At 39.8% G+C, this 144,179-nt stretch overlaps 3 protein-coding genes across 4 annotated transcripts; 1 reads left to right on the forward strand and 2 right to left on the reverse strand.

Moving 5' to 3' along the window:
- Positions 1-9,165: 9,165 nt before the first annotated feature.
- MSANTD4 (Myb/SANT DNA binding domain containing 4 with coiled-coils) lies at positions 9,166-19,373 on the reverse strand. 2 transcript variants are annotated; one of them, XM_082330860.1, is made up of 3 exons: positions 19,317-19,373; positions 12,965-13,589; positions 9,166-11,106 (listed from the first exon to the last, which is right to left on the reverse strand). In XM_082330860.1, the coding sequence occupies exons 2-3, from the start codon at positions 13,424-13,426 to the stop codon at positions 10,531-10,533; spliced, it is 1,038 nt and encodes a 345-aa protein (XP_082186986.1). In that variant the 5' UTR covers positions 13,427-13,589; positions 19,317-19,373; the 3' UTR covers positions 9,166-10,530. The 2 variants fall into 2 exon arrangements, with proteins under 2 accessions (XP_082186986.1, XP_082186987.1); XM_082330861.1 differs by lacking the exon at positions 19,317-19,373 and adding an exon at positions 16,585-16,618.
- A 6,681-nt stretch (positions 19,374-26,054) lies between these two features.
- KBTBD3 (kelch repeat and BTB domain containing 3) lies at positions 26,055-41,692 on the reverse strand. Its single transcript, XM_082337587.1, has 3 exons — positions 41,551-41,692; positions 30,537-30,784; positions 26,055-27,737 (listed from the first exon to the last, which is right to left on the reverse strand). The coding sequence occupies exons 2-3, from the start codon at positions 30,758-30,760 to the stop codon at positions 26,117-26,119; spliced, it is 1,845 nt and encodes a 614-aa protein (XP_082193713.1). The 5' UTR covers positions 30,761-30,784; positions 41,551-41,692; the 3' UTR covers positions 26,055-26,116.
- A 282-nt stretch (positions 41,693-41,974) lies between these two features.
- Positions 41,975-77,795, forward strand: AASDHPPT (aminoadipate-semialdehyde dehydrogenase-phosphopantetheinyl transferase). The gene is made up of 6 exons (XM_082303828.1): positions 41,975-42,153; positions 43,237-43,462; positions 60,590-60,711; positions 61,216-61,377; positions 68,103-68,180; positions 73,708-77,795. Exons 1-6 carry the CDS (start codon positions 42,010-42,012, stop codon positions 73,876-73,878), a joined length of 903 nt encoding a protein of 300 aa, XP_082159954.1. The 5' UTR covers positions 41,975-42,009; the 3' UTR covers positions 73,879-77,795.
- Positions 77,796-144,179: the final 66,384 nt, after the last annotated feature.

Here is a 144,179-nt window from a genome sequence, read left to right on the forward strand (position 1 = left end):
ATGGCAGATAGCAAGTAAGATGGAAAAGTCCAAGGTGTAGCCCTGTGCAAAAGTCAAAGAGCAATGAAGACAAGAGAATTTTGTTACAGAAATAGGAATATTTCACCTACAGGTTTTGCCCTCATGTCATGCAATTCTATAAAGATACGCAAGAACATAAACATTGCTTTATTGAACCAAAGCAACAGTCCATCTGGCCAGAAATTCTGTCCTTGAAATTGGCCTCCAGCAGGTGCTTCTCGGAAAAGTGTAAACATGCCCTACTAGGATCAAACTTTCCTCTGCTGTAACCTCAGGGCACTAGGTAGTCACTTGTCCATAAAGGCTATAGCTCTCTCCACTCTTACTTGCTTGGCGTGGCTGTCCTGGCTGTTCTTGCGACCCGTGTTGCACCCTTGGACCCCATATTTGCAATTCTTCCTCTGTTAGGACAAGATATTTCCTATATCCTACAACTGTTTGAAAGTTGGCTGCCACTTCAGAAAATTGTTTGACTCACAAACACTCCTATGAGTGAGCAGAAAACCTTCAGAAATTATTTTTTTTCACGGGCCGAGTACTGAGCAGTAGTAGTAAGTAAGATCATCAGCTCATTTCACATAATCCTTGGAATTATTATGAGAAGCAGGTAATGGTTTTCTTCAGTACATTAAACAGGTGACTAAAAGATTTGCACTCCATTAACAGAGTAATACACAATAGCTTTCCGTGGAAGAACGTCTAATTTATATCTTTCCTGTTTTGCAAACCAAAACTTTAGAAAATGCTTTTCAAACTTCAGTTCTCTCTTTTAAGTTCTCATTTCTGTAATCTCTTCCTATCTCAGTGAGATAAATATTGGTCTGAAAAGCAGTGTTCAAGTAGCTAAATTGACAGAGGAGCAAAATTAAAAATTTGCTTCTTCCTTTAACTCTTATACACTCGTGATGGGGCTATCCATCAAGAGTGAGCTATCTCAGGATTGATCACAAGTCTGGCACAATGTAATTACTGAACCAGAAGCATTGTATTATATAGCATGAAATGAAATAGCAACTTTGCCTTCCACATTATGAACCAGTTGACTAATGATGGAGTGTTGCAATTAGAAAGTATGGAAGTAACAAGGCAAGGTATTCCACGGTCTGCTAATGTGTAGAATAAAACTACTGATAGTGTGAAGTAGGGAAATTAAAAACAGTAAAACTGTAACAGAAAATAACAATGGTATTCTTAATAAACTGCAAAAGGAGAGGATGGAAGTGTCCTCTAAAGTAGGTCAAGTTTAAAAGGATTATGTGCAGTGCATGAAAAGGGCTTCTTCTGGTGTTGTGTCAGTGGACCTATTTTTTTCTAATATGTTTTCTGATGGCTAAGAACTGTTGCATTCATTGGCATGGTAACTGTGACCTAGCATCGGGATATTTTGCTTTAAGAGACCAGGAAGGAAAAACGATGAGTTGGGGGCAAAAGCTGCTGCAGTCACATCGCCCAGCACTACACAAATGTCTAGATCACAGCATCGCTGCAAGATCATCGGGTGAGACCGAGCCAAAAGCACTGGTGGCCTAACTAGTGGTTTGAAAAAATCATTGTTTTGGTATAAATTAGCCAAAAAAAGAATGAAAGGAAATTATGAAGAGTAAGTTATGAAGTACTCTAAATTGCCCCAAGTCAGTACTGAAGGCATTCTTCCCTGCCTTCCTCCTCTTATTTGCCTGGAGCACACGTCTTCAAATGAGTTGATTATATGGAAACAAAAAAAGTTGGGCATTTATTTTAAAATGCAATCTTTTTTTTTTTTTTTTTTTTTTTGGCCTGGATTAAAATCTTTCTGTAGTCCTGATACCAGCTACAAACTTTCTGAGTCACTGATGCAAAACAAACCCGCTAACATATGGAGGAATCTGTCCCACATGTTTTATCTTAATGTTAGCTGCAAACTTCAACAGTGCCTGAGTGATGCAGGGATTTAGACTTCCAGTGAAACCCAGGTTTGTTGGAGGCCATAGTTGCTGCTGCTGCTCTCACACTGCTAGCTTTTAAAATCAGGTTTATGTGTTCATACACTTGCTGTGGACTACTCAAAGGCCCCTGGTTCTTGCTCTGGTTTCTGGATAGCATGGGTACTGCGTAATACAGCTCTTCACAAGCTGACAGCCTAATGCCAAGTTGGAGATTCATGAAAACAAATACACACTTGAAGTAAGCAGGTCCAGCCTTTCCCATGTCAGAGCATGGTGCCCACCAAGCCCCTTCTGCCATCTGCTGTCAGCAAGAGCTCTGTGGGTGAGCAGTCACAGCTGGGGCAGCAGCTTGTGCAGCTCTCCATTCAATGGGTGAGGTAGCCCTGGCGCTGGAAAAGCCCCCTGGTATAGGCATGCTACTGGAGGGTCTGCTTGTTCACCATTTTTAGCCTCTGGGAAGGAATATTGCCATAAAAAGCCTAACATTTAGACAAGCGATGGAAAAGATGAGTGAAAGGTAGAGTGCCAAGCCACAGCTTGTAGCATGGTCTGCTATTTGAACACCATAGGCAAAAATTTACAGCACGCTGTGTTATTGAGAACCAATCCCGGGACTGATCGTCTTTTTGCCTGTCCTGGGCTATGTGACTGCTCATGACCTTGGAGGGGCAGGTTTTCCAGTCTGGAAGTTCATGGGGTGCAGAAATACAGGAGATGGTACAAACCTGGTAGAGAAATGCTGAGCCGTGAAAGAGCTACTGGATGTTTTCAGAGGCGAGAAGCTGACTGGGGCACAGCCGAACTGGCACCTTGACAGGACTCCCTGTGCCACACACACGATGCTGAGCAGGAGCAGGGCTCCCAGTGCAAAATGGCTGAGCCCTGAGCCAAACAGCCATGCCGCCTCTTCCACGGCTTCCCAGGAACAGCCCTCCCCATCCACGGGGATGTGCTCGAATAACACACTGGAGCTGGCTGAGCCTAGGAAACAAATGCAGGTCAGAAAAGCAAAGGCAGCATCTTATGTAAGCACTGCGTAGCTAACGTATCTTTTCACAAGACAAAACTTCAAGGGAAGCCAGCCTGCAACCTGATGGCACGGAGAAATAGGAAAGACAAGCAGGAGAAGCAGTGTATACTCTTGTTGCTCCTGTTCATGGCATCGTGGGAAATATCGGTGGAGGACAGTATCTGTATCACTCTTCACATTTGCCAAACGTATTTTTAAAATTGCTGAACGATGGAGATCATACAGCTTCCCTGGACATCTAGTCCAGCCCTTCACATCCTGACCAGCCTTCTCCCTCATGGCTAGTCCAGGCAGCCACAGCTGCAATTTAGGCTTATTCTTCCTTGTCTCACTGGCAGTGGGCACAAAAAGCAGATAATTTCCTGCAGTTTTCACATATTTAAAGGCTGTTATGTCTCCCCTCAGTCCCTCTTTTCTTGACTAAGTAAACCCAGTTCTTTGATCCATTCCTTCTGGTTGGTGCTTTAATACCTGTCATTCTTCTTGCTCAAATTGGATGGGAAAAGAGAGAGCCTTACCTTTACTTCTCCACAGAAGGAAAAGGGGAGAATATATCACCATCAGGCCTCTCTGGAAAGTCAGTGGGAGTCAGACAGCGACCAGGGACTGTTGCTTTCTCACGTTCCATTTTAATACAGAGCCAAGTCAGTGTCATGCGAATGGATAGATATCAAAATTGAATAGAGAGCAAATCAGCGTCATGTGGAGGTATGGACATCAAAGTGAACAAGCACCCCAGAAATTTCTGGGCTAGATGAAGGCAGAGAAGTGCAAGACAGAAGGTGAAGCAGAGACTGGGAACATGCAAGGAGGCAGGGTGACAGCCTGGAGGAGAGTGGAGCAGGGAAAAACAGTCTTTTCCTGACCTCTGAGCAATGAGATAAGGGACACTTGAGCTGAGCTGGATCATGTTTCAAAGCGCTTTGAGCATGGGAGGAACAGGGTGCATGCTTGGGGTTACTAATTCTTCTAAGTCCTAAGTCAACAAGGGAGGAATGACAACCTGTGAGATGAGAACCTCCACAGGGCCTTAAGCAATCTTCTGTATTAAGTCTAGCTTTTGCCATTCATCAGATTGCAAGATTACATTTAACTCTAAAAAAAAGAAAAAGAAGGGAAAGGGAGAGGGAGGGGGAGGGGGAGAGGGAGAGGGAGGGGGAGAGGGAAAGGGAAAGGGAAAGGGAAAGGGAAAGGGAAAGGGAAAGGGAAAGGGAAAGGGAAAGGGAAAGGGAAAGGAAAAGGGAAAAGGGAAGGGAAAGGGAAAGGGAAAAGGAAAAAGAGAAAGAGAAAAAGGGAAAGGGAAAGAGGAAAGGGGAAAGGGAAAGGAGAACAGAAAACGAAAAGGAAAAAAAGAGAAAGAGAAAAAAGGAAAAAAGGAAAAAAGGAAAAGGAAAAGGAAAAGGAAAAGGAAAAGGAAAAGGAAAAGGAAAAAGGAAAAGGAAAAGGAAAAGGAAAAGGAAAAGGAAAAGGAAAAGGAAAAGGAAAAGGAAAAGGAAAAGGAAAAGGAAAAGAAAAAGGAAAAGAAAAAGGAAAAGGAAAAGGAAAAGGAAAAGGAAAAGAAAAAGAAAGAGAAAGAGAAAAAGAAAAAGAAAAAGAAAAAGAAAAAGAAAAAGAAAAAGAAAAAGAAAAAGAAAAAGAAAAAGAAAAAGAAAAAGAAAAAGAAAAAGAAAAAGAAAAAGAAAAAGAAAGAAAAAAAAGGAAAAGGAAAAGGACAATAAAAAAAAGGAAAAGGAAAAGGAAAAGGAAAAGGAAAAGGAAAAGGAAAAGGAAAAGGAAAAGGAAAAGGAAAAGGAAAAAAGAAAAAGTGAACACCATTGCATTTGGTGGCATTTTCTGACACCCTCTGGCTTAAATTCACTAATTGATTTCAGCAACAATAGGGAAAAATCAGTCTTTCCTCCTCCCTCTTCTCCCACCTATCACTTCTGTCAAGGCCCCTGATTGACATGGAGTAGGATTTTTGAGGGTATTTTTGTGTTTGTGAAATATCAGCCCTGGATCTGACTCCGTCTCCTTGGAACACTCCGTGCCTTTCTGAGGGGAGCTTCTGGGGGCGTGTGAGCTGGAGAGGCAGGTGATGTTGCTGATGCTCTTTTGTGGCAACTGCCTCAAAAGTTCTATGAAAAGGCAAAGAAATGTGAGTTATCAGCCTCTGCTCCCACTTGCAAGGGGGATTTTATCTGACAGATTTAGAAACTTCTTTTTGGGGGAGGGGAAAAAATATGTGAACATCATTCAGCTACATTTTGAAAGGGCACCTGACAGATTTTTGTCCATTTCAAGATGATGCATACATACAACATCCAGCCCTAGATTATCCAAATACCTCAAGCAGCAGCAGTGTTTTGGGCACTTTTACCACCAGGCAGCTGGCAAATAGCCTGATGTAACCAAGAGCCCTATGCTCTACTTGGGAAAGTTCACAGTTTTTGGATGGGTCCAATCAACTCCACAGGTAAACGTGTAGCCTCCTCGCCACGTCCTTAATCCAGGGCCCAGCACAGCCCAGCTGCCTCGCCGTGACTCACGCCAATGGGAAAATTGTGAAGTTGTGAGAAAAAGCTCAGAAAGTTTGTAGAGAAGAGGCAAGCAAGATAAGGTCTCTACAGACGGAGCTAGGGTTGTTGAGACAGATGTCAGTAGCACTTTGAGGATTTAAGGGGGGAAAAAATCTACCAACGTGGAAAGATTAAGAAATCCCAAAGTAAGAAAAGAAAAAAACCAACCCTCAGAAGACGGCAACTCAGCACCACCAGGGAGCTATGCTGGGGAGCCCTTCCTCTCCTGGGTGATGCCTGCCCGGCCAGCAAAGATGCCTCGAGGTAATGAGGCTACTAATGCTTAGTCTGATAGCTTTATTAAATCCTAACCATCTCTTCTTTGCCTTAATAAATAAATATTTTATACCTTGTGTATACATTGCCTGCAGCATCTCTTTATGCACAGTGAAAGTTGCTCAAAATGGCCCAGAAATAAGGCAGGATCCCTTACTCAAGGAAATGAAGTGGCCTTTGAATCTTACCGCGCTTTCTCAGGTGTGTCCTGTTGGGAGCGCGGCCGCTGTTTGTCCTGGGCTCTTCTTGGGGACCACATTTACAACCTTACCCTATCACCTTCTCTGGCTGTTGTTAGGGCACTGGTAAGTGTTAGCCAGTCTGTCTCCAAACTGCACGGTGAAAACACCTGGACGCACGCTGCTTCTCTCCATTAACGTCCTAGCCAGGCACAAATTGGTGGGACCCATCCCTAAGACAGCGAGAAACTCTCGGAGGTAGCCTTTAGTTTACCTTTGTTATTTGGCCTTCTGGCCCTAAAATTACTGACTAGAAAACCCTTCATGGAGGAGTGGACATGATGGCGTTTATGAAGGTCCCGGTGCACGCTCCTGCTGCAGCACAGGAAACCACATGCGTGCACGGAGCGCGCGAGCCTGCCGCCTTTCGCAGCGCCTGCAAAACTGCCTGCTGCACCTCAGGCCGTGCTTCGGCCCTCGCCTTCCCCGTTCATGCGTTCCCGTCAGAGTCCACAGAGCCGTGAGATCTGACATCGGTGCATCAGACCGAACCTTGAGAAAGCAGTTTGCAGTGACCACTGGCGATATTTCCAGCACTCTCTTTTATCTGTCGCCAGCTTCACCCGCCTTCCCTCTTGCTCAGTGTTTGATCTTCACACCTCTCCTTTTTCTTTCTCCAAATACTTGCCTCTTCCTCCGTACGTGCGTGGTTTGCACCTTGTCTTAAAACTCTTCCCAGTCTGGAAACGTCGCTTATCACTTTACAGTCACAGGCCCTCCTTTCAAGCAGGAGTCCAAAATCTCTCCCTCTCTAGCAGAGGAACTGAATTCACACGTATGTCCTGACTTTGGTGACATTTACATGGCCCAAATCTTGCCCTTAGGCTTTGCTGTCAGGATCCCAGGTTGGTAAATCAAGCAATTAAGGTTTAAGAGCTTGCAGATTAGTATTTAAAAAGGTGACATTTAAATTCAAATTACCACAAAATGACTGCAATTTTGGTATGAAAAAAGCAAGCTATAAAATTGAGGTATTAAACTCTGTAATTTTCTCTAAATTTTATGTTGAAACTGTATTTTCAGTGATTTATGACGATACTTAATTTCATCATTCAGTATTTTCCAAGAGGTTTTGTATAACCAAAGGATGCATCACTTCCCTAGGAGGCTGAGTAGTTGCTAGAAGAAATAATTGCTTGCATGCAGCTCTATTCACATTTGGAGAAGTGTTCAAATTTCTGAAATGATTCAGAATTCAGAAATGCTTCCGATTTATTTATTTATTTCCCCCCTCCCCCAGACCTTTAATGCTCTTGGGGCATAATTCCCAAGATGTCCAATGTGAAATACAAACCATTATCCTAATGGTGAAGTCATTCAACCGGCGTTGAGCATGAAGACAGAGGTGCCGGTACCAAGCAGCGGCCTAACTAACTGCTCCTTCCTGGCCAAGTACTTCTTACAGACAAGACCATAGGAAGGTTATCTGTCCGCGCTTGGTCCTTCTGGTCACTACCTCTTGCACGCCTGGCTATGTTGCCCCTTGTTCCTACTCACCCTGTTTGCCAGTCAGAATAGTTATCTGGAAAGTTGGTCACCTCAGGATACAGTGATCATGAAATCCAAGTTAGCCCACTCTCTGGGTAAATGCTCTATGCACCAGGCAATCCTGAAAAACTTCCTGAATTCTGTCTCTCTCTTGTTTTGAAAGGGAAAGATAAGTAATCTCTCAAAATCAAGACAAAATGGTAATGGGCACAGAAAGCTGTTTTTAATATAAATGTGGTTGATATGTATCAGGCAGCTGAAAATTTGCCACTTTATTTCAGTGTACTGGGTTTGTGCGGAAAGGTTTTGGTAGTGGAGGGGCTACAGGGGTGGCTTCTGTGAGAAGCTGCTGGAAGCTTCCCCTATGCCCGACAGAGCCAACGCCAGCCAGCTCCAAGATGGACCAGCCACTGGCCAAGGCCAAGCCCATCAGCGACGGTGGTAGCGCCTCTGGGATAACATATTTAAGAAGGGGAAAAAGTTTTCTGCACAACAGCAACTGCAGCTCGAGTGAGAATATGCGAGAGGAACTGCACACACCAAGGTCAGTGACGAAGGAGGGCAGGAGGAGCTCCAGGCACCGGAGCAGAGATTCCCCTGCAGCCTGGGGGGAAGACCACAGTGAGGCAGGCTGTCCCCCTGCAGCCCATGGAGGGTAACGGTGGAGCAGATATCCACCTGCAGCCCCTGGAGGACCCCACACCGGAGCAGGTGGATGTCCGAAGGAGGATCTGACCCCAGGGGAAGCCCGTGCTGGAGCAGGCTCCGGGCAGGACCTGTGGAGCCATGGAGAGAGGAGCCCAGGCTGGAGCAGGTTTGCTGGCAGGGCTTGTGACCCCACTGGAGCAGTCTGTTCCTGAAGGACTGCACCCCGTGGAAGGGACCCACATTGGAGCAGTCTGTGAAGAGCTGCAGCCCGTGAGAAGGACTCACGATGGAGAAGTTTGTGGAGGACTGTCTCCCGTGGGAGGGACCCCACGCTGGAGCAGGGGAAGAGTGCGAGGAGTCCTCCCCTGAGGAGGAAGGAGCGGCAGAGACAACATGTGATGAAGTGACCACAACCCCATTCCCCGTCCCCCTGCACCGCTGCGGGGCAGAAGGTAGAGAAAATCAAGAGTAAAGTTAAGCCCAGGAAGAAGGGCGGGGCAGGGAGAAGGTGTTTCAAGACTTGGTTTTATTTGTCATTATCCTGACTTTGATTGGCAAAAAATTAATTTCCCCAAGTTGCGTCTGTTTTGCCCATGACAGTAACTGGTGAGTGACCTCTCCCTGTCCTTATCTCGACCCACGAGCCTTTCGTTAGATTTTCTCTCCCCTGTCCAGCTGTGGAGGGGAGTGATAGCGCGGCTTTGGGGGGCACCTGGCGTCCAGCCCGCGTCCGTTCCTGCCCAGCTGGTTTGTGTCTCCTTCCTTTTGCCTTTCTCCAGTCAAGTGCTGGGTGGTTGAAGTCCGACTTTGAGACGCCTCATCTCTCCCATTTACTACACAGGGAGTACAGGCACCCGCAACTTTGGGGTGCTGCTGTGTTGAGTACCCAGGTTCCTCTTTGTACCTAGCCCTGCTTCTCTGTGAAGACACACAGTCTCAAGAGCAATTTCGGGTTGTAGTAGTCAAATTTATTTCCACTGTAGAAGCACACTTGTTTCAGTAATAAAAAAATAACATTTTCTTTGCAGAATAAAAGTAGTCCTGTAGTGGTATAAATATATTTACTTGCACAAGAATCCATGTAAGTCACTCAACCTATATTCCAATTTAGTATTCGCATAGTCCTAAGTTTCAAATGGAGTCAACAAAAGATAGTTACTTGCAGAAAGATGAGAAATGTGAAGTCTGGCTCAGGTGGGATTTAAACACATACAAAATAATAGAAAGCTTCCTTTTTTTTTTTTATTATTTTAAATGAATGCATTGCTTATGAAAAATACTGACAGCCTTCAGCACCGACCATTTCCCTTTGTCTAACTAAAACACACGATATGGCCTCGGCCATAGAAGCCTCTTCTGGCTGCCTCGCAGACGTGACCTCCGTGCTGGCCAGGCAGAACGAACATCAGGAGTGTCATGGTCAAGCTCAGTGCTCCTGAGTCTGTGCTCAGCCTCTGCGCCTCCACTCCCCAGGCTCCCCTCACCAGCTACTGTCTCTCAAGGAACAAACCAGGTCCAGCGATGTACTTCAGGGGGCCATCACAGACCCCTCGGACAGCAAGCCTGATCAATCAGTACGTCCCTGTGCTATACTAAGACGGGTGCTGTATTCCACACCGCATTATTAATGACCTGGTGCAACCAACAGTCCAGCTTATAGGAGGCATGGTTGATGTGTGACTTTAGCTAGTATGAACACTCCATGCAAAAGGAAGAATACTACTTTCTGCACCCCCATTCAGTTCAAGCCATGGAACAACCGTAAACACAACTGCAGTGAATTTAACTTGTACTTTAACTTTTAGATAATTCTTGAACTCTTTTTCCAGTTGCGGCGGTGGAAAAAAACAAAAAGGGGAAACTTAGTTTAACGAACCAATCGCATCGTGACTGTGTTATTGTGTTCTGTCTAACTTGTACTTATTTACTGCGCAGGCTAGCACCAGCACCATGCCTTCACAACGTACACTGATTATTCTGATCCTTCCTTACTGTTAGTACAGTGAAAAAAGCACAAGGTTCAGCCTTGCTTCTTCTCAATGTGTCTATGAGAGGAGGACACCAAACTAACACAACACAATACTGAAGACAAGAGAACGTAACACTTAGTTCTGATACACTGAAAAGCAATTTCACACATAAGCTCAGTTATGTAGGCACACAGACATATTGAGCACCATTCTTTTTTTCTTCCTTTTTTTTTTTTTTCCTTTTTCAGTTTAACATCAACATTCAACTCTGAACAGAAGAATGTTAAGCCTCTAGGACAGTTTCAGTATTAAGAAAAGAACTACCTCTATTTTACAAACATCAAAACACTAATGTTGATACTTCAGTCAAGGAGTTCACTGCAAGTGACCCTCTCGCTGAATTCGAAGGCGCTCCTTCTCCACCTGCAAGCGTTCCTTCTCAATCTGCAGCTTCTCTGACTCAAACTTCAGGAACTGCAGCCTCTCCTTCTCTAACTGCAAACGTTCTTTTTCAAGTTTTAACTTTTCAGTTTCTAGATCCAGAGGCTGTATGATGGGTTTCTCTGTTTGGGCGAGGTCATTTTCCAGGGCAGGTTTATCGGCATGCAGAGTCTCTAGCCTGAGTTTCTCCCATTCAATCTGAAGACGCTCCTTCTCAAGCTGAAGCCTCTCGCGCTCCAAGTCAACGTGCCGCAACCGTTCTTTCTCAATTTGCAGGCGCTCCTTCTCTACTTGCAGCCTTTCGGCCTCAATGTCTAGTCGCTGCTTCTCCAGCTCCACCTTCTGCTTCTCCAGATTTATAAGCAAGTGCGAATCTTCATAGGCGAGCCTAGCTTGAGCAGAGCTGAGATTTCCAAACTCTTCAATGTGGGGGAAGTCTGGTAGGTCATTTTCCTTTTTCGAATCCGGCAGAACGGATGACAAAATTTCTTCTTCTTCCTCAATAGGAAACTGCAGAGAGGAACGCAACAGACAAGAATTACATTCCAGTCTTTATGCCAGACTAAATCTATCACACACACCTTGACTGAAAAGAACATACTGGGCTTTTTCATCTTAAAAGCTACTCAGAACTGTTTAACTCACATGCTGTGAACTAACTGAGTTCTTGTCATTTTTATGAAACGGAGTGTATCATGATGCAATCTCTTCAGTCACATGCCACTGGTATAATACCAGATGAGAACTGCGAGGGTAACAGTTTTTTAGGTAGTCCTTGCAAGGAGCGGGCAGTTGGACTCAAGGATCCTTAGGGGTCCCTTCCAACTTGAGGTATTCTATGAACTATGCTAGATCAAAAGACTGTTTTCTACCATTACACATGCAGAGAAACACGTTTTATCTACCAATTAGTATCTGGCCATGAAAAACGCAAAATCAGCTTGTCGGCGGACATGCAAGAAGATACAGAAAATACTGCACGATAGATATTATAGAGCATTCAGAACCACTGAGAGAAAACTGGATCTAAAAAAAGCATATGTGGTTCTTACTTTTCATATAGCTGGGTGACTTCTGTGTAAGCCCCTAGGAATTTGTTGTGACTAATTCTTTATCAGAGCAGCTGGATCCATAGGCTATGTGGTACGTAAGCTAACCCATCCTTTGCTAACCTGAGGATTCCGCTTCTACAAAACATGTAACGCTGGTATTTTTCACATGCTCCTAACCCTTCAAACTGTATGAAGTGGGTCAATAAATAAGGACTTGTTTAACCCATTCTGTATTATTACATTTGCTGTAAAGCTATTTATGATGCAGATGACTAGGTGGTTAGGACAATTGCTCTGGGTGGACTGTAACAACTTGTGCAGAATTACAGCCCTTACGTGCTACAAATTCAGAGTACACAAGGGTAACTGTCTCCCACTAAGTACGCTGCAAAAGAAAGGCAAACTGAGGAAGAGAGGGGATCAGAAAATCTTAAGGCAACGAGAGCTGCTGCCAGTCCTCCAGCATTAGAGCAGACAGACACTGTTCTCAGCAGCTGTCAGACAGTAGGCTCACTACCATTTCACAGCTTACGTGGATTTCTTCCCAGCACACAGCTCAACTGAGCTAAGACAGGAGTTGCTTCCCCCGCCTTCCCCCCTCCAAAACAAAAACCCAACCCAAAACTGTCTGAGTAACCTTTTTTGAAGGGAGAACTAGACATCTGTACAGGTACAACAAAACTATCCAAACATTCGCCTTCTCTCCAGCTGGCTGCCTACCCCAGGGCAGTCACGGTACTACTAGGAGTAACAACTTGTCTACAGGACCCACAGCTGCTTGTCAAATTCACACTAAAATTCTCACAGACAGGAATGGCTGACTGACTTACTCAAGTAATGTTTTCATCTCCTCTGGGTTCGGTTTAAGAAATACAAACAGCATTCTGTTTCTTTCTGTACCTGCAGGTAACATATGCTTCCATTTGTTAAAAGAGGTGCATTTCTCTTCTCCGTTCAGCCAGCCAGCCAGCCAGCCTCAGTATTAAAATCACCAGTTTCCTTCAACAGCGTATTTGCGTTCTACTGACTAAACTAATTCTTACCTACGGCACATGCAAATGGAAAACAGATGTGCAAATACACATTCAAAGTTGAGGGATATCAATTTCATAACCAACATCCAAGACCTTACACACAGTTGCAAGTTGCTAGATTTGAATCCCATCTCTCTGAAACCTATTTGTTCCTACAGCTTCTTCAGTTCACACATTCAGAAAAAACAGAAACAGATGCTAGGAAGAAACACAGCAAAAAGCCTTATGCTGAAACAAAACGAAAGCCATATTGCATATAGCTAATGTACGTCAGTCACTCACTTCAAAATTCTGCGGATCCTCCTCTTCCTCTTCTACTTTGATTTCTGTTAAAGATCCACCGGCTTCTCTGAAGTCAGTGATATTCTGCCATTCAAAACTAGATTCAATTGCAAATCCCATTTTCTCATCCATGTCTTCATTGAGAGAGTCATCTAAATTGGATGAAGGAAGGTGAAACCCAGCACCTACTACTTTGATGTTTGCATTCAGACGTTTTCTCTTCATGAGTGCTCTCCAGTCAAGGTATCGCCTTTTCACTTCTGTCCCTGTTCTTTGCTCTCCTTCACCTACAGCATTTACACACTCTGCTATTTCCTCCCAAGCTTTCCGTTTCATCTCATTAATTGTTGTATTAAGTTGCTTTGAAAAGAGTACTTCTCTCCTTTTTCTGATTTCCTTAAGGAGAGTTTGAGTTTCCTGAACACTAAAATTGCTTTTTCTTTTTCTTTTTAATTGTTTCATTTTTTCCAGCTTTAACCTAATAATTTCACCACAGCAGACTACAGAGACGATCTGACACTAATCGGTTATTAACAGAAATTTAAAAGCCAATGAAAGCAGAGCTCAGTTCTCGTGAAGTGAATTTTCTCTTCACTTTGTAGTAGTTTCCTATTTGTCAGGCTTCCTAAGAGAAAAAAAGCAAACAACATAAATCTCCAACGTATACACTGCATATTTTCATTTAACGAACTTGATTCCTAAGTCATCATTTAAGGAACGCGTATTTTGAACTGATCATTCACTCAACAGAAGAAAACCATTTTGATACACTCTCAATATAAAGTAGCTACAGATACCTTCTCTAATCTCATATGAATTATAAATCCATTAATATATCCATGTCACAAACCACTGAGTCGATATTTCCATTACAAAAATACAGCTATTTTCCTTCAACTCTTACAGTTTTGCCAGTCACAATGTGCTTAAGGCTGAAATTTGACATACACATTCAATTATTTTCAAAAGAAGCTAAAATTGTTATATCATTACTTCAAAAACATGAAATGCTTAGGGGACTGAAATTTCTGAGACATTTTACATGAGACACCATTTCCAGAAAAGAAAAAAAAGGTAGATTAATATGAGAAGTTAAAGAGGTTTTAACAGCACACAGATTTAGGAAGAATCCATTACACGCCCATGGTAAAGCCCTCCTCTATCCGTCCCACACTGCAAAACACCTCAAGTCAGATGGGATGACAAGTTGAAAGCATGTCCAGTCCTCTACCCTCAGCAATAGCTGGTCCTGGGCCTGATGCTGAAAAGAAAGCTAAGCCCCATAACACACCTGACAGAATGCACGCAACTCTACAGAACGGGCAAAGTCTGAGCGGGAGAAACAGAGGACAATTAATGCAGTGATGAGTGTATCATAGACCATGTTACCCAAAAAAAAAAAAAAAAAAAAAAAGAAAGAATTGAAAGCACGGTCTGAGAATGAAAAAGGTTCGTGGTCAGACTGCTGGGTAATGGTCCAACTTAAGACTTATTTTGACCTTTCTTTTGTACCACGTTACCTACCACTTTAGGCAGGTTTAAAAGGCTTTACACCAAGTAGGCCAACAATTCACTACACAGTACTTACACTTTCAAGCTGTTACGTTTGTTCACTAGTTATCTAGTATGGAATTTTGTCCACCTGAAGCAAATGGCTCACAGATTACATATTTGATTGCTACTGACTAATGGACTGAATCCTTAAATAACCCCCCGCCAGGATTCTTAAAGTCCAAGTTTTTTTTTCTCCTGTTATTCTCCTAAACTTGTTTAAAACATACACATCAGCACCTTACATCAAAACTCTCCATGTGGGGGATAATACACAGAATAGCTTAGACATCATTCTTCATTTCCTCTGTGCTACTGACTGTAAATAAGTGGTTCACTTACAAAGTTTTCCGTATCAAGCAGCATTCTTTCATACCCCACACGTAAGCATGCTGGACTCAAATATTTTGTAAAACTTTGCATTTAGGTAACTGCTTTACTGCTTTTCCTCCTTAAAATATTGCCCTCGCTGTGAATCCATTTACTTCCGATGGTTACTAGGCGAGCAAATACACAAAACCGAGTCCCAAGAAGAAATCAACTGCATAAAGCACGGGCGTGTATCAGCACGGACCACTCTGCACTGCTCCCGTGCAGCTACCAGCACTTCTGGCTCCTCAGTCTCAAGCTGGACGCTGCATGTTGCTGCTTAAGATGTGTGGAACTTCCTGCCCTTCTGAAAATAAAATACTGATTGGTTTCTGAGAAAAGGGAATTATTTAAAAAAAAAAAATATATATAACCTACTGCTTTAATGTAGACCCTTAACTTGACATAACCAGTACTAAAATAGGAAAAACGCTGCAGTTTGAAAACTCAGATCTATACCACAACACAGCACCAGATCTGCTAGAATTACACAAAATTTCTCTGAGACCTTTTATCTGATCTTTTAGCGTCTCCTTAACCTTCATTATTATAAGTTTACCAAGAAAAGATACTTGGGCTTTCAAGGTAGCAGCATCATATTGACTTGTCTGGCAGAAAATCAATTTATCTGGCACTTGCTGTGGTTTTCAAACGCAAATTATACCGCTGGTGCTTTTCTGTTATTATGGCAACTGACTTTCTTGACCTCTGTATCAAATTCTAAGTTTACCTTGTGTAAGTTTGGTTTGGTTTTTTTTTTTAACTGTTAAAAACTGACCAAGCAGAATTCTTTGGAAAAGCTACCTGCACACAGAACGCATTAAGAGCGCTTTTAGAAGCTTCTCTGTTAATAATGCAATTATTCCGGACTGATAAAGATACAGATTAAGCTGTGATTCCTGGTTACTGAGGAATGACCAAGTACCCATATCTTCAGGCTGGCTTTAGAAACAGACACATTTGCACTTACGTGTTCTCAGGGTGGGGAGTGCATGTGAAAGATTCAGAGGTATCCATTTTGAATTGGTCTTCCAGAAGGTAAAGGGAATTACACAGAGTCTTTATACACTACATAAGTTCCACAAGAATTGTAGCAGTTCTGACTTGTCACTACCAAGACACCGAACCTCTATTTATAAGGTCACACTTATTTTTATTGAAATCAGTAAGATTTCACATGTTTTATTTTAAGCATGTACTTAAGTGAACATTCAAGTACTTTGCCAACTACGGAAAAATGGGTTAGACTTTCCCAAGTACTTGCCAATTGGATAGGTCAAACTCTTGAAAGTACTAGTAGATACTTAATTGTCTCTTGAAGTACCTAAATATCAGACTTTTGCTGAATCACAGCCGCTTTTGTCTCAAGACATGCGCTGGCTAAGTCCTTTACTTAGCCCCAGCTGGAATGAACAAGGTTCTGGTCATTCCCCAGTACCAGGGAACCACAGGATTTGAGAGACTCATATGGCATCTCTATTTACCCTGGCCCTCCCTAAATTTCTCAGTGCTAGCACAGCAGGATAAAGTGGGCACAATCACAGGAAAACAACAACAACAAAAAAAGGGATTTCAAATCAAATTTTCTCCAACATCATTTTCTAACTATAATTCTACACGAATGCGGTAGACAGTCAGCCAAGCTTTCATCATGGCTCCAAGAGAAGGTCACGAGTCAAAACACACAAATGTCGGGTTACCTGTGGGTCAGTCCCACTGCTCCTTGCGCAGGTGTTGTGCATCGCCTGTCTGATCTCCTCAGCCACTCTTTGTGAAGTGCCTAATCTTGGGTTTGGATTTTATGCCATGAGTCAAGCCCATAACCTTTCAGGATTATACTACTACCTTGGAAACTACTGGCATTCAGTTCCTTTATTATGTAAAGTTTTCTTTTAGACTTTTTTTTTTTGTGTCTGATACAAGCCCCTGAATTTCCCAGTAAAAGAGCAGCAAAGCTTACCTATTTTAAAACTCATGACTATTAACTTCCAATTGGTAAGTACATCTTACCTGTTCTAACTCTTTCCTTTTTGAAAGCGTATTGCCTCATTAAAGACAATTCCCTTCTTATTAATATAAACGGGTGTTAATGAATTGTCTTAACAGCATATCGACTTCCAGAGTTACATCAGCCCCACTGTGGGACTGTTCATCTTTCTGATATATTAACTAAAAAGCATTATTATCTAACTAAAGCTGAGGTTTGGGATATTCTGTTTTCTGACATTGCTAGATGGTCTCCAGGATATTACTTTTTCATGCAGAAAAATGAACCGTTACATGCTCAAGGTGCGTAAGGGACAGGAACGGTAATAAGCTAGGATTTGTACACATTCTAGATAGTTACATAAAAAGAACCCCAAACCTATCACCGTTTTGAAAGGCATGACTTAAAAAAACATAGAGCGTGTTTAAGTTTTGCTTTGATATTAAGTCTAAAGCATGAAATGCATAGATTTTGAAAAAAACTGTATGTAGACATGACAGTTTTTCTGAAATCAGCACTGTAACTGCTCACATTTTAGTGTCCTTTGCAGAGGATTCCACAGCAAATAATATTTGCTGAGTGTGCCAGTTGGGAAGATGGGCAGTTCACTCAGAAGCAGCATGTGGAGATAAGAGCAGAGGTGGGGGGAAAAAAAAAAAAAAAATCTTTTGGTCAGATCAAGCCACTTACACCACTATGAAGGTAAGAGAAGACATCTGCAAGAAAAAAATTCCTTCTCAACTATACAACCAAAAGTACTTCTGGCACTTGACCAAAGACATCAGTCACCTGACAAGGAACAGCTGCAGTCTGGTCAAGTGACAGAGATCCCTGGGAAACAACAGAGGATGCAAACAGCCCATTACACGACCAGTCACGCCCCCATCATACTGCATGGTGCTAGCTGCAAATGCAAAATGCGTATTTTCACAGTTTGGGTAGAAATGCAAAATGCTGGCTAGAAAAAAAGAAACAATTCCAGTCACACGGTAACAGAAAGCTTTCAAGGGTCTTCCAGGAAAGATGGCAACATGGAGCTATGAGTCTGACGCAGCCCTGTCAGGCCAGAAGGAACGTGGGGTCAAGAAAGTCCCCATCACTGGACTAAAGAAACACAAACTATTTGCCAGAGTTGAAACAAAACAAGTATTGCAAAACTAAACTGAACATCCCATAAACACACAGAACACAGATACACTGAATAACTTCGACATACTTAATGACAAAGGCATCCCCATTCTGCCTCTGTGTCTCCCCTGCTCACATATTGTTGTGGGAACACGTGTTGGACCAACAAAACAAACAAAAACCACAAAACAAGCAAGCCAACAAAAACCATCCAGGACTGAAGGACTGTTGCTAGCATTGAACTTGAATTATTCTCTACAAAAATCATTACTTTTTTTTCTTAAGTTTGATGCCTTGATGGTTTGCCTTTTTTTAAAAGGCTTTCAGAGTTTATGACTGAAGGAAAAAATACCTTTAAATCAGGAGGATCTGCTACGTATATTTTTTTAAAATAAAATTTGAGAGTTTGATGATCTTTGCATGATACTAAAGCCTAGGGCTTTCCAGAAAACTTTGCATGTGATTCCTAACGGATGGCTATGTTGGCTTAGAACAACTTCTGCTTTTGTCCTGAGAGGCTTTAGCACAGGAGGACCCGGGTGCTGCTGGACACAGGTCACCGAATGGGCAGTCCTCCCCGCAAGGAGCTTGCGGTTTCAGCACCTGAAACGGCAAGGGCTAAAGGGAGCCAACAGCACCTACAAGGGTAACTGAGGGCGGCGGAGGGGCGGCACCCAGGATGGGAAGCAGCCGCGGCCTCAGGCCGTTGGCTCCACAGATTCATCAGCCGAAAGCTCCCCAGCCCCCGAAACCGCCGCGGCCGCGAGCGGCAGCACGGCTCCCCGCCGCGCCGGCCGCGCCTTTGGCGGCGCGAAGGCAGGCCCGGCCCCCAGCTCCGCACCGGCCCAGCCAGCGACCTCGCCGCCGGGCGGCGGGGCGGGCCCGGGCCCGCCAGGAGGCGCACGGAGCCCTGCGGGAGGCCGAGGAAGGCAACAAAGGAGGCGAGGGCAGGGCCGGCGGCCCCGGCCGGCGCCTCCCCGAGCCCCGCCGGGCTGAGCCCCGGGCAGCAGCTGGGCCCGCGGCCCCCACCCGCGCCGCAGGCCGGCAGCCCCCCGGTAAGTGGCCCGCAGGCGGGCCGGCGGGGCCCCGCGGCTCTCCCGGGAGGAAGAGGACGGCCTCCCCGCCGGGCCGCCGAGGAGGACGGCGGCAACCGCCTCACCGCCCTCAGGAGCCGGGGCTCCGCAGCTCCCCCCTCAAAGGGGCCGGGGGCCGCCTGCACCCCGCGCGGGCAGCAGCCCCACGGCGGAAGCGGCTGCCTCGGGCCCGCTCCCCTGCCCGCCCCGCCCGGGTCCCCGGGGAGCCGCGCCAACTGCTCACCTGCGCCCAGCTCTCCCCTCCGGGTCGCCGGCCCTTTAACAACCGCCGCCCTCCCATTGGCCGAGCTGCGTGCCTGTCAGTCCTTCCCGCACGCCTATTGGCGGGCCACGGCCGCCGCTGCTCCTCCGCCCCGCCCCCTCGCCGCCCTGACGCGCCCGGCGGCCCGGAGTCCCCCACGTACGCTCGGAGCGCGGCAACAACTCGCCCGGCGGGGCCGCCGCCGTGCGCAGCCCCCGGGCCCCATTGGCTACAGTCGCTGCTTGTCTTCCCGCTGCCACCGATGATTGGCTAGTGGCTGTCAAGGCCCGCCTCTCCCTTCAAGGGGCTTCCCGCGGCGGGCATCTCACCGGGTCGTGGAGGAGCCGCACGGGGCGGCCCCGGCGCCGCCGTCCCGGCTGCTTTGTCTGCGGGGGCGGCGGGAGAGGCGGGAGAGGGCTGGCGCCTCTCTGCGGCGGTCTGGAAGGGGGCGGGGGGCTCGGGCGCGCCTCCCCCCGGTGCGCCGCGCGAGCGCAGGCCCAGGCGGAGGGTGCGGGCTCCCGCCGCGGGCGTTGCCGCGGCCGCGTAGGGGCAGCCGCGGAGCAGCAGGCAGGCGGGTTGTGGTGGCAGAGCTACGGCATCGCCACGGGCATTTCCTCCTAAACGGTGTGGTGTGAGTGTGTTGCGGGTTTTGTGGTTAAAATAGTGAAATAACATTTGTGGAGATACTGCTATAAAAAAGTAATTATCTTCTGGGAAGTGCTGCTTATGTAAGCCACCACGTCATTACTGTAGGTGAATATACATGCAAAACACTTTTGCGGAGCTTTCTGTTCTGGGGCTCTTCCTTTTTGTCTCCGCAGCCCCACGGGCAGTGTCGGGCACTTGCTCTTTGGGTTGCATCCTGTTGCCGTGGTAACGTGACCCTTGTGCAGGCTTAAGGCACTACTTGCAGGTAGAGAATTAAAAACATTTTTTTGCTGAAGTTTGCTACCTCTGTTCTGCCTAACCTGATGCACGTATGTATTATTTTATATATTTATTAACAATTACTTGCTCAATCCTTTCAAATCCAAGTTCTGGGCTGTATTGGACTTAAGCAGTTTCACTGGACAGATAGGTTATTTGATTCATACAGCTTCTAGTAATCATAATTGTGATGATGAAACTACAAATCTCCTTGAAAATGGTATTTTCCAGTGTCAGTCCACAATTCTGGCAGTGAACCTCCTGAAAATACTTACAGAAACTAAATGGGAAAGGCTATGAATTTACGGGCTTACTTACAGATGATGATATTTAGCTGCCATACTTGCCCATTGTGTACTGAGTGTCATAAAAATTTGAAAAGGAAAATAGTAAGGAGCAGGGTAGCAAGACCATGCCACATTGTTGGCCATGTATTATACAGGGGTATTTGTTAGCAAGGCCTAGGTTTGAACTAGGCTTCGATTTACATTATTACAAGTATTTTGACAGTGCTCAGAAATAAGATGCAAGTGTGCCCTAAAGGTCTTGCAAGGTAGTTCAAACTAGGTTCAGGTGCAAGTAGGTGGAAAGATGATAGTGAAAGTCTGAACCTGCATTAGCAGTCTGAACCTTTGCCAGTCTGCAAAAATAATTAGTGCTAATTATACCTCATTGAGTATACTTCTTTTGTTGTGAAGCACAAAAACACTAAATGTGATTAGTGTCCATTAGAATAATTTGAACTAGGAAGCATATGATTTCCAAGGGTACCTTTGCACATAATTCTGAATAGCTCTACTTTCTCCCCCGTTGTTATTCCGCTATTACAGAGGCTATTGATCACAGGTTAAAAATCTTGGTATATACCAGCTTCCTCCAACAAAAATCCTTGGACCTCCTTCATTCACGTGAACTGTCTTGAATTCACATGTAATGTATGTGTAGTGTATTCACGAAATCCAGGCTCTGCTTCCTTCCTTTTGATCACAATCACAAAAGCCTCACCATATGGTCTACTTCAGACACAAACTCTGCAAGTCCATGGTGAATTTTCTGGATCTGTAGTACGTACCTATGCAATTTCCTTCTGATTGTGCACAGGGTTACACAACTATGGCTCTCAAATTTGGTCTGTGAATCTCTGCGTTGTTCAACATAAGCTTTTAACATTGTGAACGCCGTTGGAATGCTTTGTACATGTCTCCAAATAGCTTTTGCTAGCAGTGGGGCAAAGGCCTTGGAGTGCTGGAAGGTTAATTTTTATTGCTGTAACTCTATTTTATCTATACAGAGGTTTGGATGTCATAGAATTTTAAATTCTGGAAGAATACAAGACAACACAGGGCTCCCTCACTTTGCATTAATGCCATTTCTGTACCCTTTGCACACAAATTTTAGCCTAAGTAGCTTATATCTCCTTTTCTTTAAAGACACTTCTAAGTAGTATGGAAGCCCATTTCAGTCAAAGTAAATACCTAATCATTTGCAATACTTAAACTGTTAACCCCCCCGTATATCAATCTGAGCTAGTTGGACTTAATAAAAAAAAGATACCAATTTAAGTAAGTACTTTACAATTGTAAACTTACAACTTTTCAGCAGACTAAATCAAATTTAGTGTGGGAGCAGAAAACTGATATACAAAGGATATACAAATACAAGGTCCAAGGATACTTAAAAAAATGCCTTTCACTGCAGTTTTCATGCATGCTAACTGCATTCTTGGTTATAATCTAACATTAAAAATGTTCTCCAGTTGAAAAAGGAAAGAAAAATAAGTAGTTGACCTCATTAGAAACACTGTAGATTCTCTGTATTTTGAAACTCACTGAAAAAAATCAGACCCGAGAAGGATTCAGTTGCTCAGTGCTTTTATTTCACAGAAGAATGAACATCTCGGCAAACATGTAGTATCATACTTTCCACATATCAGCAGAGCCCAGGCAGCAGCAAAATGTTACTGATCTCTATGCTTTATTGGACGTTAGAAGGGAAAATATGTAAATTGAGCATAATGTTCAGCTATAAATATTGTCAAATATGTCCCTGCTTTCAGTCTGGTTTAATTAAAATAGATCTTGTGCTGCCTCCTGTTGGTCACCTACAAACAGAAACATCTAAAATTAGACTCCACATTACGAACTGCAGACAGCACATTCCATATAGCCTATACGTTACCTACTACTAATCAGAGGAGGTATACAGCTTTCTTCATGGAGTAATACCAGAAATAAATTGGACCCAGTAAATCTACTCCATTTTGTAAATATCATGAATTTTTAACAGCGGTAAACTGACTTACTACAAATGTATTTAGAATATAGAAAATAAATTCATTAGTACATAAATAATAATCATCAGGTCTGTGCAAACGTAATCAATATAAACACCTGAATAATTGATATTTATTATAACAACTAAACCAGTATGATAACATTACCAAAGTGCCATAATGTTTTGATAGCATTCTTTAAAAATTAAGATTATCCAATATAATCATTACTGGATATTAAAGTCCCATATACAATATATATTATCTTCATGTATATTATACTGGTCATGCTTATAATGTGTTCTGTGACATATAATAGAATGCTATTAGAAATGTTTTGGTTACATTGTTTAAGTGCAAATAGTAGATTATAACTTTACATGCAATTTGTATGTTTTAAACATCTTACTATATTTCAGTGAGAACATAGGTAATCATTAGTCTAGCCATTGACTTTTTAGAGGAAGGTACTTTTTCATAAAGTACTGTGAGCTTTGAAAAATCAGAAAAGATGTAGAAAAACTCACTTTGCACTAATTTTGTGACTTACAGCTGCGTAAAGTAGACTGAAAAATCTGTTTGATCCAGACCTACAGCAGTTACTCATGCAAGTAATCCATATTCTTCTGAGTCGTGTAGTTGACTTTGCTGAGATTTCTTACATAACTAGAGATTAATTACAGGATTTGGAACATAGGCCCTTAATTCTATGCTAAAGCCTTGTTTTTAGCCATGACTTTATAACACAGCTTCTTCTGCACTCAATTCTGCTATCAGATTTAACTCTCTGTATGTGGAATTCTGGCAAATGACCTTTTTTTCCTCTGTGAGAGTTGTAATACAGGCTTACCTACATAACTGAAGAAAATTCATACTATTTCACAGTAACTTTTCTGTAAGCAATGGTATAAAGTAACTGACACTACCTTATTTCCTGATCACTGACTAAAAGAGCTCAACTCCATTTGAAATCCATGAATGATTTGTCAGACTGGGAATTGACATTAGTTCCTGTGCAAATGTAGCATACAATATGAAGCATGTCTATTTTCCAAATCAAGCTTCAGTTTTCATTATATATACTGAGTAATTTACCACATATGTCATTGCTCTATCTGATGTCATATGCCAGAGGCTTATATATATATATAGCAAGCAGCTGGATGGAAGACTGCCAAAAAAAACTTGCTGTAAGGAAAAACTTAGAGGAAAGAGCATCACCTGAATTACTGACTCACTTGCTGTTTATGTGACCCAGCAATTTGGTCATGACAGTGGCAATTAAAAAAAAACCTCATAACTCTCTAGTCCTTTCCAATTTGCATAGCTATTTATGCCCTGTACTATGGGCATAATATGTTCCTTTTCTCATTGCATGAATTGCATACTCATATTACTCGGGTATAAAAACAACACAAAAACACAAGCAGAGGAGAACTGGGCCTTGTATTTCTGATGAAGTGACAAGTTGCAATAATTAATGATTAATGAAGTCTCTATGCTACCATGCGTAGCCTTATTAATGCTAAAACTACTGTTCTCCTATATGTCTATTTATTTTTCTCCTGCTGTTCCAGTAAGCAGGAATAGTATTCTCCATCTCTCCTAAACTATTCAATACATTTGCTTTGCACTAACAAAAAGTAGTTGTGTTCCAATATAAAAATGCTTGCATTTCAGTATGGTGATTGTAAAGGCTACCTAGCTAAGTATATTTATAATATGATTTGGAGACTCACTATGAAAAGAGCAAAATAAATGTGGAAGTTGCCCGAAATACTGTAACAACAAGCTATTTAATTCTACAGAACTGACACGCATCTTAATACAAATAAATTATTGAGTGGGAGGGTTCCACTCTACTAATATATTCTCCAAATGTGAATAATTTGCATTTACATCCTTATGAAAATATTTATGAGGAATGTTATCTAAATTTATAAAGGTATCTGATAACAAATTATAGAGTCAATCACAGAATTGGAACGTTCCATTGTTTATTAAGACAGAAGTTGCTGGACAACATTAAGCTTTAAGCATTAATATTGACCTTGAGTTTTGCAAAAAGTACATGCAGTAGTGATGTGATACTGAACTTACTGTGGTCATCTCAAGCCCTATGAAAGATGTTTTAGACGCCTCACTAAATTTTGTTTGTTTTTAAACTGCTTGGAAAAGATGTGCTTAGATGTGTAGAACCATTCCGTCTGGCATAAGACAACCTTACCGCTTAAACAATACTTATATGGAACGTAAGGGCTCCCAATATCTTATGCAAATAGCTGGTAAGAAAGAAAATTCTCAGGCTGTGAAATATTACAAATGAATTTATGAAACCTAGCTAATTTCAGTGTCCTTCTGTCAGACACAGGTCCCGCGTTGTATGCCTGACATCAAATTTACTTCACAATGCATGCCTAGACTAATATTAATACTAAAAGTCCATTACAGTTTTAACATTATAATAGATGACTACTGAAAGTTTATCAAGGAATATATTGTGTAGTGTTTACCATGTAATATTTTAACACTTAAAATTAGCATGAAGTACAAGATAAAGTGTTTTAATGCATTTAAACCACTATAGAAATTAAAAAAGGAATTCTTTCACCTCAGAAATAGTATTTACTTTGACTTTAAATATGGGGATTAATTTTTGTAACTTTGTATTTGATGTATGACAAGATACGAACTTTTCCCATAGTTAACCGAAGCAACAACTACAATTTACTTTACAGCTTGCTGCTGTAAGCAGCCTAGTGGCTGCTTAGTAGGTAGCACTGGAGACTTCAGAGATGGAAGACTTGTTAGAAAATATCCTGAAGTGTTTTTTCTTTAGTTAACAGCATGACTGAAGCAAAGATACCACGAGTCATCCATCCTGTAGAAGTCTTGCCCACCCTGCAGTATGTTACCAAAGTTTATCTTGCCACAGTTAATGGGATGAAAACATAAAGTACAGCTACTACTAAGGCACAAGGATGGAGAAAAACTGCTAAAACTGAAGAGCTGAAGTAAGATGATTGAAATTATCAGTCTCTTCAAGTTAGATACCTGGTTTTAATGCTGTGAAGGTCACTTTGGCTCTTGCCCTTGCTAAGGTCATTCTAATAAAATCAAGCTCACAATGAATTCCTCTTACAGGTTTACGAATATAAAAAACCTAAATAAAACAACACTAATGTAAATTTCTTTTAAACTTCAGTTACATAGGGAAAACAGTATCACAGTCAGTTTTTTCACTCAGCAATATATCTACTGGGACAACTGTGATTATTACAGAAATAATGGCACATATTACACAATGAATTCCTCATGACTATGCTTTTTTTGAAAATAGTATCATTTTGCAAATTATTCAGATAATTACAGAGAAGACTTGCATATAAAATTAAGTAATACTTTCTATATAATGACTAGCATGAATGACAATTTAATGGACTCTTCCAAAAGCAATTCTATAGCATACAATTTAAACTGAAGATTTAAACAAAACAGTACATATTTTTCCATCTGTAAATTAATACCTAAAAATCTGTTCTAAAACTTGTGCATTTAAATGGATTCTTTTGACTCAGGAGTTTCAAAATTCTCCAGAGCAAATTGTCAGTACAGATGACCAGGGGTCCCTATATTTATTAAACTGAATGACCTGACAGTAAAACTCAGTTAAGGCTCTTGGCATTGGAGAAACTTCTTCCCACTCAGACCTACTACTATGGTAGACTTGAACTTCATCTGTGATTTCTTCTGGAGCATAATCACCACCTAATATATAAATTTTGTCTTCTGTCCCAACTGCCCCTGCGTTAAAGCCAGCACATTCAAAAGATCCTTCCCCTTTCCAAACACAGGTTTCTGGGCAAAAACTGTAGACCTTGTAGGTGGAGAGATCACATATGTACAATGTACAGTTCACTGGAACAGCTTTGATTAGAGTTGCATGGAAGAATTGCCCAAATTCTGCTACAAGCTCAGACCACTGATCAGTCATAGCATTATACTTAAAGAAACAGTCAAGAGATGGATTAAAGGCATCAGTAATCTCTACTTCTGAGCCAAGGACATAAATTATATTCTGACATGCACTTGCTTCTGGATAGTAGATACCTCTTGGTAATTGGCTTACAGATTTCCAGTCTTTGGAAAGAGGATTATAGGATTCTACATCCAAAAGACTTCGGGTTTCTTGAGCTCCTCTGGTCTTTCCACCTATCACAAACAGCTGATTTAAGGTTACAACAGATGTGTGCATTGTTCTTGGTTTTTTCATAGCTGACACTATGGAGAATTCATTGCTGACTGGACAGTAGCACCAGGTTTGGTCAGTGGCATCATGAAATGGTTCAGCAATATGAAGCCTGACAGTCCTGTAACAATTCCCTTTGCATCCTCCAGTTATAAATATTTTTTCTCCGTAGCTAGATAAACTTGACCCTGGGAGATCAATCATGTGTGTATGTGGTAGTTCTTTCCATTTATCCGTTTTGATGTTGTAGCAGAATGTATGTCTGTTTTCTCCATCTTCATCAGTTTTATGAACAAATATATATTTTTCTGTTGTTGAAGGACGTGCATCTGGAAACAGTCCACTAAAGTTTTGCACACTTTGAACTGCATCGTTGATTATTACTGAGCAATTAGCACTCTGAAGTAAGTGTTCTTCAGAATGCAGAAAGTCCTGCAGCGTCTTTTCAGGTAACTGGTGTAGTCTCACTTTTTTAATCAAATTAGGCAGATATTTCTGTCGTGTTTCTAAGTTGTGTTTGGTCCACTGAAGGACAGCTTTCAACACTGATTCTTCCTCAGGAACGTTTAGTTCATCGGCCTCAAGACATTTTTGTAATATCTCAAAATTCATCTCCAAAAAATCACTTGATCTGAGCAGCAAGGAAAAGTGATGCTGTACAAAATCTAGCGCATGATCAAATAAGCGGACGGAACCATAACTTTCTGATAGAGAAAGCAACTGTAAGCAATTCACAAGATCAATGCTTTTTATTAGAAAGTCACTGCAAGCTTTGGAAAGGAGTGAAACTTGAAGAAATGACGACAGTTGGAAGAGCATTTCCACATTATCATTTGTTATCTCTGTTTTTCCTGTGTAAGCGTAATCAAGAAAAGCTTTCACTGCCTTTGGCGATAGATTACTAATAGTAACATTGCCATCATCTCGTTCTTTCATATTAACTTCAAACATGGCTCTGTGAATAAAATATAGAAGATACACACACAAATTAAAGATCTACCAAACAGCAGAGAACACTGATGTGAGAGGAAGGAGACTATCAGGGATGTATAATAAGGTGGGCAGGCTGTACAGGTAAAAAATGTGGAGGTTCTCATAAGTAAGAGCAATGCATTTGCTTGATATGGTTGAATTAAAAGGAGAGGTGATACAAACATATTCAAAGTGATGGGTCATAAAAATGATAGCAGCACCTGTGTTTTGTATGCATTTTCACAGAGAGCGATGAAGTCTGCAGCTCTCAATGTAAGAGAAAATGTGAAATTTTTCGGGGCAGCATCAATTTCAGCAGCTTGAGAAAGAAAGTCTGATTTAAAAAATATATAGTAAAAAGCCCCATGATTTAGGTCACGCACTGTGGAAGAATACAGAAAATTAAGCGAAAAAAGGCCTTCCAAATTGCAGGCTGAGCAAATGGCAGGATGGATGATGGGTGTGTTCCTCAGTAATACAAGTAGGTGAGCGGTGAAAGAGGAGAAAAAACATGAGGAAACTTAATTCTTGCTTTAGAGTTGGCAGATAGATGTATGGGTACAGGCAGATGTCAGAAAAAAATGCAGTTTTGACATAGGATTGCAGGACACAATGAAATTTGTGCAGAAAGATTGTGACTGAATACAAAGACAATGGTTGAAATCGTGGAACAAACTATTCATCGGTGGATTTGTGCAAATTTAATTACAACTTTGACTACTTTATCACTAAATATGTAATAACGCTTAACTATTTCACACAATCTAACATGGCAAGACAAAATAATTAAAGTTTTTCAAGACGGTTAGTGCTGGCAACAGAATAGTTCTGCAACATCACTTGCCCTACCCTCCCAGAGCCTAAGCATCAGGCTCTGATAGCAACAGCTTTGAAATTTGACAAAAGATGATAGTGGAGAAAGATTTAGATAAATCATCAGATACTAAGTATATAATTTGGATTATTAATATATCATAGATAGTCCCTATTAAAAAAAAGAGTATTGTATCACAGCGATTTTTAAAATCCCATACTTTTATGAAGCCAAAAGAAAAAAAAAATCACTGTGTAGAGCATACTCTTTAGGAAGTGAACATCAGGTAAAGCAGGAACTTTTCTGACCTCCTCAACAAGAACATAAAATTACAATAAGACACTTGTATCCCAAAGACCTTTTTGCATACTAAATGACGATCCTTAGAATTCTTTCCTCATTAACCCAAGAGCTACGATACAAATCTCTGAATTACAGAGTAAAATAGCAACTGAACAATACTAGTAGAAGGAGAGCAATCTAGGAAAGGGCTTTGATTCTGAAAGCTAACAAGTAGGGAGCAAAATGTTGCTGAATCTTGGGTTTACACAATGAAGCCAAAACTAAGAGAAGTCCAAAAGCCAAGGAAGACAAACGGTGTTTCATTTTAAAATTTATCTAGTGGACCTAGGTACTTTTTATTCGCTGAAGGTAATAAATGGGCTGTGCATTCCAGGACAAGTTATGAATTTGATGGCTGATGTTATCAACTGTTACACCCAGGGAGAGGTGTCTCCTGGCAAATTTTAACTGGGAGAGGCTGTAGGTAGCGAACAGGCCACATATGTTACCACGTGCTTAACTTCAGTTCTAAAAATTACCACTGGAAGCTATTTCATCCCAATGTTCCTTTCTGCCAGAGAATCTCTGTGCTGTTAAGCAGTAAACACTTGAAATGCAAGTAGTTCTGTGTGTCGGAGAAAAAAACCAAATCTGCTGCTACAGTGGAGAAATAGCTTATTTCATCTGCATTTCTTCTTTTTTCAGTAGTCCTAAGCGCCTCCAGCCTATGTCCTCTGTCATATACGGCAGACTGCCACAGACCATAGGATGCTCCGGGCCATTTGAAAATAACACTTGTCACCTATGTATGGGCAACTGAATCAAGCTCATTAACTCACTTCCAGGAGCCCATTTGTTCATTGTTAGAGTGTCTTAGCTTTGTGTTTTAGTAAAGAGTGTATTTGGAAACAGACTTCCAGTGTGGAATATGCAAGTTTGAGCCTTGCTAACAAAAAAAGTTAGCAAGGTTATTCATAAATTAATATCCTGTATGTGAATCTCTCTGTCCCTTATGAATGCATAGCTTTAATCACCAGAAGGAAGATCACAGATCTGTTTCATGCTGAAAGGCTGAAAACTGTAGTTTAGAAAAAACATATCTGTTTAAAGACTTCTGAAGACAAACTCTACTATACTGATCACTCAGAGAAACAAAATCCAGCCTCATTCCAAAACCATGTACAATTTATCCACAATTGCTCAATGCAAGTTGTATTTGTAATCAACCTGCTATGTTTCACAATATAAATGTGTCAAAGTACATAGACTGTCCCATACAAAGTCAAACAATACTCTTGCAGACTTACTTACTTTCAAGAACAGATACAGGCAACAGATACGTCTTAAAGATACACAACTTGTGTCAGTTCTACCTAACAGCAGAACCATGCACTTACGGTTTGACATTTGTATTTCAGAGTATAGGCTGCTGTCTGAATCTCAAATTCATAGAGTTCTCATGTCACTTTGGAAAAACAGATGTATTTGGGGTATGGTTAGGCATCTAACACTATAGTTTTTTGGGTTTTGCTATCCTTAATATGATGTTTGAACACTTTGCTCAAAACTCTGCAGAGCTAAGTTGTGATGACTTATTTTTTAACTTTTTTCCAATTATATTCCTTCCCTCCCTCCCAGAGAACTTAAAATCCATATCCTGCAAACTCATGCCGAAATTAGGTTTACCTGAAAAAATCACTGCACGCTGCCAGTACACAACGATGACAAGGAATTATTTCATCTTTCACAAGAATTTTAAAGTCAAAAAATATATTTTGTTCTCTGAACTTTTGTAGTACTTTTAGAATTTGTTGTCCATGACCTTCAGCCACTAAGGAATTGATTTTACTTTCAGGAACAGAAATTCCATTGCAAATAGGTCTGCTAATGTAATCCCGTTGATTGGCCATGGTTTCTTCAATCTATTCCTGAAACTGAAATGGAAAAATAAGTAATTGATTCTACAGTCTTACTATTAAAAAAAAAAAAAAAAAAAACAATGTACCATAAAGCAAACAAATTCCCAGCATTGAATTTGGTTTGTAAGTCCTATGCACAGTTCTAAATTTGTGTTTTAAGTGACTTTTAGACTGAATTTAATTTGATAATAATACTTCTACTTTGCAAAATATATACACATAGCATACTTTGAAGAGTAAAATATCTGACGTATCAAAGAACAACTCTGCAAATAGTACCCACCTGTAGGAATTTTTTCAATAAAGTCCACAGGAAGCACACCAAGGAGTGTGTTAAAATTTTTAATGGTCATTTAAGAAAAAGACTAGTCCTAGACTTATCATCAAAAACCCCCAAACTCTTACAATTTGATGTAAAATGAAGATGGAAAAAGAAAACTTTGTTACATATTTTTAGATTCCAAAAGGCTCACCTGTATACTACAAACCCCCAAACTCAAAGCAGCCAATGGTCTTTCTACAGCTTACAGTGGAAGAGAGAGATACAGGCTACTAGACTACTTTCCAAGTGGATTCCCATTAGGCATTCCAGACTAAAATAACAGAATACAAACAAATACCGACAGCCTGGCCTAATCACAGGATTGCTAGGGCTTACCAAATGGGGTCATTTAGTGACAGTTTGGTGACAGTGCAACTTTGAGTGTTTAGTCAATTGATACTGATTTTATCTTGTACCTCTAGTCTTGCTATGAAGCTGTATGTTTGCTTACAGCTTATGCTGCACACTGTGAGCTTCGTTTACATTAACTGGCTTCAGAACCAACTTAAATTTAAGACAGTGCAATCTCCCTTTCAGCAGCCAAGTTTTTCTGGTGAAAATCCCTATACTGAAGTGCATTGTTTGTATGGTAAGTTGGGCTTCACTATTTTTTACGTTAAAAATATTTTAGTCCACTTTGACAACATAAAGAAACTTTAAACATGAGTATATTTTATTTACACCTATTTAAAGTGCTATTTATACTGCTACAGATGCATAAACTACCCTTACTGCAAATTTGAGTCAAGCTTGCCTATTTTAAAGCTTAAGGAAACATTCCAAGGTTTTTCTATTGCAGGATTCTGCTTCCACAATTCCAATTAAAATTAGCAACAGATAATGGCCCACCTGAATTGACAAAGAAGGGGATAAAAAATTCCAAGCCAAACCCGGAAACCAGAAAAATATTGGTTTTGGTTTTTAATTTCATGAAAAGGCTTATCTGATAACGTGATACATTCAGAGCAAACTAAGCCATCAGGCAGTCTTCTTCATGGGAGGTACTTTCATAGCAGACTGATCTATACTTTATCTAGTCAGGTAGCTCCAACCACAAATAGACCTCCATGTCTCCTGGAATAGAAGAGATCCATTGATCTTGCTGCCAGCACTGGCACCCTTGGAGCAGGCATCTTCTCCTTCCCATGGCCAGACAATCTCACGTATTCACTCTTTCCATTCTAAGCCTGAGGAACTAGGAAAATACAGAAGAACAAGACCACCATTTATTCTGATTATGTATGGCCTCATAAACCCAACTTCCATAAATCATAAAGCTTTTTTGTATGCCAGAATTCTCTAGAATATCCTTTTCTTATGAACTTAAAAGCCTGTTCCTCAAAAGATTGAATCTTCAAAAGCAGAGTTGCTTCAGTAAAATTAGTTTCCCACATTTGAATAAAACTTGAAAAAAAAGTAAGTAAGTGAATTTCAAGGTTTATTTGGAATCATGTAAAGTAACACTTCTTCTAAAGGAAATGTAAACCTTTTCACAAAATTCTGGAATTGATAATAGATAGCAGATGTGTTTCTCCTTTTATACGCAATTTCTATAGCAAGCTCCAATGTATTACTTGCTTTCTGTAGGTGAAATGACGAATTTCAGTAATATTCATCTTTGTGTAATGAACACGGAAACATCTAATGTCATCAAGTCCATCCCTGCTATTTTAGGCGAAGACATCATATAATCACTTTCATAAAAGCAATCTGTGTTTCAGAAATTTTTCTTTTACTGCCACTATTTCCACAGGAGGACTATCCCAGTGCATTGGTGCCAAGACTGCAAACCTTCTTTTAATTACACAATTGATTTATAAATGCTTACATATATTTGTTCTTCTGTCAAAATTGTCATTTGACTCGATTTTCCTTTGTGTATTTATTCACTCACAATTATCAAGAGTGTTGGTATCCTCTCTCAACTTTTATTAGAATGAACAATTGTCAAACTTTCCAAGCTCCATTTTTAAGACTGAAATTTTGTCTTCCTTACTATTTCTTGCAGTTTTCTCGTCATCCACTCCAGTTTGATGTCACGTTTCTTTCATTTATATCAGATTTGTTGTACAGCATTATGGCTAAGATCTCATCAGTGTCTCACTACTCCAATTTGCAGGTCATCCAGTGCATCCTAATCCTAATCTGTAATAGCAGTGTCTCCTTATTTTTTATTAAAAGCAATTTTCAGCATTGTACCTCTAATGTTTTTGTTCATCATTAAGGAAGATACTAATGAATACTGTGCTATGGCTTTGCCTAATTCACCCTCCCCTCTGCTCCATTAAAAAAATATTAAAAAATTCAATTCTCATCTCCCTTGTAGCCAATTCCTGCTTTATTTGATAATTTTGGTACTAATCTACCACTTCACTGGATCTGTTGATGATTTTAGAGCCCTCCAAAATATCTTAACAATTGTGCTGGTTTTGGCTGGGATGATAGAGTTAATTTTCTTCATAGTAGCTAGTATGGGGCTATGTTTTGGATTTGTGCTGGAAACTGTTGCTAAGAGGGAAGTTTTAGTTATTGCTGAGCAGTGCTTACACAGAGTCAAGGCCTTTTCTGCTTCTCACCCCACCCCACCAGCGAGTAGGCTGGGGGCTCACAAGAAGCTGGGAGGGGACACAGCTGGGACAGCTGACCCCAACTGACCAAAGGGATACTCCATACCATATGACGTCATGCTCAGCATATAAAGCTGAGGGAAGAAGAAGGAAGGGGGGGATGTTCAGAGTGATGGCGTTTGTCTTCCCAAGTAACCGTTACATGTGATGGAGCCCTGCTTTTCTGGAGATGGCTGAACACCTGCCTGACGATGGGAAGTAGAGAATGAATTCCTTGTCTTGTTTTGCTTGCATGCTCAGCTTTTGCTTTACTTATTCAACTGTCTTTATCTCAACCCATAGGTTTCCTCATTTTTACTCTTCTGATTCTCTTCCCCATCCCACCAGGGGGGAGCGAGTGAGCGGCTGGGTGGTGCTTAGTTGCTAGCTCAGGTTAAACCATGACACAATTCGGCTAAAACTTGGTATGTAAAACAAGGCCAACTAGCATTTATAATTATTTCATGCATTCTTCTACAAAGCCATGTGAATTAATCAATAGTTATATTGATAAATATTTGATCAAGTTACTGACAAAAGGTTAGAAAACGTAGGGGATGCAGACATATGTTGCGTACGTCTGGAGTTCAGGAAGGCTGGGCAACGAGCCTCCTTGTATTTGCTCCATTTACTCCCACAGGATTCCACTTACAAAGTCTGTCTCTGTGTGGACTACCAAGAACCAAACTCCAGCAGAGGTTCATTAGAGTTGGGATCTCCTACTTTGTTTCTTAACATACAGCTGTGCGCCATACAACTTCTTATCATGGCAGGCAAAGGCTATATACTCAAGCCCTCTCCCATCATCTGACCCACCAGGTACTTGTCAACACAACCAGCCTTCCAGCATCTCCTGTAACGTGATGCATCAGACCCGGAGTACTGGCCTATGTGACAGGGTATTGCCTGCAGTCAGATTAAATGTGTTTTCTGATGTGACCAAATTCAAACTACCCTACCACTTGACAAAACTTCTCTGCTCGCATCCTGTATGATTACACATCTTATACTGACAGATGCCTGGTTAGCTATTAGCCTGGTTTTCTAAAAAAAAAGAACAAATCTGAAAAACCAAACCACTTTAGAGTTAATACATTTGCCCTGTTTTTCTGCTTGAAAATCACATCAAACAAGTGGCTCATTGGCCACTACAGTGAAATTCAATACAGTCTTCAAAGTTATTATGGTCAACCCCACGTAATACATGCTTAGGGAGATATACGTACCTCTCAAAGCTATCTGTACAGATCTCCAGTTGAGGGGCAAGGCATTCTGCACACCTGATAGTTAAACAGCAAGAAATGGCCAGCCTGTGTACGGCCACAAAGCAGCTAGCAGTTGAACAGAAGGAGGTTGGGGATGGTAAGGTAATTTTGGTCATTATGGCAGATGAACTGAGGGACCACCTGGGAGCTCTGAGGGTAAGAGCATTCCTATGGTCTGTCACAAAGTCCACGAATAAGGACCCAGACCTCATTAGTTCTGCTGTTCACAAGACTCCTCTGTTTTTAACGCTGTCTTTTTCCCAAGACAATAAGGGATGGAGCAGCCTAGAACATGAGCTCATTGACCCAGATGCCAGGTAACCACACTGAGGAGTCTGATAAGCCCATAGTCAAAATATGAGATATACACACATTCCTATTAGTAGTATGTAATCTGTTGGTAAAAAGCTACAAGAAAATGTTTAACTGACCTTAATACTTATATACCAAGCAAACAGCTGCCAAAACTATTGAATTTCTAGAGGAATTTTTTTATTTCACCAATGCTAATGTTTCCTTTCCAAAGATCGATATAAGACATAACATAGTTACAAAGATTTTCTTTTAGTTGGTGCCATCAACAACCCTTCTTAGATGTACTTATAATTCTGTATGTGGAAGAAGTTAAAATGTCTAATTTATTTGCTTATACTTATCCTTTAGAAAGTCCAGCTGCCTTTCTGAGTATCAATTTCATAACCTGGATATTTGTTGAATCCTAGATATTACATTAAGAGACTGTAAACACAGCACACTGTTAAACTTATATAGGAGTCCAAAAACATCCAGGACAGCCATTTTCAGAATATCTCAATAGACATACACTAAAATCATAACCACTGCAATACGCTTCCTAGAAATGGTGTTCACATCCATTCCACCAGATTTGAAACAGCAAAGCAAACAGACCTGCGGAGTCGGCTTTGATCGGAGATGAACTTTTGTTTGTACAGGGTCTACTGTAGCTCTCACCAGAGCATCGATCGGAACATACTCATATAAAGTATATAGATTTATAAACACTCTTGCTGAAAGTCAAAATAGCCTTAGATGCTGCAACTGGCAGATAAAATAGTTACAGAAGTTTAAATATGCTAATGAAGTTGAGAACGGTATAAGATGTGCAATTAATTCTAAGTGAATAATAGAGGAAAATTTATTAAACAAGGGAGGGCGAGGGCCTACGTAATAAGAATGGAGCACGAACACTCAGATGAGGACACAGGACACAGAATGACACTGGAGAAGACTTACACCAAACTCTTTTGATCACTTTATAATAGTAAGATAAAAATATATATACCAGTATATGTGACTTTATAATAGCCTAGGGGATGTTGTTTTGTGAAAGTATTTAGCATACATAAGTCTTTAATAGTCAAGATGGTCAACCTCGGGTTTTTCAGGCTCCTGAGCTGGGAGATGGAGATAGGATGCAGAGTGAAGTCCCAGTTGTTGAAGAGGCGGCAGTCACCGACGTGCTCCTCCACCTGGATGCTCACAAGTCCATGGGGCCAGATGGGATCCACCCGAGGATACTGAGGGAGCTGGCAGAAGAGCTGGCCAAGCCACTCTCCATCATTTATCAGCAGTCCTGGTCAACCAGGGAGGTCCCAGATGACTGGAAGCTAGCAAACGTGACGCCCCTCTACAAGAAGGGCCAGAAGGAGGATCCCGGGAACTACAGGCCTGTCAGCCTGACCTCGGTGCCGGGAAAGGTCATGGAGCAGATCATCTTGAGTGCCATTATGCAGCAAGTGCGGGACAACTGAGGGATCAGGCCCAGCCAGCATGGGTTTATGAAAGGGAGATCCTGTTTCACTAACCTGGTCTCCTTCTATGACAAGGTGACCCGCTTAGTGGATGAGGGAAAGGCTGTGGATGTTGTCTACTTGGACTTTAGTAAGGCCTTTGACACAGTCTCCCACAGCATTCTCCTGGAGAAGCTGGTTGCACACGGCTTGGATGGGTGCACTCTGCGCTGGGTTAAAAACCGGCTGGACGGCCGAGCCCAGAGAGTGGTGGTAAATGGAGTCAAATCCAGTTGGTGGCCGGTCACGAGTGGTGTTCCCCAGGGCTCAGTACTGGGGCCGGTTCTGTTCAACATCTTCCTTGATAATCTGGATGAGGGGATCGAGTGCACCCTCAGTAAGTTTGCAGATGACACCAAGTTGGGTGGAAGTGTCGATCTGCTGGAGGGTAGGAAGGCCCTGCAGAGGGACCTGGACAGGCTGGATCGCTGGGCCGGGGCCAACTGCATGAGGTTCAACAAGGCTCAGTGCCAAGTCCTGCACTTGGGTCCCAACAACCCCATGCAACGCTACAGGCTGGGGGAGGAGTGGCTGGAGAGCTGCCTGGCAGAAAAGGACCTGGGGGTGCTGGTCGACAGCCACCTGAACATGAGCCAGCAGTGTGCCCAGGTGGCCAAGAGGGCAAATGGCATCCTGGCCTGTATCAGGAATAGTGTGGCCAGCAGGACCAGTGATAGTGCCCCTGTACTCGGCACTGGTGAGGCCGCACCTCGAGTCCTGTGTTCAGTTTTGGGCCCCTCACTCCAAGAAGGACATCGAGGTGCTGGAGCGTGTCCAGAGGAGGGCAACGAAGTTGGTGAAGGGTCTAGAGCACAAGTCTTATGAGGAGCGGCTGAGGGAGCTGGGGTTGTTTAGCCTGGAGAAGAGGAGGCTGAGGGGAGACCTTATTGCTCTCTACAACTACCTGAAAGGAGGTTGTAGCGAGGTGGGGGTCAGTCTCTTCTCCCAAGTAAAAAGTAATAGGACAAGAGGAAACAGCCTCAAGCTGCGCCAGGGGAGGTTTAGGTTAGATATTAGGAAAAACTTCTTCACCGAAAGGGTGGTCAAGCATTGGAACAGGCTGCCCAGGGAAGTGGTTGAGTCCCCATCCCTGGAGGTGTTCAAAAGACGCATAGATGTGGTGCTTAGGGACATGGTTTAGTGGTGGCCTTGGCAGTGCTAGGTTAACGGTTGGACTCGATGATCTTAAGGGTCTTTTACAACCTTGACGATTCTATGATTTTATGATTCTATGAAAAGGGCCATGCCTGCCTGACAATAAACATGACCGAACCTTTGTAACTGGGACTGAAGCCCAAGGCTGTTCCCAGCACAAGGGACACCAGTCTGACATGAGGCATGAACACAGTCAGACAGTACAAGTAACATTCTCTGTGTAGATGTTCTCTCCTCTACCAATGCAGCTGGCAAAACCAGTCTAAACTCAACCTTTATTGGGTACTTTAGAAACAATTGTAAAACAATCTATCTGCTTTATCTGAAAGCACCATATAGCTGTGCTACAGCACTCTCTGTACAGCACTCTCTCACCAATAATAAAAGAAGAATATTAATTCGTAGTAGTTCTTAGCAGATATCTTACGATAAATAAATTGTTCTTCAAGAGAACGTTACCTTTCTCACTTAACCTTCTCCCACCTTGGATAGTATGTCTTACTAGATAGCAGGATTTTAAAAAAGAGAAATCTTAAATGCTGGTATTTTACAGCATATTTTATGTACCGAGGAAGAAAGAATTAAGACCAATGAAGATAAAGAAATTGTATACTTTTCTCTAGAGAAGTTTTAGAATTTTTTTTTCATACAGAATTTAACTATGCAGTTAACATAAGTTTTGAAAAGGTCAAGGTCAGCATTTTAAAATCTAATATTAAAAATAAGTATTATATTATTAAGTCTACTATATACCCATCAAGACGATTTGCTATTTTCACTCCCTATCTATTCAAAGGGGGAGAAATTAGTAATTTGTTAACAATTTTAAAGACACCACTCCCTACTATACATCTAATTTAACAGCACCTAATGTAATATTCAGCAAGATGAATATGAATGGAACAGGTATCTAAAGGATTTGGTGACACTTCTAATTGCTGACTAAAAAGACAAGAGTGGATTGAAATGTAATTAAATTATAAATACTAAGTACAAAGTTCTGTACTTTTAGATTGTATTATTGTTTTGACTGCCATTGACTGTCTAAGATTCAAAACAGACAGTAACAGAATTCCAGGTTCCTGTCTGGAAATTTCAATGCAACTCACAGCTTTTTCATGAATAACTGAACTTAAGAGAAAATTAATATTCAGTCAATCATTTTTAGATAATCTAAAAAGATGCATGTGACATTCTGAGACATTTAATCCACAAAAGTGGCATTTATCAATAATACATGTTGAGACAGTATTCTAAGAAGGAAAGGTGACACAGAGACTTTAAAGCTTTGGGCTCTTTAGAAGTGATTGAAAAAAACCAGCATGAAAAAAAAAAAAAACAGCATGGTACCAGTAGGAAGCAGTGAAATTGCACTGATTCCTGGAGGCATTCCAAAAGCGGAAGATTTCTTCTCTGCAAGCAGTGGTCTTTAATTGCGTATCCTCTCACAAACACATGAATCCATTAAGGTAAAGAAAATAATCAGTTAGAAGAACTCAAACTGACTGGATTTTATCCTAAAGCTAAATTTCTCAAATTCATCAAGTTCCTTTGGAAATTATTTTCTTACCTAAAAAAGTTTAAGAACTGTAATTTTCATTTTCAGAAAAAAAAAAAAAAAAGGAATTAAAATGCCATGCTTTACTTCTTATTCTGGCAAAAATAATAACTGTGAATTCTGGAAGATGAAATTACTGCTTTTAATGGGCTCTGTAGTCTGTCATTTCTGTATGTCATTAAAATATGTGTTTTTTTCAAAACATACATGCAATATTGAGCATACTTATAGGATAATTTAGCATAGCTTATTATCATAGCATGTTTTACTTATAATAAAAATGTGGGTTTATATTGAATATATTCATAATTATATTCCATATTATGCAGTGCATCTTGAACCTCAGTTTGCACTTACACTTGATGCTTATTTAAAAAAAAAAAAAATCAATAAATCTGCTAGTGAAAAAAACTGCTACATGTTTACATCATCTAAGTAGAAAGCATGGACAAGTCAAACCTATTAATCAAACCTGAGGGGGGGTTTTGGAACTAGGTAAGATTCGCATTCCATTAGTATTATCACATATCAGTAACTAAATATAGATATGGCCACAATTTCCTCTTCAAAGTGTGCAGAATACAATGCTTGAAACGTAAGCCTCAGCTACAATTTGCTGTTGGTGAATAGCATTTTCCCATTTTTTTGATTTTTTTTTTTTTTTGACTCTGCTAAGTCCTCCTCTGCTGTCAGTTAACTTTGTATGTGTCTTTGGTTAATACATAAGGGAGTATGTATGACATCCCTTGCTTCACTAAGTCATGAAGAAAAATGGGAATCGTATTTAAAAATAAGTGAATTACACTAGTGATTCCTTGCTGAAACACTTTTTTCCCCAAATGTTACTTCTGTGTTTAAAATATTTTGCAAAGACCAACCTATACTCAGTTATAACTGAAACTTATTTTAGGCAGAAAGACAGCAGTTCTGGCCTGTGTAGAAACAGCACTTTTTCACATTAGCAGGGAGCTGGGAATACTAAACAACAACAACAACAAAAAAAAGAAAGATTCTAAAAAGTACCTGAAAAAATGTAATTTTCAATATTTTTGCATCATTTGTACCTGGTCAATATAGAACGGTTAAAGCATAAATATTTCTAAAGGCAAGAAACAGGAAGAAGGGTCATACGTTTTCAAATAGACCCTAATTTTTAGCCATGGCCCAACTTCAAAACCAAAGGGTAAACAAAATGATTACCTTTTGATGATTTTCAGATGGCCTGTAATTGAGGGCACACGGGAATCCAGTTCTGACAACCATTACAGTTCTTAGCAGAACAAAGAGCACAGGACATAAAAGGCTTTTGTTTGGACATGATCTTTAGGGGCCAGAATCGAGCTCGGGTGATGCAGGACTTTGCATCTGGTGTGTGAACAATTGTCTCCTCTTTCCCCGCCGACACGGGGCAGCGAGGCCAGGGCAGGCAGAGGCCACCCCCGCCGCCACAGCTCCCGGGATGTGTCAGCTCTGCCAGGGGCCGGGACGGTTCTTCAGGGGCATGGATGTGCTAATGGCAACGACGGGGCCGCAGACACCGGGGGAATCACCTGCCGTTGGGGTGTAACGGCGGCACGAAGAGCTCCCAACGGGCACCGTCCCCAACGGGATAAACGCGGCCCTGTCTCGCATAAAGCGGGGGCAGCCAGAAGTGACCGGGAAACGACGGTCTTTTTGCCAGGACCGGGGTTATCAGCCGCCCCCATCCGCACCACCGCGCCAGTCCCGGCTGGCGCCGCTCCCCGCCCGCCCCTGCAGCCCGTCAGCGCCGGCCTCGGCGACGGCCACCGCCTCCGCCGCTCGTCCCGCCCGCCGGAGGGAGGGCGGCGGCGTCAGCGCCGCTACTGAGCATGCCCAGGCCGCATGCGCACTGCGGCGGCCCCGTTCATTCTAAGGACTAATTCTGACAGGACAGGCGGGATGGTGCAAAGGGCTTCCCCTCCTCTCACAGCGCGACCGCGGGGCCCGGCCACGGGATGCGGCGGCCGCCAGCGCTGCCGCCTCTCCGCAACCGGCGAAGAGCGAGTCCCCCCTTAGCGCTCCCTCCGAACGCCGCGCACCCACCTGCAGCAAACACCAGCAGATCGCCGACCAGTCTGGCCCACCCTCCGCAGCAGCAGCGCCAGCAGATTGGCTCCTTCCGGTGTCATTCTCCCTCTTCTTGCACTCGGAATGGTTCCCCTGGCCGTCAATCCGGGCGAAAGCCCGCCCATCCTCCCGAGCGGGTTCCTCTCTGGGCTCGCTGACGACACCACGGGTGTAGCTCAGCTGCAGGCACCGCCTTTCCCCTGATAAGTCGATAACTGGCGCATTCCCCTGTCACTCACAGGGTACTCTGACATCGGATTGGCCACCCTGCCCCCAGAGGGGGTTCCTCCCTCCCTCCCACCCACCGGCGGGGCGGGCCGGGCCGCGCCGGGCACCGGCGCGTGTCGTCGCGGCGGCGGAGGTCGCGGGGTGAGCGCTCCGCTGCCGCGGGACGGCGCTGGGGAGCGCGGCCGGCCGCGGCGTCTGGCGGACATCATGGGGAGCGTGCGCTGGGCCTTCCCCTGCGCCGCCTGGCGCCCCTGCCGCGAGGAGTGGCTGCTGGCGGCGCGGCTGGTGCAGCCCGAGGAGAAGGACCGCATCGGCCAGTTTGTCTTTGCCCGCGATGCCAGAGCCGCCTTGGTACATGCTGGCGGGGGGGGCACGGCGCGGGGCGGCTTCCCCTCCCTCAGGGCTGCCGGCCTTAGCCCGCGGGCGGGACTCGAAGGGCCGCGTTGCCCGCAGCCCTCCGTCTCGCCCCTCCCCGCTGCCGCGGCGAGTGCGGGCGGCGGCGGCGGGGCCCGGCCCCACGGCGGGGCCGTGGTGGCGGCTGCCCAGGCCCCCCGGGCGCGGGCGGAGGCCGCTGCGCTGAGGAGCCCCCTCTGGCGCCACTCGTGCCCCCCGACCGGCCCTTTCCCCTGGGACGCGATTGTCTCTGCAGATTCAGCATTGCCCAAATTTCTGACCCCTCGTGGGAAAACATGCCCTGCAAGGGCGTTTCAGGGAAGTAAATGCATTATAAAGTACCAATTGCCAGCCCTACTTACACCTTTGCTTAGGAAAAAGGGACGTTTGCAGTCTGCTATTAATAGTTATTCTGACAGACTTGACAAGTTTTATTTTGGGATGTCATGAGACAAAATCAACATGCTCGAGGAGACTATACACGAAGACAGTAGTGTAATGTGTAAGAGAGTAAAGCTGTTTTACATAATACAGGCTTTAAATCTCACATAACAATGTGGTAGTAATACAGACTTCTACTAATTAGCCTATAAGAAGTTACTCATCATTTTTAGCTATTCAGTATTTCATTTAGCGCCTAATGTACTGAAAGGAAAGCTGTTGAGACAGTTTTACTGTTCAGTGTGGTATAAAAAGTATTCATCTCTGCAGTAAAGTATTCTAAATAAGTAAATAAAGTAGAGAAGGACTATTTTATGTGGTTCTTCTAGCCTAGGACTGCTTTTTATTGTGTCTTGTGCTGTCTTTATGCTAATAGCGATAAGGAGTGTATTATATACTCGGGTCTGGTGAACTCTTTTGGTTGAATGTACAGGCTTTTATAAAAAGGAGAAATCAAAATGATTTGGCTAAAATGCACTCTTACTTTCTATTGGCAATAATAAAACCACATTTTTTTAGGCAGGTGGTTTTCTAGCAACCACAGTTATTTTGCACATAGCATAATAGTTCTGTATAAATCACTTCCATTTTATTTCATAGGCTGGTCGCCTGCTGATACGGAAATTAATTGCAGAAAAGTTGTGCATACCTTGGAATGAAATACACTTGCAAAGGACACCAAAAGGAAAACCTTTCCTGGCAAATAACGTATTCAGTATCTATTCGAATTACAACTTCAATGTCTCTCATCAAGGAGATTATGCAGTTCTTGCAGCTGAGCCTGAGCTTCAAGTTGGCATTGATATTATGAAGACTAATTTACCAGGTAATGCATTTTGGTGACCAAAGCAGATTCTGTAGTGTTTAAGTGCTGAACATTTTAACGTTTCCCGAAGAACCAATCTGTGTCCTAGAAATTTAGTGTAATTAGAAGAGAGTGTTTGAATGTATTGTGTATTTGCTTTTTTTTTTAATTGTTAAATGCCCTTCTCATTGTTTAGGGTTTTCTGTTATGCCAGATAGGGATATATTTCCAGTTTAGAAAAGCAGAACCCTGGAAAAATAAGGTCATGAATCCTGCTATGATATTGACAGGACTGGAATCTGCAGATATTTTAATTATGGGTTTGTTGTCTGTTAGGTAGAAGTAGGGACAACTTTCCAACTAGGGACAGTGGGATGAGTTCCCCATGAAAACTTTATAGCCTGTGACTGTTACTCCCTTGTCCTACAGGTGTGCACATCGTATGTGTCAGCACCAGGCCCAATGCTGTAGCAAACTGGCATTGAAAATTTGCTATGAGTGTGCAGAAAACCTCAGTGAGAAGGGATCATGAGGGAACATTTGAGGTGCCCCTGGTAAAAGGCTAAACTTCACAAACTTTTAATGATTATTACAAGTATACATTTTTGGATTGGCATGTTTAGCTAAGATGCATAGAAACTTCACTAAATCCAAAGTGAAGTTCTCTGTGACTCACTTCCATCTACTGTAGACCCTCACTCTAAAGATGGTGGTCAGCATGTGGTACCACACTATAGCCCACGGAGGACCCCACAGCAGCGCAGTTATGTATTTTCATGACAGGAACTGTGGCCCATGGATAAGGCTGCACTGGAACAGGTACGCCCCTGAAGGGACTGCAGTAATGCAGCACCCAAATACCAGATTAAGCTCGAGGCCAGTGCTTTTATCATAGCTCTCCCAAGCAAAACAAAACAAAGTGATGTTCTGGCTGTGTCCCCTCCCAATGTCTTGCACGCCTCCAGCCTATTTGGTGGGGAGGCAGAGTGACAGAGAAGGCCTTGATGCTGTGCAAACACTGCAGCAGTAGATAAAATACTGGTGTGGCATCAACACTGTTTTAGGCATAGATCCAAAACACAGTGCCGTACAGGCTGCTATGAAAAAAAATTATCACCCAGACCCAGTACCCTTGGAAACACTTTGACTGCTCTTGCCACAAGCCTTACCACAAGACTCCCTATTAATTCATTTTAAAAAGCTTTCCTGTTTCAGCAAGTAAAAAGTGAAAATCAAAATGGTCAAACATTCTTCTTTGTATTTTAAGCTTTTCTTGGGAAATGAAAAATTAAAAGTAATTTATACACGCCACATATGGAGGTAGGGATATCTGGTATCCTCTGCTGGCATTTTATGCAGCTGGAAATGTAGCTGGCATTTTAAAGACACACTGCTGATGTCCAGCTGACAAATCTTATGAAATGTGTTAAACTCTCCTTCTGAAAGTAGTAAAAAATTGTGCAGAGGTTTGGCTTTCAACTTAGGTTTAGAAATCTGTATTTGTATTACTTCTCCATTTTGGAATATAATGCATTGAGCTTTGTAAGGGAATATATTCTTAGTTCTTTTCCAGTTAATAAAAAAAAATATCTTTTGACTTCAATATTAGCTGGCTTTATTTAAAAAAAAAAAATCTTAAAATCTTATCTCTACTGCTTCCTTTCCCTTATATTTTTTACTTATTCATTATTATACTTAGTCCTTTTTCATTTCCCTCACATTAAATCGCTGAAATAGTTGATAACTCAATGTCCATTGACCTATTGCTCATTCTGCAGGCAGTGTCAGAACAAATCAAGGTTCTCTTACCTTGTGTCTGAGTGTATTCTTCATTCAGTGTCCCTAGTCACTGCTGTCATAAGAGGTGTGTAATCAATGTTAGGCCATCAGTATGTATTGTTGCTTGCTCTTAGTTATATCAGTTTTAGCAAGCTAAATTCAGGAAAAAAAAATCTGGAGTTTATCCTATCGGTGGTGTTTTGGTTGCTGTTCTGCTTCTGTCGTGTAGCTTTTTGATTGCCTGTCCTAGGGTTTCCAAATAACAACGTAAAGCTGAAGTTTAAAGTAGGATTTGGTATCAGGAAAAGAGTTTAATCTCAGCAGAAATGTAGGGAAAGCAGTGAAACCGAACTCAATTTTCAGTTAAGTAAAACCAGGGTTTAGATACAACATGCAGTTCTTAACTTCTTCAGTAGGAAGAGAGGCTCCTGCCAACGTGTCCTAGAATTGCTGATGGCTGCAGTCGTGACCTCTTACCATAAAGCGAATGTTGCCACATCCCCCTGGGCAACTGCAGTCGGCAGCTGTGTAGATTTAATCCGCGAATATGAGCTGGTGAGACGAAGTAACACTTTGCAATCTGATACGAGCAAGCTTCAGTGTTTATACCCATAGAGAGAAAAATGGTCGTTATTCTGGAGATGCTCATGATTCCAAAGGCTAAATGAGGGAATTAAATTGGTGCTTTTGTAATAAAGTGATACTGAAAAACTATGTATCCAGATGACCAATCTAAAACAAGCTAGTGACAGATGCAGCCTGCTAGGGTTCCTGAACATGGGTCCTTTATCCACCTTTATCTGTGGCTACTTTATCCACCTCTCCCTCTTTCATCAGGTAGCTAGATATATATTAACAGAAAAAGGGGCTATTAGGGCAAGTCACTGTATCCACAATCTGAATTCATGGTGGCAAGCTTCACAGTGTGTACAGAGGAGTAAAAAATGCATCATCATTGGAAAATTTCTAGCTTTCCTTTCCAATACCTGAAGTTCCGCAGCTAGCGTAGTCTGTCCTGAAGTAATTTAGCGGTCAACAGCTTCTATACGTCTTTTTTTATCTTTTGATAAGGAGAGAAAGGAACTTAAGTGCTTGTCATTATGCATAAGAAATAACTGTTGTAAGTGTATCAGTGCCCGGTTGTGCAATTGTGCATATTATGTAACTTTACATAAATATTTGTGAATTAAAAAAAAACCCAAAAAAACAGGTTCCAAACTTTAAAGAGGTTTTGTTTATGGCCGTACATCCTCCTTTTTGGAATTATAATTTGCATTTTTTGAAAAGAAATGTGATTGTAATGAAAGCTTAGGAATTTTATGTGGGAAAGTGAGCCAGCAAATAAGCAATATTAAAGATAGAATTTTAAGTTATAGTCTCTGTAATATGAACTAAAACTAGCGGTTTTTTCACCTAAAATTTTTCCTAGAAAGATTTCTGTCTTAGTACAATTACCTGGAACTGTTTTTACTGCTGTGCTATGAATATATAACTTTGACTTTACCAGTATCGTTTTATCTGATAGTTCCACTGAGTGGTGCTCTTGCTCTGCACTTGCTAAGTACATTATATTTCTGAGAGTGACTCCACTCTAAAAATCTCTTCCTCTGGAAGAGCTACAAGGACAAAGAGTTCCCTATGTAGAAAGTACATTACAGTAGTTTTTTTGTTGGTGGTTTTTTTTTTCCAAATGCTTCTTTAAATACACAGTACTTCATCTTATGATGTTATCCAACAGAATCTTGGTTGAGGTCTCCAGTGTCCTAGTTCTTCTATTCCTTTACTGTTCAACCAGTGAACAAAATATGCAGTGCAAATATACAAGAAAGTATCATACAGCTGAAAGTTTTGAGAAATATGCAATTAAATAGTGTGCTAGCATGTAACAAGGAGACCTTGTGCACATAAACATTTTATGTCACTTCTTAATCTGTGCTATCTATTTTTGTTTTACTTATGTGCAATAAGAAGCTGTCTCTTTCCATATTACTTTTGCTGCATTATTAAAATCTGAAAAATGAAACTACTGCAAGACATAGCCTTCTTGGAAGGTGAAGGTAGGCCACACAAGAAGCTATTCTTAGCAATGCAAATAGAGACAGTTCTACAAAAGTTCCACAGCTATGCAACAGTTTATCGCCTTTTTTCCTCTATTCAGATACTGAACTAAATAACGTAGTTATGGTAGAAAAGGAAAATATCCTCTTTAGGTATTGTGTGTTGTTGCCTTTTGGTTATCCGGGAGGTTATTGTTTTAGATTTAAATCAGGCTTTCAGTTTACTTGGTTTTGACGAATTACTGAGGTCTATGATTTTTTTTTTTTTTCTTCTCTTTAGATCAGTTTAAGATGAACTCTTGAATCATTTGGGAAAATGCACACTGTACTGTAAATTTGTTAATGGAAGTACTTGTGAACATAATTTGGCAAGAGAGGTAATGCATATGAAATTATTTTAACCCTTTCACAAAATGAGAAGGATTCTCACCATACTACTAACTCCTGTGGAAAAACTCAGCTTGTGAGAATATATTTGATTTTTAACTTACGGACAAGAAATTTTGCAACAAGTGTCAGCTTGATTTAAGTGGTGTGTGGGATGTTGATTTACCAGTCACTTAAACCCTGTAAAGTAGAACATTTTCAGAGAGTTAGGAAATAATTATAGCTGAACAAAGATTGCTTTGAGCATTTGAAAAAAGTTTAGATCTTAGGTTCAAGAGCTTTCCTGCTGTGCAAGTGAATTTCTTTTCAGTAATGCAATTTTTAGTGTAGATGGAGTTACAACGGTAAATAAATTAACGGTTCATTCCTGATCTTTCATAATCAACCTGCCATCTTTCTTATCTATTGCATTACAGTTACTTTGATCCGGACATGTCCAATCTCAGTGTAATTGCAGAATTAAATACTTGACATGCAGTAAAATTATCTTTTCTCATTAATTTTGCAGTTTTATGCTACGTTTGCTTATTAAAAGACACAAAAGGGTAAATTTTCTGCATGTGAATTTTACAGAAAATTAATTTGATCTAAAAATACTTCCTGAAATGCTTTTCTGAGAAAGTAGGCTATTATGTGCACACACCTGATTGTTTGAAACTGTTTTTTTCTGAGGCAAAGAAATATAAAGGGAACTTAACTCATTTTACTCTTTTTATTCTCATTATTTCATCATTGAGGTGAGATAATACAAGAGGTGATAGAGATCTTCAAATCAGAGATATGTGACACATGAATCAGAGTATCTAAGTCCCACACGAAGAAGCTGAATACCATACTTCAGTTTAGCTAGTGGAGGAAAGCACTCTCTCTCCAGCCAGTTATAAACTTCGTGCTGTTTCTTTTGGTAGTCATAAACTAAATGGAGAGTTAGGCACACCTACATCATAGTTAAGATATTTGGCCTGTCTTTTATCTAGCAGCCATGTTCAAGTTTTTATACTTGTAATGCTTTTTTAATTGCTGCTTTTCAGCTTTTGCAATAAGAATTTCTTGACCTAGAAAGAAATGCCGAAACAGATTCTTTGGAGTGCTTTTGTCCTTCTTATGATGCCTTAACTATACCTTAAGCAAAGTTTTAATTGTTTTTGGTTTTGTTGTTGTATTTCAGTAAATCTAATAGCAGCAATCAGCATCTGATCTTTTACTACAAAAGATAATTGCCAAATTATTAGCTAATGGTACAGCTGTAGATATGTAGATGCACTGGTTGGGATGAAGAAATTAATGAAGGATTCATGTTAAATATTACTTCTAATTGATTAAGGAAGTCAGAATTTATAAATATGAAAACATCATTTTTAGATGTAGTGTTAAAACAGCTAACTAATATCCCTGTTGAACTAATGAATCATAGTGGTCATATGCCCTTACACTGACTAAACAAGGAGGAATTTCTTTGTTCTTGTTCTATTTGAAAATGGGAAGAAACAGCCATCTTAAACATACTCTTAAAGAATACATACTATATAGCAGTTTCATTATTGTGCTTTATTTAGTCACGTTTCTAACACTGTTTTAATCTGGAATTACATCACTTTTGTGAAAACACTTGCATATTCTGGTAATTGATTAAGCACCAATGCTTGATAAACTGTGAAAGAAAAATTTGCTATTGTGTTTGAATCTCCTCTTTGAGGGGAAATTGTTTCTTTCTAAAAAGCCCGTCTTAGTCCTTTATGATTGTGTTTTAATCGGAAAACATAAAACCATTTGAATTAAAATAGAAACCAATAGCAAAATGTAGAACAGCAAAAATAAACTTGTGGAGTATAGGTATGTTTAAAATGAGGGATAAATCAACAATTAAGAAAGCAAAAAACTTAAACCAGGAGCTTTTAGTAAAAATAATAGGTGGAATGAAGAGAAACTGTAAAAATGCTTGTCTGGTTTTTGTTGTGGGTTTTGGTGGGGTTTTGGTTTTTTTTTTTCTGAAGTATCTTTCTGCACACTGAATTTACAATAATCACAATTTATTCCTTAATTGGTCTTTTGGGAAATTAGGTTATGCATTCAAAATGAGGGGCTAAAGAGAATTGAATTTTTTTTTTTTTAAACAAAACTAAAATTACTTCTCAGCCCACACTAATGACAGTTAGCTTTGGCTTTCCAAATTAAGGAAGTCTAGCAGAAAGATGTGACAGGAGGGCCAAGGTTAAGTAATTATTATGTAGGTATTAAGAATTTGCTTTTTGAGGAGTTTCTTGCTAACACTGCCCATTTCCAATAGCTTCAGCTCTACAGATATATATGTTGCAAGAGTTGGAAAATAGAAACTGTCTTTAATCTGTGTTGTCAGAAGCTTATTTGGGTGTTGTCTGGGCAAGAATTACAGTTTGGAGCTCTTATTAGTTTCTAAGGTTGGGAGACAGTGTTTCAGAGACAGATTTGCAGATTTTTAGACTGACTTATGAAATGGTAGAAACTTATCTTAAATATTTAACATCTCCCTGAAGTAACTGTAAAAAAATAGCCTCAGCTCGATTTCCCTGATGTATTTCCTTTTTAAGAGAAATTCTGTTTTTTAACAAGGCAAATGTTATTATATTTCCTCACTAAAGGTGACAGGTTGCTGTTGTCATGTCAGGCTTTCAGGAAACTTTAGGACCAGGAGACACTTGTTGCTTCTATAAGTAGCTGTTTTCTTCCCTTATATTGGGTTGGTGCTGTAAGTTCTGGGCATTCTTGCCTGTGCTATGTGCTGTGTTGCATTTTGATGGAAAATCCAGTCTTGTAGTAGGTTAAAAAATTGTTACTTGCCCTGTATAGTTTTCCTGTCTGTTCATCAGAATTGTTGGCTTTTGTATTAAATATGTAGATCTTTTTCCTAGTAAAAAAACAATTTAATGAAAACATAGCAAACACTTGGAGGTAGTATCTACAAGAGCAGATACAACTGTTAGAGGTGAATAGACCATTGAAGTTCATCAGTTTTTCAGTTGTGGGCCATGCTCTGCTTTTGCCACATTGCAATGCATTTATTGTCTTCTTGGCATCTTTTCTTGTGTAGCCTGCTGGCTGGATAGAAGACAGCTGCTGCAGTGGCTGGCCTGGAGCTATGCAGAAGTTGATTGGTGTGTGGATAGGGGGGGAAGGATGGGGAGACACACAACATGCTGAATGACTAGCTGACTGCTGTCTCTTTGTGGGAAGTCCAAACAAAACATGCTGAGTTTTAGCTGTCAAGTGGGCCAAACAGTCTTTCAGTTGCTGGCAAGCCAAACAAATGGCTTTACGAGGGTTTGTTTTGTTTTTAAAGTATGTTCTTACATGGTTGCTTTCACTGTTATATAGGAGAGATCAATTCCCAAATTTAAAATACTAATGCTTCTTCTGTCACCTTGCAGGGTTTTTTGGACTTCATTTTGAAGGGGGAAAAGAGGGAAGGACAGTGTATACACATAACTGGGGATGTTTTAAGTGTGAAGATTATAAGGGACATTTTTACTGCATCTGGCAGTGAGATTCATGGTCTGGGACAGGGTTCTGTGCACTATCCTGACTTCTGCCATCACAAGGAACTCTGTTCAGTGGCTTCATTAGTGCAGTAGGATATCGTGTTGTGGAAGGACATAGTCCCAGAGTGTGTGTGTCTCAATATTGAGGACCATTTCCACACCAAACACTGAATTTGGAAGAGAGATCTCTCATTGGACTCTTCCAGAGAAACCAGCTCAATCTGAATCAGCTTGTGCTTCCTAGGGGGAAAAAAGAATTGCATTAGTCAAATCAAGGACCTGTTAGGAAGTGTGAATCATGTAATCAAATTCATGTGGAAGAGGAAGATGATTTAGGTACTGAGAATTGGCTTCTTTCCCCCTCTTTTGTCCAGTATAACATTTATATACCAAGTACCAAGATGAACCCAACGCACTCCCAGGTTCTGCAGTGGTACGAGTTTCTTAGAGATGGGAATACTCTCCCTATAATCACATTTTCACTAAAGTACCTACTCTTTCCTGCTACTATTATCTCAATACTTTTATTGATTAGTAATACCATATGGGTGATGTTGTTTTGCAGTGTATCTATCTGATGCAATGCGAAGACAGAACTAGATGTCATCCCCCTTGTGCATCTCACAGCAGCACCATATATATACACATACATACATATATGTGCATGCATGTATATACATACATACCAGTGTAGAAGTGTATATGTGTGTGTATATGTCTGTATATACATACATACATATGCTTTTCTATATACATATATATGAATGTGTGTGTAGATATATAGGTACACACACACATGTTGTATATGGTATAGTGTGATAGTTAATCTGATTTGTCTTCTCTGGAGGTAAGAAGTGATCCAGTTTTGACATTGGGTTGTCATCCTCATAGCAGTGGGTTTTTGCTTACCTGTTTTCTGGGAATAGTAGATGGTATTAAGTGGTAGATTCTCTTCAAAGTACTTCTTTTTAAGCAAAGAATTAATTATCAAAACTTTCAGTCAATATAATCTTTCTATATGTGTAGAAAGGCCCTCTAGTACATTATTTCAAAAAATGTAATAAAATGTTTGAGAGCTCTGGTGGCTTTGTAGTACTACTGTAGTGTAAGGCTATAGACGGTCAGGCACACATCTTATATGTGGGTGCTATTGCACTAGCAACATCTTGAGATTTTTGTTGTCTTTTGAAAGAGTAGCAGAAGAAGATCTAGCTCCATTAAAACATGTTATGTTCCCAAATGTCTGTTATCCTTAGAGATCTGAGCATGTTTGACTTTTTTGACTTTTTTTTACATATGTAAAAAAAGCCATCATACTGGCTTTATAAAAGAAAGTCTATTTTTATGTTTATTTAGATTTTGGGGTTTTGTGTTTATTTTTAGTGTGATGCTTCATAACCTCATGAGTGTTGAAAGCAAGTAGAGTTCCTGCTGTTCTGACAAGATGGAATGATTGCCTTAACTGTTTGATATGTTCTATAATTGAAAACTGATTAAAATGCCATTTTCATGGGGTAATTTACCTTTTTGCTGAAATACTGTGGCTACCTAGAGCTCTGCTAGCTGTGGTCATACAACCTCTTGGAAAGAGCTTAAGCAAGTAAAAGTTATCACCATTGACATAGACGAGTTAAGAAAGGGTTTCTTATTTACTGCTCATTATCTTTTTTACCACTACTGTTTAGTTATAAGTACATTTCATTGAAAGAATTTGGTGTTCCTGAATCATCTTAGTGATTAAGACCCCATATATTTTAAATACTTTTATTTTCTCTACTTAGAAGCAAGCTAAAACCATGCGCTTGCACCCAGGCATGATTATGTTGGCAAGGATATATTACAGTTGAATGTTTGGCATAGAAAGAACATAAAAAAGTATGCTGGAGTCTGAACAAAATTTGAGAGGACCTGGCATTTTTTGTATTTTCAGATCGAATGATAAAAAGCATATATCTGTTGCAGCCATATACTACCTGTCTGTAAATTGATCAGATGTGACGTATCCAGTTAATAGCTTGTGACTTTTTTCCAGGTTTTTTGGTCAGAGCCATACCTGTGTCAAAATTGCTATTTCTCCAGTGCAGTTTTTGAGGTAGAGCTATCTAATCCATTCTGATTCTTTACTTTCTTTTGTTTAACATTGATTATCAGGGCAGCTTCCTTAAATATTTATCATTGCTGTTAGACCCGATCACAGTAATGCGATGGAAACATTTGCATTTTCTCTAATATTACAATGACTTAACGATCCTAGCTGCAGATAAGATTTCAAACATTATCAAATTATGTCAGTCTCTTTATGACTTTTCCATTTTTATGATCTGGGAAATGTTGAGTAATTCAAAGGAGGCAACCTCAGATTTTCTGACATTTTAAAGTTAATGCTGCTTCTCTGAGGTACACCAAGACAAAACATATCATCAGTAGTTACGTGATGAGAATGGATGTTTAACATATATATCACTGGGAGAATTGCAGGTTAATGGCAGGAAGCGGAGAGGTCACAGAATGCAAATCCAATTTCCAATTCACACTAAAGCTGTGTGAGCTAATAGATTTAAAAACCATGCTTTGTTAATTTTCTATCTGGTTGTTCTAAGTTAGTCATTTATCTAGCTAATTATTTGTCCTGTGTTGTCAGTTTCTAAACATCTGTACAAGGGTTAGTTGGTATTATAAACAATTAGGACTTGGGCATCTGTTGCAGAAGAAATGTTTTCTCTGTATTGATTTACTCTGGTTTCCTTCAGAGATAGTAAAACATGATCAAATATGGCTTGTGTCCTACACTAAGAGGACTGTCAGCCCGAGAGTCCAGGACTCAAAACTTATTCATCCCATACAGTTTGTTAGTTTGCAGGACTTAGAGCTAGCCTGTGTTCCACATTATTAAGTAGGTTGATCTGTTCATACTTAGTCACTCATTTTGCTGGGTAGTACGTTTCACATTGTCACGAGGCTTGTTTGCCATCTGAATGTAAATTGATATTTATTGATTAGATATTAGTTCTTGATCACTGACCTGTTCCTTTCATGCAGTTCAAGGCAGTTAGGAGTCTGTTACCGTTCTGGGGTTTGTTGTTTTTTGTTTGGTTTGTTTTTTCAGGGGATTAGTTGATCAATGAGCTGGCAGTAGTAGCTTTTAGCTTTCAATTTTCATAGTTCTGGATATAGACCACAATATAAGCTAGTTAGTTTGTATCTGACCAAAACAACTTGAAGACTGTAAAACTGGTAAAAACTGGAAGTGAGGAATGTCAGTCATCTACTCTTCTCACTGTTTTTCAGAAGGCATGTCATGGTTTTAATAACTTCAGGTACAACAGGGCAGTTACTACCTTTGTTAAGTGTACATTGTATTACCAAAGCTGACCTGATGTTTGTAACAGTGTAAACAAAATACCAGTATGAAGATTTCTGTATTAGCCCTATGTATAGTAATCTTCACTATTAATAGCATCGTAATTTACATGGATTTTAATTCTGATTTTTATCTTCCTACAAATGCAGCCTGTTTGGCTTTTTATCAGGTAGAAAAAAAGGAGTAAATAACCCTATATTTATCTATTATTTCTAAAGCATTTTCTCAAATAGGACTAGGGAATATAGTATGTTTTCTTATTCTTCACTCCTACATCTTTTAAAAATCAATCTTTCATACCTGCTCTAAGGTTTTGCTGTTTTACAGGGAAAATACAAAGCAGATTTTTTGGCCTAGTCTTTACAAAAAATTATTAAAATACCCAGGTGTCATTGCAGTGGAAAAGATGGCATTATATATTTCAGTGTAAATAATCTGTGAAAAAAAATCCAAAATACCAACACATATGCACACACATTTATGTGCACATTTATCTTTATATAGCATGTTTACTTTCCAGGTTTAATATTGTACTCTTTTCCAGTATCACTCACTATTTCTTCTCCTCACTCTTCCTGAAATTTCCAGTATATTGTGTATTTTTAATTTAATGAAGGTACTTAACTTTTGGGTTAGATATTTTTTAGATGCATAGAAGACAATTTTTGAGATTACTCAGATTATATTTTTAAGGATCTAATGTGCTTTAAAGTTTATTAGTAGGGAATAATAGCTGTATATAGGTAAGAAATCGATTGCCTTCACAGCTGTGTGAATTTTACATTTAATTTGTTCTGTGAACTACGCTATGCGTTATGATATGATAATAAGTGTCTGCAGATTAAAGAAAAAACAATGAAAATATATTTTGCTCTCAAGGATAAAACCTCTAACTTCTCTTGTGAATATCTAATTTAGACGCCAACTGAAGGAACTGGTCAGAGATTTGCTGGATGCCTTTCCTCTGTTGACTACTGTTCCCTAAGAAGCAAGTTAATGAGTGTTATGGGAAGGAGGCAGAGCTCTACATATTCTAGGGAGAAAGGACTTTTAAAGCTAGGAGACTGAATAGCTAAACCATCCAGTCAATTTTCTAATGCAAATGAACATACAGGTTTGTATTTGTTAGGCAATCAGATTTTGGGACAAATTGTCAGTTAATTGGATATTATGAAAAGAAGCTATAGTATGTTTTGGTTAAATTTATTAGAGTTTTCCAGTTGACTCTCTTGCTTTTCAGCAAGATGATCCAATGTAAAAACAAAAACTCCTTCCAATATTTAGAGGTTGTAATTTTCAAGTTTTTCAAGTGTGGAGTTTACAGTAGACTAGAGAAATGCTTTCAGAATTTCAGCTATTATGAACAAATGCAAAAACAGTGAATGTGCAACAGTTTGTGTAAAGGTGAGAAAAGGAGTGAACTATAAAAAGATACACAAATGAAAATATATTTTCAAATGAGAGAGAAGGGGCAATATAATTCTGCTCAGTGTTAAGAAGAATCAAAGTTTTTTTTCCCAGTTTCTCTTGAAAAGAAGCTATATAAATTTTGAACAGTATATTAACTGTAAATTAGGAAATTAAGTAGCATAAGTGAGTAAGAAGTATCTATACAAAGCATTGAAAATAGTTTTAAAGTTTACATTGCCAGGAATTACCACATTGAAAATTTGTAGCTGTTAACTTAGAATTTAATAAGGTTTATAGTGAAGTTATTTGGTTGATGACTGAACAGATATATGCATTTCTAAAAAGTAAAGGCCTCTTTATTAATAACATTTTTATGATTAGGCTTCTATACTAAATAAAAATCATATTTTTAAGGTATTAATAGAGGGTAATTGTGAAAAGAGATATTGTTAGTTTTTTGACAGAATACTTACAGTAATCAATACGTTCAATTTCAAAGCAAGAAAACTCAGTCACAGTGGAGCTTATTTTCATTAATCCCCTCCACCCAGGCAAGTTTGGTTTCATGTTTAATTAAAAAATCTCATCCCTACCCTCCCACCCCCTTGTCATGTTAATAACTTTCATGCCATTGGCTCAGTTTTTCTGTCTGCTGAAATTCACTCTCTCAATTCCCTATAGAATCTAAATCAGCATTTTTCTCTTTTTTTTTTTTTTTTAAACCTTTTATCCAGTATTTTCATAGATCTGCTCCTATTACAAATTTTCTTCTCTTAGAGAAAACCAGCAAAAGGTGAGTGGCTGTTCTTTAAAAGAGTTTTAATAGTTGATGGGGATATGTATCTTTTCCCATGAATCATAAGCCATCTGTGGAACAAGCTTCCTGTTTTTCTCTGCTTCCAACTCAACTTATATTCCAAATTTCATATGAAAACATGTCTTACCTATCTTATGTATTCCTAAAATCACAAAATTGAATTTATTCCATTTCAGTGATGAACCCCCACCTAGTTAGATGCTTGACCAATCAGATAAATATTGTGCAATTTCCTGATGCTCACCAATTTAAATAAGTAATTTACATACATATTTTTTTTCTGAAGTGCACACATTGTGAGTTACAGGAATCTCACTTTGCCAGTGAGATGGAAAAGATTACTGTAAGTACATTGGATTTATTGGAAGCAGAATCTAAGTTCTGATTCGTCAGAAGCTGTAAATATGACTTAGAAGAAGGAATATTTGAAATGCAGTTTTGAGCATTTCAATTAAATTTTTCCACATAGTTGTATCCTCAGCTAATTTTTTGGCTCAACATTTAAGTGCTTTTTTGAATAACCCTGAACACTGGGAAAGGATTTCTGGATTATATTAGCAAGGGCTCAGTACTGTGTGAACCCATCTGTGTGGCATCTGCTCTGGAGCTTGTCAGTGTATGGATGTTTAGAAGCACAGAGAGATCAGATGTGCAGTTTTCTACAACCTACGTATCTTAAAGGAATCCTTTACTGATCATCTGAAAATCTTTACTGAAATCTTTACTGATGCAAGTTAAATAAGAAGTAGTACAATTACATAAATTTCAATGAATGTCTGGCCTTATCATTGTTCACTGAAAACATAAAGACAGAAAGTATTCCTGGAAGTGTTTGTATTATATGTGTGCAGTGCAGTAAAAGCATTTGTTCCTTCAGAGAATCTGTTTTCCAAGTTTTTACTGTCAGTTCATTTTTATCATGCTTCTCCAGTTCATAGATCTTTTTTAGAGAATTTTCTTAGAATTTGCTCTTAGAAAAATACTAAAGTTTGCGTGCATTAAGGATTTTAGAGCATTTATGTACCAGAATTCCACCTGCGTAAATACATACATGTACACTGCAGCCAAATTTCTCTTACAAAATTGGTATCATCTTGTAGAGACGAAGAAACCACTGCACAGTGAGGTGCAGATACTAAGTTCACATTTTTAGTTAGTTAAAAAATGTCTGAAGGTGAAGCTAAAACCTGACTATGAGAATGCTTATCATATTATGTCATTTTTGTGGTGAATACTTTGCAAGTCTTAGGGAAGATACTCTGAAATTTTTAAAAGTACTTTTAAGAATAATTTGTGAGGTTGATAACCCTTATAAATACTTCTTTGTCTTGCCTTTATTTCCTATCAGAGTTCCAACCTGCATTCCATTTTATTTTGTATTCTGTTATGTGGTCTTTGTATTTTCCTTGTAGAAAATATTGTGGCTTCATACAGATCATTAAAATATGGGGGCACATTTTTTCTTTCTTCACTTAAATTTTACAGAGTAGGCTTTGAGATGACCAAAAATGTTTAGCACTTTTCCTAAACTTCTCTGAGAGAAAAATAGAATGCTTAAGAAGGTCTTAGAAAGTTATCATCAGAACAGGAAGCTCAGTTGTTTAGTGAAGAACCCAACTGAAAGGTGATTAACTGGTACCCTGTCTTGCCCTGTACCTCAAATGATCATTTGTAGACTATACAGTGTGTAATCCAAAATTGTATCCAAAATAGCTGTTAGCTCTAAAGTATGCATACTGGAATAATTTGGCATGAAAGCTCTTTGGTGTATTTTTAATGAAATATAATTATTTTGTAAACTAGAACTTGGATTATTAATGAATTGAAATGGCCACAGACATAAGTTCAAGTGTTTGTATAATTGTTAAGTGAGTTTATTTCTGAAACAGCTTGCAAATGGGAGGTAATTTAGAAATGCAAATTTAAAACCAACTGAATAATCGCTATATGGGACTTGTTCCCATTCTTTCAAAGGAATTGGTGCTTCACCACTGTTGTCTGATATTTGAGAGAAGAGAAAGAAAAATAAGTAGATTGTTTGGAGCAGGTGTTAACACAGTTATTTGATCATAAAATGGGCCATATAAACTCAGAGAGATGAAAGACAACAACCTTTCTCCAAGTTGAACAAATTTCTTTGTTACTTTTTCATTGTTTCAGGGCAGTTGGATTGTCTAAGTAGATGGATATTTAAATTGCCGTGGTAATCCATTAAAACATACTTGACATTGTGTTTTTTCAGTATCATCATTTTCTCCAGAGAGGAAAGTTAGTTCTGTCCTTAGATTGTTCTGGATCGTTCCATTAGCTGACTACCGCAACTGCCAACAAAATTTCTGTCTTAAGATGTTTTCTTCACTTTAGTCTATAAATGAAATTGAGGGCATCTCTGAAATGTCACTGCCATGCCTTGCGTGATGTGTGCAGTATGTCAGATCACACTTTGCAATATGATCTGGAAATTGTCAGACAACCTGAATGTGTGCTTTAGTGTGACATTAGTTTGTTCAGATCAATTACTACTGTTGCCAATACCTGTTTTTATATAGTTCTTAGATATCTGTAGAAGACAACCACTTTATAGAGAAGGCTTAATACCCTTGTCCCTGGTTTAAGATGGGGAGCACTAGTGCAGAGAAGTTCCTTGCCCATAGGCACTCACAGAATCAGTGGCAGAGCTAGGGTGAATCTGCATCTTTGTTAAGCAATTATTTAGTGATGGGTTCTTAAAAGTAGCATGGTATTGGGAGGAGAGACTATGTTTTGGATTAAATACAACTAATATTTTTTTTAATACAAACATTGCATAACCTATGAAAAAATTTTGTCTCAATGTGTAGAATTGTCTCTATCCAGATTTTTATTATCACTACTAAAGAAAATAGATTGCTTTCTGCCATTGTCTGTTTAACCAGCTGTAAGCCCTATTGGACAGATTGCATGGTATGCTGATTAATGATATGGGCCATGGGTGATTAGCCAAGCGTGTAATGAGGTCCATCGCTTCCAGTGTATTACAGAAATGCCATTGATCAATATAACCACACGGTCTGTAGTGTCTTCTACAAAGTAGATTCAGACTAGTGGAGAAAAGTGGTGTAGTCCCTGAAGAGCTGCTGCAGCGCTACACAGCTGTGCTTATTTTTAGAGGAGGCTTAAATTTAATCTGAGGATTTGAAGGTTTGGTGTTTTGTTTTGGTGTTTTTTTTTTTTTTTTTTTTTTTTTTTTCCTTGATATCTTTCTTACTGTGATTATGGGCATCTCCCTACCCCCATTTTTCTTGCAGAATAAATCCAAAAGTCTTAATATGCATGTGGTAAATTTGGGAGATTATATTTCTACATGTGCTTAAAAAAAGTGTTTCTTTTGTATCCCAGCATCCAAGGGCAGGAGGCAGAATAGCTTGGTGAATTCTGACAAACAGCATGCTGTTTTATAAAATGTTACTAGATCAAGCTGTCAAATGTCAAAGACTCTATATGCTACTTTTGTAGCTGAATCTAAATTTTTTTAATATAAAATCAGCACTGGTTAAATACTTTCCTTTTTAGAGAATGCTGAAAATATGTAATATGTTTATGACTTCCATTTCATATTTTTAATGCAGTAATTCTGCTATAGGAATGGGATTTTTTCATACCGTGTCCTGAACTGTCATCAGCATCACTGCTTTGAGGCTATATAAATTCAGATTGTAGAGCAGAGTTGGCTCATAATTTTTTTCTTATGAGTTTTTTCTAGAGCAATAACATGAGGTAATTAATTTGCTTATTATTACTACTCTGTTAAAATTTCTGTAAATATCTCTTTCTAATTTATAGGTAGTAGCTCAATTCCAAATTTCTTCCGCATCATGAAGCGACAGTTTACTGAAACAGAGTGGGGTGTAATCAAGTCTATGAGTAATGAATGGTTGCAACTGGATATGTTTCATCGGCACTGGGTAATACTTTTTTTTTTTTTTATTTAAAGACTGCAATGCTATAACCTGCACATTCTCATTTGATATATTTTGTTATTATTTTCATTATGGTAAAATTGTATACTCTTCATAGTTACATGTTCATGTGGAGATAATATTTTAATGGGTTTTATATTTTAGTGATTTTTTAATGTCAGAATAATTTTGAGAGCCGTAGTACAGCTGACATTTCTAGAAGGATTGATGACTAGTTTTAAACACATACCCAGAACAAGGTAAAGGGTTCATTATCTGTTTGTGCCACTTGATCATTCCAATTGCATGTTCATTATAATGCAGCAAGTTAGGCTAGGTATTAACAACGCTGATAACTTTTTCTCTTGATAATTGCATCAGTCTACCCTCACATTTACAGTAGTATAAGTCTTAAATTTATTTCATCTACAGTGTCTGCCCAGAAGTAGTGTTTATAGAGCAGCTTGAAAACAGCCAGTATGAATAAAATACATTTATTCTGTTTTTTAGGCCTTAAAGGAAAGCTTCTTAAAGGCTGTTGGAGTCGGAATTGGCTTTAACTTGCAAAGAATTGAATTTAATGTGTCCCCATTGCAACTGGAAATAGGGAAGGTGTATAAGGAGACAAAAATGCTTCTGGATGGAGATAAAGAAGAAGAGTGGATGTTTGAGGTAAGAAATACTCAACTTTATTTTTTCAGTAGCGATAAACAGTCTCAACACCCTATGGTTGCATTGCACATTTGATTTTTTTTTTTTTTAATTGCTGCTTCACACCTTTATTCTGTATAACCTCATTGAACATACACCAATCAAAACTTAGGATATAAATCCACAGCGTTTTAAAGTATTTTTGATGATTGCAAAACCAGCCCAGAGATATGTTCATTATAATGGCTTTTTATTTTTTCTGTTCCTGGTGTATACTTCTTGTACTCTATGAAATTCAGCCTAGGGGCATGCAGGAGGTTCACTGAGGCATATTCAGACCTGACTTCTGAACAGTGTCTTAAGATTTTAAAGTTCTTCATCAGTTGGTCTAGAATGGGACTAGTGATTAACTAACCCCATTAGTTAGTGTTTATGTTAAATGCTTGGAATGGAGGAGGTGTCTTCAGCTCCTTTGGGTTTCTTACTTCTTGTCCATACAAGCTGGTAGAAATGTGCTTTTGTGGTTTTGGAGTTACAGTGTGCTGATTGGCTGCTGTCTGTGGGAATGGAGAGATGAAAAAAAAACTTGCTTTTGCTTAATTGGAACATTAGTTTGGGCTCAGTCTTTTATCTGAGTGTTGGGGCTTGGGGTTTGGGGTTTTTTTCCTTCTTGAAAGTTATTGAGACTTACCACTAAAACATCTATCCTGCTAGATCTGGTAGAAAATGATCAATAGCATCAATAGTTTAAAGGGTGTGGAGAGAAAGAACAGATAGGGAACATGGTTTAGTGGTGGACTTGGTAGTGTTAGGTTAACAGTTGGACTTGATGATCTTAAGGGTCTTTTCCAACCTAAATGATTCTGTGAGTCTATACAATTATCTCAAATTATTTAATTACCCTAAGAAACCAAGCTTTAAAAGAAGTTAAACAAATCAGAACACCGTTTCTCTACACACCAGAGGCACTTTCATTCAGCCACTTAAAACAAAGGAAGAAATGCAAAAGACATTGTGACTTTAAAATTGTCTGTAAAGGGCACCTTGTTCCAGTCTGCCATAAGTTTGTGCAGCTGGTACATAGCTGACTAGCAACTCAAAGAATACGTACTTTGCAATTTCACAAAATAGTCAAGTGCAGTTTTCAGTAAGAGTACTCAGTTTCCAATATGCATTTACATTTTTAAAGTCTCTACGTTGTTGGAGACAACTATTCCAGTAGAGCTTGTCTAAATGACAAATTTCTGCTCTATGTTTGTTTCGTGTAGTATACAAACTACGTGTATGGTACGCATGTAGTAAAAAGGAATGAATGTACCAGTAACACTTAACTTGTAGCATAAGTTGACCTCTTCACAGTTCATTCTTTTCAGCATTTCTACCCGCACTTGGTTTTGTGTTATTTTAAAAGTCCACCCATACTAAATCAGCCCTCTTACTGATATTGCCGTACTCTCTAGGAGTTGAGTGTGTAATGAAATTCACTAATTGGAATTATAGACTGGCAAAAGAAAATCTTAGGAAAGACTGTGACACATCTTGTAACCGAATGCCTTCTGTAGCAATGCTAACAGTGTACCATTGTCAAGTAAGCATCTACGTCTTTCAGTTGACTTCTGGGACTCATAATTTTGGTCTTTGATGACATGCCTGTGGTTGATTGACTAAAACAGCCTGAAGATGATGATGTAGGTAGCTCCCTGTATTACTTAAATGCTTTATAATTATTTGATTTTTCCTTATTACTTAGTAATTACTGCTAGAAGCTTAATTTAATTTTGGTCTGAGGAATATCTCCTTTTTCATGCTTGCCCTCCTGCTTCCCATGAGGGCAGCCGTATAATGAGGCAGACTGTAGTATTTCAAAGGAAGGATTTATTATCAAATTTCATTTAAATACAAGGTCAATTGGGATATAATTTCATTTAAATATCAACATTTATTAAAAAGAAATTGAAAAAAAAATATTAGTTTTTCAGTTACCAATCCCCAGCCTAAAATTAAGCATCACTTTACTTTTATGTCTTCTCCCAAGTTTCTTTTAATTTTGTGCCCATTTTCTTACTTACAAAAGTCTTTTTTTTGTTTCATTATTTGCCATTGAGCCAAATTCTTGAAACAACTTGTTAACTGAAAACACTGATTTTGAGAAATCTGGAAGAGTCACCCAAGAGAAGTCATTAAGAATCACCTGTAATACTGCATACTACTGGTATAGTATTTTTGTTGTGTTCCCTGTTGTGCTGAGTTTGCTTGAGTGAACTTTTCCTATCAAATAAAAAAAAAAAAAATAATGACCTCACTTTTACTTTGCAGATCTGCCTGTATCTTTATGATAGGAGATGACTGAAGGGAGCAAGGCTGTTTAAAATCCAATTATCACATATTTTGGATTGTCTTATTTCAGTTTTAAAGAGAATCTAATTTACCAAAAACAGAAGAGAGAAATAAAGAGGATATTACCCATTTAAATTACACAAAATATTCTGTTATATGCTTCAGAAAGTACCATGTAATGTGAAAAAAGCAACTTAAAAGCATAAAGACTAGAAAAAGATCTACCACCTTATACTTGTCATGACTAGAAGGTCAAGAGAAGTACTAGTGAATCAGAGTAAATCAAAGTTGACACTGTTCAGACGCCCTGTAACTGTTCATGACAAGAGCAAAGCCTGCTTATATTGGAGATAGAATTTTCTGTGAACATTAGAAGAAAAATTCTGTTATTTCATTGTAAATACCTAATGAACTACCTTGTTGTGTAGTTGGCTGTTTGCAGTCCCTTTACCAAGGGTTTAGTTTTGTTCGAAATGTCTTTCCACTCCTCATATTTTTGAGCTTGAGTAGAAGCCAGTAGCTCAGAAACAGCCTCTTATTTGATCTTGATGGATCGGTTTAGCTTTAGGCACTATTTTCATATAGTACTCTAGACATTGCTACTCAGATTCCCTCCAACTGTTTTGGAAGGAGTAGGAGAAAAAAATATAGTAAAACTTCATTTAAAAACATAAATTTAATTTTAAGATATGTCTGCTATGTGCGTTAAATATGCTTTATTCACATAGGCAGTGCACACCTTCCTCACTTTAAAAAGGTGAATTTCTTTAGTAATAATTAAAAGTTTACTAGCCCAGTGAAGAGTGATACAGTATTTGTGTCAGGATGTTAATTTAGGATGGAGTCATGATGACGGTGATTATTATGGGTAATTCTATATGCTCCATTTACTTCCTTTGAAGAAAATAAACTTACAGAATGAAGTACTAGTTAATTTTAATAAAACTGAAAGAAGTTGATCAATAACAATTATGACAAGTTTTATATAAAGAGGTAAACATAAGTTTGTAATATATGTATTTCTGTAGCAGATCTGATATGTGGAAAAAAATCCTAATTACTGATTTGCAAAACGTTAAGTGTGTTAATGACTCTTTCCTTACTGGTTCCAAGTTTGTACAGTTAATCAGGAAGAATGGCTAGACAGCACTTATTGGAATCTATATTAAAGAAGAATCTTAAATGAGACATAAGACAGTTCTATTCTGGTCCCTACCTCAATTTTGGATACAACCAGTTTATAAAGGAAGCAACCAATTTATCCTAGACCTCACTTGGGCATTAAGAATCACCTGGCATCACTGCTGATACACAAATAATTGTTTCCATTTTTTCACAACAAATATTTGCTTGGTTTGTCTATGTGCAAATACATTACTTCCAGAATATGAATTTCAAACTGAGATTACCTCGGTCAATCTGAAACATATTTAGTAATTGTTGTTGGTATGCAACTGTAATGGAGTCTTTCACCCTCAGTAAGAGTAGTTAATCCTGTTGTATTGTAAGGAATAAATAGGAATGAAAACTTTTACTTCTAAGACTAGCTAATCCAACTGGATTCACACTAATCCAACTGGATTCACACAGCAATCGGTTCTGCTGGCTGGGAAAGTACAGTTTCCTCATAAGCTGTCTGTTGTTGAGTGAATCCAGACTGATTTGAATCCCAGACACATCATTCTGCCGAGCCTTTGAAATGAAGTCATTACAAGTCTCTGTGTGCCTATAGCTTGAACAGCTCTAGTAACACTTTGGTTCTGTGCAGAGAAAAACAAATTTTGATCCATTATGTTTTCTGGTTTATAGAGAGGAATTTTAACAACCTTAACAAAACAAACTCTTTACCTCAGAGTAATTCTGTATGATTGTCCTCTTTCTCTTTTTGTTTAATCATCTATTTCCGTTAAAGAAGTTGGATTTATTTCATAAGATGGTATAGCAATATCTCCAGATGAATAGGGAAGCAAGCTTATTCACTGGTTTTTTTATGGTTTCAGTATGTTTCATTAACTCCATACCTTAACGTTTTTGCTGGCCACTAGTAGGGGCCAGGGAAGATCTCCTTCCCTTCTGTATTTGGTTTGGATTTATATTTCTTTGAAGAAGCAAAGATAAGTGAAGGGCATAGTTTGTTATGTTTTATTGTAAGATGCTGAAAACTCTTGTTACCACAGAAGATATGTGAAGTAAATGAGGTGGAACCTTCTGAATTCGTTGTCCATTGGGCAGGGTCTCTTCAGGGCAATCGTCCCCGTTATCTGAAGAGTCACTGCCTGTTAAATGCAGCTTTGAGCTGACAAAAAATTATTTTATTAACAATATGTAAAAGACTTTATCTGGAATATGTTTTCAGTTGCACAAACAAGAAGTAATACATAAGTTCACAAAAAGAAATTTCTGTGCGTTTAGCTTAAAGCTGTAACACAGTTGTTCACAAACTTCTGACTACAGATGTAGGCCACTGCTGAATGTGCTGTACTGTGTCCTCTGTTCGGTCTTAAAGCTCTTGGACATGCAAAAAATGAAAGAAAGGGGGAAAATGAAGTGATTAAAAACTGGATGTAGTCATTTTTCCATCTCAACAAACATGAAACACTGCCACCCTAGAACTGTACAAATTGTTCAGCAGCACTTGGTCAAACATCTAATTTTCATAGTCTTTTTCTATTTTTGAGGAAGTTACAGAAATGTGTGATGTGTACAAATGGTTAGATTTCATCAAACCTGAGGTAGCATTCTTTATGCTTGACTTATTTTCAGTCTTGTACCCTAGTAAAGGAATGGAAAACTTAGTAAGATGCTTCATAGTAAGTACACATAGAGCTCTTGCAGTCATGGGAAATACCGCTTACACTGCAGATTTGTTAGTGTTTCTCATGTGCATTAAATATTTCTCCTAATCTAGACAGAATTGAAATAGTCGTTTTCTTACTAGTGCTTTGCAGAAAGGTAAAACAACATGAGCTTGACGCCTTGTTTTTAAGTAGGTGAAGGATACAAAGTTCACTGCTAAGTCTGTCAAATAGGCACTGTTTTGGTGCTGAAAAGATCAAAGTAAAAACACAGTTCTGCTCCCACACCAGCACCTATCTGCCAAGACACCCACATCTTTGCCGGTAAAGTCCCCCAGCCTTCTAGTTGTGCTGCTGCTACACGTGACTAGAGCAGCTGCTGTCTTGGCTGGGCTGGGTTGAAGAGATCTGAGCTGAGCATCTTGGCACTTCTTTTATATACCGGCCTGTTTGGGAGTCACAGAAATGGTATCCTTGCAACTGAAATCTTTGAAAATCCTATATAGTAGATGAGCTGTAGAGAAGCCTAATGCAGACTGACAGCATTGTTTTAAGACATTTTGCTTAGATTGAAAGAGGAAAAAAAAAACCTGTAACCAACAACCTGTCAGAGTAAACAGGACATCATGATGCTTGCTTTGTATTATAATATAGTGTGCTAGAGTATTTCCCAAGGAAGTGGAAATTGGAGGTTCAGTCATACCTCCCAGGAGAATATCCAGACTACTAGCTAATTTTCAGATTAATGGTGATATCTAAATTACTAATTTTTCTAGGTAAAATTCTTGTTATTCTTGATTTCCATTTTAGAAAGTTTGTGTAGAAATTATGTGAAAATTTTTTGATAAATAAGCAAGGAAAACATTCCCCTCATCCTTTTATTACATATATATATTAAAAAAAAAAAAAGCCAACAGGATTATGACTTGACTATAGAATAAACATTATTCAGAAACAGTATATAAAAGTATTCTTTTTTCTGAAATTAATTGCTTAGGATGAATTCTTAGCCTTTCTAGAGGAAAACACTTTTAAACAAAACTATTAAATAGATATAACTATATATTTAGTAATATGGTTTATACCTAAAAATGTTTTTTGAGAAAAACTGATTTGTATTTACACAGAGTAGTGCTTGGACTGCCGTGTCAGAAATTTGAAGTTGTGATCTTATATGCTGTCTGAAGCCAAGAGTGAGAGAGTCATTAGTTTAAGTTTACACTTAGACTGTTGTTTTTCAGAATACCTCCCAGAAGTTCACAGTTTGTCTAACTGGAAAACGGATAGCTAAGATGGGTTATATGGCTTGTGACTTAGAAGGGACTGGTAAAGGAATGCTAAGGTCACAAAATTGAATATAAATATCTACAAATCGTCAGATGATGGTAACCTATAGTAACCATTTCAGCCCTGCTAACTTTTTAATGTGTCTGCACCCTTGAGGTCTCCAACAAAACTGCTGAAAAGGACTATTGCTTTTCAAATGTCATTATTTTAAAGTATGTTAAATTATGTTCTGCTATTGTTCTGAACCATATTCTAAACATTACATAGTCTTTGCTTGAAACAGAGTAAAGAAAATGCATTTACATTGCTATTTTTCATCTTTACTAGGAAACCCGGTTAGATGACCATCATCATGTTGCAGTGGCTCTCGGGAAACAGGAGGGATTTGGACAGAAGCATTCTGATGTAAGAAATTATGAAACACTTTCAGGTCTTGGTAACTAATCACTTGAACATAAACTTAGTCTGATGCTGTAGCTAAAAGAGTGTTATATCAGATGCAGGAACGAGAAGAAAGCTTATCTTAAGCACAGTATTAACCAGGTTGTTACTGAACTGTTACCTCTAGTTCTGTTGTGCCTATTTCAGGAGAGGTCTGGGAAGGAGAAATGGTTTCAGAAGACACCAACAGATAATGTCAAATCTGGAATGTACATGTTACAGCATTCAGTGTGTTCATTCAAGAGAAGATTAAGTGATTTTTGTCACAGCCTGCTAGTACTCATGTGGGAAAAATTGTTTTCACAGAGGGAAATAGAGTTTGTGAACCAATCTGGACTGCTAAACTAGTATGGCACCTCACCAAGTTGATTTTAATGGGGGACTGTCAGTGCATGTATTCCAGAGCAGATCCATCCCTCAAACACCATCATGACAAGATAACCCTTGAGACAAGTAACAACAACCAACAGATGGGAAGAACAGCCGTGTTAGTCTTCATTCCATGTGGTCTCTTTATTGAGAGAAGCAACAAAGCTACTTAAAAGCTTTTCAGGATTTTCTGTGTAATTTAACAAAGACCTGGGTCATGAAAATAGCAATAAAAGTCAAATTTGAGGCAGGCTGGCAAGTTGTAGCTGAAATAGCCAGACAGTCAGCAAAGAAAAGTTTGACAAATTGATACGTTTGTCTGTGGTGTTTTAGTTGCTCAAAAGAAAATAGGTTATTGTTTTCTGTTATTTAGATACAAAGGTTCTGCCAGGAACTAGGAAAAAAATAATTAGCATATGAATGGACGAAAGGATGAAAGTGGTCATGCAAACATCTATCATGGTCATAAAGTCTGAGTCTGTGATCACGGATAACACAGAGAGGCAGACCTTTTAACTAGTATTGGTTAGATTAAAAAAAGACTTCTAAACTACCTTTGAGGATTTACTGTGGTAAATCAGCGCTCAAATATTCTTTAAGGAAAATATGTGCATTCTGTTTGACAGGACACACTTCCCAGTGGAGATGCATATCATCATTCCTACAGGAATACTGATAAATGTCAGTCTGAGGTGAAAAAAGGTGGCAGCCATTATTTCTAAAGACAATTCCCTAAGTAGTCTACAAAAATCCAGGATTTTTAAGTATTGACCTTCACCATCACTGTCACACACCTTAAAATTATCATAGAAAGAACAGGCATGGTATCGAGAGTTACAATGAAAAGTCTTTGAATCAAGTAAGTCTCAAAGGCATACTTGTTCACTGACTAAATTTGTGAAGACCTAAATTTCATTAGCTCAATTCACTGAAAAAAGGTCATTTTAAATAGGACAAGTGAGCATTCTGTGACTCCCCAATATGGAAATGAAGTGACAATTTCTGTACTATTGCATTGTGCCTTTTCAGGACTCCTCCTAACAGGAATGTGGAGGAAACAAAAGTGGCTGCCTCTCTTTCTAACAGAACTGTAAGAAAGGATTCAATGTATTGATAGATATGTTAAGAGGAAAAGCTGTTCTTCATCTTAGTTTAAAAAAATTGAGTGTGTAAATATTATACTATTGCTTCAGGATGTGAATGCTTGTCTCTGTTCCCTCTCTGCTATCACAAGAGTAATTCATTATGTCCTGTTTGCAGAACATGTACTTTCAGTGAGCTTTCTTCCCAACCTGGTAGCAAGTACCTACAATTCACAGGAAAGGCCAATTGTTACTTTAAAGTACTATAATTTAAATTCTCCAGTGTCAAGAATCTTAACAAAATGTCCACTAGTGATTGCTATATACTTGAAGAGACAGAATGTTTATCTGCACTCTTACCTACATCTAGACAGTTATCTGAGGCAGGTCTCAATGAAAGATGGCTGAGTTTATAATTCTTTATAATTCCTATGTGGGCTACAAACTATCTTTTTGCCTGTCACTTGCTAAATTTCACAGGACTTGTGATGAATTCAGTCAGAACACACTTGTCTTCAGACAAGCGTGTGCTGAAGTTCAAACTAGATTTCTTAAGCCTCTGAGCTAAGTAGATTGTTAGTTCATATTTGGTATGCATCTGTGATGTTACTTACGTGGTTCTAGGCACAGTTCCTGCAGCTTAACCTCGTCTCCAAAATGCCAGATGAACAGGAATGTCTCAACACCATGTCACTTGTGTGAGGATGTAAAGTGACAGGCAGCTCAATTAACTTTTGCTTTGTCTGCATTGGACAACTTTGAGTTTAGCTGTGCTGTTACAACAAACACAAACCTTTTTGTTGTCTCTCCATATATTCCTAACAGTAGCTTGCTGCTCAAACACTGAAGCAGAGAATAGACATTTTTGCTCTTTTACCTATTTACTGACCTACCTTCATTGATGTGACAGGAAGGAAGAACAAAATCAAAATGGGCCTTAGGTGGGGATGTGAGGGTCAAGGGCAGCCTTGGCTGCAGTGAGCATGAGAGGGTGGAGTTCAGGATCCTGGAGGCAGGGAGGAGGGCTCATAACCCTGGACTTGAGGAGAGCAGACTTTGGCCTCCTCAGAGATCTGCTTGGAAGAGTCATGTGGGGCCTTGGAGGGAAGCGGAGCCTAAGAGAGCTGATTAATATCCAAGGTTCACCTCCTCCAAGCTCAAGAGAGTTCCATCCCAATCAATAAGAAGTCATGCAAAAATGCCAGGAGGCCTGCATGGATGAACAAAGAGCTCCAAGCCAAACTCAAACTCAAAAAGGAAGCATACAGAGGGTGGAAGCAAGGATGGGTAACCTGGGAGAAATACAGAAACATTGTCTGAGCATCCAGGAATGAAGTTAGGAAAGCTAAAGCCCAAATGGAATTGAATCTGTCCAGGGATGTCCAAGGCAACAAGAAGGGCTTCTATAAGTGCACAGGAGACAAAGGGAGAACTAGGGAAAATGTGGGCCCTTTGCTCGATGAGACAGAGGCCCTGAGTACACAGGACATGGAAAAGGCTGAGTTACTGAATGCCTTCTTTGCCTCAGTCTTTACTGGGAGGACTGGCCTTCAGGAATCCCAGGTCCCAGAGACCAGAGGGGAAGGAGTCAAGAAGATGTATCCTTGGTGGAAGAGGATCAGGTCAGGGAATACTTAAGCAAACTAGACGTACATAAGTCCATGAGGCCTTATGGGATGCAGCTAGCAGATGTCATTGCAAGGCCACTCTCCATGATCTTTAGTTGATTATGGTGACTGAGAGAAGTGCCCAAAGACTAGAGGAAAGCAAATGTCACTCTATATTCAAGAAGGAAGACTCAGGGAATTACAGGCCTGTCAGAGTCGCCTCGATCTCTGGAAAAGTGGTGGAGCAGCTAATTCTGGAAGCCATTTCTAGGCACATCAAGGACAAAGAAATCGTCAGGACTACTCAGCCTAGCTTCACCAAGAGAAAGTCATACTTGATCAACTTGGTAAACTTCTACACTGAAATGACTGGCCTGGTACATGAGGGGAGAGCAGTGGATATTATCTACCTAAACTTCAGTACCTTCTGCCTCTGATGCTGTCTTTCATAAGATCCTCCTAGAGAAAATGTTGATCTATGTACTGAATAAGCAAACAGTGAGGTGGCATTGAAAACTGACTGAACAGTTGGCCCCAGGGGGCAGTGATCAGTGGCATGAAGTCTGGTTGGAGGCCAGTAACTAGTGGTGTACCCCAGGGGTCAAAACTGGTCCAATCCTGTTTAACATCTTCATTAATGATCTGGATGATGGGGCAGAGTGTACCCTCAGCAGGTTTGCTGGTGACACAGAACTGGGAGGGGTGGCTGATATGCCAGGGGGTCATGCTGCCATCCAGAGAGACCTGGACAGGCTGGAGAAATGGGCCAACAGGAACCTCATGAAATTCAGGAAAGAGAAGTGCAAAGTCCTGAACCTGGGGAGGAACAACCCCAGGCACCAGGGCATGCTGGGGGCCAGCCAGCTGGAAAGCAGCTTTGCAGAAAAGGCACTGGGGGTCCTGGTGGACACCAGACTGAACGTGAACTAGCAATGGGCCCTTGCAGCAAAGAAGGCTAGTGGTATCCTGGGCTGCATTAGACAAAATATTGGCAGCAGGTCGAGGGAGGTGATCCTTCCCATTTACTCAGCACTGGTAAGGCCACACCTGGAGTACTGTGTCCAGTTCTGGGCTTCTCAGTACAAGAGAGACGTGGACATAGTGGGGAGACTCCAGCAAAGGGCCACAAATATGATTAAGGGACTTGGAACGTCTTTCCTATGAGGAAAGCCCGGGAGAGCTGGGACTGTTCAGCCTGGAAAAGAGAAGGCTCAGGTAGATCTTAGTAATATATCTAAATACCTGAAGGGAGGATGCAAATTAGACAGAGCCAGGCTCTTTTCAGTGGTGTCCAGGCAGAGGACCAGAGGCAGTGGACACAAGCTGACACGCAGGAGGTTCCCTCTGAATGTCAGGAAACACTCATTTTTTATTTTTTTTCACTGTGAGGGTTACTGAGATTGCCCAGGGAGGTTGTGGAGTCTCCATCCGTGGCAATATTCAAAAGCCATCTGGACATGGTCCTGGGCAACTGGCTCTAGGTGGCCCTGCTTGAGCAGAGGGCTTGGGCCAGATCCCTTCCAGAGCTCCTTTCCAATCTCAGCCATTCTGTGATTACCAGACATCACTCTTCGCTCCCCGAGGAGTTAGCAGTACCTTGGCCTTCATCAAAACTGTGTCAGTTTGTGTGATATAGAGAATACCCCCCACTGCAGAGTAGCCCTGCTGAATTCTATCAAATATTAAACATTAAGAATATGTTGCTTGAGCGAATGCCGAATTCAGAAGGATCAGCTATATTCATGTTTGATTCATGTAGCTGTACTGTTTGCCCTGCTGTTTGGAAAGGATTACACTTGCAGATAACATACAGCAGGCTGCACAGTAACATGTGCTCAAAAAAACAAACCTTTTTTTCTTTGAAATGTGATTTTTCTTGAAGTGATGGAACTAACACAGAGACCATGACACACTCATCTCTAACATCTCAGTCTGCATTTAATCTGGGTTTAACATGGGGAATTGTGGGTTCATTGTGACCACTTTTGTCCTTAAATAGCATGAGTTTGAGAGAAGCATGCACAACTTCAGTGATTGCTGGTATTAAAAACGGTATGAATAGGCACACCTGTAGTGGAATAAATCCTCACACTATTGTCTCAAATAATCATGTCTGCTGGAGAATGAAGTACAGTTTGTTTGGGTTTGTTAGTGGGTTTTTCCTTCCTTTTTTCTGGGCTTAAATACTCATTCTGTGGTATTTACGGCATTCTCTTATCAGTTTCAGAGAAAAACTTGCTTTTCCTGTGTGGGCTGTTACGTGCTTCTATTAGTTACTCTATAGCCTAAATTAGGGACAGTGACATTGGTCTCAACTGGAGTATTTTCTTTCTTCTTCAGTAAGCAATGTGTAGTTTAAACTGGACAGGGAATATTGCAGGAAGAAAATTGAGATTTATGGTTTCATGTAATATTAATATGTATTTTCCTTAGGTATGTTCCATGGAGCCTAACCAACCACAGTTCACATTATTGACTTTTGAAGATTTAGTTGCATCTGGTATTCCAGTTGCACCTGAGGATTCTGCATATTGGGATAATTTTTGTTCTAAGCCGGAGAGTCCAGTGAAACAGAATTCACATTCAAGACAAGAATGCTTATGAGAAAAAGAAAATTGTCAAAGTTGTTATGCTGTTACTTTATGTAATTCAGAGTGTGGGAATAAGTGTACATGTGTAAATGAAACATGTTTTTCCTTATTTAAACTAACAGTCTGATTTTCACCTTTTAAAATTGACATTCTTTATCAATATCTTAAGGAAGATGCGTGTTTCCTTGCTGAAGGAATTCTGAGTGAAAAGTCTGAGGTGACCACATGCTTTTTTCGCTTCTACCTGCTTGTGGTTCTAACACTTCAGTAATTACCCATGCTAGGAACAGGGAGCAGAGCTACAATAATGTTGTTGATTAGTCAGCAAGTGTTTAATATATAAAAATGTGTTTCTATACTTCATTTATGCTGAAGCTTAAATTATGATACTGCCTTTTCTCTTACAAAAATAATAGTTTTATTCTCAGGTGGATGAGTAAAGCCAGAAGAATTGGTACAAATCCTTTTGCTGTTACTATGTGGTGCAAGTGTTTGTACAACACTTTGTCTAATAGCAGGCTGAAGAAGTCTGAATCTTAGTAGGAACTACATCTGTGCAAAACTAGTTTGAGGAATTAACTTAGAAGTATTGCATATCCTTTTCACTTACAGTCTTTGTTAATTAAAGCTTCCTGTATGTAATTTAGGATTTGATTTTTAACAGTTCTTTTTGCATTTTTTTCCCTCAGCAATAGATAGGAGCAAAACAGCAGTTCAATTTTCCTAGACTCGCATTTACATCTGTACTGTTGTAGATGTGGGGTGGGGGAAACAAACCAACAAAAAAACCCTATTTACTTTTTTCCAAATAGTGTCATAACATCTGAAGACAGAATATTTTATTGTCTTACAGTGAATTAAAGTTTCTGGAGAAGATCTGTAGATCTTGAATGCACCTTTAGAGTATTTCATATTCTGTTTCAAAACAAATCCTATTTTATGCCATTATCTCTCACTTTTCTTTCTAGAAGTCATAGATAGATACATTATGGTCTGTCTAAATGTAAGGAAACATACTGAACAGAATGAATCATACTGAATGGAATGATTTCCACAACTAAAAAGAGTTCATTTCTGTTCTACAGTTAAACATACATCTTCAGTGAATTCAGGTTTGTGTACAACTTGGCTGCACCCTGTATTCTGACTAAAGGAGAATCTACTTGTAGTGTAACCATTGAAGCCATGCCTTATTACAAAGATAAAGAAAAGGTTTAGAGAGAGAAGGATATGAGTTTTACAATATTATACAAGCTTTTGGAGTTTTGCTGTAGATAATTCTGAATTCAAATCTGCTGTTAATCTTTCCTACTTCTATCAGTTCTGATTAATATTTTTGTTTCCATTTCAATGACTCTCTCATCTTGCATACTAATCAGAGTTTTTGGTGTTTTGCTTTTTTCCTCCAAAACTGCAAATCAGTGAAGCAGTGACTCTTCTCTCCAGACTCCGCAGGGGTTAAATTAGATGTTCAGTAACTTCAAATCTGAAGTGAACAGAAATATAGAATAATTTATATACAAATTGTAAGTCAAATATTCCAGACTGGTTTTTTTTTTAATGAAATACAACTTGTGATAAATAATTGACACTACATGGAGGCCAGAAAAGGCTATTCAGTGGATATGTAATTGTATCATTTACTGGGACACGATATTTTTAACTGATTCAGTTGGCTCTGTTTTACTCTGTTCTATCTGAAGTGTACTATAATCCCAGATCGGCAAGCACATGAAGGTGCTGAAGAGCTGCAATAACTAGAAGTGTTGCCAAGCTGAAAGAAAGGACTTGTTCTGCCACAGGTTTTGAAAGTCTGCAGAATAAGGAGGCCTGTTCAGAGTATGAGGAGCTGAAGATTACTGAGCTTCATCGCTGGTGGGCTGTTAGCTGGTCCGGTACGTGCCTATCCTCACCAGTCACTGAGGATCCCATCAGTTGCAGCTGTACCAGTTTAAATTGCCAGCTTTTTGGCTGGGACAACAAAATGAACTGCAAATATGGGGTGAGATGAATAGAGAATTTTCAGATCCAGATTTCTGGGGATAAAGGAATTAACTTTGTATTAGAGATGATTTAATTTTGCCTGATGACAGTGTCAGAAAACAATTTTTCTCTCACTGAAAAGAGTTTAAAAAGTATTAATGAAATTATTTATAATATTGTGCTTGCATGTAAGTAGAGGACAAACCAATTTTGTTAGATGAGAAAATTACACTTGGTTTGCTTACCAGGAATTTGATAATTTTCAGGACTGTATCTAGAAAGGTTAGAAAAACAAAGGAGTTTGTTTTGGTTAGCTTTCCATGAAATAAAAGTGTAGTTTCTAACAGTCCAGACAGAATCGTCTAGAAGATTGCAGTTCCTCACAATATGATTTTTTTCCATGTCTTTGATTTACACTGAGTTATCTGAAAAATAAGATTAATTTATCTTGTTGTTTTTTGGTTTTTTTTTTAAACCTGAAGTAGCAATAAAGGTTAGGTGATGGTAATGCCTTGCAAAGAGCCACTTGAGTCAGGTTGTTTAGTTTCAGTGCAAACAAATGGAATTTTTACACTGTGGGAAAGAGCAGCTGTATAGTTACGGAATTATCAGCTAAAACCATGCTGCTCAAAGGCCAGCAAGACACTCTGACTCTTCATGAATGCAAACAATCCTTCTTAAAGTAAGTCATCAGAATGTTTTTCTGGGCATCTGTGTACTGTAGAGGCACATATTGAAATAAATATTGCTAGCGTGTACAGATAAGTTAGTGTAATCTCACAGCTCTAAGATTTTTTCCTTTTAGTATTTCACCATGACAGTTTCCCTTGTATAAAAAAATTGAGCCCTGTATCCACACATGGCCACAACACTGGCTTCCTTGCATTTCCTCAGAATACAGTCTTAATGTCTATAGAGTGTCTCTGCCATTTTCAGAAATACTAGTCCAGCCGAGCTCCAGCTTCCCGCCCTAGTTAGGTTGTTGGCCCAGTCCAGTGCGGATGAGCTGACCTTTGCTGGTCTCCTGTCACTCTTCTATCTGCAAGAAATTTCCCAGTTATGTCTAGAAGCCCTCTGGCCTTCAGGTTCCTTCTCCAGAGCTCCATTGCTTTATGTGTTTTGTTTTCTATATGTACTGCCCTACACATGCCCATACCACATACCTGGTTCCTAAAGGGTAAGAAGCTGCAAAAACACAAGCTCTGTTCCACGTGAGCCTTTCCCAGCAGGGGCTGGGGCTAGGTAGCTGTTTTCCCTATGGAACAGGATTGACCAGCCTCCATGTTTCTCAAAGTACAGATTTACATCTTAGATCGGATCCGCTGCCCTAGACTGCGGATCAACCCAGTGTTTCTGAGGAGTAGCTATTAACAGTCTCTGACCTAAAAATAAAAAGTTTTAAAAAGTTTTGATCTTCAGTGAACAGACTGGCAAAAGTGAATAAATGTGTTTTAGTTTGGGCATGTTATCCTTTTTAAACCTTTGTGTATCATCTTGCATAAAAATCATTAGAGTGGGTTAGGAACTTCAGGGGATAAAACTGTGTTCAGGACAATTTGCAGCTGTGTGACAGGAGACTGGTGCCATTTGATGTGAAAATCTGTAACTTTGGGTCACATGAATTCACTCTTAGCCTTTCAACAATGTCTGTAAACCTATGCAAGATGTATGTTGTTACTATATTGTGGGATCAAATGCACTGATGTTAATCAAATGTATGTGCTTCGTGTTCCTCCAGAATATGAATATTTTGGATTGCTCTACACTGTATAGAAAATGTAGGCATGAAAAGAAGTTCTGAATTATTCTCAAGAGAGATAACATTTTAAAAGTTTTTCAAAAAGCCACTTATTTTCTTGTGCTGTACATACAGGTTTTTATGGCCAGATACTATGTATGACTCCTGTTTCTGCTAAGATTGAGTTTAATTTCTTTATTGAAATAAAAAGTGGGTTATTTTGTGTTTGTGTTCTGATTTTGTGTTGCCTATTTATGGTTCTACCATTCAGAGTCATTTTTTTTTTTATCTCAGTATTATTTAGATCCAGATATAGGTGGGAATACTGAAACACTTGCCTAAAACTCCTTTGTTATTTCTAAGACAATTTATGGGAACACAAAACTGCATGCTCCTAGTGACATCCTTCAGATGAATCGTGAAACAAAGGTCTGGACCAGCCGTCCACTCTGTGGCGTTCTCGTGTGACGAGGTGTGTTCAAGCCTTTCTTCCAGGACCGCTCCCTGGTTTCATCCTGCAAGTTTAATTTAGTCATGTGCAACCTAGTTTCTTGATATAACTATGGCATAATGTTGGTGTATTCTACGTTGATGAGCAAGTGTCTCGTCATTTGGTCTAAATTGCAATAGTGTGAGGTTTAATGCTTGTAAGAAGATACGTATTTTCAAATACCTCGAGGCTGCAGTGTTGCGTAGTGGTGCTTACACATGCAAGGAAATTTCTGAAGATTTTTTCTTTGGAACTATGTTGTAGAACACAAAGGTTCTTCATGTTGTAGTAGGAGCTTATTCACACAGAAAAGGCACTTCTGCTTGCACAAGGATTTTCTTTAAAAACCTTGAAAAATTGTTTTGGATTTATAAGTGATGTAAACAGTAAGAAAATGGGTATTTCATTGAAATGTGTCTTTGATCCTCCAACATCTTGAGGTACCTAGACACCTTTATTTCTACTTTACAAAGCAGTAAAGAAGCACTGTCATATAGCAAAGTGTTAGAGAAGCCGCCCAGTAGCCACTTTATAAAAAGTATTCTTCATACCACAAATAGAAAAGTATCTGCAATGAATGTGTATAATCTGTTAGGAAATACTTTGCATCACTACTAACAACTGAATAATTTAATATATTTTAATACATTTTAAAGCTGCCTTTTTATGTTTGTGGTGGCTATCTGCCCAATAAGAGAAAGAATGGTTTGGGGCATGGTGGATCTAGGTGTTGTTACATCCAACTTGCTCTACATATAGGTAATGAAGTCTAGTTCTTCGAACTGAACTAGGTGGGAGCTTCTAATGATTAAAGGTTTTATCCAGTGGCTGTTGCAAAAACACATGAGCAGTCATGGCAACAGGGTACAAAAGCCCAAACTTTTTATTCTGTTGCAAAGGTCTTACTCGAGTGCTAATTTCAGACTTTGATTTCTTGTTTCTTGGCTGCTAGGAATCTTACTGGGTAGTAACCCTGCCTGTGTCAGCCTATAACCTGCTGATCAAATTTGTTTCTAAAGGGGGTATGTTTTCCTTATGCTGAGGAGGATTCTGAAGGAGTTTCTACCTCTTAGTCAAAGCTGTAATCCTCTGAGTAAAGAATTTTAAGTCATTGGTTTGCAGATGTGTTCAAGGCAAGTGCGCTATCTGCCAGTGTGGCACAAAAAAAAGGTATAGGTCCTACTGGAGGCAAGGATTTTTTTATTTTTTTTTGAAGTTCCAAGCTTAGAAATGCTGTGTTTTAAGTGTACTTAAAAGGTTTGCCAGACTGCCGGTCAGATACCTCCTAGGGATTTAGGGGTGCCTATTGAACAGCCTGAGCAGGCTTAGGGCAAGAAGCCAACACCAAGGTTCCCAGCATAAGCAAGATGCAATGCCAGACCTATATGCGATACCAGAGCTTGGAAGGACTGATGGAGCTTTGGTAAATGGTAATGGTCAGATGAATGGCAAAGCACTAAAAGGGTTGGGTGGGGTTTTTTCCAGGTTCATATTTTTAGGTTTTGATAACTATGGTGTAGATGTATAAATGTCCCGTTGTTGGGTTTGGTTATTACCCCATTAAGTTATTCAGGCATTTAAGTCTCATCAGATATTCTACAAGGGCGCTGAGGTTTTGATTGTTTTAGGATTTGAGGACTTAGCTCATTGTGACTGCTGTTGGCAAACTTGCCTTTTTTGTAAAGCGCCAGAATAAGCTGATGCATCAATTCCATCCCGTTCCTGTGTGTGTCAGTGAGGTTTGTGCTGTGCCCTCGGTACCACAGGACCTCCAGCACATCTGCCTGAGGTACCTTTTGCCGCAACAGCTTTTAATGGGCTAGTCCCAGCACGCTGAAAATTCCTGCTGGCAGGTTGTTGTCCCTGAGCTGACAAGAAAATGGTTTATTGTCATTACCGAAAAGTGGTACAACATTTCCCTACTAAATCAATGGAAAAGATGAGTAAAGGAATTGTATGTTAAGGCCTTAATGTTGTACTGCAAATAATAAGGGGAAATAAATGTAAAAGACAAGTTGAAAGTGTTTTAATGCTGCTTTTAACTCACAAAGAGAAGTTCTTAGTTCTGCTTTGCTTTAAGATCTCAAAGCAGCTGAAATTATTTCAATCCTTTTATTTGGGTTTCTTTTTTTTCCCCTCAAGGTTAAATAGTAGTATCCATATTACACACTTTCAAAGTTCCTGTTAAGATTTTCCAACTATCTAATGAGTTTCTCATCACAGTAGTTCAATATTTCCAGCCTTGGTTCAGTGTTCTAAAAAATTGCTTTCCTTTAATCTTGAAATAGGCTGAATTTCACTCAGCCAGTCACGTCCGTTTTATCCATGGGAATCTGCCCAGAGGCAGAAAGCAGCTTGGACTGCCCCTGGATTCACAGAGAGGTTAGCCGCTCGCCCATTCTCCTGCTCGACCATGCCCTGTGCGTCCAGGATCCTCTGTGCCTGCAGAAACCCTTAGCTGCCCAGGCAGGGCGTGTTTGTAGCCCTTTCCATTGGCGCAGCAGTGCTGAGGGATGGCAAAGGCTGGAGTCGGACGGTGCAGCTCAGATGTTCTCATAAAAATACATCAGCAGAAGCAAGAACTTGGCAGAGTGCAGCGCTCTGTCCGACCTGCTGCTGCTTCAACAGCCAGCGGTTGTTGGGTTGTTCAATGTGACCCTGTTTTGGTCGGAGGAGGAGAGTACATGCTCCTGTTGTAATGGCTCTTAAGATACCTCATTATTTCTTGAATTAACTCACTCAATTGAGTGACGTCACTACTTGGTGTCGCTGAATATTAAACTCTTAATTGCATGAGTGATAATTAGTTTTGATTTTTTGTTCCAGTGTTGAAGCTAATGCTTCTGCCCCATGAATTTACTAATGGCTGTTCTCATCACTGTTCGCAATTTTTGCCATAATATCAATGTACTGCTGGTTTTGGCTTTAAGGCATCATGGATGGCAATCCTAATAACCCGTGCAGAAGAGACTGCTGTGTTAAGGAAGTGCAAAAAGACTAACAAAAATGTAAATTATCTTTATAAATATGATTACAGATTTTATTCATCATTGCATGATACATATTGTGTGCTGTATATGTAATGTATTAACAATGTCATATTATCTATGTTATTTAAGAATTTTATACATTTGTTACATATATATTTATACATGTAGACTTACATATATATTTATACATGTAAACTTACATATATATATATACACACACACACTGTATAGAGTATCTTATCTTTCAGTTAAGGATAGACCTGCATTTTCCTCTGCAGTTTGTATAGGTGTAAGTACCTATATGTAGTTAAAAAAATGCATTTGTTATTTTTCATCGTAGAGTGGTGTTTGATTTATTTAAATGACTACCTATTAAAATTACTTTGAATATGCATTTGAAACGGCACACAGGCAAAAATTTGAAAATACTGCCTTGGAAATATGTTCTCATTTGAAGTGAATAACCTGCATTTTCTCAGCTTCAGCAGCGTAGTTTTCTGTAATTTGTCACTGCTGCCGTCAGGTGAGTGGATTCTCAGCCCGTGTATCAGCAGATTGTACGATGTGCTCCTCATCGTCCTTGTGAGCTTTTGAGAAATGTGCAGTGAACTGTTTATTCAGTGAGGTCACTGGTCTCTTTCTTTGTAAAGAAAAACGGAATTTTCCTGCATGTGTTAAGTTCAAACACTGTCTACTGAATAGAGTAATATTCTTAGCGAGCAGTATTTATTACCTACATAAAAGCATTTTGTTAATCTTGTGACAGTTATGTGATCTACAATTAATTAGCTACCTGTAAAATGGTAGAAAAATGTATTGGATTAATTTTGTATAGTAAAATTGTGTGTGGGTAAAGGTTGTACTTCAGCTGTGTACTTGCTTATGCCGTAATTAAAATTCTCATGTGAGTGAAAACAGTGTATTACAAAGAGACTGATCTTTCTGATATCATTGTTTCTGCCTAATTGCTTGTTAGGATCTTTAGATGATTAGCCTTGTTAATTTAGAATGTTTTCCCTAAAGTGCAGTAGGATATTTATTTGCATTTAAAGGGCAGTCAGGCAGCTCCTGCTTGCAGAAATCATTGTTCTCTCTCAGTCACCTTTCAGGATAAAAAGAGACAAGAGCAAACTGCTCATTGCCGTGAAAGCACGTTGGTTTCAGTTGGCTTGAGCAAAGTCAGATACGCTGGCCACAGAGCTGTGTAACGTTGGTCATGTAAATGCCTTTAAGGAATCAGAAAATAAGTTTATTTTCCGAGACAAGTCTTCAGTTAAAAGAGGGAAGAAAGTAATGTGAAATGAAGACAATAATTTGTCCGAGAGTAAAGGGCTGCTGAAATAGTGAAGAAACCTTGTATGTGCCAGGAATTTTAAAATACGTCTGATTTATTTATAAAAGTCAATTTGGGGACTTCTGAAACAATGTGATAGAATGATAATGTTTTTTGGTTTGTTTTTTTGGCGCGACAGCAGTTTGAGTGCAACATTGATTGAGTTGTTGAGTTTGTATAAACAGCTTTTAAAAGGGGAATAAAAATGCAGTGGCATTAAAATTTAAATGTGTTAATGCAAATGTATCTGTTTTGGCCACACAATGTGTTTTAACTCATTTGTTCTCAGACTACAGTCAGTTCATCACTGACAGATGTATCAGGGATTTGCTATGGATACGTAGCATACTCACATACACATATACATATATATACATTTATATATATATATATATATGATATACACATAATCAGCTTTAACAGAACCAGAAACGAACCCCATCTGTATTAACTCAGTAACTGGGAAATGCAAGAAAAGAGCTTCAAGAGCAAGTAATAAAAATGGTACAAATACATGCAAGAAACAATTTAAGGGTCGGCAGTGGGGGAAATTAAAAACAGTACCTTGAACAAATAGGAGAAGGAGCAGATTAAGACATACATTTTTTATCTATTGAAAGCTTTTATTAAAAATAAATGAATTAAAAAATGTGAAAAGGAGTGAATATAGTTAAATATCCATTTTTTTCTGTCATTTAATGATTGACACTTTGTATGAGGGAAGTTAACAACAGAAACCCAAGAAAGACTGCATTGAATTTATTTTGCTTTAGCCCATAGGTCTTAAGGGCTTTTCTAGTTCAACATCCAGTGCGACAGAGGAAAATCCGTGGTATCTTTAGAGTGTATGTTTGAAATATGTTTGAGTTTCTAACAGGCCTTCAAAAGAAGAGTCCAGATGCAACTGTTTCAGAAAACAAATGCTTCTGAAAAAGACTCTTGACACTGTGGGCTGGCAGGTAGCGAAACACCTGTTAATTAGAAAACCTGGTGAGCATGTCACAGCCAAATAACCACTGTGTGCTCCGTCCTGCTTTGAAGAGGTGATTGCATGGTCTTAGTATAAGGCACAATACCAGAAATGCTGCCTACCTCTTCTCCACCACTTAGCAGTACGGGTCCTGTGGGACATACACAAACTTACTCTTGGTGTCCATAAAAGAACGCTATTGGTAAAAGAATGATCAAGAGCATAAGTTTTAACAAAAACCCGAATCTAAACTCCTGAGGTGCTGAGAGTGGACGGCTGTTAGCTTTTATATGCCTGCTTGAGATGATTCCTGGCTCTAAGGAATCTGACTTCAACCACAGGACACCAGGTCAGATATTTGTCCATTACAGTACACAGGGCTTCCCTCGTGGGCTTCAGGAGCATCTCTGAGAGCTCTGATTAGCCAGAGAAAATTGTGAGTGAAGTGAGGCAGGCCAAGGACTGCAAACCAGTCTAGAACCTGAGCTAGCATCAAACAAGACTTTAGAGGAAGAAGCTTTACTTCTTAAGGTAATTACAGGGACAGCTAAAACCCGATTCTATGTAGAATGGTTTATAGTGTAATTTTTGTGGTGAAAACCATATTGTTCTAAGGTTTATAGATTCTAAAATAAGACTCCACTCTGTCTTTTTTTCCTTAATGGAAGTCAAAACATACTTTCTGTTAGAAATGGTACAGGACAATGGTGCAACTGGGAGGTAAGAATTAAGGAGTCTTCTGATTCTGGTAGTAAAATATTTTTCTCCCTTCCTCCAGCTTCCAAAGGGTAACATTTCTGTATCTATCTCTAACGTACATTTTCTTGTAATTTTATATATGACTTTTTGTTCATGGTTTTGGTCTAAAATGGCCTTGCTTCTATTTTAATCAAGAAAGAGCAGATGGTTATGTTTTAACTGGATACTTGCTAATATAAAAGTGTCATTTAGAATTAGTCTCTGCCTGTTGGCTGTATTTCTGTGCAACCATAATAAAATCACTTCTTGATGCCTCTGTTTCCCTCTGTCTGCATATCATCAGCTGAAACTGTAAGCCCCTTTTGAGAAAGAAACTGTCTCCTGGTACTACGTAAAATGGAGGCCTGGTCTCAGCTGGAGCCTCTTTGCATTACTCTTAGACAAATAATACAGAAATAATTGAATCCCACCAATGACAAACCTAATAATCCAACAGCAGCTCCTTCGAACTCAGATGATGCTGTTCTTGTACATGGGGGATGATCACGAGTCATTGTGCTGATACAAGACAGACTTGGCTGTTTGACTGCTAATACACTGAAGAGATGGCCATAGACCTTGGGTGGCTCCTGTGAGTGGAGATGTCGCTGTTAGGCTCTTCCACCTCAGCATGTTGCATTTCTCTGTCTAACCTATAGGTGGTTTTCAGGTGAAATTTCCAGCTGTTTTCGTGCCTGCCTGCTCCTCCATTTGAATTAGTAAGTCTGTAAGAGAATTACAGAATATCTGTGCCAGAAATATTTATACCACAGGCAGCATGCCAAAGTCTTGACAATATCATAACTTAATTAAATGTGAGTGTATGTATGTATGAAGTAAAAGATAATTCAGTTGTGCTTAGGGTATATGGCCTCTGCTTGCCACGCTTTCCTGCTTAACCTACAACTTCTTGGCCAGAATATTTTTATCTTCTGCAGGCCGAGGTCTCTTGTGATGCTGCTACATCCCAAGCCAATTCACTAATACTGTATAATCACAGCACACTCTTCCAGCAACTCTCCTCCTCCTCTTCATGTTCTTTTACCCCTTCCAGTTTAATTTCCCTCTATGGGGGACAGAGTCTGAGTCCCTCTTGCAGTGGAGATTGTCCTTCCCGTGTCTGCAAAGCCACTCAGTGCAATGAACTCCCATTTTCCTTGAGTGTAATCGAATACCTGCAATGTGAGTTTCTGGGGTTTTGGTTTTTTTTTCCCCCCACTTTTCTCATTTCCCTTTTCTCCTGCTCAGTTCCTTTTTTCTCCTGATACACTTTCCTCTTCTCCAATCTAAAGCCCCTTCTATTTTTCCTGATACAATAAATCCACATTTTACTTCCCAGGTTGCTCCCTCCTTTTCTGCTACATAGCCCTTAAATCTCTCCTCAAATAATATGCTCTTTCTGAGGCCGTTTTGGATTTTTTTCCCCCCTTTTTCCCATGCCTACATTTTCCCTCTTCTACCCCTTTGTCCTTATCAATCTCAGAAAAGGCCGCCATGTGCTAGCTACAGAGGTGGGGAAGGCGCATCCAGTTAGCTCAAGCTACCCTGTGATGCTGTTTTCAGGCAGGAGTACACTCATCCAGGTTCTTGCAGAGATAATGCCCACTCCTTTTGAACAGCAGAGTCACAGTAGGGTTATGTTGCTACTTTGGTTCATTAAAGATCTTTACTCTGTCCTCGTGAGGGAGGACCTGACGTTATAACAAGACAAGAAAAGTGTCTGGTTTTGTGCCACATGGGTCTCACTGACATTGTTTTCCCCTTTACTGGGGAACTTCAGCAAGTCTTCAATGCGTTTGCTTTTTCACTCGTAAAATGGGGTGATACATTTCTATTACCAGTGGTTTGCCTTGTTTAGTGCCTCAAAGCCCTTGCATTCAAACATTTACAGAGATGAAAAATACTGAAAAATTGTTACTCCAGTTGGGTCTATGGGTTTTGGAAAGACATCAATGGATTTTTGAGGCTTTAGTAGCTTTAATGTTCAAGCAGAAATCAGCATAATCCACTGTGAAGGTTCCTGAGTGCATCCGCACACACTTACTGCCAGCAGAATAGCTTTTACCTATAGACTATGCCTGAATGGATTTAGATGCCAGCCTACCACTTTCTTTACATCTAGCAGCCCAGGTAGAGCCAAGGAGTCAACTACACAGCCTCTGTGAGCCCTCTGTGGTGCGTTATGGCTCTGCCCGTTCTTTGGACCTTCCGTGACAGGCATATCTCCTCATGTCCAGTTCTTACAATTAGCTGTGAGCAAATAAAGCAGATCCTGGCTTTGATAAACTTTGTAACTTCTGTCACCAGATAACACTGAAGACAGTCTTTAATTGAATCAATTAAACCAAAAATGTTCAAATCATCAGTTTGATGGAAATGGTGAAATCACACACAAGACAGTTATGCCTCCTCAATGCGATGGTTGATACTAGCCAAAAGACTGCACAAAACAGGTACTCTGCCAAAATACTTCAAAAAGTAGGTTCCCCAACAGTGTGGTAAGTCAAAAAAAAGAGCTGCTTTCCAAGGTATGTGTGAACAGTCTGATTGCAACTGGAGCTTTTGATGAGATCATTTGGTGTAAGGGGTGCATGAAATATAATTTTTATTCTTAAGGTATTTTGAAATTTGTCAGGATAGAATAATTTCTCAGAGGTATCAAAATGTAGTAGCTGGCTAGAGGCCACACTACTAGGCTGTAGTACTTGGATAAATGTTCATGTAATGTGACAAATAAGTTGTTTTATGTTAGCTTAATGCTTTCAAAAGATTGTTTTATATTGTAATTGCTTATCAGTGATTTATGTTATACACCACAGGAACAAAAACAATGACTAGCTTAATTATGCATAAAAAGTAAAATGCTTATGATTTTATTATTTTCTGCAGTAAAGAATAAGTTTTCTATTATTTTCCCATGATAATATTCTCTCCAATGAACATAAACTGAGCCTTTGCTTCTCTTCCATCTTTGTCCAACAGAATTATTAGGTCCAAATCACTCTGTGATAAGGGATTGTGTATCTGGATATTGACCTTCTGGCAACTCACTTGCATTGGACAATGAACAAAGCTGTAATCAAAGCAGAATTTAAAAGGTTACTTCTAACTAAAAGCCACAGTCTCTTGACATGTAACCAGTTTGCTACTTCTCTTCCACTGGATGTGTAAGATCTGCATGGAATTGTAAGCAATGAAAAAGGTTATGATTGTGGGAACGGGCATGAAGCAATCTAGAAGAATACCGTTGAAGTGTTTCATTTCCAGCCATTTCGATGATACTTAAACATCTTGAGGCAGCTTCAAAAAGATCTCAGGAGCTACGCCCCTCAGAGCTGCCACGTCCAAAAGCTGGATGTATGAGCCTGTGAAGAGAATCCACAACCCAGAAGCAGGTGCCTGAATTACCTTTACATTGAGCAGTGAAGGTTATGCGCTTTAAATAATGTTCTCAATAGCGGACATTTTGGACATAAACTGTGAAAGAAGAAGCACTATCTTCCCATCCCTGCAGGATGGACAACAGGGCAATGTATCAGCTGGAATTGCAGCATTGTAGGTGACAAAGCCCAACAAGCAGAGACCCTAGACCTCTTATGCCTGCAACCGTTTGACAAATAGGAGCAGTATAGTCAAGACAGAACATCCCAGAGCATGCTGGGCACCACTGAATCTCGATAACTGTTTTAGTTAATGGGATGATGTTTTTGAAATTCTGTATTATGTTAATTTTGTATTATGCTATTTTTTTTATTCCTAATGTTATATTTGACTGGGGAAGGAAGATGTAATAAGCGCTGCCTTTACTGAGCTCTGGTAAAAGCTGACCAGTGTGTTATGCAGAGACCATGTTATGTGGTCGTAACCAGTGAGAAACAGACCTCAGTCTTCTTGCAATGGCTCAAGACCTCTCCAATGATGGAGGCAAAATTGAATTTTGCCACACAGAGGATGAAAACAATATAATTGGAATGCACTGGCTCTGCTAGAAAACACATCATTGTCATCTGAGGAAGGTGAGATGAAGGGAATATGATTACCCTCTGCTTCCCTCCCTGTATTTTGCTATATGTCTAATATAAAGACACTTCTCTACCTTCAGACCTTCTCCCTCCATTTCAGGGGTGGGACACAGGCAGTGACTGGGCGAGGGCTGAGCTGGATATGCAGCAGCGTGGCCACCCCATCCCTCACTGGGGATGGAGAAATCATCCAGATGGAATCACAAAAAAAACAGTGTCTACCCCTGCTTATCTGTTAGCAGTGATAGCTGGCTCACCTACCTATAGCTAAAGGCAGCTGGGTTTTGGGTGATCACTGAGCAGTGCTACAGCCAGGCAGGCAGGAGCATCTGAAAAACTTGATATGAACATGGGACCGAGAGCTTGTGTCAGCAGTTGATGCTGGGCCATTTCTACAAATGCTTTACTGTCCTCCATTTAAAGGATCAGCATCCAGGTTAGCCTGTGGCTAGTTTCTTACTCCTACCTGAAAGCAGGAAAGGAGAGAATTACATAGAACAGGCAGAACGACGTGGAAGAAGCAGGTGCCTAAAGATGTCCTATAGTCTTTTGCACAACAGCATCTGATTGACAGATGGGCCAGGAAAGAGTCAGACCCAAGTGTGGGAGCTGCAGTGTTATATGGGACCAGATGAGACTTTCTCCTGTTTGATTCCAGGCACAGGAAAGCTCCAGCAAAAAATCAGAAACCAGAGTTCATTCATAAGTTTCTTTTTTCACTCTCTTTGTGACTTGTCTCAGCTGCAAAAAGGAGAAATAATTTTAAAATTGAACCTAAGCTTCTGCTCTAATTTTTGTTTTGGACTCACACAGGCTTATGCTCTCCCTCATGTCAGATATAATCACAAAAATGTTAGAGAAGTTCAAATAGCATTTGAGAATGTTTTCTGGAGAAAAGCCTTTCCCAGTTTCTCTTCTTTATTCCATATACTAGGTTTCTGATTACGGTTTAATTTATTTTTTATCCATGATTTTTTATTATAAAAATTGTGTCATTTAAGTTTGAACAGACCAATTATCTTCTCTAACTTTCAATACTTCAATATCACATATTTTACTTTTGAATTTGAAACAACTTACAGGATATGATAAAGGAATAGGAATAACTGTTTGTATAGATCAGCCTGGGCTGGACAGCTTTTAAAATGGTCCTATATGCCAATATAAATTTACCCTTAAATTATTTCTTTAATGTAGCTATTATTTAAATTCTTGCAGGAGAACACATTTGTAATGTTATTGCCAGAGAGCTTGCAAATTTTGATAGATGTACATGAGGACTGATTTACCCTGGATCAGCAAAGACAGCTGTATGGGCAGACCTCTCTCTGCTGCTAAGGTCCATCAGGCTCAGAGGCTGCCAGTGGGAGTACTGGGATCTGCCCTGAATTCTGGTTTCCAAAGGATCTGGAGCTAAGCCTAGGAAGGGCAGGAGCCGTATCCACTCACTGTGGGGAGCTCTGGATAGGTCTGTTGTATGCTGTATTTAACTCTGTGACTTGAATTTATGTTCAAGTCAGATCTTTTGTACAAGTATAATTGTGTTAAAATCTTCTAGCCTATTTCCATCAGCCCAGAGAGGAACGCTCGTGAGCTGAGCTGTTACCTTGAGCTTGCTCAACTGTTGAGTTGGTGGTTGTAGATTCCTGTGCTGTGGCTATAAGCTGACTAATTTCTGACGCTACTCATTTCACTCCTTAAAAAAATCTTGATATTTTTAGTTAAATAATAACAACTAAAAACTGTCAAAGCATCAATTTAAATGCTTTATATTTTCATTCTCTCCTTGCCATCAGGTACCATTTAATATTCACAGTTTTGTGGTGCAATCAGACATTCTGCTTTGTGCTTTAGGGCTGTTCCCCTGATCTGGGGATATGTTGTAAACCTGACTGGTTTTATTTTTCTTTTCCAAACAAATAAATGTTATGGGCCAGACCGTTAGCAGGCCTAAATCAGTTTAATTCTACAAAAGTGAAAATAACTGCAGACTAAAACCAGCTTATGGTTTGGCCCAATATTCTTGAAATAATGATCCCATTAAAAATCCACACCCTGCCTGACATTTTCAAGGCTGGCCTTGATTTGAGTGTAGAAGTACAGGATGTCTATTGCAAATCTAATGATGCATAGAAAATAACTATTTAAGATAAGCGGAGCATTGCTTTTACTACTAGAAACCATTTAAGAATTCTGAGAACCGCTACTACTTAAGCTGTGTTTATAATGTTTATCTAAATGCAAATGAGAACATTGCTGTTTATATATATGCTTGTCATTTTGTTTCACATATTTGGTTAGGGAAAAAGCTTTGATAAACTTTCTGATAAAATACTTACAAGTTTCTAAAATAAAACTTTGATCAGTGCAAGAAACAGATGGCTTTTTTATGAAAACAGGTGTTTTTTTAATGAAAAATGTTAGTTTAAAAAACCTGCTGAAGTTTTCAGTAAATGTTGTCTGTATTAGGTATTTAGAACAGGCCCAGTGCTATGATATATTGTGAAATCATAAAGAGAGCTGAATCAATAAATGTTCATCCAGTTTGCTTCTCTTTGCTTTAAAAGAAAGGTCGTCTTTGGCATATTTATGATTCATACATTTACACTACTGTCTTCTTTTCAGTAATGCAATTCAGCGCACAAAAGGTTATATTTGTAATAATTCAAAAGAACAGAGGTGCAATGAGATGCTACCCCTAAAAGATATTGCCTGACAACACAAGATAAAGTTAAACAGAAAGCATATGTTGAGCAGGTGTCCTCTAGAGAAGAAGCCTGTGGACTCTTGAGGATTCAGTTTTCATCTAGCTCAGTTCCCTGGACTGGCTTACCTGCCATGGCTCCAGTGCCAGCGCTGGTACAGAGGAGGAGGAGGCTGTGTGGCAGAGGATGGGGCATGTGGGGTAAGGGCAGGCTGAGACGATCTCACTCTGCAGAGGAACCAGATCTCAGAGGTGGCTCCCACCTCTCTACAGCACTGCAGTGCCTTCCCCAGCTCCCTGGGAGCATGCATGTCTCTTGAGCTGACAATCTTCCTCTTGAGGACCTTCAATTCCTCTGTAGGGAATAGTCTCAATCACAGCCCCCAATTGCTTCTTCATTTATCTTGTGCAGGCTTCCATATGGCAAAAAGGCCTGTTGTTAAAGCCCAGTGTTTATTTCAGCACAAAGCAATGGTGGGGTATCCCTGCCTCTTACCACATCACTTCATATTTGCGTGTTAAAAAAGAAATACCCGTGGAGACCAAGGTTCGTGTCGAAGCTGCACAATTGATGTGGGCTGGGGTTGGTGCCCTGCCCTCTACGTGGGCGGCACAAACTGGTCCTGAACTCCAGGGTGGGGGATGTGCCTCACTGGGAGGCAAGGACGTGCACCCCACTGAGCCGAGGAGCGGTGTGGCAACCGCCGTGCCTCTGATTTGCACTGCAGCTTGTGGGAAACGGCCAGCTACAACTAATGCTGAGGGATTAACCCCATACTTTCACTGTTGTTAGTTGCACACCAGAACTACAAGGTACTTTTCTGGCAGTGGATTTGGCTTTTCTTGGCCCTGGGGTGCAAACCCCAGAGAGGAAGAAAGTTTTACCCATGTGTTTGTAATGTAAGTGACGTGCCCTTATGTTCAGTGGTGTTGAATACATGGAAGTCTTTGGGGAAGGACACACATCATTAAATGGAGTGTATTGGTGCTCAAGACTGGGGGGCCTAAGTGCTGGATTGGGCTTTAAATGCTATAATCTTTGGTGTCCAGCATGATAACAGTGACTGTAACTTGCTGTCTGCTTTCCTCATAAATACAGTGGAAGAAGGTTAATTATTTAGCCTGAGTTATTGGTATTCGGGGCTGAATCAGTACGCAAGGACTTCTTTCATACAACTCCATTAGTTTTCCAAAGAGATGCACCGAGTCCTGTTTCCACAGGGGTCAAGCAACATCTGAGAGTTTCCTCTGAGTATTTCGCATTCCCCACCCACCCAAAAATCACACACTCTCCCTTTGCACTCAGCTGTTGATCAGCCTCAAAGCCACACCACCTCCCAGGTTACCCTGCCATTTTCATGCAGCTCAGTTTCTGACCACATTAACATGCAATGTGTGTTTTGGGCAAAGGCTTCTCTCGTTTCTTGGAGACATTTAGCTGCTTTTTGGTTTTACTCTGAATAAAAGGTGAACACTGATGGTTTTGGCTTCAGCAGTCTTCATCCAGCCTCCTAGGTAAAAAAAACCTAATATTGACTTACCTAAACAGGGTAGTGTCTTCTCTTCTGAGCAATTAATGGTTAAGAGCTTGCACAGCATTTTGAACATGTAAAAGCCTTAACATCAGCAACAAATTGGGAAAATGGTTATTTCAAAACTAATTTCAAATGAAAGTGTTTAAGTGGCTTGCAGTACATTAGAATCTATCATGTCATATTCTACGTTATCAAAAAAAACCTCACAAACAGTTTGAGCAATGGATGTAAGGTTACTATAGTCATTGGTATTTTGAGAGTTGGTATATCGCTTTTGCTTTGCACAATGCTGCACTGGTGACAGCTCAGAGAATTACTTCAATGTAAGTAATTCCCTCAATGTCAATGACAATTGCTTTGGAAAGAGTGCACTGACTTCAGTGGGAATGCCAGCTTACATCCAGCTAAGCATGGATACAGTGCTGGTGCTGGTATAGGGAGTAGGTGTTTATTTTGCAATAAATAAAATGGTGCAGACACCATGCAGGAGGCAGGAATACCTCCTGTACTGCTGTTTTGAGGTGTCTGCAACTGAGGAGTCTTCCATCTTCTGCAGAGAAATTATAGTATTTTTCTTCTTTATTTGTGTAACCTAAGAGTATTTCAGAAGTCTATCTAAAAATGGGACGAAAGCAGAACAGGAACTTGATTTGTCTTAGACTAACACTTGCCAGGAGAAGGGGAATAGGAAGACTAATAATTACTAACAATGCCTGGAAAACTGCTTGTCTAAATAGCTAAAACTGTTGTAAGTCACTATTAAACCCAATGGCCAAGTGTTGCTGTGGAGATACTATTTCATAAAAATCTTACTTAGCTGCTTTCCATTCACTTTTAAACCATCATATGTAATTACTTCAATTTCCCAGACCCAAGCTACAGAGAGAGCTTGGAAGCTGGTTGCTTTTCACAGTTCAATCCTTATGGAGCTAAACCTACCAGAATAAAAAACATCCATGAATGTGCAAAGTAGATAAGGGGTCATTATTTCTTTCTGATAAAACTGGAGGAATTTTTTAGTAAACCACTCCCGTTCAGCATTTTTAGATGAAATTGCAGAGGTTAATAAGGGCTGTTAACACAGAGCTTGTAAAAAAATTGTTTCTCGATGGTTATTTGGAAGATGTTAGCTACAACCTGCACCATCGAAAATGTAACAGTTACTGTATGCAATTTGAATTTTGCATTTCTTGAACATTATTGACAACTTCTAACAAGTAGTAAAAAAAAAAACCAAACATTTGAGAGTGCCAGCAATAGAAGCCAAAAAGAAGGATCAAGACAGTCCTCTAGTGAGCAAGCAAAGGTTGCTTCAAAAAGTATGAGATATTACAATAAGGGAAGTAAAAAAAAATTAAAATCAGGTGTGAAATCTTATGGAAAATAGTATCTAAGATGGAAAACAACTGAATTTGCTGAGTTATAAGCAACTTCTCCAACTTGCAGTATGACAAATGAGTGGCTGTGCCACTTGAATCAGCACGGAAATTGTGCAGCACTTTCTGCCAGATCTGAAATTGGGCAGGCTGCTAGTTAGCTCTGCGTACCATTTCAAAATTGTAGAAAAGAAATGCAATGACATATCCAAAATAAATTGCCAGTATGAAAAGCTGTGCACTTGGGTGTGAATTTTGCCATCTGGAGAAGAACGGTTGTCAGCAGGGAGATGGTGCCTAAAGATGAGCCAGAGGATGCAGTCTGGCTGTTGCTTGAGTTCCAGTGACAATCTGAAAATGAACAAATGACCCAAGTGCAGCAGCCAGGTTACAAAGTTTTTGCAGCTTTTCATGAAAAAGCTGCTTATACTAATTAATATCAAGTAATTAAATGCCATACACATATAGGAGAAAAAGGCCACCTCTCTGCAGAAACACTTACAATCCAAGCATTAAGCAAAAGACAGAAAGTGGAAAAGGGCAGAGGGACAGAAATGATGTTTTTTTCTAATGCATTAGCAGTGACTGATAGGAACACCAGCACAGCAAATGCATGGGCTCACTATGAAGTTACCAAGAGGAAAAATAAGGAAAGATGACCCCTTTGTGTGTTGATGGCTCTACATGCAGCGCTAGTGCCCAGGCTCCTGCTCTGTGGTACTGAGTGGAACACCCCTTGGCTGCTGAGAGGAGCCCCAGTCACTGCCTGGGAAAAGAGTTGCAGAAGTGAAATGGTAAATATAAGAAGTCGAATAAGCTGTGAATCATTGTATGGGAAAGCAAGGACAAGGGCTTAGTTTTTCCTTGTGGAGCTGCCTGCTTAGGCAGGATAGTGTTGCAGTCAAGCATCACCAACATTCTTCTCCTAGTTGTTTAAACTGGCACCACAAGCAAATTATTTTGGTAGCAACGCCATGCTCACAGACCCAGACTGTGATTTTTTTTTTCATTTCATTAAACTTCCTTTCATTTGGTCTGTCAATTAATCCTGAGACAAATCTCATTTCCACCTCTTCCCCTCTCCAGAGTACCCCAATGAAATTACAGAGAGGTGAGAATGAGGAGAGGGGTTCTTTCTAACTGTCTTCACTGCCTCTACCAGTGACTTTTCCCGCCTCTTCATTTTTTTGGCTGCCCCTTTGCCTGCTCTCTCAGGATGCTCACAGAGGAAGGACGACCAGGGAGCAAACAGTGTGAGCTGTGCCCTCCGCGCCAGCGGGGTGTTGAGCTCCAGCATCCTCTGTGGCACTGCTCACAGCTCTGGCAGCCAAACTGCACGGTTTTGTTGCGCTTGGCCTTTGGCTCTCCCAGCCCCCTGTACTGTTAACACAATGTGAACGCACACAAGCTTTTTCAGATTATGATTTGATTTCACGGGAGGTCGGATACCTGTGTTCCTTGGCATGTCAAAGAGCTGCTCTTGCAGTAGTCCTGTGAATTCCTGCGTGACACTTGGCAGCAAATTGTACTCGACTGCATGCTTTTCTTTTTGTGAAACATGAATGGATTTGTGAAAAACAGAAGAAAATTAACCTCAAAAGGAGGCCAGCAGGACTCTGCTGTTAAAATAAGTGAACACATCATTCTCCTAGTGACATTTGCTGCCTTTTAATATTTTATTTTAATATTATATATATATAATTTTTTACTGGAATGCCAGAGATCTTGTTTTTCATTGTTTCATGCAATGATTATATTGCATTCTGTTTAGTAAAACATTTACAATTTCCCATAAAATCTGAAATAGTCTATTTAAAGCTGAACATGAAACAGTTTCAGGGTTATAGCCCTGAAAGAATGAAAACTGACATCTCAGTTTATTCCCATAGCATCTGCTCATTCACTGAAATATGCTGGTGTCGTGTTCAACTTGGGAGGAGTTCACAATGACTAATGGTACAAAACGAGATTATCTTTGATATTAAGGAGACAAATTCTTTTTATCTGAGGGAAATAGTGGCACGTAATTTTTCTGGTATCTGGTAATCACCTATAGGATGATATAACAGTTAAATACTCTTTTTTTCAGAGTTTGACAAAACACTCCAGTACATAGGCATTACTGCCTGGTCATGAATGAGAGTGAAACACAAGGGGGTTTTGTGTATAAATCAGATGTCTGTGAAATGCAGACCTGCAGAAATAATCCTAGATCTATACTGTTCAGCCGTCTAATCTAGCCACAAATGTGGATGCACGAGGGCCTGCCAGAAGTAGAAATGTACAAAGCAATTTAAGTCAGACAACTGTTTTCTACTTGGCATTTCCCTTTGTTGAACTTCATGTGGTTCTTGTTGGCCAATTTCTCCAGCCTGTCCAGATTCCTCTGAATGGCAGCACACCCATTTGGTGTATCAGCCACTCTTCCTGGCTTTGTATCATCTGTGAACTTGATAAAGGTACAGTGTCCCATCATCCAGGTCATTAATGAAGATGTTAAACAGTGTTTTCCCCAGTATTGACCCCTGTGGCACACCTCCAGCTGGACTTTGTGCTGCTGACCACAGCTCTGTCAGCCAGTTTTCACAATCTACCTCACAGTCCATTTATCTAGTACAACTTCATCTGTTTGTCTATGAGGATGTTATGTGAGACAGCATTGAAAGTGTTGCTGAAATTGAGATAAACATACACTGCTCTCCCCTCATCTACTGAGCCTGTCTTTTCATTGCAGAAGGTTATCAAGTGGGTCAGGCAGGATTTCCCCTTTGTAAATCCATGCTGACTACTCCCTAGCACCATCTTGTCCTTCATGTGTCTGGAAGTGGTTTTCAGGAGGATTTGCTTCATCACCTCCCCAGAGTTTAAGGTGAGGTTGACCACTCTGTAGTTACCCAAGTCCTCCTTCTTGCCGTTCTTGAAGTGACATTTGCTTTCCTCCAGTCCTCAGAAATCTCTCCTGATCACCACAGTCCCTCTGAGATAATCAAGAGTGGCCTTGAGTGACATTGACCAGCTCCCTCAACCCTCGTGAGTGCATCCCATCAGGTCCCATGAACTTGTGTATGTCTAGTTTGTTTAAATGTTCCCTAACTGGATTCTCCTCCACTGAGGGTAAGTTGTCCTTGCTTCAGACTTTCCTGTGGCTCTCAAGGGTCTGGGATTCCTGATGGTATATTGCACCAGTAAAGACTGAGGTGAAGAACTCATTGAATACCTCAGCCTTTTCCATATTCTCAGCAGAGGGCCCACATTTCCTCTCACCTTCCTTTTACTGATAATGCAGCTTTAGAAGCCCTTCTTGTTTCCTTTCACATCCCTCATCCTCACCATATTCAACTGTGCCCCTGTTCATACAGCCCAGGTTGCCATTGGCCATCTTTGCAGCCAGGACTCTCTGCTGGCCCATGTCCGGCTCGCTGACCAATGGGACCCCCAGGGCCTTTGCTGCAGAGCGGCTCCCCAGTAGTCAATCCCCAGTCTGGGTTGTTGCAGGGGTCTTTCCTTCCTAGGGACAGGACTCAGCTTTTCTTCTGTTGAATCTCATGGCTCGGTCCTCCAGTCTGACCCAGCCCCTCTGGATGGCAGCCCTTTCTTTACGGTTCCCCCCAGTTTGGCATCACCTGCAAGCACAATGAGAGTGAACTCAGTCACCTCCTCCAGCCTCTGATAAAGATGATAAGCAGATAGGTCCTGGCAGAGGCCCCTGTGGTGCTCCCCTTGAACCAGCCTGCCAGCCTTTTACCCACATGTTTTTTTCCAAGCCAGATCTTGAATACAAGAATACTGTGGGAGATGGTGTCAAAAGCCTTGCTAAAGTCAAGGCACTTGATTTTACCACTCTGTACTGCTCTCCTCTTGAAAAATCTGGTCAGTTTATTACAGAAGGCAATCAGGCTGGTCAGGCAAGGTTTATCCTCAGTAAATCTGTGCCAACTGTTCCCAGTCAGCTGCTTCTTGTGCTCAGAAATGCTCTACAAGAGGCCTCACTTCTATAATGCACCCAGGGAGGAAGTTTTCAAGTGAGGCTGAGTGACCTGTAGTTCCCCACGTTGTCCTTTTGGCCTCTTTTGAAGGTGGGTGCATCCTTTGCCTTTTTTGACTGATTTGCACTCTTGAATGAAAAGACAAGTGACAAGAGATGAATATTTGCGGGTGCTGATGCCTGCAACAGACTGAGCTTTCTGCATCTCTTTTATCTCAAGGAACATGGGCTCTTTTAGGCATGATTCTTATCAACTTAATAAAGGTGTTTAACATACTGAGATGAATTGCTGGCTAAGAGTGCCCACTTGTGTCCACTAACAGTGGGAGTCTGGGGGACAAGCTCCATCATGGACATGTGAAATGAAGCTCAGCACTTCAGACAAGCTTTGCTTTCTTCCGTTACACCTGACCGTCTTGACACAGGCTGCCACTGAGGTGGTGAGTAGCAGCAGCGTGACCCTGCCTTGTGAGCACCAGACAGGCGGCACAGTGATGCCATTTGCTCCACGTAAGTCTCGTTTCTCTCATCAGCAGCAAGTGCATGACTGGGATAGTAGGATGGTGCTAATGCACAGGCAAGCATCATCATCAGAGGTGAGGTTTCTCAACTCTTTCTCTTCAGAGGACTATCATTTCAGAGTATCCCTCTTGGTATGCAGCAACGAGAAAAAGTGATTGATTGTTGAAAAATCAGAGAATAAAATTATCATTTACCTGGGAGGCTTTTGTCACAGAGGGAGCAAACTAAAACCTTTGTATCCTTTGTATTTTGATTTTCCTTTTTAACAGATGAATATATAATTTCTAATTGGTGGTATCTGCAGCAAATCCCCAAAACTTTAAGCCTGGACGAAGGATTAGCATTTGTTGGTTTTTCCCATATGCTACGGAAAAATATGGACCTTTATCAAATACACTGTGGCTGAGACATTCAGTTAGAGGACCTTTTCTGGCACTGCTGCCATTAGCAAATCATCTAAACCTTATTTTTCTCCTAAGGCACTGAGAAAATAATTGAATATCTTAGAACAACAGTAAAATCTCCATGTGGAGGATAGAAACCATAATCTGTGTGTGTGTTATTCTGGGTATTTTGTGAATTCCCTGTAGTTCAGCTGTATACAAATCCCCTTATGGGTTCCTCTCACAACTAATATTTTCAAGGAAATCCGTTTGGTTAAAGTAAGAATTAAACCTTCCAGAAACTATATACAAATAAACAATTCCTTCTAGCAACAGTTTGCAGATCAAAGTTTTAAAACCAGTTGCAGATGTTGGGACTCTGCATGGAGGGTCTCCTTTTTGGAATGTCTTCGGTTTATACTAAGGTCACAATGGTGACAGTCACCCAGCTGCATGGTCAGCCTTCCATCCATGTATCCTTCATGAGAGACAGTATTTAATTGTCTGCTCGAGTCCTGAGGAGATCATTATCTGCAGAATTGGCTTTTCAGTCCACTTTATTGGATAGCATGTGATGTGCTGTCCCTTCACCTTACTTTTAATTACTATTTTTTTGAAGATTAAGATCTCAGCAAATAGTCACTTTATGTATTAAAGGTTTTAAATCTATTATTTTATTATATCCTCCAATATATATTGTTTTATTATATCCTCCATTTAGTCTCAAGGCCACTGTGAGCATTAATTAAACAATATTTGAAGTGTCACTACAAAATATGATTATAGAAACAGCTGATTTCTGTGCAAAATTAGCAGAAAGGATAAAAACCTGAATTCTAAGTAAATCGCTTCAGCAAATCTAATTTAAACATTTCAAAATTTGCTTTAGGAAATCATAATGAGCTGTAGTTAATGTTCTGTGTATATCTTAACATTTTCCTTGAATCTTCCACAATGTTTAGTTTTCAGAACAGAAGAACTTGGGCGGATTTTGCTGTGGATTTTCAAGACAACCAGGGAATAAATCTTTCTGATCCTTGAAAGCAATTGTCACTTCCCTGTTGGTGGAGGTTCTCTCCATATACAGAACTGTAAACACTTCTGACATAAACACAGACATTTGCAGTATGCAACATTTGCTCAGAGAATTAGAGCAAAATCAGCTGTTCAAACTTTGGATCAGAAATTCTATGAGTATACTGGGCACTGACTGAAAACCATGCTTTGTAACACGATCTGATCCTGTGACTAGATTATACACTGTTTGAATGGAGGGAGAATAAAAAATACAATTGCAACTGAGTTGAACTCTGCAGAAATGTGAATATTTATTCAAAGATGCTAGGCCAGTGAGGGATTTTCTAACTTAGAGTTCCATCTCTAGTACAGCATGCAAAGTTTTTATATCAGCCTCAGGAGTCAAACCTCTCAAACAGCTGGTACACATTTGATGGTGGTGTTTCAGTTCTGCAGCATGATGCAAAGCATTTTAGTTTTCTCTCACAAAGGCAGGATGCTCATTCAGTCCCTTCTTCTACCAACATTTTCTCTGACACTCAAATTTTTGTTTTGGACTAAGATGGAGGCCATTCTGGTCTGCAGCAGAGGAAAAAAAAAAATCATGTGTTTAGTCTGAATTCTCACTTTCATTGTGTGGGTACCCTTGAAGAGGTGTTCACCCACTGTCCATGTCCAGTGGCACAGTCCTGTAAGGGAGCCCTATGGCAACAAGGCAAAAATTCTGCACTTTCTTATTTCAGTAACACCAGAGTTCTGGTGCCAATCTTGAGGTGCTCAGAGGAATCCTCCTTCTACTTCTACCTCCCTTTCAGGGCATAGCAGGCAGCCAGAGGATGCAGGCACACCTCCCTCCTCTGCCCTTAGCAACCTGGGGCTGTTCTTACGCAGAGGGAGGATGGAGGTGAAAGAAAATCCTAGTCCCCTCAGTCCCAAGTCTTCTCTCCCTTCCTGTGAACAGAGATGCCTTTAAAACCTCTGAATATGCCTTTCCTAATGCAAATACATTCACAGGTCCTTTCAAGTGTAATAGATTAAAAATTAAAAGTGAAGTTTGGAATGGAACTGCCAACCTGAATTTGCTTTTGTCAGAGTATTGCATAGCAGCCTGGATGACAGATTTCTTTTAAGACCATGTTTCAGCTGAAGCTTTGTTTTTCAAATTCCTCGTAAAAAGCATGCTGTTTTGATTTCTTAGTAACTTTTTTTTCTTGCTTACCAGTTTCTGTAGCAGTGTATCATCACGCCCTTTCTTGGTGAAGGAACACTGCAGCATGAAGTATTTGTCTGCCGTAGGTTATCAGAAATGTGGTTCAGTCAGAGCTTAAAACAAGAAAAAAGAGAATAAATTACAAGTCTCATGAGATATAACTTCACTCACTTCGGCACTGCAGTTTTATATAAGGATGGCAGGAGAAGTTAAAACTGTACAGATAGTCCTGCTCTTCCTAATTCTTGAGTGCTCAAGTGCTTTAGCCTCCTGAGATAGTTCCTTCAACCCAGCTTTTTTGTGCATAGTGTATATATATAGCCTGCTTCTTCACCTACAAACGGTAGCTACTATTTTGAAAATTTCAGGTAATAGGAGGAGAAAAGACTTTTTGAAAGCCTGATATAAAAATGATGCAGTGCAGGAGAATGGTAAATAGAAAGGAAAAAGAGCAGTATAAGAATATTGACAGTCAAAGCCTGTAATGCATAACCTTTGGGCCAGCAGTGTGGCATGCACAGCCAGTCCGGTATTAGCATTGCCTTGAGGGAGGCCTCGGTTTGTTTGACCTTGAGATTCTCACTCTTTGAATGAGCAGAAAATGGGATAATACCGAGGTAATGCTTTCTCTCCTGAGGGAGGTGCCGTTTATTAGCAGTTTTTACATGTTGTTATTTTGTTTATCATGGAAAATAGCCTCAGAAAGAGCTGGTTGCCTCAGTTCCCTGAACACAATTATATGTTAAGGGACTGTGGGAGCAGCAAGTTAGGAGAAGCAGACCACAAAAATAAGGGAGAGAGTGTTTCATTAAAGGCACAGCTGATACTAAGCTCAGCAGAGCCTCTGCAAACATGCCGCAGCGAGGAGTGAAGGTGGACTGCCTCCCGACGTACCCCGGCCATGAGCATCCTGATGTCCTGCCCAGCGGGGCCAGCATCACGCTGCCTGTTGGTCCAGCTCTGTCTCAAGGCCACAGCTTGCCAAGGGTTTTCTGGTTAAACAGATCTCTGTTGGAAAGTGCCACTTCAGTGAGACTGAAATGTTTAGTCAATTTTGACATAATTCAGCTTTGAAACAAATTTTGGTTTCACTTTGAAAAAACACTTTTTGTTTTGAAAGTTGCAAATAAAACATTTCAGCAATGATGCTTTGTTTTACCACTTTCGAAAACATTTTTTTTTTTTTTTAATAGTGCTTTCTGGCTTCCAATTTGTTGTCTCAGGGTTGTATATATAAATAAATCACATATGAAACACAATCAATGGTAATTTAAAAATAATATTTAACAGGGATTATCACAAATGTATCCTTAATTTTAAGGAGGAACCATTGTAATCATCTAGAGCCCAATTCCAGATTTTCTTCTGTACATTTCTGCTTTAACTCCAGTGCTTGAAATAGGAACCTTCTTTTAGTAAAACATCTTTACACATCAGTATTGTCAGTGCTGAGTACTCTGGGAAAAAGCTGCTTGAATGTGCAGAAGTATATTTTTCATTTAAAATGTCAGCTGCTCATGGGAGCAATGCAAGACCATTCTGCTCAGCTAATACAAACTGTACTCTTAGAATATTAACTACAAATTCATCAGAACACTACCAACTCCAGAAAAACACATATGAAAATTAAAGGGGCAGCCTCTATAATGTATTAAGTAGACACAAGGTGGGCAGATAGTCTAAAACTACAGCCAGTAGTCCAATCACTCAATGAATTTATGCAGAAATGAAAATTTAGATAATGCAGTGCAGCTGACTAGGTTATACCAGCATTAAGTGATGTTCTGCGTACATTGGTACAGTAATTTCCCAGAAAGAAGGAAGCAATCTGTTTTCCTTACAGGAAAAAATCTAATATGACACCACCAGTAAGGCATATTTAGAAAGGGCTTTCTCAAAGGAGTCTGACAGATAACCATCCATTTTCCAATTAAAATGTGGTTTGAGTAGCTGGTTCTCTTGGGTTTGTATCAAAATCCCAGCAAAAACGCACTTATTTTCATCATATAACCAAGTACAAGCATGTTTGGAGCATTTAAATTAAATCAGTGGATTATGAAGATTACTCAAAATGGCAGTCTGAAGCAGTTATCCTTGGAGAACATAGGGTTAAAGTTGTAACCCTCCTCTGACAAAAAAGCATGTCCCAGTCCCTACCCTGCTTCAGGGTACACAGAGGCTGCCACGAGGTTCAACATTGCCTCAAATGGAAATCCTCCTGGCAGGGTGTTTTGTACCACTGTGAGTTTTACAGTATGGCTCAGTACAGAAGAGAGAAATCAGGAAAACTGATGTTTTAAAGTGAGCCTGAAATAAAGCTTGACATGAGTATAGGAAAATTCTTGTGCGCTTCCAAACTGGAAAGCCACTGGTGAAAGAATTACTGAGCAGAAGTCATTGCCCTTGGGCAGAAGTATCTGGACTGCAGTGGCATAACATTTACAAGTTTTTATGACAATATACACAAGGCATCTTTCTAATACTCTTTTGATTATCAGTATATGCAAATTGTTAGGTTTTAAACTATAATTTATTTATGGTTTGGTCAAATCAGAATACATGAATTCAAGAGTTCATCTCTCCAAGGGTCCAAACCTTGCTAAGTTATCTTCAGCCCTTCAACCATATGGAAAATATATTTCACATATTTGAGAATTGCTCCATTCCTACTCCAGCCCTGCACTTCCCAATTCAAGGGAAAAGAAGGCAGGAGAAAGAGCTCAAAAATGTATTTTTAAAAGGATAAATCATTTCTTCATTTAAATAGTATGTGCAGAGCAAAGATGAAGGCAATGTTGTTCGCTCATTCCAGCACTGATCCATTGATCTCTATTGCTGTGCAATTCAAATTGTGATCTTGCAAATTAAACAATGAAAGTCCTTTGATGTGGCAAAGTGCAAGGCAATTTCCAACACAGACTTGAGATAGATGAACTGTGTTCTCCAGACCTATGTTACAGTATGGAATAAAATAAAAAATTATGTTTTAAGATAAGATGAACTGTCAGAGAAAGGAGCAATATCATTGGAAGAACTTGTTGTCTCATTATAACTCTGTAAAAGCATAAGAATGAGACTCAGTTATGCACACAGTGAAGTAAGTGAAGATTGTAAGTACTTTGTCAATCGTAGTCACTCTTTAGATTTATGTACCAGTGATGGCTGCGGTACACACAACACTCTGATCCCCTGGTTGCCTAGACTGGGGACCTGTGAAGCACACTGCCTCTCCCATTGCTCAGCACTCAAAGGTTTTTTTTCTGTGGAAACAAAGACTTGGGGGAAAAATAGGAGATTATGAATCAAACATCAGGATTGCCTCCGTGGTGGAACAATGGTGTGCACCCAGATTCAGGAACTCAGAAGACCATCTTCTCCCCTCTATATAGATTTTGCTGTTAATGTGTAAAGGGCTGAAGTAGCCAAATGCTGCTTGAAAATCTGGGTTAGAAGGTGCCAGGCTTGATGTTTTAAGCTATATGTATCAGAAAAAAATGAAAAGAATATGGAAGTATCACTAACACATTAAATTCAGAGTTTTCAACTCATTGTGACAGTTTTCAATAAAGTTAAAGTGCAGAAGAGATTTAACCACCCCTGATTTAAATCTCAGGGTATTTCCTTTAATTTTATCCACTTACCTTCATCTTGAGCAAGCTAACTTATATTGGAGTAAAGCATGACTTGTTTGGCTATAGCATATTTCCCCAAAAGACATCAAAGTCTTCATTTGAAGATAAACACAATCTTCAGCTGAGGACATCAAATGATGGAAAAGCCACCACCTTCCCAGGTGCTTTCTTAATCACCATTGTTGTTCATACCTCATTTTTTCATTGGTCTGTATGATTTCATTGTCCACATCAAGCTTCACCATTCCCTGTCTGCATGTTGTCTCCAGTAGATACTTGATACCTACTTTGAGATTATGGATTAAAAATGTTCAATATTGTTGGGCTTTGTTGTGAACCCTGTGAGCCTCTAATAGGTATTCTTATACACCACAAGCAGTTTAGGTGACCTGGTTGTTTATCATATTCTGTCAGTCAAATATAATATTTTTTTTCTGCTTTCAAATTTCATTTTGCTGTCGACTTGGAAAAGCAACGTACATTCTTTTCGCTCTAGCAGTTCGGATTTTTTTCAAACCTTTATATGAAGACGTACATTCTGTGCTTTGACATAGGTATTTATTATTCATTTTTACTCATTAAATATTTAAACTATACTTTTGAAATCACATTACTCAGAAATAATACATTTGGGGCAATAGCTATTTCCTACCTCTGATCCAAAAAAATTTGTAACTATTTGCATTAGAGTTATGCTCTTACTATGTGCATGTAAAACTAGTAATAACAGAAGAAGATTGGGTTTGTTTGTAATTTTTCAATCAAGAGATGTATTAACCTGTTCTATCCAAGACTTCCCAAATATGGATTAAACACATCCACAAAGTGTCAGTAGACATTTACACCAGCTCCAATTCAGAAGAGTACTGCAAAAAACTCTTGAGATGTCTAACATTGCAAACAGGAAGGTTTTAAAAATGCTAAACAAGTTTGACCTCCTAATGATGAATTGTTCTCTTCAACAGCTGGATTTCAATGATTAGTTCCTGTTCGTCAAAACTGCTCAGAATTGCCATTCCTTTGAGGAACACACTCGCACACGCTAGCAGTCTTGGGTGTCATGATGTCATTTGGGTGCCAGGAAACCTTTGGACAGTATGATTTGGGTATGTCTTAAATTGGTAGGTCCCAAAATTACAAGCTTAAATTCCAACACAGAGATGTTAGCTTAAAAAGGACATAATGTGCAGTCAACAGGTAAAAAAGCTAGGAAACAAGCTACTAGCCATATTGTCACAACTGCACAATAATGCAATACTGATTTCAAACAAGGGTTTTGAATATGGGAGCAAGTCATCCGCCAGCAGATATGACAGAGGCGGAGATCATATTGATAACCAGTCCAGCTAGGTTTCAATGAAGAAATAGCAACTATAAACAAATTCTGTTGATTACTTGTGCTGTTTAGCAAAGGCTATACATCTCAACTTTACAGCATCCACAGATCTGCCTTGCCTCACTGGTGTTTTGGTTAAAGTGTCCAGGATTTTACAAAAACAGCGCTGCAGAGCTGTCTATTCATAACAAGCCCTTTTGGCAATACACAACAAATAGCTGTAAAAAGATGTAAGTCAACAGAATCAGTGCACTCTGTGCTGCCATTCACATTAACCTCCTGCACTTTGATTAGCCACTGCCTTTTTACTCATAGAAGATCATCAATACAGACAACAGATGCCTTCGTCTGCCAGCATGGTCAATCTCTGACTTGTCTCTACTTCAAATTCTGACATGAGAAGGATGGTTGAATACTGCAGAAAATGGTATCTTCTAGTGAGTCCAACAAAATGACTGTCAATAACTCTCTACTTGCAGTCAGCGCAAACATTTAAATACCATCCCAAAGTGTGAGCTGCATCCAGTCTTCTTTGGTGTGAAGCTAGCTCAAATGTTGACCTTTTAGGAACACATGCCAAAATTAAAGCTTGTAATGCACTTTTGTATTGACTAGCTGGCTTAGCCTGGGTTGCACATGCTCACACATTTCTCCAGTCTGCAACTCAGCTGCAGAACTCTGTTCATCTCATGTCATTTGTCACAGAGAGCTGATTGGTGTGTGGTTATGTTTCACTCTGTTTACCACATGAAAATATTTCTGTCTTAACAGTTGCTGGTGTTAAGCATATGTATTCATCACAGGGATGAAACTCATTAACTATTAGAGAAGATCCAGGCTATCATTCGTCTGCCATTGCATACAAATCTTTCCAATATGCTTGTAGTTTCGCAGTCTTTGAAATAATCTCTGTGGTGTAAGAGACTGAGCACAGATAGCCTGCAGCCAGGTTGGTAAGAAATATGTTCCTCATAAGGAACAAGAAAAAGATTCAGCAGTCCTACAATCCAATATGAAGACCCTTCAGCAGGACCAACTGAACAGATTATGAACTGGCCAGTTTGCAATCAGCTTGCAACCAGTCCTCACAGGTGTGGCCACTGTGTCTTGCAGAAATGGATAAAGAGCTGTGAATAAAGACGACAGAAAGCAGACTGCTGTTAGGAGTGATGGCAGTTCCTCAGCGTGAACAAGCACGCAGGGAGCTGCTGATGGACTTGACAAGGTCAATGTGTTTGCTATATGGCTGGGCTCCCTAGAGGACAGGCTTTTGGAATTCTTTATCCGTAACTGTTCAGTCTTGCAGAACTTCTGAAGAAGCACAATGATGGGCAATTCTGCCTCTATCATTACCTGTGTGACCATCAACTTGGATGGATCCTAATGAGATCAGGACTTAATTATATACTCACCCCTAAGGAATCCTTGATGGTAAACACTTCTAGTCATTACAGAAGCCAAAAAAGTTCCAAACTTCCAAAGTCTGAACATTTTTTGAAGTTCACACACTTGAGCTAAGTTTGGGTTTGTCTAGTTTAGAGAAAAGGAGGCTGAGGGGAGACCTCATTGCTCTCTACAGCTTCCTGAGAAGGTGAAGTGGAGAGGGAGGTGCCGATCTCTTCTTCCTGGTATTCAGTGATAGGACATGGGGGAATGTTTCAAAGCTGTGCTAGGGAAGGTTTAGACTGGACATTAGGAAGCATTTCTTTACCAAGAGAGTTGTCAAACACTGGAACAGGCTTCCTAGAGAGGTGATCAATGCCCCAAGCTTGTCAGTGTTTAAAAGGCATTTGGACAATGCCCTTAACAACACGGTTTAACTTTTGGTCAGCGCCAAATTTGTCCAGCAGTTGGACTAGATGATTGTTGTAGGTCCATTCCAACTCAAATTATTCTAATTCTATTCTATTCTATTCTATTCTATTCTATTCTATTCTATTCTATTCTATTTGCATTTGACACTGTACAGTTGCCTATTGATGTTTCCTGGTCTGCCTTGTGCCACTGCAGCTGTGGACCTGGACAGAGGGACCCTGTCTCCAGCTCGCCAAGGTAGGGACATGGCATGGACAGACCTTCTGGCTCCAGATGTGTGGCTCCCTTTCTGCCTTCGAGGCACACTCAGGAAATACAACAGGAAAGGGTAGATGTGGTGAACTCTTCTGTCAATGGCAGCTTCATTTTAGGCGCAACTCAGTAGCACGGGCATGTCTGCACAGATGTGCCGAGTATTACACAAGCAATAAGCTCATTGCTTCCTAGCGGTGACGGATCTACTGTTTCCTCATGTGGCCACTGATTTAATGCATTTGAAACATTTTTCAGGAATGTGATCTATTCTGGATAGGAAAGGCTGGCAGGGAATTTACATTTTAAAAATTAAATTGAATTGTTTTCTTTCTATAATTGAATAATTTTATATAGTTTATGAGTGATAATCTGATCAAAAGCTACAACATGCAGTATTAAAAATGTTCACTTTATTCCCTTTATTTACTTCAAGCCATTTTATGTTGTTATGCTTGTAACTGCCAGATTAAAGAGTCCACTAATGTACTTGTGTACTGTACTAGAAAAATGGCAAGAGAAGCAATCTGAAGAACAAAGAGGATTAGATAGATAGAGCTGCTTAATTCAACCATTTGAGTTTGTTTATCATTAAAACATATATTGCTTTGGCCTAGACACTGCAGTTTTAACTGCTGTTGATTTTCAGCTCTTAGAATTAAATTTGATCAGGCTTTTCTATGGTAGGGAATGATTTCTTATTTAGAATATACTCAAGATCAGAAGTGCTATGACTAAATTTTGCAGGAAGAAGCGTACATGTCCTTTCGGAGAACAAAACACCCTCTAGGCTGTAAGAATTTTTCTTACACATAAAAGATAGTTGCTTACAAATCATGTTTTAGGGAGAGCCTATGAAGACTTGTAGCACCAAGAGGCAATCTTTATATTAAAAAATCATTTCTCACTCCTCCAGTAGCTTAATAGCAGTATGTCACATAACATTGTCAGCTCATGACTGGGACTGTTACCTTTTGACTCTACTGAGAATGCCAAAAAGATAATCCATGCTCACAAAAATCAAACGATGGGGAAAAAACCCAGCACAATTAAGTCAGTCTCTGGGTATTTTCAGAAGTTCAGTCAGATAATTAAATTAATTATTATTTGTGCCCGATTCCCTCCCCTTGAGTGTGTTAAAGTGCACCGCCTTTTATTGCATGGGAATGAATACTTCCCCCATTTCTGGTGACCCTAACAAGGACAGCTGACACAATCAGAGAAAACCTCAAAGGTCTCTGACTTGCTCTGCTCCAAGCCAGATGGTAAGCTCTATCTGGGTCAAGGGAGCCCCTGGTGGGTCCCACAGCTGTGTCGTTGCTGCAAACTCCCTCCTGAAGCAGCTGATTTACATCCCAGCTCCCCGGCCATCTTTGCACAGAGGAGCTTCCTCTTCTTCCTCCTCCCTGCCTCTCTGGAGCTGCGTGGATTCCCTGTGCAAACAGGCAGGCAATGGTCCTGGCTTTGAGAAACATGCAAAAGCTGTCACAGTGGCTTTCTTTACAAAGGCTGTAAAGAAGAAAGAGGAGTGATCAGGAAAGCCAAGGCACAGCTGGAGCTAAATTTGGCAAGGGAAGTGAAGAATAATAAGGGCTTCTTCAGGTATATCAGTCAGAAAAGGAAGAGAAAAAAAATTGTACCCCTCCTGATAAATAAGGGAATCTGGTAACAACTGACATGGAGAAGGCTGAGGTTCTCAACAACTTTTTTTGCCTCAGTTTTCACTGGCAATTGCTCTTCCCACATCTCTTGAGTCCCAGAATCTCCAAAAAGAAAAAAAATAGAGTACATATTCAACTGAAATATAGCCCAAGCAATAGACAAGCCTTCTTGATCAGGATAGTGCCTCCAAGTGGATCATAGATGATTAAAGTTGGAAAGCAGATAGAACATAATATTAAAATGATTTTAGTAGTAACTTCAGCAACTCCCTACAAAAGGTTTTTCCTCCAGGCATCTGAATAGCAACAGGCATTCCCAGAAGCATCTTGCATCTCAGCATGCATAAATCATCAAAACATGCAATGAGAAGGAAAGAAAGCAAGCAAAAAAGAGAGGAGGAAAAAAAACCAAAACCAACTCCCACCCCCAACCCCAAAGAACAAAAGCAAGACCTCAGGGCAAAAGAAGCCCAAGTGAGTCCTAGGGAGTTGAAGGGCTATATAGGAAATCTAGCTAAAGCAGTTCTGCAGATTTCAGGAGGAGGCAGTTCTTCCTTCAGGGCATCAAGAACAAAAGCAAAAGCTTTTTGGAAATGACAGTTCATCATCTTTCTCTTCAGTTTCCAGATATAGAAAGAGTTGTCATTTTCATCTTCCCCATGAGCAATACTCAGAGCTACTAGAAGGAGAAGGAGTAAAGTTAGCTAACATAAATAAAGGTTTAAAAACTTAAATTATCTTGATGTCCCTTTGTTCCTGAAAATTCAAGACAAGGAAGCAAAAGAAGTCTCCTAGAAACATCCTCTGTCTATAACTGCAGATGCAAACATGCAACACAGCAGAATGGGCAAGGGAATAGTTCATCAGCAGAGTTTGCATAGGGAGAGTCTCCCCTGTAGCATGGTACTGGATCCCAGCTTCACCCCAAGTTTGGTGCTACCTGGGAACTTGCTGAGAGGGGCATTCTATCTCCTTTAGGTCATTGATAGAGATGTTAGACAGAGCAGTTACCAGGACAGATATCTGTGTTATTCCCCATGTTCGTGGCCTCCCGATCAAGTACAACCCATTAACCACTGCTCTCCAACTGTCAAAACTGGTTTTTACCCATCTGCTTGTCCACCCTTCCAGATGATAATGTCCTCACATGGATACAAGGATATTGTGGGAGAAGCTGCTCCCCTTTCATCCGGAAACCTAGCCATTTTATTATAGAAGGCCATCAGGTCAGATGGGTCCCATCTCTCCCCACTTATCCTATATTCTTAAAGAGGCACCTGTGGTTTTAAAAGCCTTGTCAACAAAACAATCCTTATCGACAATGCCAGCTGTGGAACTGGCTGTGGACCTGCAGAATCTATGACCTTCTCCCCAGGCCCTTCCCCTTCACTGGCAGGACCAAAGAGAAAACCACCTGGGACCCCATGGTCTTGACCATCACTTCAGAGCCATGTAGTCAGTCCAGACACACTCCAGCTCTTCTTGGCCATATTGTTGGTGCCCATTTGGAGGAGCGGTGGGGCTTATAGTTCAAGGGCTGGATGAACCTCCTGGCCTGTACACCTTAGCTAGGCCCTTTTCCTCACCTCTGGCTGGCATAGTCGTGGCCTTGCCTATTTCCCACAAGAAAAATTACTGTAAAGAAGGTCATCTGTAGAATGACCTAATCTGCACCTTTTTTTGTATTGGCATTACCTGCCAGTTCTCCAAAGATACCAAAAATACAGGTTTTTTTTTCTTTTTTCTCTTTTTTTTTTTTTTCTGTAACATGAGTTTTCATTGCCTGAGTTACTGTTTTTTAGGGCAAAATAACAAGTCCACACGATCTGGATGACTGATCACATGGCACATATTTCAAATACGTAGCAGTACTTCACAGCTCCCATGAATCCAGTACATTCATTGAATAAATAGAAATAAACAAGCCTGAAAAAAAGTTGAAGACACCATCTGCTCAGAACCATTCAGCAAAGAGAAAAGCCATCTAAATTCAACAAAAAGAATCATAACAAATAATTCATACAGTTCAGTGAGGGAGAGCACTGCATCATTTGCTCTGCTCTCAGATCTAACTCGTGTTGGTCTGTCAGTCTGTCTTCTAGAGTGAGCGGTGTTGCCTTGTCCCTGTATGTCCAGGAATTTGCCACAGCAGAATTTCAATAAGATTATTAAAAGAAGATCCTTTTTTATCCCTAAGAAAATATCTTCCACTGTTCACAAGCTGCAAAATTTTCCTCAGTAAGTTAGGTCAACAGCAGAAGGAGATTATTTCTTACCTATGTAAGAAATGTACCCCTGTGCCGTGGATATGCTTCTTAACTTGTGGCAGGGAAGGTAATTTTTTTTTTCTCTTAAATTACTTCAATAGTGAAGGCTGCTTAGCTTCTCTTTTTGCGAAAGCAACATAGCCACCCTTAAGGGACTGAAACTGTACACCAGCTGTTCATTCACTTCTCTTAAATCAGCTGAAAAAAACTCAGAGGTTTCCACAGGGTGAACTTGTCAGCTGAGGATCCAGTTTGTCCAGGTGATGGGACCGAAACTGGTGTTAGTCAGGGCAAACGGGCTCTTCTTCCTGTACCTGGGACTGTGGGGGCAGTTTTGTTTCTGGAACAACTTGGGTCAGCTGTAAAAGTTAACATCTCTCAGTTGTGCTCAGATTCCTTCTGTGCCACTGCAGGAGCATGGACCCACTAGGGCAGAATAATCCTCAGCAATCACTGTCCCTGCTCCTCTTCTTTTCAACACTGAATAGCCCCAAAACTAGCAAGTCATCTTTGAAGACTGCAAAAATGTGGCTGAACCTGGAGCAGATGTCCCTATGCTGGACGGGAAAGGCAAATTCAGTCCCCAAATCTCTTTGCAGAACTTAAAAGCTTCAATAGAGAACTGACTCTTTGAACTTATTGCCTGTTTCTGCCTTCATTAAAGCTAATGATCTCAAGGCAGCAGAAGGTCATTGGAAATGTAGTATGTAAATTGTACATAATTGCAATGGTCATTAAGTATGCTGAATAAAAAGTGAATATTTAAATGGAAACCTTTCAGGCAGGACCAAGCCCTGCAGAGAACTGCAAGCTCTTACACAGCCAGCTGGCCATGCTTGCCAGGGAGGGAAGAAGACAGTAGCTGGGAAGTATTCCTCAGACAGGGTCCTCACTGCAAAATTCTCTGTGAAGAGCTGTAAACCACAGTGATCTCAGACATCCTCTTTTTTTTAAAGAATTCTTGTGTTTACTATGAAAGATTTATGGCAAGTAAAAACAGCAGCTCACCAATGGTAGTTGCTTTACACCAGGGCCAAGTCATTGGTTTCACAGTCTCATTCAGCTGAGAGCCCAGTTAATCCTTGTCACAGGGGAAGGATGTTGCTTCAGGACACATACAATCCTGCAAAAGAAATTAGGTGCAGAAACATATTGCTGCTGGGAAAACACTGGGCAGAGGTGGAGGGAAGACACAAGAACACATCAAGAGTTTTCAGGTGTTTGGTCCTTCCTTGAAGGAGTGGGGTCATTAGGAGTGCCTAGTGCTCAGTTTCTGTTTCTGCAGATGTGCATGGCAGGTTTTTTTGGCTGGCTTTTACCTGAGTATGTTCAGTTTGGCAATGTAAGAAGGAAGGAAAGCTCAAGGATCAAGGAGTCATCTTGGCACCCACTGTACAGAGACAAGGTCTGATTCAGAGTCTCACTCTGGTTTTACACCATTTATAATATCACTCCATTTATAATTCCACTGGGAATATTACAGGATGAAATCAGGAGCTGAGTTGGATTACTCCTGATTTACACCAGAGGATGGTGGAGCACTGAAACTTGCTCCCCCGGGAGGTAGCCATGGCACCAAGCCTGACAATATTCAAGAAGCATTTGGACAACGCCCTCAGACATATGGTACGAATTTGGGGGTTGTCCTATGCAGGGACAGGAGTTGGACTCGATGATCCTTGTGGGTCCCTTCCAACTCAGGACATTCTATGTCAGAGCAAGCTCACTAACTGCTTACTGTAATGCTTTGCCTTTCACTGTATTTTTTTTTTAATACTACTTAATGCTCTGAAATCTTTGTTTGCAGGGACTAGCACAGGCCCAAGGTACAGGGTGTTAAGAACCCTCCATAAACAAAGTCCTTAATGAACTTCTGAAACACCTCCGGCTTCCTCAGGGTGTTCAGCTTGTTTGGAGAAGGGTCATTGTTTTACATATACATTGTTTTTATTTTTGGTTGGTTGCTTTGGTAGTTTGAAGTCTTCTGTTACAGCATTAATATTTTTTCAGTCATCATGTCTGGGTTTCATCTGCTGAGGAGAAGGCATCTGTGGTAGCAAGTGAGGTTCTGCCCAGCACCAGGTGGTACTTCCAGGTGAAAACAAAAGCTGGTGGCATCTGTTCATCACCACCTACGATACGCTAAATTCCTTTCTGACCCTAACTACTGAGCAACTGGCAAAGGTCCATTGGTATTGTGCTCCCTCTGGAGTCACTGACAGACCAGTTCCATGAGAGAAAAACAGGGTCCTGCTGAATACCTGTATGGGCTTCAGCTGGGCTCTCAGCACTCCTCCAGACTGTCCCCCCTTTGAAGAATAAAGATTAAGACATCTTCTAGTAGTTCACTCTGAGCATATTAGCATTTTGATTATATTAAACTTGATCTGAAAATGAAGAAGTGGTTATTTTGGTTTGGTTTGTTTTTTTCTTGCTACAGGTGGTTTTCACTAACACTGAGTCAATATAATGAACATTTGGTTTTAGGGTTGCATGATATTCAACACAATGAGATAAAAAGGAAGTGTTGGGTCATAGAAAGTCCTAAGGGCTTGATAACCACACTTCAAAGGGGGAACACTTTTCTCCTCAGAAAGAGAAAGTTTTAAAATTTACGTCTGACCTTTAAGTATCTTTGAACAATATGATTATGCGCAATCTTTCATTCTTTACCCTTTATGCTTCAGACAGAGCTTTTTTTGACAGAATACATCCCTTTTCCAGTAGTCTCTACATTTTCAAAATTCAGTGGCGCATTAACATTTACAGAAAGTTTTTATCATTATTGTAGGAAAAGTTTGAATGCCAGAATCACTGTAGGATTAACTAATTAATATTTTGAAAGCACTTTGAAGAAGAAAAGTGAAAAAAGAAAATGCACTTTTCTATTTTTGATTAAAATTAAAGCTCCATTGTGCAGATATTCAATTTAACTTAATGCCAAAAAGGTCCCAATACAGGACTCAGCTTAGTCATGCTTTTGCATTCAAACCTGTTCAGTAGAGTGCTCAAGCACAGTTGGATGCTGTCCTGAATTAGGACTATCCTAGACAAAGAGAACAGCATGCAGAAATTCTCCTCCTGGTCCAGTAAAGCCAATGGCAACAGAACAAGAGATATTAAACTTTCATAATGAAACTTTCATAAATGCATTGTCTTGTCCCTCAGTACTCTGCTCCTGATTTCAGAATGGAACTGAGTCATCTCTGAGGCTCTCTCCACACAGTCCTCCAGGACAGGACAGGACCTCTCCAAGGCTTTCGATACGGTTCCCCATGGCCTCCTTCTGGAGAAACTGATGCGTTACGGCCTAGACAAGTGGTCTGCACAGTGGGTGAGGAATTGGCTGGCAGGCTGCACCCAAAGGGTGGTGGTAAATAGCTCTTTTTCAAACTGGCAACCTGTCACAAGTGGGGTCCCCCAGGGATTGATATTGGGCCCAATGCTATTCAATATCTTCATAAGTGATCTGGATAACGGCATCAAGTGTAGCCTGATGAAGTTTGCAGATGACACCAAATTGAGCGGGGAAGTAGACACTCTGGAAGGGAGAGCCACCCTGCAGGAAGATCTGGATAGGCTGGAAGAGTGGGCTAACAAGAACCTTATGAAGTTTAACAAAAAGACAAGTGTAAGGTCTTGCACCTGGGAAAACATAATCCAGGAGGGCAACTCAGACTGGGATCCACCTGGCTGGAGAGCAGCTCCATGGAAAGGGACCTGGGGGTCCTGGTGGACAGGAAGCTCAACATGAGTGAACAGTGTGCTGCTGCAGCCAAGGAGGCCAATCGGATGCTGGGTTGCATCAAAAAGGGCATCACCAGCAGAGATAAAGAAGTCATTAGAGTGGGATACTCAGAGCTTGTCAGGCCACACCTGGAATACTGTGTACAGTTCTGGTCCCCATTATACAAAAAAGATGTGGACAGGCTGGAGGGGGTCCAGAGAAGGGCCACCAAGATGATCAAGGGTCTGGGAAGCCTGCCATATGAGGACAGGCTGAGAGAGCTGGGTTTGTTCAGCGTTGAGAAAAGGAGGCTTAGAGGTGATCTCATCACCATGTCCCAGTACTTAAAGGGGAGCTACAAAGATGGAGACTCCCTTTTTACAAGGAGTCACATGGTGAGGACAAGGAGTAACAGGTACAAGTTACTCCCAGGGAGATTCCGATTGGACACGAGAGGTAAATTTTTCACAATGAGAACAGTCAATCATTGGAATAATCTCCCCAGGGAAGTGGTTGACTCCGCTACGCTGAACACGTTTAAGACTCAGCTGGACAGGGTGCTGGGCCATCTCGTCTAGATTGTGCTGGAAAGGGTGGACCAGATGAGCCTTGAGGTCCCTTCCAACCTGGGATTCCATGATTCTGTGAACTAAGAAAACACAGGTTTAGTTTGTCAGCGGCATGATCTCACTGGTGGGACCTCCACAATGGAGCCTGTCTCCAGAAGACATCAGAGTGACTTTAGCCCTGGTACTTAGATCAATAAAGAAATACAACTTTTTGGGGTTTGGTTTGGTTTGGTTTTTTTTCCCCAAGAAGATTCAGCCATTAGTTTCTGAATTGGCTTTGCATTTGATAAAAGTTTTTCAGTTGTGTTGCAGAAAGAGTCAGATCAGGACTAAGTCAGAAGCATGGAATTAAGAATTGCAATATCTAAATGTGAGAGCCTCGAGAAAGGCTAAATGCCCCATATAACCACTGCAGACACCTCTGAAAGCCTTCAGAAGGCAATTTAGACCAATTAATGAAACAGCTACCTGTCTCTTCTGACTATGTGGGAAAGTCAGGCTTCTCACTGCTGCTACAGAGCCAAGGAAGCCCTTCAAAGCAAAGTCAGTGGCAAATGTCATCTCTAAATGAAGGTACTCACCCAAGATAAAAATGGTCCAAGATCTTAGATCTTGTTTTCTAGGAAATGTTTGTTCATTACTACCAAAGAGAAAGTCAAAGTTCTGGGAACAAAATCCTTCAGGTTTGCTACTTTCTAGCTCGGTGATCTTGCTATGGGTGCAGCCAGTCTGCCTCCTGTGCGCTGTGCTGTCACCCTGCTGCAGCAGAAGAGGAGCCCAGGGCATTAAGCGTTAGGTTGTTATGAAAAAGGGAGCATGACAATGTTTTGTGTTGAAATTGGTGTAGTGCTATGAAGTTAATGTGTTTAAATTCTCTGTCCTCCCTGGGAAGTCACATGGAGTTTATATAAGGGGGGATTTTGTCACCCTAGTTCTGGATGCTTTTAAGCAAACACATGCATTAACTTCATGGGTAACTCAGACATCAGGGGTAAACCAGTGAGTTCCTCATGTTCCTGGAGAGCTACCTGGTGCCATAAAGCAGGATTGTCTTTGAGGGCTGGGTGTGATTTAATGCCTTTACATGGCAATACTTTTCGACTTTTCTAGAGAAGTACAAACTCACATTTTGAATCTGGTGTTTGCCCAGAGCATCCTGTTCAGTATGTCTGCATTACCATCCAGGTCAGTTATTGTTTCCTCCACCTCATTGCCACTATAAGTTTTGATTCATCCATGCCTTCCTTTTGGGACAATGGTAGTTCTTACTGTCCTGTTAAGCTGCATGAAATACTCTTCTCCAAGATGGAGCACAACCTTTTCTGATTCATTTCATACCAATAAGAAGGAAACAAAGAGAATGGGAATTGAAACACATGGGTAAAAGTTTTCATAATGGGCTTGCCAAATGGTAGAAACCCAGGGAATAATCAGTTCCATAATATCAAGTAGATAAATACTAAATGTAATTCAGAAGCTGTTCTATAGGCCAAATTGGGGTTACATGTGTCTCTGTGGACAGATTGGATCCTATCTCCACGGAGGAGTTAAAGAAGTTTTCTGCATGAAATAAACTAACTCAGAGGTAACGCAAAGATCTAGTCAGAAAAAACACCCATGAAGAACCACAGTCTCATGTTTGCCTTGGCTAGTTTGGATGGGTTGATGAAAATTTCCTGTCAAAGCCCTGATGATGGCAGTGAGGGACCAGCCTGCACTAGGGGAGGGGAAATAGCCCTGAAACTGAGGATTAAGAGAACAGAAATGTATACTCTTTGTGTTTAAAGCTTTTGTCCTAAATAGCAGTCCTTTGCCTTAGGCATCTGGTTAGCTAGCTCTATGAGAGCAAAGGACCAGCACCTACATCAGACCTACTGCGGGGACCATGATAATGGACAGGAGGAACCATAAATGCCTGGGATGGGGGGAAGGACAGCAGGATCCATCCCAGAGGGGTCAGAGCCAGAGGAGCAGTGCTTGTGCTGGGTGGCTTCAGAAAGCTTTGGAAGGAGGAGGTCATCGTTTCCATTTCTCCTTGGCTTGTGACAAGAGCTCTTGAATCTAGTGAATGAAGCATGACAAGATCTGGTGACTGGAAACTGAAATTAGATAAATTCAGGCTATAAATAAGATGCTATTTTCCAGAGAGAAGGTAGCCGTCCTCTGGGCAGCTCCCCGAGGGCCCTGATGCAGTCTCCACCACCAACGCGACGGTCTGTTGGGAAGCTGTGCTTCACATTAGTGAATTCAGAGCAGGTCTCTCTTCTACAGGGTGTCACACTAAGCAATCTGTCCTTTTAGTAGCTAGAACTTCAATTACTGTTTTCCAACATCTCAACAAGGCATTATTAGTAATGCCTCCCTCAGATCTTCTCTTTACAATTTCCTTCCATTTCTGATCACAAACCATCTGAGGAGCCACCTGGACAACAAATTCTGTGGTGGACGTTTTCGAATCTCCCTCCATATAAATCCCAGTAATTTTTTAGAAAATTGCCTGTCCAAAATCCTTAGTCACCTTTGAATTTCTCAGTATTTATTTTTAAGTGCCATGCAGTCCATAAGTGTTCATTACTAGGAAGTGCTTCATCCTCCAGTACCACTATTGGGTAACAAAACTGAATTACTAGAGAAACTTTCAGTTTACCTTTTGACTTTCCTTTCCTTCTCTTTAATCACCACCTTTAAAGAACTCTTCCAGAAAATGTGTTACTTACTACAGTAATAAGGGAAGTGAAACACCGCTGCTATTTAATAGCGGCCAGCAAAGAACGAGCTGTTTCAATGTGTTGTTAACACAGTAGTATTGCTTTTAACCTTTAGAAAAATCTAGTTATCTGCAATTATGCATAGCAAATCATGTAAGTCTGCAGGACTAGACTAATGATTTTCCTGCTAAGGATCCCCAAAGGGATCTGTATTCTTGCTCTCAATCTCTGATGCAGTACATTAAAAACTGAATTCCTTACAGCTGTTTGCCCACCATTAGGTTTTCATTCATGTTGGTCATCTCCCTGCAATGGAAAATGTGAAGTTTAAAAAAAGGAAGAAACCGGTTTCTTGCCGACACGGTAAGCGTGACTACTGGAGTCTTCATCAGTGCCTTATGTGTCGCAATGCATTGAAATGACTGCTAAAAACTGAGTTTGTCAGAAGACACTGCATAAAATTAATAAACAAGAAGAGACCCAAGACTTTGGGCAGATATTTTTTTAAGTAGATGTTTGGAGAACTGAGTTTTTGATTTGCTGCTACATTTTGCTGGTATAAATATCTTGTAAAAGCCTGATACCTAGCGCTTCTGGGTTTTTTTGTCCATCAAAGCTATATTTAAGCATTAAATCTTTCATTCTGCTTGTTGGAATAACAGTTACCATCTTATATGCAGCGCAAGGTGCCATGGCTGGAGCTTTTTGCAGACTGCACATGCTGAATCTCACCATGGTGTGTTGCAGTTCCGCGATGCAGAGGATGGGATATAACCTAGAAGAGACTGCCCTACTACCCAGCCTGCCAGGAGCTAAACTCCCTTGCAAAAGTAGTTATCTGTAGTTCTATAAAAAAACACTGTTCTAATGAAAAACAAGAGTATGACAAAGCTTTCCCTCTTTTAGGTCTTCAATTTTTTTTTGCATTTCTGAATTGTGCATACAGAAGAATACAAGGGTAAGAATTCATTATAAATAATATTTGAGATTGTCAGACTAAAACCAAAAGGTGTAATACAGGATAAGTCCATATATTATTTGTCAATTCTGTGGTGACTCTCTGAGCTGCAGCTAAAATGCCTGGCTTGGAGGTTGTCTTGTGGATTTTGAAAGTCAAAGTTGAAGCTCAGCTCTGCAGAAAAGATTTTTGCATGGGAGGAAAAACACTGTGTTGGTTTAGATCCAAGCACAGCAGCAACACCCATCCTTACTTCTGAGAAAGCTTAGATGTACCTGTGGAAGGTACATTGTAAGAAAAATAAGGACAAGCAGAACGCGAATAGACTGAATATTCAGGTACTTGGTGGTCAAGGAAAAAAGCTGGGTGACCTACATCTTCATTTCACTTTCTGACTTCTCTCATTGGATCAGACTGCAGTGGTCTTTTAATAAAATTTGCAAGTTACTAAGTGATGAGCATTCCTCAAGTTTTGATAAAATAAGAGAAGCTTAAGATGAAACTATCTGACACATAACAGGTATCACTACCCTTCTTCTGAGTCACGTTGGACATCTTTAGCCCTGCATATGGAGACTGTGCAAGAGGGATATGCACACCTAAAAGTATGAAGCAATTATTTGTTGGCTAACAAACACAAAAGATAGCTGGGATTTAAGGAGCCTGTTGACACTCACCACTCCACAAGGCACGTCAGAGCCTTTGCTGGTGGGGCAGGAGGGGAAGGGTTGGCCCCTGCAGCTCCCGGGCTTGGTCCTCTGTGGTGCTGCTTTGCCATCTCCTGTTGACCCAAAACCTTATGACCAGGCGGTTCAGCCTGGTGATCCAGCTGGCTGAGTCCCTTGATGGAGGGAGGCTGCAGAGAGGCTTACAGAGGGAGAGGTTACCTATGGAGCATGGAGCAGCAGTGAGACAGCTACAGACCCACTGTCCTCAGCACCCTTCCCTGTCCTTTTCCCTAGGTAAGTCCACATGTAATATTCCTTGCAGAGGCATCTTTTCTGGTTATAACATAGCTGCAGCATTATCACAGGTATTAAAATGTTTATTTAAATGTAACAATCCTTGCAGTATCTGGTTTCCCAAACTATGAGACCAGAGGCATACTGAACCTGGCAGAAAGAGCAGAAGAGGTGTTAGTGTTATATTTACTCATGTCAGTTCTGATCACAGGGGGCAAACCTCCTTCCCCTCACTAGCACAGTTGCACTTTCATGTTCTTCAGACATTTTTAGGAAGAGATGAATCTCTCACTTGCTCACTTGAGACCTGACTTTACAAAATGCTTACAGCCTCTTACAAAGTTCTGCATTCCATTACCTGAGTTTTTCCCACTGCAGCTCCCTAAGACACCTTATTATGGCAGTAGGTACACCGAATGAGGCTGCCAGAAATTAAGCTCAAAACAAACAAGAGACTTTTTTTGCAGGTGGTGTTGCAGTTGAGAGGCAAAACTCTTCACCATGAGTTATGGACAGTAAAAGCTTACATGGCTCCAAGGAGAGGCTGGAAAAGTTCACAGAAGAGAAATACACACAGTTTTGAATTTCATAGAAACTACTCCCTGCTCAGGAAGTGCCTGAGCTGCAAATATTAATGGGCTCGGAGAGTCATCAGAAAAATACCCTATACGTTTGTCCTGCTCCCCTACCGTGCCCTGGGCTTTTTGACGACTACTGGAAAGCAGATGGTTTGACCGACTGTAGCCATTCTTATGTAAGATAAGCAAAGACACCCTTACCTGATTAATGGCAAAGTACCAATCATATCATAGCATATGCTTTACTTTTCTTTCCCATTAACTTTTTAACAATGGTGAAATAAATTAGACTGAAAAGGAAACATTTATACAAAGCATAGAATAGGCTTTTATGTGGTTAAAGGTATAGACCATTAGGATATTTAATTTTTTTGATCTCTGTGCCTACTGTCAAAATTTGTAATGGTTTGTTCTACATCTTTTTACATGAGGCCATCACTGCGGTCTCCATTTGTGCTCTTATTAAGCTCAGCTTCTTGTTTAATTGTGGATAAAGTTGATGCCCAATCTGATTCAGTTCAAACAGTACAGATAAAAGAAGTCAAGAGTCTCAGATCTGGGTCTGTCATTCATAGGCAACTCTGATGGTTTTTCTTCTGCTTCCACCCCCCGCAACCTTCAGAGGCACAGCTCTGCCAGCCCAGCTCCCAAAATCTGACCTTGACAAGGAGAGAAAAGGGAAACTAAAAATTATGCCAGTCACCAGGCCTGGAATAACCTGAATCAAAAGACAAAGATATGAGAGAATACAATACATGTGAACCTGCCAGCAGAGCTCAAATCTAAAAAAAGATAGGGGCAAAAAGCTGATAAAAACTATTAAAACAGCAATTCTGAAACAGGTACCTCTCCTGTGTATACAGCATATGATGAAGATATGTATAAAAATCCTGTGAACTCTCCTCAGATGTCTGTCAAAAACTGAATCTTCACAAGTTGAAAAAGAAACTGCTTAAAAATAGATTTAAGTAAAGAAAAATAATGAAATGTTTGGAAATTATTTAATGAGGCAGTTTCTGAAGTACAGCACAGAAAAAAAAGATTATATAATGGGTGTCAAGATAATAAATCGTACTCAAATTCTTCTCACGCTTCTGAGTCATTTAGCCTGCTGTCCTTTTGAGCTGTCACTTGAACAAAAGCATCTGAAATTAACTAATTTGGCAACTTACCTCATTTGTCTTTCTTCGGGAAGCATTCCTTTTCTCCAGAAGTCTCTAACAACAGGCTAAAAGGAGAGACAAATATAAGTGAAATGCCAAAAGACAATTAGTTTTTTCCATGAGCTGAAACTTTGAGATATCTATTCCAGACATAGTTGCTGCTTACACCACATATCTGTGATATTCAGCTCAGAATTTAAAGAAGAGTCATGGAAATTCTCTCTCTCTTATTGGAGAGTCTTTGAGAATCCAACAACACAACTACAACACAACTGCATCTACAATGTTATGAAAGAATACCCAAACTGGCTTGGCTATCAGAAGCTGTACAGCTGCCTTAGTGTGACTCCTCCCTGAAGCATCATACTCTGCTTACAGCATTTGTCCTTCCTCCGATACCCAGATTTAACTCTCCAAGGGCTAGCACACAAATATCCTTGTGCAGGATTGAATAACCCAAAGAAAAGAAAAAAAATGTTAAACCTTGGGCTCATGATACAGTTTGAAAGAGGGACTGTCCTACTGACAGATCAGCACCTCCTAAGCAGTGACTTCAAGCTGGGCTCCACCGCAGATACTCTTGCCAAATTGCAGAGCAACTTGTTTCATCTTTGGGTGCCTCTGCTCCCTGCCCACACCAGGATAAATGTAATTATTTGCTCTCCTCTGACCATTGAGACTGGAAACGTGTTGAGGCCAGCAGCTCTCTCTTGCTACGCGCTCGTGTTTACCACAATGGTACTGAAGTCTCAGCAGGAGGCTCCTAGTGCTATGCATCACAAATAGATAATAATAATAACAACAACAATAATTAATGTCTCTAATGAGAGACCTCTTCAAAAGTGTAGGGAGCCTGCCAGGCTGATCCATCCCTGTCTGCCTATCTGAAAAGATACGTGCCTATTAACCTACCTGTCAGATTATTTTTTTCTTACATTCGTAGAGAACCCATGATTGTATCTCATTTTTCAAACAATTTTTTGTTATTCTTGAGGATTTCTTTTCTTGACAATCACCTAGACTAAGACAGACACTTAAAGGGAATTTAGTAAGACTTCCTTCCTTACCCAGCCTGAATACATTCATACTTCCAGCATTCTGAAAAGGCTTAACAGGTTGAGGCACGTATGAAAATTGCATGAAGCCCTGAACATGAATGGGATTTTCAGAGGGGGTGTCACTGTGCCAAACGCACTAGCAGACAAGTATACCTAGAGCTCAACACAATAGATTTACGTCAGAATAGAACTGAAAATGGGATTATTTGTGGGGAAAAATCTAGTAGCTGGACTAAGGTGCTCTGACATGTAGTATGCCATAAACCAATCAAAATTAGATTAGTGGAGATTTTAAGAACTCACATAAATATGTAGAGGATTATTTGAAAACATTATCATCCACCAAAAGAGCTAGGGAAAACTAAGAAGTAACAATATTTTCAAACACTGTTGCCATCACTCAGTGTTTTAACATGAAACGAGATTTAAAGCTTTAGTTTTGGTAGTAATGCTGTTCTGTAGCATCTCCACTGCCTTTATCTCTCTCTCTTTTTCTTTTTTTGTGCATTTATGAATATTTCACATTTCCTATAAGGCTGTGGAGAAAAGTCATTGAATTGCAATTCTCAAAGACTTAAAAACCACAAGGCAAATATATCATAAAACATGCATTTATTAATCTCTTCAATTTAAATAGAAATTCATTGATATTCTGAGCCTCAATCATGATTTTTTAATACTTACAATACTTTCCTATTGATCTGACCTCTTTTGTAATTCTGACAGAAACCGTAGCTACAGCCCTGGAGTACAGCTGAAGTGTACTAAACCACTCAAATCTACTTGCACACAAATAATTAAAATTTGTTAACAAATGAAAAGGAAAATCAGTCAAAGCAGAGAACAAGGGGAGAGCCAGTATGAACACAGATAGATTAATATATGTGTTGATCGTAAGGTTACTCCTATTTTATTATTATCAACACTAATCTAAAAGCATGGGTAAATAACATCTGCTTGGATAGTAATAAATAGAACAATGATATAACAATAGGAAGGACAGAGATCTAATACAAAAGGTCTTAAGAGACATGTGTGGGAGTAAAAAAAAGAAAAAGAAGTTGATTTGATAAAACACTAGCTAATATAAAAAGGAAAAATGAGCTTTTAGGGTGGAATTAATCTTGCCTAATTTCAACCATTTAAAACTTCAACCGTTTAAACTTTTAGCATCTCATTTCAAGATAATTGTCTAGTTCCCTGTGTAGTCAGTGGACAGAAATTTGTTATAGCCAAATTTATTTCGTCTTACCTATCTTGAAAAAGCTTTAGGGTAGGCTACTTTTGAGAAGCTCTGGTCTCTCTTTTCACTGTAAGGGAAGCTGAGACCACTGCCTTATACTACACACAGATATTCTGGACAATTAAGATTAGTTGATATGAATTTCACTCATTATGGAAATTATGGAAGAAATAAAGCCAATCCAGATTTAAGAATAGATTTAAGATTTAAGAATAATAAGAACAAGAAAAACAAGTTAATTACATAAAAGCTTTACTTACAGTTTTAAATGGTAGTTGAAGACTTTTAGAGGGCCTGTGTTTTAGCACTGTAGTTATGCAGACAGGCTCTTCCTCAGACAAATTTCTAAAACATTTGCTTTTCTCTTTTGCATGTAGTGAATTTAGGCATTTTTAGGAGAACTGATTCATTGAGCACTTAAAACTTGGAAGTCCAAGTCAGGTGTTTAAGTTTGAAGGATGGATTAGACCTTACAGCTTTGAAACAAATGTTGAAGGAAAAAAAATGACAAAAGACACAGAGGTAAATAGAAAAATGCAACATGTTTTTGTCAAAGTTAAGTTCCGCCAAGCAATTCTGATTTTTCTTTGAAAAATAAAATTATTTCTTAAGTTAAATATCGTAGGCATTTTATATTAAGAAAATCATAGTGAAGCTGAAGAACAGTAGAGCTAAATGTATCATGGGTAATGTGTAAACATAACTAAGGTAAGGTAGGTAGGGAACTGCTAAAAGAGGAAATGTAAATGGTGTTCTCCAGAGGGTAAGTCACCAGAGAAAGGTAACAATGAGGATCCTCAATAATTGCTCCTAAGATTCATTTATTAATATGTTTATTAATGATCTTAGCTCAAAAACAAGTATGTGATGATAAAACTTTCTGATATCATGAAGGCTTTGTCAATAAACAGACAGGTCAGGAAGAACAGCATGATGTTGAGGACCATGGTGACTGCAGCGACAAAAAATTCCCGACAAGCAAACCCCAAACCAAACCCATAAATGGTTATATACTGACCAGGAACACACTTAGGCTCAAAATAATAAAAATTTTAAAAATTCCTTATCATTATGACATGTCATTAATGAGACTTTCAATAGAAAACATCTAACTAGTTTCAAGATGGAGCTCAAATGTCTTCTGGAAAAGATGATACAATGATGACACAATCCAAGCAGGGGACTGGACTCACTGATTTAGGAGCTTCCTTCTAGTTCTCTGTTACAAACACATGCACTACTGATAGAAAATAGTGCAGAACAACCTGTTTGGGAGCAACAGGCTCTTTTCTAGAATATTTTATTAGAAGATTTTTAAAGATTCTATAAGGAAAGGAAGACTGTCTTTATTTCTGTTTGTGGAGGAATAAACTGAGGCACATGCAGGTAAAATGGCTTTCCTTAGTCACCCACCAGGTTTGTAGAAGATAGAATAGGATTCTCTAATTACTGTACAGTGGGCTGTCTGCTGCACTACAGTGACTTCCTGCAGGTGAAAATGAGGGTGAAAGGCAGTTAACTTTTTTCTGTTAGAAAAAGCTATTTATAAGCAATCAGCTTATAATTAGAAACAGATACATAGCATGGCAATTTTCATTTTGGAGACTGCTATAAAACAGTAGGGCAGTTTCCTAGGGAATTATGCATTTTTGCATCTAGGGTCTGCCTGCAGGTGTGAAATGGAGTGTGATTTGGAGAGCAATAAATTAAGAGAGCCCTAAGTTCATAAATTCACATGGGAAAGTGTAATCTTGCAGCTAACTTGCTTTCAAACTTGAGTTAATACGTAGTGTGGTCCTGTCCATGAGAAAATCAAGTAACTCTGTGTCCTGCCCCAAGCTGACTCATATCTGGTACCTGGGCGTCTGTACTGGATATCCCCAAATGTCTAAGTCTAGAGACAGTATGGATGGGGTCATGTGTAAACACAGCCTTTAAATCATCCAAGACCAAGGTGACACTTCCTTTGTCAACCTGACTTTGGCTTTCTTTGCAGGATGAATTTGGATTATTCAAACAATCTGTTCAAATATTAATTTTTCGAAAGTTTGCCTTAGCATGCTAGATTGACAGTGAAAAAGCTAACATTAGTCACAAGCTGAACAGAAGTTATTTACTCTGAATTTGTTGTGTACATGTATTGTCTACTCAGATTAGCTGTATTGTAATTGCCTCTAAGTCTGTTTCATTTGTTTGCAAAATTTTGTTCATTCCAATAGACTATTTCATCAGTTTCAGTGACAGACTTACGTAAAAATATTTCTGTTCACCTAAACAAATGGGACTTCACACTAAATTACTTTATTACTTTGTTAACAAGAAGATGCCAAGTATAAAGAAGATGATCCAGTAAGATATATATCAGGTACTGCTGAATGACTCTCACCCTTGATAAATTTGCAGATTTAGAAATTAATACATTTTACCGAATATAAGGAAAATGTTTACAAACAAAACGAAGCATCAATCTGTATCCTGAAGTGTTTAAATTATCTTTACATCTCTGAGACATAAAATATCATGTATGTATATGTTTGACACAGGAAGCTTGGATTGGATCATGAAAACCCCTGTATTTTTAACTGTATTGATTCTTTGATATGAATAAAGCAAGCAGGGTAATAATAAAGTCGTTTCAATGATCCCGTTGCTTTATTCTCCAATGGTCTTATCCGAACAATTGCTGGATTATCAGTTATCTTAATTATGCATTTGCTTGGCTTTAACCCCTTCTTAGTCTCTGAGGAATGACACATAGCTTGCAAAGGAATGAAGACAAACCTTCACAAAAATAATGTCTAATGAAAAAAGAGACTTTATCCTCTTCCTATATCGGGGGATATCAAATATCCCAGAATCCATTTAGCCACCTGGATTGCTAACCCTAACCTCAGCCTATAGTAAATTTCCACAATCAAGAGAATGTAGCCCTGCCATAAAAGGCCCTGGAAAACCTAGTAAAGAAACAAATCCAGTCCCCCTTCCTGTCTAAATTTACTATCCTGGTTGCAAGCTTTGCTTGGCATGAGGGTTGGGGCTGAAAAATGTAGCAGTCTTGACAGGTAGTAGCTTACTGGATATGAATTGTCCCCCTCAGATAGAAAGAGTTTTTTTTTTCCTATGCGTTATATTGTCTTCTACAACGGGGGATGATCCTCTACAATTCTGCACATATCGTGTTAGAACTAGCACTATGGTTATGGCTGAACAGTCTCATGCTGCTGGAAGCTAGAGGACTGAGGATGTTAGATGGCTTTTAGAGACAAGAAGGGATTGGTACTGGCGTTTAAACAGCACTCCATGGTCTTTTACCATACTGTGGTACTCATATCAGGAATTGAATCATTTTGCGTTAGGATTAAGGAAAGTGGCTGTTCCAGATTGTGGGACATAAACTGACTCACTGACAGGTGATGGCCCAAGTTGTTCTTGCTCTTTCAATGTTATATGTCCTTTTACAATGTCAGTGGTCCCCTAGGCTTCAGAGCATATAGGGGTAGTGTCAGGCTGTTATCATTGAGAAATCTCATCTAGGGAGCTAGCACATTGCCTGCCCCATCCCTGACTGACTGGAAAAAAACCAACCGAGGCTGTTGTAAAAGACCATGGAATACCAGTTAATAAGAACAATTCCTACCCTGAAAAGGCAAATAAAATCTTTAGTCCACTGTCTTCTTAGCCCATTACATTCCCCATGGTCTTAAACATATCTCACTTTTGTGACATACTATCCAGATATTTTGACAGATTTTTTGCTTATTTTACTTTAAATGTTAGCTTAGATGTTTAATTGCATCTAAACTGCATCATATAAATTATTAATACACAGCACAAAGCCAATAAATTTGTTTTCAAAATTTGATCAGAAATAGCAAATTGCATAGGGAATAATTTGTGGTAGGAATGGTTGGCCAAGATTAAAATGCATTTGAATGCAGAATAAAGACACCCAATCAATTATGTACTTACGGAAAACATAGGTATCTTGGATTTTTGTATGCAAATGCTGTCATTACTTTGAGCCCTTCTTATGAATATACAATGGCAATTGTGACTGTGAACATCTTGCATTTCACTCATATTCCCAAATGGAAAATCTCAGCACTCAGGAAAACTATTATGAATTTATAACTCTGCCTGTAAAACTTCAAGTCCATAAACAAATACATGGAGCTTATGCTAAGAATCTCATCATTTTGCCAAAGGATTTTTCTTGGAATGTAGATTTTTATGCATTTTCACTAGGTACCTTCAAGCAGAAGATGAGCTGTCTTACTTCTTTGGCTCTAAAGAAACCATAGCCTTTCACTTGGCTTCACAGCCCCACGAAAAATAACAAATAATCTTTATGTAGCTACTTATTCTTAAAGTAATTGATGTACATTCAGTTAGTAGTGATCTATATTCAACAGAAGGCAGCTAGTCTAAGATAAACTAAAACATTTTGATCGCATGGATGTCCTGGGCTCAGGGGATGTGTTTAGATTAGCAAATAGACAAGGCTAGCTCCCATCCTCAGGACATGACTTGTATCCACATTGTTTACCCCTCTCCTCCTAGGATGGGGTAGCTCCATCCCACAGTCAGTAAGGAGCAGTCCCTGATCAGTAGTATTCCTGTATCTGTCCCAGGACATAGGCTAGGAGGGCCCTAGTGCCAAGGGGCATCCTAAAATTAAGCGATATGAATGATCGCACACCAACCTGAGCCTGTGCCTGGCCCAGTTTGTTTTACAAACTAGATTACTAGTTCATATCTACAGAAATAGCTATTAGTCCAAACCCAATAAGAAGGAGAACAAAATCTATATGCCTATAAAAGGCATAACAAACTGGAAAAGAGCAAAGAGAGCTGTCTCTTGATTTTCCTCTCACTGAAGATTGTATTGGTAGGGCATTTTCTAGCGCTTTGCCTAAAGACGGCTGTCTAAAGACGATCTGACTGAAATTAATGCAACCTATCAACCCTTAATTCTTCTTTTTTTATTACTCCCTACCCAGTTCCTTCTCTTTGGGCATTGTTAACGGTTCTGAAGTAGTAAGATGCAGGATGGGCAGGAAACTTTTGGATCAGAGTTTGCTCACAATCTGCTGTCTCAGAGCATTGGCAGAACTAATTCACATATGTCTACCAAGAGAAAATAAACATCCCCTCAGCTATGCTCTCTCACTTGCACTTTAACTGAAATTATTCCATGCTGCATAAATAATTAAATATTAATTGGGCCAGAAGCTAACTATAGACACAGTTCTCATGGCACAACTTTTGGCAGAGCAATTGCTATTAGACCCCAGATTCACAGAGAACGTGTTGCTGTGGTTTTGGGTACTGGAAATGTTGATGCGTCTGAAATGTCTACTGTTCTGGGCAGAAGAGTTGCATAAAACCACACACATACACAGTTATAAATTTCTGCTACTCAAGATTTAAACAAAGATGTTGCGTCCAAATGGTTGTAGTATTCCTAAGTGCAGGCCAAAGATTTTGCCTTTAGTTTTGGGGTTTTTTTAGAAGTAAGAATATGGCTTTAGTTATTCTTACCACCAGGAATGCTTCTGAATGTGCTCATCAAGGAAAGGAACACAAGCCGCCAGATGCTTCTTATGACAGTATTTGAGAGCGTAATGTGTCTCTGCTAAACTGCCTGCTCTCAAGACCTCACCCCTAAACTATGAACATTATTTCATGTTTATGTCTTTTATAGTTTCATCTTTATCTGAGTTTCAATCCCTGCAAAACTCACAAATTCTTAGTGGAAAATACTTAAGTTAATGTTTCTCAGTCGCAAAAGCAAAACCTTCTAATATATTTTTAAATCATCCCCACATTAAAAAAAAACAACAAACAAATGTTTTCTCAGCGTCTTTGAAGATGAACTCATACTACAGCTTACCTCATTGGGCCATGTGCTTTCATAGATTTCCACCAAAATTAGTGTGGTTCCAGTTAGTACAGAGGTCTGGGCCAGTAGCATACACTGCAGGCTCAACACCTTACTTAGATGATATTACCACTGATTTTGTTGTTGCTACCACAGTTTTTCAAAGCAGGCACTGAATGAGATATTGTTCAACAGGGGGTATAAGACGAACATAAAAAGTACTTTCTCACAGGACTAATTAACCTGTGGAACTAATTTTCACAGGATAATGTGAATACTGCAAGTTTAGTTTGGGAAATATCATAATCCAGGGTTATTAAAAACAAAAATAAGACGTCTAGCTTAGGAAGTCCCAAAGCTTCAGAATGCTCAAATATGGATGCCAATGCTAGCTTTGCTCCTGTGTTCTGCTCTATTCCTCTGCTGCTAGCTGTTGTTGGAGCAGGAGCCTTTCTTAGATAGATCTTTGGTGTCACCCAATACAAACGTCCTAATGTCTTTACATTTTCTTATTATTTTTCTTCTTCTTCCTAGAATGGGCATGATAGGAGATGCAGGGTGCTATTCAAAGAATAACAATAAAGTTCTGTTTTCCAAGACTTCACCATCCAAGACAAGAGACAGATGGAAAGAGGCAGATGGAGAGTACAAGGAATCAGTGAGATAACATCAATCAGCATGAGTGGCAGTAAAATAATTGCTGCAGCAGTTTTACCATTATGAGGTGTGTTCCTGGCATTAGGGCAAGAAAGGTTTTAAGAAGAGACTTGGAGGAGGATAATGAGGCATTTTTACTGGTGTTTACAAAAAACTCCTCCAGAGTGTGAGGAAAGATGAAAATGCTCATTTGCTCTAAATTAGGAGTTAGGGATTTCACTTTAGATTCTCATGTTTAAATTCCTGACCAAAATTCCTGTTACTTACCATTTCCCAGTATTCTGTTACTCAAAATAATAAAAAATCAAAGTAAATCCCTTTTCCTCTGCATCACCACTGTGTATCTCTGGAAGCCTGAAGGAGGAATCTTTCAAAACCTTGCATGCTTTGGTGCATATTTGATGGTATGGGGGCTCCAAAATACCTTGGTGTGATAGCAGCCAGCCTAGGAACTAGGGAGAAAGCTGTCTTTCTAATAAAGGATGTGACTTGTATGTACTTTAATCCACTATTAATACATGCTTGAGAGAGTTTTAAAACTAAAAAAACCAACCCAACAGAAGAGGAAACAGGTGATGTAACAGTCAAAACCACAGGAGGTGAGAAGGAAGGGTTGATGTGGCAAAGCCTTCATTGGACTAAGGGATTGCTCCTGCACAGCGCTTGGGGTGTACAAAGGTGACAGGAGAGGAGGAAAAATAGTCACAAAGGAAGGTCCTAATCTAACAACATGGAGAAAGAATAAGACATCAAAAAGCATCACAAAGAATTGAAAGATAGGACAAGAGCCTGAACACCCTTGCAGCAACATATAAGAGCTGATCCTGCTCAGCCACAGCTCTCCTTGTCTGCAGCACATGCTCTTGTGTGATGTGGTCAGCCCAGGGTTGATCTTCTGCACACTTATAGTGCAGGAATTGCTGTCTGACCTCCTGCAAGGGTGTCCTTGCCAGCTTTCGTTCCCAGAGTGGTTTGTGAGGAGACCTATGTGTCCTCTCCAATAACCACCAGGACACATCTGTGTATCCTGTGGGGATTGCCCCCTCACTCAGCAACCTCAGCCAGAGAGCTGCAGTGACCCACCAGCAAGATATAAAGCCCTATTTTCACTGTTGCTGGTAATGTCTCCCATGCTGGAGGGTAACAGAGAACGTGAGCAGCAGAAAACTACTGGGACAGTCTCATTGGAGACAGTGGGCTGTGTACATAGTACATGGGCAAGCGGGACTCCTCTGCTGTCTTCCTGGACTCGGAAAAGCTGAAAGACATGTGGGAGAGCAATTCAGAAATACCCTCACCTTCAGTACTTGGAGATCATGCTCCCACAGCCACAGAGGAAACTCTGCAGGGAGTTGCCATACTTGCCATCTGCATACTCCACGCGTGGCTTTCAAGCCTCTGTTGCTTCCTCCTCAAGTTCGCAGTAGGTTTGCTAGACTTTACGTAAAATGTGTACTTCTATTTCTGGTTCATCTTCCAGATGCCCTCATTAGTGGGATAAGAATCATCTCATCTTAACTTGCTCTTTGCTTTGCTAAATTGAAATGCTACTTTAGCTGGCTTTTACTCATACTGAAATCAAGTTTATGCCATTTTAAAAGGAAAAATAAATCAGTTCTAGCCACCTACTGAGCTGCATTTTTCATGCCTAGGGGATTCATAAGGCACCTGGTGATTTTTCAGAAAGAGAATGAAACCTACTTGTGTTTGCATCAGTTTTGATGGAAAAAATCCCAACCCTAAACATTTGAAAATCTGAGTCCCAAGAAAGGAAAAAAAAAAAACAAAAACAAAGACCAAAACCAGGAGATAGTTTTAAAAATCCATTTTTTAAAGATTCTTGTTTTAGACTCTTAAATGAATTGTTGAGACAAATTCCAAACATTTCTCTAAATGCAAGAAATCCTAGCCCACTACATCTCCTTAGTAAATTCACACATTCTTTTGTTTGTGTGGTTAATGTTACTACTTTACAGTACTAGTGTGAACTTCCAGGAAGCAGGTTTACACTTACTTAGTGAGAGGAAAGGAACTGAAAAAAACCCATTTTGCTCTAACTCATTCCTCCAGGTTTACAGCCAGGATGTTATGCAGCTTTATGGTCTCCAAGTTGTAGTGAAATTCAGAGCTAAAAACCACCAGCTATACCCAAAGAGGCTTTTGGGAGCAACTTCAGCCCTTGTGGGAGGTGCTCTGTGCCATGAAGCAAGATGCTTCAGCAGAACTTCTCCTCATGCCCAAAAGCTGTCCAAGCCTTCATGCTTCGGTAACTCCATGTTTCTGAAGCTGTCAGTCACCGTGTGCAACGGATTCAGTGGGGAGTCACACAGGGCAAGTTACACAGATAAAGCCACTTGATGTTTCTCCTTGGTCCCATGAACCTTTCTCACTTGATTTGCAGAGTCCATTTTCATTTCATGTCTCATGATGAACAGCAGCAGCTAGACTGTGATCTGTGATCCCTTAATGGTGACAGAAATCTCTCAGCACCACATCTTTCCAGCACAGAGTTTTTAAATCTGCATTTAGGCCGTCTGCCTCTTACAGGCAGTGTTTTTTGTGCATGTAAGATACTTTATGAGTAATATTTGCATGTATATTGTTAGTTCATTTGTACTTTGTGATTTCCCATATGTTAAGCAGCAGATAAGCTCCACCTTATTAATTGGTAACTTATCAGTAAATTAACGACTACCTGCTGGTGGGTAGGGCTTATCAGTCATCTTTTTCCCCTGATTTATGGTTTTGAAGGTCAGAAAGTAGTATTGTGATTTTGGGGCCTTTCTATAAAGCAGCTCCTAACATTTTTACCTGTTAATTCATGTGGGTAGTTAATGAGAAAGATGGAGTCACTCCTTTTTTTAATGACTTCAGGTAATTAATATCCACTAGAAAATTTGGTGCATCTCTAGGTAGTGGTTCTAGTGGTTAGTAATCCTCCCTGTTAAAGATGTATTTCCACTCTAAATGCATTAGCTACAGCACCTAGCTATTTAATCTCATTATGGTCATATGGACTAGACTGAAGCCCTCACAACCGCTTGTCCCCTTTTGCCCATTAAGGTATTTTGAGAAAAGGGTTAGTCACTGTTTCTTTTTCCCGCTTGATAACTAAGGTTCTTCAGTTGCTCTCTGTAATGCAGATCAATGCCAAAAAGTCAAGATAGCAGAAGTGGCTTTAAACTGCAGGGAGTAATTTTCCCCTCAGGTCAAGAAAGGGAACAGGTCCATCTCTTGTTGTCTAATAGCTGTGCAGGTCTATTCATTATGCAGGGAAGATCACTACTGCAGTGCTGCCCTCAGTTCTGGAGTCCCCTATCCAAAAAAGGATGGGATAGATCAGGAAGTGAGCAAGTACTTGGGATTCTAAAGATACAGCTGCAGTATTAAAGTTTCCACATATTATGCCAGTTAATGATGAGAAGGGTAAAAAAATTATTTTATTGTACTATAGAAGTACTAGGAAAAGGTAACTGACAGTGTCATTAGCTTTTTTTCCTTTTCCCTTACATGCAAAGGAATAACAAGAACCAGCATCTTAAAATTGAAGTCATACATACTCAACCTTGAAATCAGATGCAATTTTTTAGCAATAAAGTTAATTTCTTATTGGAGAGATTACATAGTGAAGAGATACATTTTCCATTGCATTGGAGTCTTGAAAATGAAATTAGGTATCTTGAAAAAAACACACAATTTTTTAATTTTGCTTCTGGGAATAATATACATACATGAATTACATATAAGAGAAACCAGATGAGGTATTTAGAACAACCACTTCTGGTCTCAGAGTGGAGGACTACAAATAAACCATTCCATTCCATTTACAATATAATAGGCCCAGTTGGACTAATTTTTTAAGAGAAGAGCAGGAGTGCAGCCAAAGGTGTGGCACTGGCAGTAGCATTCAAAAGACTGCCAAACAGTATGGAGGAAGCAGTAGTTGGACCTATTAAGCTTTCTTTAATTTATCCTTAATTCAGACTTCAGTGACATTTGAAATAGCTGTATAATGAAAACTTGTTTCAGACTTTAGTGCTTGTGATACCAAATTAGACTGAACTACTTTTTAAAGACAGATACTATAGTTCTTTACAATTTGTTTTCCTTGCTATAACTTTAAATTATAAACTTAAATTCCTTTAGTTGCTCAGTTATGAATCCATACACTTTAATATGCTAAATTTTTCATTAAAAGAATAGTGATTGTTTTAGGAAAATTACCATATTCTTGATGCCTATTTTTTACTTGAAGTTACTGGTACATACTCTAAATTCTGTAAGATTTTTTTTTTTTTTTATGGATTGGTTTCTTTTTCTCAATTACATCTTATTGTAGAGATACGCTAAGAGTAGGCTGTAAAAATTTCTGTAACAGGTCTAGTAGTTTTACTTTCAAATAAATTACAGAGGGAATACAGTGTGCAGTAGTGCAGCCCTCTGTGTTCAGAACTGATCTATGAAAGCAGTGCAGTCATATTTTAATTGCTATTTATAAAAAAAGTGATTTGTTTCCCTGTTTCAGGAGTCTAATTCTAGGGCTTTATTAGTAGTCGGTTTGTTTGCCCAAGTGCCATTGACACGTAATTTCTTTTCTGCAACTCCATTTTTTTCCTCAAGTAGTTTCAGAGACACAGATGTCCCCAGTGCTTCTCGCTTCTCAGTCACCCCTAACTAGCAATGTACTGTGTAAGAAAAAACAATTTTATATCTCAGTTCCCTAAATCTCATGGCAAGGTGTCTGAAAGCTTTTTAATTTCCTCCTTTTTCACTCTTTATTCAAAAATGTACTGTGGTAATAGGCTCTGTCTCCGTTCTGCCAGTTAATGTTTCACCCCACTCAAAGTTTCTTTTGCCCCTTGAAAACCAGACATACTGTGTTTGGCAGAATCATCTGTCTGCAAAGTGCACCATTTATAACAACCCCTCAATTTTCAAAATGCTGTGCAGCCTTTTAGCCACATCATATCCATTAAAATAAATTTCTGAATCAAAAAACATCCTCTTATTGTCAGGAAACCTCTCTTATTGAGTGATTTTTCTGGATACACCAATGTGCTATGCTAACTCTGCTATTTGATGTATTAGAATCACCTGTAAATGATAATGCACTCACAGAATATGTTCTTTCCCCCTCTTTTTTCTGTCAAGACAAAGTGTTTCTTATTTGGCTTCATCTGTGCCTTTTAAGACTGTTGCTGATATTTGATATTTTATGATTTTATTTATTACGCATTATAAATATGTGCATTATATAATATATACATCAAAAATATGTTGATAAAAATCACAGGCACTTATATATACATATATGTAAAAATGTGCCCTGACTTAAAAGGCAAGAGCTATCTCTACTTTCCTGTGACTGCTTAAAGCCTTTGAGTGCTCAATGTGATAGAGTATGTTTGGAGAAACCTTGGTGTTTGGTGCCTCCTGTGTTAGCATTGAAATTTTACAAGTCAAAATGCCAGATCCTGCACCAAGGATGGAGTAATGCCAGGCACAGGTATAAATTGGGAGAGGAGTGGCTGGAGAGCAGCTCTGCAGAAAGGGATCTTGGGGTGCTAGACAGCAGCAGGCTCAATAGGAGTCAGCAGTGTGCCCTGGCAGCCAAGAGGGCAACCCGCATCCTGGGGTGCATCAAACACAGCATAACCAGCTGGTCAAAAGAGGGGATTATCCTGCTGTATTCAGCGTTGGTGAGGCCTCACCTTGAGTACTGTGTGCAGTTCTGGGCCCCACAATTTAAGAAGGATGTGAAGGTCCTTGAATGCGTCCAGAGGAGGGCAACAACGCTGGTGAAAGGGCTGGAAGGCATGTCCTGTGAGGAGCAGCTGAGGACTCTGGGTTTGTCTAGTTTGGAGAAAAGGAGGCTGAGGGGCTCTCTACAGCTTCCTGAGAAGGCGAAGTGGAGAGGGAGGTGCTGAGCTCTTCTCCCTGGTATCCAGTGATAGGAAGCATGGGAATGGCTCAAAGCTGCATCAGGGGAGGTTTAGACTGGACGTTAGGAAGCATTCCTTTACCAAGAGAGTGGTCAAACACTGGAACAGGCTTCCTAGAGAGGTGGTCAATGCCCCAAGCCTGTCAGTGTTTGGACAATGCCCTTAATAACATGCTTTAGCTTTTGGTCAGCCCTGAATTGGTCCAACTTTTGGACTAGATGATTGTTGTAGCTCCCTTCCAACAGAAATCTCTTCTCTTCTCTTCTCTTCTCTTCTCTTCTCTTCTCTTCTCTTCTCTTCTCTTCTCTTCTCTTCTCTTCTCTTCTCTTCTCTTCTCTTCTCTTCTCTTCTTTCTCTCCTTTTGAAAACTTTCTGCAGAAATTCATGTTAATCAACTACTCCATGCTCAAAAAAAAAAATTAGTCAAGCATTAAACATAGTGCAATTGCTACAGAAACTGCATCATATTAGTAAAAGGCAAACGTAGGGTCCTCCTTGTTTTCCTTACGGAGTCTAATAATTGGTCTTGCATTTCCCAGGCTTTTCTTGCATCTATGAAGAAAGGAATTTGCTTCCCTGAGATTATCATGTAACCAGGATGTGAGCTCTCGATCCCCCACTGTCCCCACGGCTTGTTCACTCACTCTCTGACTTTCCTGTCGGCCACTTAGCTTCATTCACTCAAGATAAACCTGCCATAGAGAGAGACAGAGCCTTGGGATCAGTCCCTGGCCCTCTTTGGTTTGGCAGTCAGTCATGACACAAAGGCAGATCACAGCCCCCTCCACTTTGCTCATTGTATTCTGCTCCTCCACAGACTGGGAGTCCAAACCCAGCTCCTAATAAAGTGGATTTCATAACCTTTTACCACTTCATATGGACCTGTAGAAAAGGAAGAGCAGCTTGGTTGGACCAGACCTGGCTCATGTGGTCTGTAACACCTCCTGTCTCTGTACACCCACTGGTAGAAAACAAAAAAGGGTGTATAAGCAAATTAAAGGTTATAATGAAGGCCAAGAGCATCAAGTCTTATTTTAGGACATAGCAGTAACCTGTGACTGAAAACTGCCATTTAAATAACATCGCTGTTCAAGAAACTGGCTTTCTGAATGCAGGAAATCTAGAGTTAAGGTAATATTTAAATGAAATTCACACATATTCCCAGATGTAAGTCTGCAACCAAGGTATACAAATACCCTGAATTTTCTTTTTACTGACAGAAGCAGAAAAAGAAATATAATTATTTTTTCTGAAAAAAGTAGTTAAAATTAAAGGCAAGGACAAAGAGTTGTTCCTTAGCTTTGGTAAAGGTATAGGATGGTAGGCTTTTTTCAGGAGGAAAAAAGTCCTTTTTAAGAGAATGGAAGGGTTTTAAGATTCTGACTTCTGAAAGACTGTTGATGCTCAGACAGACATCTCAGCAGAAATAGGTGCTAGAGATTGACTTACTGTAACAAACAAAACAACCCTTTATCTTGAAATTGTATTACCAAGGTCAGCCTTTTATTACTGTTCATTCAAAAAATTCAAGTATCTTGAGGCAGTCCCCCTTACCTGCCAAATCGTGACATTATTTAAAAAGAAATTCTATTACATGAGATCTGCTGCCTTAGTGCATATTCGCTATACCTCCTCCTCCCCTGTGCAGTGATGTGTTGTGCACGGTCTGCCACAATTTCCCCCTCCACACCCTGCATCTGTGTTTCTTATTGTTCTCTCAAAGGCAGCATGGAGGAGCCTGTAAATCATTTAATCTTCATCGCTCTCCTCCTTCCCATACATCTTCCTTTATAGGCACACTAGTGTATAGGTGAAGGTACACCCATTGTTTGCAAGATGGGAACTTACAGACAGGCTGTGGGAAGGCCCTCCTTCACCTGCATCCACCCAGATATTCATTGGCTAAATACTGAAACTAAGAAAGCACTGGAAGGGCAAATGCTGGAAGGAATAAAATTGCTTTGCATGTTTTGCCAGGCATAGGTATAAAGCAAAATGAATGTACACATCTAAAAAAAAATCACTAAAATCAACAGTAAGGTTCTGACTGACTTCAGTGAGCCCTCAGTTAATGCCCTTTCTGCTCAAGACTCTGTTATAAAAATAAGATCTGCACAAATGCATACAAATAAGATACTTGCATTGTATTGACTTGCAACTGTCTCAGAAATATTTCCTTTTCGATCTCAGTGTCGGTTATAATTACGCTATACTTTCACACTGCATTTATTTCTGGTATAGCAGCATTGCCATGGCAACCCCAAATTATGCCAATATATATATGCATGTTTGAGCTAATTCTTTATTAAAGAATAAAAAAAAAGAAAAACAGAGTCAAGAACAGGGCTAGAGAGCACTGTCTGTGTCATACACACAATAGGACATTTGTGCAAACCTCAGAGCATTTTTCCCTAAGATTGCAATAAAAGACACCAAATTTTATTTCTCTTTTTATTCCATCTTTCTTGTTTGCTTTAGCTGCAGTCCTAGAAGGAAGCTTGTCTGAAGTCAGCTGTATTGCAACAGGGCTGGATTTGACTCATGGGGAACATACCTTTTCCTTTACACTGAACAATCAAATTTGCCAAGCTTGTCTCTTGGAGCCAGACAGAAGGCTGCAGTGCCCTTGGTCAGGAGTAGGTAAGGTCTGAACTCAGCATTGAGGACGGTGCTGAGATCCAGGGGCTGTCACAAGGGGATGAGGAGGAGTCCCTTTTCACCATTTTGTTCATGTGTCCCTCCCTACCACTACCGAGCAGCTGCTGCTGTTCTCAGAGGTGTCCTCACTTCTCCACTGCAAACATCAAGACACCTGCTGATAGACCTTCCCTATCTCTTTGGGCTGACTAGATGTGATGCTACGGGCCATCACTGTTGTTAAGAGCCTTTTGGAAAGGGAGTAGCGTGACCAATCAACTCAGTGCAGGACCAGCTCTGAGAAGGGTTTTGTGCAAAGCTGGATGAAGCTGTGGTTTTAATTTTGGTTTAGGTTGCTGGGGGCTATAGAACAGTCTTGCTGACATTTCAGACTCTTCACAGAATAGGGGAAATAATCCAGACTTCATTAATATTATTGTTGTTATTATTATTAATAATTAATAATAATGATACAGTCAAAATATTTAAAAGGTTGCTTTTATTGCTCTGCGGAAAATGAAAACATTGACCTTTCCTTCAGTCTTCAGTTTTGTAAAAGCCAGCTTTATTTGACTCAATAAAACGAATAAACAGCAAGTAGAGGACTGTAACTTTACGCTAAAGTGGGAGTAAAAATCAAATGTCAAACAAGAATTGCCTGAGCAAGAGAATGAAAGACCATCTTTTAAGTCATGGAAAGAGTCAAAGTTAAGGTTGCCATGGAAACCTTAATTCTACTTTTCCTGTGGTTTTGGTTTTTTAATTATGAACTTAGCCTCCTCATTGTGTCAAAATCAATGGGAATTTTGAGACCTATCAATTAGTCTGTGGGTTTTGTCTTCTTTGTCTTTGTTCATTTGACATATGATAAAATAGAATCTGAGCCTACTTTCTTGAACATCATTTATGCCATGTACAGGAAAAATGACAAGGTTAAAGTAAAAAGACCTCTCAATAGTCATTTAAGGAAAGAGAAGCTCGTAAGAAAAAGAAGCATGGTGGCCTTTCTGTATGACTTTGTATAACACCCTTGCCAAGATAAAACTGTACTGATTGGACTGATTCTGGATTGCTGGCTTTGGAGCACCATCTGCATGCTGTACCAGCCTATGCTTCTAATTATCTGGGATTGCTATTCAGGCTGACACATTGTATGAAGGATTCTGTTTTCCATCAAGTCATTCTTCTTGCAGCACTGATAGGAAGATAATTAAGTAGCACTAGACGGCTCTGAATGTGGATAATTCATAGGAATTATTTCTAATAAACAAACAACCTTGAATGTATTAAAAAACAAAAAGAAGATCCTTAAAATAGAATCTCTTGCTCTGTGTGCTGCATCTACTCCCTCTGACACACCCTAATCATAAAAAGGCAGAGGAGGTATTTGCATGTTTCAGCTTTCCTGTTCTGTTAGCTTTGTTAAGGAGTGTTACACATATTAAGCTAAGATGCCTGCTTCTTCTTAACAAAGAAATTACATACTCAAGGAACACATGGACTGAAGATACCCAGGACAGCGGGAAACACGGGTCGGTAGAGGTCATACACTTAGCAGTACATATTCAGTAATCAATTTATCATGAACTGCATCATACCCTGAAAATCAGCATTCACTTTGTGCGATTAAAGTATTTACTACGAAAGGTAGTAGAATTATTTGATGCTAGATACACAGGGGACCATTAGCTCCATTCAGTTTCCAAGGACATAACAAAATAAATAACTGGGAAGTCCAGAATTGGCCAGTTGCCATCTCCCAATCATGAAGGCTGTAGGCACAAGGAGTTTAACAGTATAAAATACCTACTGCATGCATTGTGTCACGATAATTTCACACAACTTTCAAGGGCCATTTAATGATCCTCCAGTATGAAGCAAATACTGGTGTTTTGTGCAAACCTCAATAGACACTATGAGATGGTGGGAAAGAGTCCTTCTTGGTCTATGTCATCTATGAACTCTAGAAGTGGATGTTAACATTTTTCTGGAAGGGGCTTGTTTAAATAAAAGTGCAATTTAAGAGCATTATGTGCAAGATTGTCTTTTATGAACTTTATAGAGATAGTAGATTTACTGACTCCTTCAATCTTGAATACTTTCTGGCTTCAAAATCCATGCACTCACTTACTAAGGAAAAGACAATATGCCTGTGAAGCTTGTATAGCCTAGGATCCTGTCGCCTTCTTTTAGCCTGAGTAAATTTAATGCTGCTAAATTTTGACGTGAACTGTAAGTATTCAAGTCGGTAGCACATATGCAGAGGCTGTTTCTGTCCTTGATCCAATCTAGAAGGCAGTTTAGGACAGTGAGTTGTATCCACAGTTGCCATACTTACATTTATTCAGTTAATTCCATCGGAGAAAATGTTGATGGTATTTAACATTACGATTTAAATTTGATATAGCTGAATAATACTGGTTATTATGCGGTTGTATGGTTTCACACTGTAAGGCTATTAAATATAATTTATTAGATTACTAAACATCTACAGAAAACTGATTTGAAGCTTACCATTGTAAATTGTGTACAATGTTTTCTACAGTGTATTAAATGAGAGCAGCTCCTTTCTTTAAGTAAGTGTGAATCTTATTCTTCTGTTATTTTTGGACCTGGTGCTTATCTTCTTCCCCCCCTAATTCTTTAAAAAAAAATAAAAAGAAAGAGCTAGAGAAAAAAAAAAAGAAAATATGTTGAATGTCTTTGTATCTTTTCTTCCATGCAGGTAGTTCAGGACTTTAAACCAGAGACTGTGTCATCAGCTAACCTTCATCTCATTAAGTAGATTCTCAAAGGATTGCTTTGCTCTGCAAAATTCATTCTGTTTTCCACCTTCATTAGCAAACCGCTAAATATTTTACTTTGTCACAAGACTGGAATGTATAAACAGATGCACCTTCCTTTCTTCCTCCCTCCATCTCTTCAAAACATGTTCTGATAATCTTCAAGGAAAACCTAGATGGATTTCATCAATTTATTACTGACAACTGGCAAAGAAGTAGGATACAGAGGAAGAAAAAGAGCAAAGGATTTTTTTAAAGGAAGAGGTTATATGAGCATAAATGTTGCATCTAGGGAAAAAAAAAGCAAACCAAACTGATAGTTCACCATGGCTGTAGTAGTGCCAGGGATCTCCAAGCATTTCTCTGAAGTATCACGAAGAGAAGCTTCCTCTTCCCATCCAGTGCGCTGTTGAACATGCTACCTTGCACTATGCCACCTTTCCTTGCAATAGGTGTCATCTCCTGATAAGTTTCAGTACTCCAGCTAAACAGAAGGGTTACTAGACTTATTTTACATATGAAACTAGCTAATTAATTAAAAGCCCAGTCCATCTTCCATTGTAAAGTTAAGGAGAGCATTTCCATTTATTTCAGTGAAATATAGATCAGGCTTTCTTTAAACTAAGAGGGCTTTCTCCTCATTTCTTGAAAGACAAAATTTACCATATATAGTGTGATTAATGCCAAAGTCTGTGCTTGCTGGAAGGGATTCAATGTCTGACAAAGCACAATACTTGATTGAAAGGTAGTTCTTTCTATTTCAGTAGAATTATTTATTTTCTAAAGGACACGGCTGCTGTGCCTAGTTTCCATTTATCAGACCTTTTGAAACATAAAGGGTAATTTTAATAAAGCAGAATGATATTAATGCTCTTAGCAGTTCTCTAGTCAAAATGGGCTTAGCACGATTTTCTGAAGTGCTGATGCTTTAGGCATTATCCATTGTCTTTCTATTTTATTCGCTTCCACTGTCAGTTCATACCTGTATGAGTGGCTCAAAGTTCTGTGTATTGAGCAGTATCTTTCAGGTGGAAGTGTTTGTGATTTGTCGCATAGGCAATATGAATTTGGAAAAGACATATTCTGAATGGGCTCCTCTTTGTATGCAGGTGATTTTGCTATCACAGCTTGGATTTACAGTATCTAATTTTGGCCTTAGATGTTCCCAAGGACTGGTGCTAAAATTAGTGTCCTCTGGCATCAGTTCTACATTGAGATGTAGATGCACGTATCATGGTTTTTCGAATCTTAAAACAGCATAAATAAAAACCTTCTTTCACAGCTGCTCGAATGGTAATGTTCTGTGAGATCTTACTCCCAATGGTTTCTTTCACGTCCTGTGACGCTAACCCAGAACAAATTGTCACACACATGCACACATAGAAAATATAAGAAAGATGAAGACAGGATGATACAGTGCAAGAAATAAAACGAACATGTCTGCCTACCTTAAAAAGTATAAAAAAAGCATAAGCATTGTCTTTATTTT

The sequence above is a fragment of the Platalea leucorodia genome, assembly GCF_965183815.1.
Source record: "Platalea leucorodia genome assembly, chromosome: 2".
NCBI classification, from domain to species: Eukaryota; Metazoa; Chordata; class Aves; order Pelecaniformes; family Threskiornithidae; genus Platalea; species Platalea leucorodia.

Bases quoted from the DNA above. Each gene is read 5' to 3' on its own strand.
- MSANTD4 (XM_082330860.1), bottom strand. From the start codon at position 13,426: ATGAAACAATTAAAAAGAAAAAGAAAAAGCAATTTTAGTGTTCAGGAA. The intron at 11,107-12,964 runs GTGAGTGACTGA...TCCTCTCTGCAG, and splicing joins AGGATCCGCAGAATTTTGAA to TTTCCTATTGAGGAAGAAGA.
- AASDHPPT (XM_082303828.1), top strand. From the start codon at position 42,010: ATGGGGAGCGTGCGCTGGGCCTTCCCCTGCGCCGCCTGGCGCCCCTGC. The intron at 60,712-61,215 runs GTAATACTTTTT...TCTGTTTTTTAG, and splicing joins ATATGTTTCATCGGCACTGG to GCCTTAAAGGAAAGCTTCTT. The intron at 68,181-73,707 runs GTAAGAAATTAT...TATTTTCCTTAG, and splicing joins TTGGACAGAAGCATTCTGAT to GTATGTTCCATGGAGCCTAA.
- KBTBD3 (XM_082337587.1), bottom strand. From the start codon at position 30,760: ATGGCCAATCAACGGGATTACATTAGCAGACCTATTTGCAATGGAATT. The intron at 27,738-30,536 runs GTAAACCTAATT...TTTTATTCACAG, and splicing joins GCGTGCAGTGATTTTTTCAG to AGCCATGTTTGAAGTTAATA.